Source organism: Hypanus sabinus, chromosome 4 (assembly GCF_030144855.1).
Source record: "Hypanus sabinus isolate sHypSab1 chromosome 4, sHypSab1.hap1, whole genome shotgun sequence".
Classification (NCBI taxonomy): Eukaryota; Metazoa; Chordata; class Chondrichthyes; order Myliobatiformes; family Dasyatidae; genus Hypanus; species Hypanus sabinus.
The window spans coordinates 148,458,046-148,602,224 of NC_082709.1; the positions used below are offsets into that span (position 1 = coordinate 148,458,046).

Below are 144,179 nucleotides of genomic sequence, written 5' to 3' on the forward strand. Positions count from 1 at the left end.
CTCGGGTGCTCTCCATGTGGAGTCTGCCTGCACATCTGACACGGGTGTTCAAGTCAAGTCAAGTCACTTTTTATTGTCATTGTACAATACTGGTACAGTACATGGTAAAAATGAGACAACGTTTTTACAGGACTGTGGTGTTACAAGACACAGTACAAAAACTAGACTGAACTATGTAAAAACAACACAGAAAAAAACTACACTAGACTAATGACCTACCCAGGACTGCATAAAGTGCACAAAACAGTGCAGGCATTACAATAAATAATAAAACAAGACAATAGGGCAGTAAGGTGTCAGTCCAGGCTCTGGGTATTGAGGAGTCTGATAGCTTGGGGGAAGAAACTGTTACATAGTCTGGTCGTGAGAGCCCGAATGCTTCGGTGCCTTTTCCCAGACAGCAGGAGAGATAAGAGTTTGTATGAGGAGTACGTGGGGTCCTTCATAATGCTGTTTCCTTTGTGGATGCAGCATGTAGCGTAAATGTCTGTAATAGCGGGAAGAAAGACCCTGATGATCTTCTCAGCTGACCTCACTATCTGCTGCAGGGTTTTGCGATCCAAGGTGGTGCAATTTCGGAACCAGGCAGTGATGCAGCTGCTCAGGATGCTCTCAATACAACCCCTGTAAGAATGTGGAGAGGATAGGGGGTGGGAGATGGACTTTCCTCAGCCTTCGCAGAAAGTAGAGACGCTGCTGGGCTTTCTTTGCTATGGAGCTGGTGTTGAGGGACCAGGTGAAATTCTCCGCCAGGTGAACACCAAGAAATCTGGTGCTCTTTACGATCCCTACCGAGGAGCCGTTTATGTTCGGCCAGGAGTGGTCGCTCCGTGCCCTCCTGAAGTCAACAACCATCTCTTTTGTTCTGTTCACATTAAGAGACAGGTTGTTGGCTCTGCACCAGTCCGTTAGCCGCTGCGCCTCCCCTCTGTAAGCTGACTTGTCGTTCTTGCTGATGAGATCCACCACGGTCATGTCATCGGCGAACTTGATGACGGTGTTTTGGTTTCCTCCCACATCAGAGACTTACTGCTGGGTAGGTTCAGTGTAAATAGTGCTCATGTACAATGGGCAGTGGGGGAGTTGGGTGTGGCTGGGATGTTAACTGATGCATGAGGGAGTGAGTTACAATCAGGTATGTGAGGGAATGGGACTGCTCTGAGTGTCAGCAAGCACTCAACAAGTCGAATTGCCTTGTAAAACACACAGAAATACGGAATGATCAGAGTTAAGTGTCTCAGGCTGAAATGAAAATCCTTTGTCCGAACTGCAAAAGAAATGAAAATTAGTCTTACTTTGGAGAGAGGGTAGGTTGGGTGAAATAAACTGAAGTCAGTACTTGTGTTTGGATAAGCTGTTGAAGATGTAATCTGTTGGATGGTTTAAGTTTCAAAATACTGAAGTCATTAGTTTCAGCCTCTCCCACAACCCATGCAAGTTTGTATCTGTCCCTGATAATTGTGTGAATGTAAAATAGATAAAGATTGAGTAATATTTTAGAGCTAATTGTTGCCTCCATTTCCATTTCACATTTAAGAAATTTGATTCACCACCCCCTGTAACTTCAGTGCATCTCTGGAAATCTCCCATTCCAATACTGAGACCTGCATACATGAACACCGCATTATTCCAGGCATCCAGAGTTCTCTCTGGCTCATCATTCTCTTGTTCCTTGACTTTCATTTCCACCTACATCGCCTATTCAGTCCTCTACTGTGTCCTTCAGTTCAACAAACCCCTCCTGAGTTTTGTATTCCTTCGTAGCTTTTTACACATTTTTCATTCCCAAATACATTCTTCCTTCCTGTCGGGTAAGGGCTCCAATCCACAAGTTCAGCTTTTCCCTTCCCAAACCACCCTCTTAAGACCCTTCCAAAATCTCGCTTTTAGTTTTGGGATTTTTGCTTTACCTGATCATGTCCCTGTCAAGGACTGTGACCTTTTTCCATGTTCAAAAATTATTTATTGCTTTTCTGCTTTAGGATCATTAATACAGGTACTTTCCAATTGAACATTATTTTTGACAGTACTGTGAGAAAGACTTAGGCACATATAGCTAGGGTGCCGAAGATCTTTGTACAGTGCTGTAGTAATTTTACATATTGCACTGTACTGCTACTGCAAAAAAAATCATGACATGATGGTGATGATAAAACTGATTCTGAGCTGGGTCTCTATTGTAGACTGGGGAAGGGAGAGGGGAATCCTGTTTGGGAAAAGGGAAAGAGGTAGAGGGGGGAGGAGGAGGAGCACCAGAGAGACATTCTGTCATTCAATAAGCACTCGTTGCCATTGCCTGCACTCGCACTATCTTCCACCCCCGGCATGTCTTCTCTGCTACCTGTCCACACCCTCCCCACGGCACTCCACCCCGCCATTCCCAACATCCTTTGCTCCCGCCAGGTTTGCAAACTTGCTCACCGTTCCATGTGACAAATGGACTACCCTGCAAAAATCTGATGCCTCCCAGGCTATATGTGCCCAAGACTTTTGCACAGCCCTGCCCATGGGCGGCGGGGGGATGTCTGTATTTATGCTTCCATCACCTCAAAAGGCTGTTCATCAATGCCATAGCCTGTTCCCTCCCAGACACAAACGGAATGTTCACTCCGCCCCTCCGATTCACAGACACCTCTACACACTGTTCACTTCCTCTTCTCCAGCAAACTCTACACTCCCTCCATCTCACGTACACCGATTGTGCACTCTCCGCCTCTTACACACACATTCACATAATCATTACCCTCCCACCCACACGTTACTCAATCTCTCCCCGCGGGTGATTTACACTCCCTGACGTAAAGCTATCAAACCAGACAGTCAACCCCCTTCTTTTGACATCTGCCCATTTGAACCACAGCCGCCGTGATAGTGACACCCCCCCCACCCCCCCGCCCTTCGGAAGTGCTTAAGTTTTAATGAGAGCAAATGTGACCGCACAATTCATTCCCCAAGGCGGCTCCCCTTATTTATTTAGTACCTGATTTCTCGGATACAACATATTTGGAGGAACTAATGAATTTAGTTCCTCGGTGAACTTCTACAGATGTTAGTACTGCTGGTCCTCGGTGGTTTTAGAAGGTTTACATGGAACTACCGCTCATACTCGTGGTTAACAGAGTCTGCCAGTTGCTTCTGAAACTTCCTTTTCAGCTGAGTGCAGGTCAGACAGCCGCCTGAGTTCCGAGTGCGATGGAGCAGCCGCGACTGACATTTGTGAAGATTGAAGCTTTCCTTCTGTTTTATTTGATTCTCCGATTTGGTGAGTAGTGAGTTCTGCAATTGTAACTTATTTGCCGTGTAGATTGGGCGCTCCTGTTTTCCATATGACCAAATGTCACACCAACATTCAGCTCTGCCTGAAAATGACGACGCTGAAAGCCGCACCTTTTTGGAACCGATCAATTAACGATCCTAAATCAGAGAGCGGCTGCAAAAAAAACAGTAAAATCTTTTATTATGGTAATTATTAACATTTCAGAGAAAGACGGGCTTGGATTTGCATAATGTCTTTCATGTTTCGGTACTTACACTGCATGAACTACTTCAAGGCACCATTGTACTTTATACAATGTTTTCAGCAAAAATAGTTGAGTTATAAATATAGGCCTGGTCACATTTGGAGGTGTTTGGCAATGCAGTACCTTGTGTTCCTTCACACGCTTCTGAGAAAGTAGAATTGCATTTAACACTGCAGTGCCAGTCTTTAATGATGTGCTGCATTGGCACTCTTCCCTTCGGGGTTAAACTGGCAGCAGCGTTTGAATTATCCCACATCATTCAAACGAGCTTCCCAGAACAAAGTATGTAATAGGTGACCGTCACCGTGCATCCCAAGCGCTGCGTTATTAAACATTTGCAATTGCAAATAAAACTTGAAAATTGTGGAAACAATTTAGCAAGTGTGACGCAACCACCGACAGGGAAACGTGGTAAAAGAGCCAGCGGTTATTCAGAATGTCTTTAGAAATACAATTGTAAACCTTGTTCTGAAATTCACACTGGTGCCCTTAGAAATTAGTGTGGCTCTCTCTGGCTTGCCAATCTATTCCAAAATTCACAATGTTACTGTTGTTGTGTACACTTGGATAAATTTTTAGTCTTCCTTTAATCTGGCAAAAAAAAGGAAATTCTCCCTACAGTGCTCAGTAGGTCAATTAATAACAGCTACTCTAATCACCGCAATAGAACATTTTGAATGAAGTGCTTTAGAAAATGTTTGTTGTTTACATCCATGACATAAAGGTATGCTGTTAAAGATTTATCAGTAATTATTTATGGATTAGATCTCATGAATTTAAATCATTAATAAGAACATTAGAAATAGTTATTTGGCTCCTCATCCCCGCTCCTCTATTCAATAAGATTATGGCTAACCTCTTACTTCAGTGCCTCCTCTCTGCACTAATCCATTGATTCTTAGTGTCCAAAAATCTATTGACCTTTGGTCCTGACTAGATTTGTGACTGAGTCTCCACAAGTTCCGAGGATTGAAATCATTCACTACCCTGGTGAAGAGTTTTTTTTTCATCTCAATCCTGAATGGCGGAGCCTGTCTTTTGTGACAGTGGCTCCTGGTTGTAGACAACATACCCAAGGAAAACATTATCCCTGTATGTCATCTGACAACCCCTGAATATGGTTTTTGATAAGATTGTCTCCATTATTTTAAACTCAAGAGCATATAGGTCCAGTCTGCCAAATTGCATCTCACAGAACATCCCTCCTGATCTGATTGAAATCAGCAGATCAGGCAGCAACTGGAGGGGCTGGGGGATGGTCAACATTTTTGGGTGACGACCCACCAGCAGGTCTCTGCTCCAGATTCTAACATTTGTAGTCTCTTGTGCTTTGTCCCTTTCTGGTGAAACATTGTTGTACTTGCTATATCGTTAGTGTATTTTTCTTGGGTAGTACAGCTTATTTCATAATACTCAGCGACTTTATATTGCAGTATGATGTCTTCATCTTTGTGTTCTTATGATAAAGACTGCTTCCTAGTGGAATTTCCTTCTCCAGTTGAACATTTACACCTATTTACCTCCATGTCGCATCTGCTTCTTGATGGCACTTCAAACTGTGAATTTAAGCAGTGCATTATAGCAGATGTAATCTTAGTGCAGATTCCTGTTCAGCAAGTTCTGTCATTGGCCCAGTGTTTCAGAGTTGTTCTCATGGTATTGCTGTTGAACCTAGCCTCCAGCTAGCTTCCCAATGGAGTGGAGTAAATCCATGGAATAAAAAGACATTGTTCCTTGATTGCCAGTGCTCCAACTCTGAGTCACCGTGTGCACTCTCTGCTTAGATATACAAGTCTTGTTTACTAAGCTAGAGAAACCTCTTTAATATTTGAAAAATCTCGATGCCATACTGGACAGCTCTGTCCTTCAACAATAAAGATTTGCAACAAATCCTGGAAAGTGTGCAAAATGCATACTCTGTCTTGAGAGACAGCTCTCAACAAAAGCACGCATTAATGAAATTTGCTGATAATGATGCATTGCTTCCGGTGTGCCAACACAGCGTCTGGCTATCTGAGGAAGACAATGTTTGAAGATCAGGACCTTTAACCCCAAACAAGGTTCATGGTTTATCAGGCAGTAGTGACTGTTGCCCTCCTCAATCCTTCTCTGACGTGGACCACATAGAGCGGGTACATTAAAACACTGGGGGGAGGAGCACGGGGATATTAGTAATGGTGCCTGTGTAAAATCCTCTAGTGGTAGGGTAAGCAAACAAATATCGACATCCTTATAACTGTGATTAAAGTACCTCAATTAGTTCTGATGACTACGCAATAGCATTTGTAGACTCAGTTTGTGAAAGAGGTGTTCCACTCTGAGCTCTATCAGCAGAACGCTAGGTGATCAGAGGAAGAGATACAAGGTAGTTCTAGGGATTTATCACAATCAGAATCAGGTTTAATATCATTCCCATAAGTCGTGAAGTTTGTTGTTTTGCAGCAGCAGTACTTTACAATACATAATAATGAAAGCTATAAATTACAATAAGTATATATATAATTAAATTAAATAAGTAGTGCCGAAAAAGAGGAAAAATACTGAGGTAGTATTCATAGGTTCATTGTCCATTCAGAAGTCTAATGGTGGAGGGGAAGGAGCTGTTCCTGAAATGTTGAGTATGCATCTTCAGGCTCTTGTACCTTCTCTTTCATGGTAGCAATGACAAGAGGTTATATGTCCAGGGTGATGGGGGTCCTTAAAGATGGATGCCACTTTTTTGAGTCATCGCCTTTTGAAGGTGTCCTTCAAAATGTTTTCAAGGTTATCCATCTTTAAGTCTACAAAGGCATTAAGAACATCTTGTCTATCTATGGAGATCTGCACTATGTTCTCACCTATCCCTTCACTGAATTCTCCAACTATTTCCTTTGTGAATACAGTTAAAAAAAATATTCATTCAGGATCTCACCTATATCTTCTGTCCTCATGTGCAGATTGCCCCTGTTTTCTCTAATGGCCCCTATGACTTCGCTGGTCATTCTTTTTCCAATAATATTAATGTTTTTTCCTTCCAGTGCATCTGGCAATTCAACTAAAACATAGTGGTAACAATATTTGTTTAGCAAATGGCATCTACAGTTACTTCTGTCAATCTTATTGCATAAAAATATACAGTATATTGTCTCTGACAAAGGTTTTCATTAAGGAACCAAACCATACTACGGTTATCCTTTCAGCAATGAAATATATTTGTACTTCTTTAACTAAATGTGTTATAGTGAAATCCTACTAAATAGAAAAGATCCTACCCTGTCAAGACCCTGTGGTGTCTCATAAATTATGGCTACGCCATATTAAATTTTGGTACTGATAACTTTTATTTCTCATAAACACAGTGAAATGAAATAATAATCAAACCTGAGGGCTGTCTAAATTGATTTTAAAAGTACTAATTTCCTTCATTTGTTTTACCAAAGCAAATGCCTTCACTTTTTCCTGCACTGTATTCCATCTACAAGGCACTCACATCTACAGCAATGACTAGAATGAACTCCTGCCTCAGTAAGGACCTGGACCCACTGCAATTTGCCTATCGCCACAATAGATCAATGGTAGGCATAATCTCAATGGCTCTTCACGTGGCCTTAGACATGCTGGACAATACAAACACCTCTGTCAGGATGCTCTGTCGACTATAGCTCAGCATTTAACACCATTATTCCCACAATCCTGATTGATAAGTTACAGGACCTGGGCCTCTGTACCTCACTCTGCAACTGGATCCTCAACTTCCTAACCGGAAGACCACAATCTGTGCGGATTGGCAATAGCATCTTCTCCTCACTGACAATCAACATTGGTGCACCTCAGGGGTCTGTGCTTGGCCTACTGCTCTACTCTCTCTATACCCATGACTGTGTGGCTAGGCATAGCTGAAATACCACCTATAAACTTGCTGACAATGCAACCATTGTTGGTAGAATCTCAGCTGGAGACAAGAGGGCGTACAGGAATGAGAAATACCAACTATTGGGGTACTGTTGCTGCAACGACCTTGCACTTCATGTCAGTAAGACGAAAGAGCTGATTGTGGACTTCAGGAAGGGTAAGACGAAGGAAAACATACCAATCCTCATAGAGGGATCAGAAGTGGAGAGAGAGAGCAGCTTCAAGTTCCTGGGTGTCAAGATCTCTGAGGACCTAACCTCAACCCAAAATATTGATGCAGTGATAAAGAAGCCAAGACAGTGACTGTACTTCATTAGGAGTTTGAAGAGATTTGCTATGTCAACAAAAACACCCAAAAACCTCTATAGATGTACCATGGAGAGCACTCTGACAGGCTGCATCACTGTCTGCTATGGGGGGGGAGGGGGCGCTACTGCAAAGAACTAACAGAAGCTGCAGAGAGTCATAAATTTAGTCGGCTACAAATTTAGTACGAGCTTACAAAGTACCTGGGACATCTTCAAGGAGCAGTGTTTCAGAAAGGCAGGTCCATTATTAAGGACCCCCACCACCCACGGCATGCCCTTTTCTCACTGTTACCATCAGATTAGGAAAAAACAGAAGCCTGAAGGCACAAACTCTGCAATTCAGGAACAGCTTCTTCCTCTCTACCATCCAATTCCTAAATGGACATTGAACTCGTGAACACTCCCTCACTCTTTTAATATACTATTTTGGTTTTTGCACGATTTTTAATCTATTCAATATACATATACTTTTATTTATTTTTCTTCTATATTATTTATTGTATTGAACTGCTGCTGCTAAGTTAACAAATTTCACAACACACGTTGGTGATAATAAACCTGATTCTAATTCTGTTTTCTAGTCACCCATTCACATAGCCTGTCAAGATCCTCTTGATCCACATTGGATTTTGTCAGTAAATCTGCATGCATTACACTAAAAAGTCTCGCTGAAGTCAAATATAGATTTTGAACAACTGGGACTTCAGTTATACCGTCCAATCTTCAGACTGTGCTAGTTCATTAATATTAATCCAATGTGCTTTAATTTTGTTAAATAATCTCTTGAGTGATATCCTTTGGAAGGCTTTCTGAAAGTCCAAGCTATTTCATCAAATGCAACCTCAGATTATTTCTTAACTGATTTATCAAAAATTATTTACCTTTTCATTATTTACATTAACTCTGCCTAATCGTACTTTTACCTTCAAAGAGTTGTTACAAGAATCACCTCTTGTAATTATAAGTGAGGCACAGACCAAGTAATTTTTATTGTCACAAATAAAATGCACCTGGTTTCACATACTAACTACACGTGTGCACCCCACTGGAATCCCTGACCCTCCAATAACAGTCAATGGAGAGAAAAGGTATTACCCAGGAAAGGAGTCTATGTTGGCCAGGCATTCCTCATGGTCCTGATCTTCACATGTCCATGCGGTCCTCCTTATCTGGAATGGCTGGTCTTTGGTTTCTGGAGAGTTATTGGCCCTTCGCATTCAGAGCTCCTGACACTTAGAGTGTTCCTCGTCAGCTGAACTGGTGGATCTCCTACCCATTGGCTCAAGGTCACCTCACCTACCTGGATCACCTTCATACTGCTTCTAGTCCAGGGCTACAACCAACATTGTTTCATGATTCTGCCCATGCCCTACCCCCCCCCCCACCCCCCAGCCTTGTGTGTTTCAACTCTGACTGGTCTAAACAAGTTAAACAAGGCAACCCAGACAGAGTCTAACAAGATTACAGATGGCTTCTTTGGTAGGTCTGACATTTTACATAATATATAGCTACTCGTCTGAGAATGGTCTCTGGTTTACCCGATTCTCCTTGTGTCCACATTCAGTTGCTCTGTTTGGGTTATCCCAGAGCAAGGATAATTCAGAATCCACAAAATGGAGGGAAACAGAGACAATTACTTTGTTTGCTTCCCTTGTCCATGGTTCATCAAATCCACCAATTTGTAGACTGCAGTTCCTTCTGGCCAACATCTCCTCCTCTTGATCCAAAGATCATTAGGATCTTAGGATCATTATCCTCCTCTCATTCAGTTGACTGCCTGTAGTACTGCCACTTAACCCCTACATTCTATAAATAAAACTAACATTTACTAACCGAATTCATGTACTTTATACTGACAATCATCTCTGCTGTTCCATAAAAACATTATCCTCTATTTTTTCATTGTTTCAGGTTTCCACCTTTTCAGTTGATGTACATTAAACATTACAATTATCAGGGTATATAAAATTATTATTACAGCAGCATGTGATACTACTCTCGCCCACGGATGTACTTAAACATTTGTTCCCTTACTCCACTAGCCTGGGTTACTCAATATTTTACTTGCCTTGCCAGCTGGTGTTTTAATTTCTTTAGTGTGGTTAGTCCATTGATGGATTATCTCCCTTGCCTCCTCCACAACACGTGTCCAGTCTGCGGTTAAGTGAAGAATTGGTGGCAACTCTGTGACAATATTGTCTCACAGATATTCATCTGTATCAGTGTGTTGGATCTTGAAATTCTCTGTCATTACTGTGACTCCTGCTGGCTGAGGCAAAGTTGGTCCCCCAAAGGCCAGATCTAATGTCACATTTCCTATGGCGACATTGTGACTTTCCAAAGGGTATGATTCCACCCCTTGGTATAACTTGCGGCTGCTGTTACTATATGCCTGTCCCAATAATACATATTGTAAGATAGACTGATTATTCACAAACAAAATAGACAATGAACAATTTTCATTAAGTACTGAAACCACAATTTGTAAGCTTCTGCTTTGTCATTTCTTCCGGACAAGACCAATGGTCTCCCCTTAATGGCATCTTAATAAATCTATCCTTTTCCCATTACCATTCATAACAATAGCATGTGTTGGTGGGTTACTTAAGGATATCCATGTATTCTCGTTATATTTACCAATGCTGTTGGTACCCTTTCAAAGGGTAGGTTAAATTATTTTCACGTCAGGGAATGTGGAATACTGCTCCGACATAAAACCTTCCTTTACCTTCATCATAGGTACCCAGTACTCTGTTGGTTATTGTAAGGCTTCTAATATGACTCAATAGTACCCATTCACCAACCCGTTCTTTTAACTGCTCATCTGATACCAAATTTGGTACTTGATTTGTATCGAGTTGTAATAAATCACTGCCAATCATTGTAAGCAACCAACTAGCATATGTACCACAGATCTCAGTTTTATGCCTTTCATTAGACATGAAGTCAATAATCAGATTTGTTGTATCTTGAAGGGGCTTCAGAAATTTAACTGTGTCCAGAGTTACTAAGGATGCATCTCTACCAATCTGATCAGTTTGTACCTGATCTTGATAATGTTTTCCAGTAATATCCAGTGTTTTCTGCTGGAGAGGCTGTATCTGTTTTTTTAAAATTCTGCTATATCTAGGGTGTTGACTGTTGCTACCCCTGAGGCATAACCTGCTCCCACTTATTCCAATATTCCTCTTTACCTTCTATTTTGACTGGCTTAAGCTCAATCCCTGCTTAGTTGTCTCCCAAGAAGGTGAGTAAATAATCGTTTCGTCATAGGTGAGCACCATTCAGGCACCATTTCAGTTAGATAAAACAATTACCTGCATGTGCTGGTACCCCTGTACAGTGTGGTGTCTGTTATATTCGATTTTGATCTCCTCGCCTGACTCCCCCGCCCCCTCTCTGATAGTAACTAGGGGCGCAATCATGCACCGGCTCCTGTTGGAAGTGTGTTGGTGGGGGTTTCTTGGGAAATGGAGTTCCTCGTAACCATGTCTAGTAGCTTCATCTGAATTATCATGGCAATCAATACCTTCCTCTCCTCCTTCAGATCAAAAGCACGCACTATTCCTCGCTGTGCAGCAAATTGGTCCTGCAGCTTTTGCATCTGCTTTTAAACAGGGCATGATCACCAGTGTTACTCTTCCTTTCCTGTGCTGATTTCCGAATCACATTCATAGCCGTCTTTAAAGCACCACACTGTTTCCTTAATCCCTCTACTTCATCCTTCAGCTGCTTCCCCTTGCTTAACATTTTCTTTAAGTAATTTCTCACACTTCAACTGAAATTGGTTTATATGAATCAAGTCCATATCTCTCTGACCCTGTAAGTCAGTAACCATTTCTCTAAACGTTTCTACCTCTTTCTGGAGCCTTTTGTGTTCTCTTTCTAACCTCTCTCCCTTGGCTTCTGCTTTTTGCCGAAATTCTACAAATTCCTGTTGTAACCTATCTCGCTTAGTCCTGGCTTCTGCTTTATGCGGAAATTCGTTTTCCGTTTCTAATCTGTGCCATTTTGCCTTACCATTCTGTCCTAATCCTATCAAATCTTCAATTAGACAGCCAACTGCTACAATCAAACAAGAGGGAGTCTACAGATGCTGGAAATCCAAGCAATTCACAAAATATGTTGGTGGAACTCAGCAGGCCAGGCGGCATCTTTGGGAAAGAGTACAGTTGACATTCAGAGCTGAGACTTTTCATCAAGACTAGAGGAAAAAAGATGAGGAGTCAGAGTTAGAAGGTGGGGGAGGGGAGGAAGAAACATAAGGTGATGGTGAAAGTGGGAAGGGGAGGGAGGGGTGAAATGAACAGATAGGACATTGACTGGTGAAAGAGATAAAGTGCTGGACTAGGGGGAATCTGATAGGAGAGGACAGAAGGCCATGGAAGCGAGAAAAGGGGGAGGAGCACCAGAGGGAGGAGATGAACAGATAAGGTGAGAGAGGGAGACAGGAACGGGCAACAGTGGAAGAGGGGCTGGGGCAACACCAGAAGTTTGAGAAATCGATGTTCATGCCATAAGGTTGGAGAAGATGTATTCCTTCTTCAAAGAAAAGGGATTCCCTTCCTCCACCATCAACACTGCCATCAACTGCATCGCTTTCATTTCGTGCATGTCTGCCCTTGCCCCATCCTCTCACCACCTCACCAGGGATAGGGTTCCTCTTGTCCTCACCTACCACAACAGTAGCCTCTGCATCCAGCACATAATTCTCCAGAACTTATCACCAAAGGAATCCCACCACCAAGCACATCCTTTCCTCCCTTCCCCCCTCCCCATTTTTTGCTTTCTGCAGGGATCGCTTCCTACACGGCTCCTTTGTCCATTCATCCCTCCTGGCACTTATCTTTGCAAGTGGAATAAGTGCCTCACCTGCCCCTACACCTCTTCGCTCACTACAATCAGGGCCCCAAATAGTCTTTCCAGTTGAGGCGACGCTTCACCTATGAGTTTATTAGGGTCATCTACTGTATCTGGTGCTCATAGTGTGGCCTCCTGTATATCAGTAAGACCCGATGTAGATTGAGAGACCGCATCTGCCAGAAAAAGCAGGCTATCCTAGTGTCGGCCCATTTTAATTCCACTTCCCATTCCCATTCCAACATGTCAATCCGTGGCCACTTCTACTGCCACAATGAGGCCACACTTGGGTTGGAGGAACAACACCTTATATTCCATCTGGCTAGCCTCCAACCTGATGGCATGAACATAGTTTTCTCAAACTTCCAGTAATGCACCCTCTTCACCATTTCTCAGTCCCTCTCTCACCTTTTCTCCTCCCTCTGGTGCTCCTCCACCTTCCCTTTCTTCTATGGCCTTCCATCCTCTCTTATCAGGTTCCCCCTTCTCCAGCCCTGTAACTCTTTCACCAATCAATTTCCCAGCTCTTTACTTCACCTCTCCCCCCACCTTCTTACACAGGCTCCTCGTCTTTTTTCTCCAGCCCTGATGAAGGGTCTTTGCCCAGAATGTTGACTCTTTGGTCTGCTGAGTTCCTCCAGCATTTTGTATGTATTGCAGCAAACTGCCACTGGTGTTTGTAATTGTTTAAACTTACTACCTGACTGCTTCCCTTGGACAATTTGACAAGGGGGATCTCCAGCAGTTTTCTATTCACAGCCAGGGTGACCAACAAACTCCTCATATTGCGGCCAGTTCCCCAGCACGTATTTCTGGAGTTATCTCTTCCAATCAAAACATTCCAAATCCTTTGGATTTGCAGAATTTCCTGAATTCCTCATCCTGGGTTAGTACCTGCTAACTACCCAGTTCCAGATCTCTCTGTACCTCACCATGTGGACCAACTCAAGTTCAGTCTCCCACTGAACAAAGAGATTTATCCTTGAGTTCCCAACAGGGACGCCAATATTCTGTTCCACAAATCACTCCTTGTAATAATAATGAGTGAGGCACAGGAAATCTGGATTTACCAACAAGTAACTTTTATTGTCACAACTAAAAAGCACACGGGTTCACAAACTAACCACTTGTGTGCACGACCACTAGAATCCCTGACTCTCCAATAACAGTCAATGAAGACAGAAGATATTACCCAGGAAATGAGTCTACAGTGGCCAGGTGTTCCTCATAGTCCCGATCTCCATGTGTCCATATGGTGCTACTTATCCACAGTGGTTGGTCTCTGGTTGCTGGAGAGTTAAAGCTGCTATGTATTTGGAGCTCCTGACTCCTAGGGTGTTTCTCATCTGTTGAACTGCTGGATCTTCATCCCACGGGCTTAAGGTCACCTCACCTACCTGGGTCGCCTTCTCAGTGGTTCTAGTCCAGGGCTACAGCCAACATTGTTTCATGGTTCTGCCCCACCCCCAGTTTGATGCATGATGACTGATCCAAACCAGCGAAACTAGGTGACCCAGATAGATTATAATGAGATTACAGATTGCCTCTTTAGTAGGTCTGGCATTTTACATAATGAATAGCTGCTTGTCTGAGAATGGTCTCCGGTTTAGCAGGTCGTTACCTGAAGCTCCTTGTGTCCACATTCAGTTGCTCTGATTGGGTTATCCCAGAGCAAGAATCAATTGAGAATCCACAAAATGGGGGGGGGGGGGGGGGAAACAGAGACAATTGGTTTGTCTGCTTTCCCAGTCCTTGATTAATTGGAACCGCTAATTTGTAGACTGTAGTTCCTTCTGGCTGACAGAGCCCTGCCATAATAACAGGCTGTTGTATTTACTATAGACTTCTGACTTACTCATCTATAGTTCTGGTTCCTCTCTCTGACCAGTCCTAAATATCTAGGTTACATTTCTTTCCTTTAAGTCTGTAGGAATCATTTCCGAATCAATCACATTTTGGAAGATAACAACCAGTTTAACTTTAGAAGTGCCACTCCAATTCTGTAGGATAGCAGATCATCTGTTGTTGCTGATGAACTAGACACTGACAACTTGCACAGGTTCCTCAATCACACTGTATTTACTTGTGCACAGGGAGAACAGTACTTCCCCTGTAACCACACTGCTCTGAAGTTTGAACAAAAGAATGCAATTTTTAAACAGAAAGTTACTAGTTATATACAAATATTTATCCAATAGAAATTTTGTGCAGTTCTTAAGTACCAATCATAATACATATTTTAGGTGTTAGTAACTAATTAAATCTGCATATTAGAGGCCAATAATACTGGAATTAATAATATAACTGTGCTAGAATCCTTTGTTTGCGGCTTTATTTTGTCTGGGATTGCTTAGTGATCTGGGTTCCCAGTATTGGGAAATCGCGTACTAGGCAAGTTACAGCAATGGTTTGCCATTGCCTTCTGCCAGGTGAGTTTTTTTTAAAGAGCTCACCAGCTCTTAACAGGAGCCAGCGGGATTCGAACTCTGGATCTCTCGCCCCAAAGTCCAGCGCTGATGTCACTATGCCACCAGCTGGCCCCAATAGCCATTGTTATTTAAGTTTTCCGCTTCAGGACAGCTAAGTTAATATCATGACATTAGTAAAATTATGATTGGTTGGTGTTACCAAAGCAATGGTTGAAAGTCATTTCAATGATGTTATCTATGGATTTGTTGAATATATTGGACAAACAGTAAGCTGGTGTGTTTGTATCTGTGGTATAGTTCCTTGTGGTAAATGTCAAGCTAAAAACAAGTCCATGGCAGCATACCACAAGAAAATGGTTCAGAAGTACAGTGGGTTCCCATGACCATTTCCTTCACTTTTTTTAGTGTTGAAGGCAGATCTACATCACTACACTTTCTTGACAACTTGGCATTACAAGGATTCATAGTATGCAACCAAGAATGGATGTTATTAAAACTTGCAATAGGGTAGAGGAGGGCATGCAGTCATAAAATAAGTCCTCAGCAAGTTTCAGGATCCTGACCATTCTACTGTGGAGCCAGATCAAAGGTTGGGGTTTCTCTACAGAATAAGTAAGGATCACTTCCATTGTTCACATTGATTCAAGGTCAGGGGCCTTGGGGTAGATTGGAGGCTTGTCAGGTGTCTGAGTCATCATCTGTCAGAAACATCATTGTGGTTGAAAAGAGGTAGGCAGTATTAATTGTGCATCTTTCCTGCAACTGTTTTAAACCACAAACTACTTTGTTACTGCTGATAAAGATGTTCCATTAATCTAACTATATTTAATTATTATAAGGTGATGCAGTTGCGTGCATGATAAGGTAGAAACTTTTACAGCCGTTCTTTTCCTTTAAGGTTCAAAGTACATTTATTATCAAATTTTTTTACTATGTACAACCTTGAGATTCATCTCCTTACAAGCAGTCACAAAACAAAGAAACCCATTGATCTCCAACATGCAGAGAAAAGAAATCTTACGAACAATGAAGTAAGAAAATAACATACAGAACTGAAATTCATGGAAGTGAATCCACAGCTGTGAAGACAGTCGTCACTGCAGCCAGTCCAGGAGCCTCTTAGTTGCAGGCCACAGCCGAAGTTCAGCGCAGGGACGAGTAAACCTTACAGAGCATTGAGCTGAATGACAGCCCATACCTCTCCTCTGGCCAGATATCCTGACCTATTCAATCTGACCTGGTGCTTAAATTGGCCAAATCTCATCTCATTCCTCGCTCTTGGACACGGGCCCTGCTGCTTCAATATGCTGTCGGGCCTGGTCCCCACTGCCTCAATTCGACCCATACCCCTCCTTTCCAATCTGGCCGATGCTTAAATTGTCTAAACAACAGATCTTTCCTTGCTCTCAGGCCCAGGCCTGGGCTCCACCACCTCAACTCTGCTTCATAAGGGCAACAATCATGCCAGTGTCCAGTAGGAGTAGACCTTAACAGCTGTAGTACTTACAATACATCCATGCTGATGAAGAGCTTTGAGAGTTTGGTCATGGCTAGAATCAGTTCCTTCCTAAGCAGGGACCTGGGCTCTCTGCAATGTGCCTATCGCCACCGCGGATGCAATCTCATTGGCTCTTCACATGGCCTTGGATCATGTGGACGATATTAATACTTGCATCAAGCTGCTGTTTATTGACTTCATCTCAGCATTTAACCAAACGTTCCTACAAAGCTCCAAAACCTGCAGCTCTCCACTTCGCTCTGCAAATGGATCCTCAGTTTCCTCACCGGAAGACCACGGTCTGAGCAGATCAGAAATAACAAATTTACCTTGCTAATAATCACACTGGTGCACCTCAAGGATGTGTGCTTGGCCCACTGCTCTACTCTCTCTACACCCATGGCTGTGCGGCTAGCCACAGTTCAAATGCCATTTCTAAATTTGTTAATGACACAACTATTTTTGGCAGACTTTAAGATGGTGAAGAGAAGGCGTACAGGAGCTGGTTGAGTGGTTTTGCAGAACAACCCTGCGCTCAATGTCATTGAGACCAAAGAATTGATTGTGGACTTTAGAAAGGGTAAGAAGAGGGAACACACACCAATCCTCATTGACAGATCAGAAGCGGAAAGGGTGAGCGTTCCTGTGTGTCAGCATCTCTGAAGATCTCTCCTAGGCCCAACATATCGATGCAGTTACAAAGAAGGCACAGCAGTGGCTATATTTCTATAGTTTTTGATGTATCACTTAATGACACCTGCAAATTTCTACAGTTGTACTGCGGAGAGCATTCTAACTGGCTGTATCACCATCTGTATACGGGGGTTGGAAGGCACTACTCAGGATCACAATGAACTGCGGAAAGCTGTGAACTTTTATCAGCTCATCACAGCCACTAGCCTCCCAGCATCCAGGACATCTTCAAGGAGGAATGCCTCAAAAAGGCGGCATCTATTATTAAGGACCCCCATCACCTAGGACATGCCCTCTTCTCACTGCTACAATCAGGGAGGAGATACAGGAGCCTGAAGGCACACATTCAATGTTTCAGGAATACCTTCTTCCACTCTGCCATCAGATTTCTGAATTGAACCCATGAACACTACACCACTACTTTTTTTCTCTAATTAATTTAATTTTTAAATATATTCATACTTACTGTAATTTTCAGTGTCTATTATTATGCATTGTAATGTACTATTGCCATATCACAACAAATTTCACGACACACGTCGGTGATATTAAACCTGGTTCTGATTCTCTGCCTCACCTTGGTTCTGTCACATCGAATCACCTCCAAGTCTGCTCCAACAATGGCTGATCATTAGTTCGTTCTCTGCTCTCAGGCCTGGGTGCTACTGCCTCCCTTCAGCATGTGCTTGCCACCCCACAACTGTCCTGCACCCTCAAGACTTCAGTTCACACCACGAGAAGGCCAAGTTATGTAGGTGGTTGAAAGGCTCAACTCTGAAATGAAAATTACAGCCTGCATTGATTGTATCTCAGAAAAAGTGTCACAACGTTGTACTCATCCTGAGGACCACCTTCACATGAGGCTGTATTAGGCAACATGTGGACCAAGGTCACTGTGTGTAAAGGTCCTACCTGTCCTTTGTCCTGCAGGAAGGTAGGTGTGGTCCTGTTACCACACAATGTCCCACTCTGCAGGACATTGCTGCAATATCTGTCCTTTTGAAGAGTACTTCCAAATAAAACACCTTTGACCACCAGTCCAACATGCACTGGTCGGCATGGAATGCCCGGTAGACATTATGGGACAGGAACACTATGGATATGGTAGAGCAATGCAGAACCAAGTGATTAACACAAAACATCATCAAAACTATCTAATGGAAGACCAACAAATTTATGAAAATGCCTAGAGAAACCCGAAACAATCCAACACATTACAGGATCCTGTAGCAGTTTAACTCAATCTGATGACTTACACAGGCACAATCAAGTGGCAAGCATCATTCACTAAAATGTTGCTTTAAAGCACAAATTCATAAAAGACTCCATACCATATGAGCCTGATCCAGATTTAGAGTCAGGGTCCAAAAATTGTATTACAACTGGTCCATTATTACAGATAGGACAATCCATAATAACCACCCAGATATAGTATTACAGGATAAACAAGCAACAACAACAAAATAGATAGAACCATTCCAAACAGACATAACATTCAGAAATCAATGTGAAAAACACCAGAAATATGCTGAATTAAAAGAGGAAATTGAAAGACTATGGAACATGAACGGGATATACAGTAGATTGTTGCAATAGTGCTATCATTAACAAGGTATACATTGTTGCAATAGTAATAGCATTAAACAATTAGGCCTAATTGGCAATATTTATGTAAATAACCATTGCTATGTAGTTATTGTGGCTTTCTGGAGATAGATGTAAATCTCCAGAAAGCCACAATACTAAACACCACTAAAACAGTCCGACACTTCCTGGCAATTGAGAAGTGAGTGTGCTTGGCTATGCCAGTAGCTCAGATTTTTCCAGCTTGGGCCAAGAAAAAAATAAAGGCAATAATAATAAATAAATATGGAGAACATGAGATGAAGTGTCCTTGAACTGAGTCCATAGATTGTGGGAATAGTTCAGTGATGGGGCGAGTGACGTTATCCCCTCTGGTTTAACAGCTTGATAGTTGAGGGGTAATAACTCTTTTTGAACCTCTACCTTTTGGCTGGCAGCAGTGAGAAGAGAGCATGACCTGAATGGCGGGGGTCCTTGATGATGGATGTTGCTTTCCTGCAATAGCACTCAGTGAAGATGTGCTCAGGAGGGGTTTACCCAGGATGAACTGGCTTGTGTCCATTACTTTTAGCAGGATTTTCTGTTCAAGGGCATTGACGTTTCCATACCAGGCCATGATGCAACCAGTAAATATACTCTCCATCACATATCTGTAGAGTTTGTCAAAGGTTTAGATGTCATGCTGAGTTTTTGCAAACTCCATCGCTGCTGTACTGGACCCAGGACAGACCCTCAAGCAGCATAACGAAGAATTTAAGGTTGTTGATTCCTTCCACCTCTGATCTCTCAATGAGGACTCACTCTTGGGCCTCCAGTTTCCTGTTACTGAAGCCAATAGTCATCTCATTGCTCTTGATGACATTGAATGAGAGATTGTTACTGTGGCACCTCTCAGCCAGATTTTCAATCTGCCTCCTATATGCTGGTTCGTCACCACCTTTGACAGCGCTGTCGTCAACAATATGGCATTGGAGCTGTGCTTAGCTTCACAGTCATAACTATAATGTGTGAAGAGCAAAGGGGTTAACACACAGCCCTGGGTCTGCAAGTGAGTGTTCTGGGGATCCAGTTATACAAGCAAGTATTGAGGTCTTGGAGCTTATTGATTGGTTTTGAGGGGACAATGGTACTGAATGCTGAGCTGTAGTCGATGAAGAGCATCCTGATGCATGCATCTTTGCTGTCCAGATGTTCCAGGGTCCAGTGAAGAGCCAATGACATAGTATGCGCTCTTGATCTGTTGCAAATTAGAGGAGGCTCAAGTCACTTCTCCGGTGACAGTTGATATGTTTCATCGTCAATCTCTCAAAGCACTTCATCACAGTGGATGTGAGTGCTACTGGATGATAGTTACTGAGGCAGATTATCACATTCTTCTTAGGCACTGGTATAATCGAGTCCTGTTTTAAACAGCTACATACCTCAGACTGCCAAAATGAGCAGTTAAAGATCTCAGAGAACACTTCAGCCAGTTGATCAATACAGGCCTTGGTACTTGGCCAGGTACCCCGTCTGGGCTGGATGCTTTCCGTAGGTTCACCCTCCTGAAGGATGCTGTCAGGTCAGCTTCAGAGACTGAAATCACAAGGTCATCGGGGGCTGTGGGAGCTTGCAAAAGTGACTCCGTGTTTTGACAGTCAAAGTGAGCGTAGAAGGCATTGAGCTCATCTGGGAGCAAAGCCCTGTTGTCACCCATGTCACTTGTTTTCACTTTGTAGAAGGTGATAGCATTCATGTCGTACCACAAATGTCGAGCATTCTTCAATGATTCAGGTTTGGTCAGGAATTGCCACTTTGCATGTGACATGGCTTTCCAATAATTTACCTGGTCCTCTTGTATTTTGGTTGATCACCAGGGCTGAGTGCCACTGATGCATTTTTGGGGTGGGACTGGAGTCTCACTGGGGCAGGACATTTGCAGCATGTCTGGGCTGGAGTTGTTGGAGTGAACTTGGAGGCAATTTGATGCAGTGGTACCAAGGCATAGGAAGATCTGAGGTTTGATCGATTTAAGAGCCAAGCTGAATTGGAAAGATCGAGTACTGGCCACAGAGCTCAAGCCCAAGGACACAAAATGTAATGTGGAGACTTTATAAAGCACCGTCGAGGCCTCACCTGGGGTACTGTGAGCAGTTTTGTGCCCCTCATCCCTTAGAAAGGATGTGCTGAAATTGGAGAGGGTTTAAAGGAGGTTCACAAAAATGATTTCATTGATTAAACGTCTTGTCATTTGAAGAGCATTTGGTGTCTCTGGGCCTGATATTCACTGGAATTTAGAAGAATGAGGGGTGACCTAATTGAAAGCTATCGAATGGCGAAAGGGTGGATATGGAGAGAATGTTTCATGTGATGGGAGTGTCACCAGAGGCCTAATTCTGCTCCTGTATCTTATGGTCTTAGTGACCCAAGATTTGGATGATTTAAGCGGCAGGTCAGATTGAAATGATCAGGGTGTCGGGGTCGGAGGCAAGGGATGGACAGGTTTCTCTTGGTGCTCTATGGGGTTTGCTGGACTCTGTGCTGGACTGAGTCCTTCTGAACCAGCTGCAGTGATGCCTGGCATTGTGAACCTCAGCTCTGAGTGAGGTTTGCTTACTTCATTGTTTGCACAATTTGTTTTTTCCTCTCTCTCTGCACAACAGGTGTTCGATGGTCTGCTTTTGTTAATGGGGGTTCTTTATTTCCTGGCTGCTAGTAAGGAGACAAATCTCAGGGTAATATGAAGTATGCATACTTCGATAGTCAATGCACTTTGAACTTTGATCAGGCCCTCAGCAGACTGGATTTTTTGATTTATCCAGGGCTTCTGTTTGGGAAAGATGGTGAATGATCTTATGGTAACACACTTGTCCACTACTATTTCAATAAGGCATAGAAAATGATGCTTTCTCATTGGCCCTGTCTCACTTTACACTCCAGAAATAAGAGTTTAAGTGCCCCACACAGAGGTGGATATCGAGCAACATTTTGAATGCGAGTTCCACATGCTGCATATTACTGAGTAAGCAATAGTCCAACCTGCATTACTAAAGGCTCCTGTATTTGCATTTCAAATCCAAGCATGAAATTTACATTCGACAAATGCAAACAGGGATGTCAGTGCTCATTACAAAATTCTTTGGAGCCTGACAGCAGACTGCTGCCAATTTTCTCAGGGCTTAATAGCTAAATCAATGCCATTTAAAGAGAACGCAGGAAACCAGCTCACTATGATTTTTATTAAAAGCGCTTTATTGAAGAACTGGGATGAGCAGGCTTTAAAATAAATTGGTGAGCCATTGGCAACCAACAATGCTGCCCTAGGCTCAGCTAGACAATCTTCCCCCCACCCTCCCAAGGACTAGGAAGGTGCCTCTGGGACCTGACAGACAGTGACACCTACAGTTTACAGTGGTGAGCAGAGGTGTAAGATGCACCAGCTTCACTTGGCACAGGGAGAGTGCAATCGAAGCACTTACTCCCATCCCCACAACCCTCCATGTATCTCTATCATCTCCTTCACATATTTTCCCAAAGTTCCATAGCACATTCCACTGACGGTCACTTGTATTCAGTGCAAACATCAATTCACCAGCCATCCTCAATGGTCATTGACAATTTGAAATTGAAGATTCTTTGCTGTTCTTCCCAAACAAGAGAAAATATTTAATCCTTATTCACACCATCAGGATTCCTCATGTTTTTTTTTGTTATTCTCATCTTTCTACCACGTTTCATATAAAATTCAACTTGTGGCAGAATTTTCACGCATGCTTTCTCTTGGGGACTTTGGGGACAACAGCATTTGAAAGACCCCAAATAGAGAAAAAAACAACTTTAATACTGTATTAAAATTTAAATAGAGCAGTTCCATAAAACCTTTTTTATGCCAAAGATCAAAGGCCAGGAAGGAATAAGTCACATCGAAAAGTTAAAAATTACAGGCACAATTTATAAATATTTGCATCTCAGCAGGAAGTGCTGAATGTCATATGCAATATTTCTACTAACTGTGGGAGCTGTGAACTGTGAGTTGAGAGTTAAGGGGCAAAAGTTTAGGGGTAACACAAGGTGGAACTTCTTTACTCAGAGAGTGGTAGCTGTCTGGAACAAGCTTCCTATAGAAGTGGTAGAAGCACATTCGATTTTGTCATTTTAAAAAAATTGGATAGGTGTATGGACAGGAAAGGAATGGAGGGTTATGGGCTGAGTGCAGTTTGGTGGGACTAGGTGAGAGTAAGTGTTCGGCACAGACTAGAAGGGCCGAGATGGCCTATTTCCATGCTGTAATTATTGGATGGTTGTTGTATTCAATGTAACAGAAAGTTGCACTTACTGTATATATGTTTAATACCTAAAATACTCCATGGTACTTTAAGAAGAAATGAAACGATAAAAATTGAAACAAATTCAAATAATAATAATCCCTGTGACAACTCTGTTTTACATTAAGAATTTTTTTTGGATGCACAAGGCTAATTTTAAAAATATTTGAAGGGATATTGCTAAAGCTCCCATTGAATGATCACTTTCTACAAAACTCAGAATTAGAACAGCTCCATAGTTCCACACCATAGTTACTTTAACGTCAATACTCTCCATGAAAGCTGCTTTCAAACTGTTGTAAGCTTTTCTCAACATGAAAGAGTTTGATTTATGAATTTTTGCTCAAATGCCATTGATTCTTTGAGAAGTGAGCCTTTGATTTACAAATCTATTTTTCACTATAGCAAATACTGCGCCATTCTCTGCCCAAGGCAATGCTCTATACCAAAATATCCCTGATGTGTTCTGTTCAGCCTTATTGATTTACAGAATTCCACTTAGGGGAACGTTTTCCAGGAATGCACCATTTAACTTGAGAAATGGCGGTACACCATGCTATTGTGCCAGTGCTTCTAGTTTGATAGTTAAACCATCCTGCCTTCTGGTGTTCTGTTACCGCAGTTGAAAGCAAAGTTTGTGCTAAGAATTATGAGTGCTTATTGAGCATATAATGATAATGTATGGATACTGACCCATCAGCCTGTCAGGTTGTACTAACTCTGTTGAACATTCTCAGTTAAGCTACATTTTTAAAGTATGTTTTAACAGTTTCTGGTTTCCAGAATTACATCCATACCCTTTGGTTATGAACACTCTGCCACTGGGAGCAATTAAAGCCTATGAAAGCTTTGAACATCAAAATTAAATGTTCCTATAACTGTCTCTCGTCTGTTACAAATGCCGAAACTGCTGTAAGCATTTTCCAAGACTTGCCAGCCATCCTGCATTAGATATTCAAAGTCTTAGTGGGGGACCAGCCAAATATTTTTATAAATGCTTAACATAACTTCCTTGATGGCTGGGTGGAGATACATCTTTACCAAAGGAGGTGTAAGGTGCTCCTTCCCTTCACCAGCCTGCAGTTTACCTTTGGACAAGGTGTAGCACCTGCTTAGCCCCTCGCTCAGGATGAAGGGAAGCTATGGAAGCAGGACAGGATGTTTGCATGAGCAGCTGGTCATATCATATAGTGGTTATGTGACCACTGATGCCAGGCACACTGTTGCTAAAGAGTATTGATAATGGTCGACATTGCCCATCTTGTAAAGATACTGCCCAGAAGAAGGAAATGGCAAGCCAGTTCTGTAGAAAAATTTGCCAAGAACAATCATGGTCAAGATAGCATATAGAAAACAAATATTTAAAGAACAAATGATTTTTATGTCTTTCCATTTACCTCCTCCTTTTGTCCTACCATCTTCACAGTTTTGTGTAACATTCCAGAAGTCTCTGTTCCTGTGCCCCATTTGAAATTGTACAGTTTGATCTACACACAGTGGCCACTTTATCTTGTGCCTCCTGTAGCTAATAAAGTGGCCATTGAGTGTGTGTTTATGGTCTTCTGCTGCACCTGGAGGTTCAATGTGTTGTCAATTCAGAGATGGTCTTCTGCACACCACTGTGGGAGTTATCAGAATTACTGCCAACTTCCTGTCAGTTTCTACCAGTCTGGCCATTCTCCTCTGGCCTCTTTCATTAACAGGTCATTTTCACCCACAGAACTGCTGCTGTTTTTAGAATTTCCACACCATTGTCTGAAAACTCTAGAGAATGTTATGTGTGAAAATCTCAGGAGATCAGCGTTTTCTGAGATACTCCAAACCTCCCTGTCTGGTGCGAACATTCATCTTACAGTAAAAGTCTCCAGATCACATTTCATCCCCATTCTGATGTTTGGTTTGAGCAACAACTGAATCTCTTGACCATGTCTGAATGCTTTTGCATTGAGTTGTTGCCACATGATTGGCTAATTAGATATTTGCATTAATGAGCAGGTGTACATGTGTACCTAATAAAGTGACACAGTGTATATTGCTTCTCCTTATTCTTCCTATCAAAATTGATCATGCCACCTACTGTACTTCTGTGTTGAAATTAATCTATAATTTCTCCTATGTTTCCATGAAATATTTTGATGTCCAACTCACTGTTGAGGAGATCTGCAGACGTTGAAATTATGCTCAAGACTATGCCATTAGGTTATCAAAAGGATGTTTTAGATGGTCAATCAATCAGCCTGAATATTTAGAATAGGAGATTATTCTAATTGGGAAGGAGCTGCACAAATGTCAGTGAAGACAATTTGATCCTTCAAAGATCGATGGGGAAAATATAACATACCAGCGTGGATAAAATCCCTCTACTTGTTGAACTAGTACCTGAGAAGGATTCGGTCATTTGGGTGGTAGAGTCCTTCAGGTTCCACGTGGTGCTTGGTGTTATTGTTTATTCAGAAAGAATTGCGTTAACCAGGAAGGCAGCAAGTGGAACATTGGGGTGAAAGGTCACGGATGAGGAGCAGACTATGGTGAGTGAGATTGGCGAACAAGTGTATCAGGTACATACACTTTGGTATGGAGTCATAGTTTGTTGTCATTAAAATTTAAAATTCTCCCTCCCTCCTGCCTCCTGTGTCATCTTAGTATACAACTCTTTGAAATCAAGGTGGGAAAGAAGTTGTGAGGAGAGCACAGAAGGGTACACAAGGGGATATAGGCAGGTTAAGTGGGAGGGACAAATTTAGTAAATGAGGTATAATAGTGGTGAATTTGAAGGTTATCCGTGTTGGTAGAAAGTATTGAGGAGCACTGTTCACTGCAGCTGCACATTGGGTTTAGCTGACCTTGCACAGAAAGTTAGCAGGTTACCACAATTAGGACGGATAGGGTCACATTGGCTTTTGTTACAAGCGGAATGGAGTATAAACCTAGGGAAATCCTACTGCCACTGAACAGCAGATTGACAAGACCACATCTGACCTTTTGTTCTGGTCTCTCTGGTTAAACAGAATTTAAAGGCTGTACGGAGAAAGAGTTGTCACGCACAGAAAGGTTGAGCAGCATGGATGTGTACTCATCAGTTTAGAAGAATGAGAGCTAATAATGAGAAGTACAAGATTCTGAAAGGTGCTGATGTGACAGATACTGATTGGATGCTCCTATCATTGGTGTATTGGGAGCTCCATTTCAGAATGAAGAGTCACCACTTAAGACAGATAAGGAAGATTTTATTTTTCTCCAAGGCTTGTAAGTCTTTGGAAACCCTTCCTTGAGAGCTGAGGTAGCAGAGTTGCTGAAATATATTTCAAGACTGAGACTGGCAGATCTTTCAACACGGGGGAGCCAAGGATTATTAGGAACTGGCAGGAAGGTATTGCTGAAATCAAGATCGTAACAGCTATGGTAATATTAATTGGCAAAGCAGGCTAAAGGAACATATGGTCGACACATGTTCCCGTTTCTTATAAGGGTATTATTTAAGATCGCTAATCCACAATGTATAAAGTAAATTTACCAGAGAGCAGAAGAGGGAGCTCAGAGGAATGAACATCCCCCTGTAGCAAATGAACCTTATCAATCAAACATCCCAGAAGTGAACTCAGAAAAAGGTGAGCAACCGGCTCAATGAGCTCATAATGATGAGGCTCATAATAACTTAGAGTACCAGTGGGATGCTAGCGCCAATCTAATTGACTGGGTTTCTAACGCTGTTCATTTATTAAATATCAAAGGAGTTTATATAAATTATTCTCCTCAGTCTTCATCAAATGCATTTGACACGCAGCAATTCAGTTAAAATTGATAGCCTAACACTCCTGAAAAATTTCTGTGTTATTCACATTGCCAGATTGGTTTTGAAAATCTTGGGATTGGCTTGGGTTCTTTCTTTTAAGCATGGAGTTGTATTACTGGGTGCTTTTAGTTGTACCATTCTCCCTTTGTACAAAAGGACCAAAGATATTTAGCTTTTATTGACAGTTCGGAGGAGAAGGGGTGGTGAGGTCCTCTTTGAGAATCAGTGCTTGAGAGTAAACCTGTGCAATTGCAGGGCATCAACCAGAATGTGCCCAAGGTTAGATGGTGGCACATCTGACCTTCCTCTGCCACGGGCCGTGGTACTGAGGCCAGCGGTGGAGCTCTCAATCTAGCTGAGGCAGGGGTCTGTATCTTCATGTTAGACTTGGCTGGTATGTTAACTCTGACACCATTTATGTGCTTGATAAAATGTATGTAGATGTTTTTTCATTCTTTATTTAATTAATTTTGTTGATTTTATGTCAGCTATATTTGTTTTAATATACACATTTTAGTTTCAAAACTTTATATGCTTGTTAAATTACTTAATTCTATATAATTATCTCTTGATGAACAGCAATTGAATGTCAGCAATGATCGACAGAATTTAGCCTCCCAATGTGGCCTCCTCTATATCAGACATAACATAAATTGGGGGACAACTTTGTTGAGCACCTTTGCTCCATCCACAACAAGGAGGATTTCCCAGTGGCCAAACATTTTAATTCCAATCCCCTTTTCCATTGCAACATGCCAGCCCATGGCATCCAGTACTACCACAACGAGGCCAATCTCAAGATGGAAGAGCAACACCTTATATTCTATCTGGATAGCCTCCAATCTGATGGCATGAACATTGCTTTTGCTAACTTCTGGCAACACACACAAAATGCTGGTGGAACGCAGCAGGCCAGGTAGCATCCACAGGGAGAAGCATAGTCAACATTTCGGGCCGAGACCCAAAACGTCGACAGTGCTTCTCCCTATAGATGCTGTCTGGCCTGCTGTGTTCCACCAGCATTTTGTGTGTGTGTTGCTTGAATCTCTAGCATCTGCAGATTTCCTTGTTTTTGCTAACTTCTAGTAGTTTTCCCCCAACCCCTCCCATTCCCCACTCTGGCTTCCCCCTTACCTCTTTTCTAATTCTCATCTGCCTATCACCTCCTGCTGGTGCCTCTTCTCTGTCCCTTTCTCCCACTCTCGTCTCCTATTAGATTTCTTCTTCAGCCCTTTACCCTTTCCACCTATCACCTCCTAGCTTCTCATTTCATTCCACTCCCCCATCCACCTGACCATCCATCACCACTTAGCTGGTATTCCTCCCCACTCCCTCTAACCTTTTTATTTTGGCTTTCACCCCTCACTTTCCAGTCCTGACGAAAGGGTCTCAGCCAAAAACGTCAACTGTTTATTCCTTTCCATTGATGATACCTGACCTACTGAGTTCTTCCAACATTTTGCATCTGTTGTTCTGGATTTCCAGCATCTGCAGAATCTCTTGCGTTAATGACAGACAGAACTTTGCTTCAATTTCTGTAAGATGTAGTTAGTGCAGTTATTCATTAAGCTGACAGTTGCTGGAATGGGAAGTGGTTTCTAAGTGTACCACTCAAAAGGCAGATCAGATGCTAAACCTCAGCTGCAAGATTTCAGCAACCTCGCCTCCGCCTGAGATCAGTAGACCATTGAGTAAAGTACAATGCTTAACCTCAGACCCATCAATGTCAATTAATTCTAAATAATTCAACTTTAATTTCACTTAGTAAATGCTATCATTTACCTATACATGATGCTTCTGTGTGCATGATGTTTATCCAGAAAATCTGTTTCAAGGAAGGAAACATCAGGGCTATATATGAATAAAAGTACATTTGACGTTTTGCTACCGTACTTTAAATGATACTGATTATTGCCAAGTTTTAATTACAGTCTATCCCTGAATGTTGTGATATAACTTTCCATTATTTTCTTCTCTTTGTAAATTTTTGACCTCAGCAATATAAGCATTTAAGATTTGTCTGTCACTTCAGTCAATGTGTGTTAGCTTCTTGACGGCTACTTCCTCTCCTAAGCTTAATTAATGTGTCAGTCAGCCTGCTCTTGTGACAGGAAATTCCAGTTTCAGCACATCTTACACACAATAGGCCAATGAGTTGTCTCACCCTGATCTACTCAGTAAGAGTCCTTAGTAAGCCCTGAATCAGCCAGCTGGCCTGTTTAGTCACAAACCACAAGATATGCTCAGTGTCATGTCTGCAGTTTTCAACAACTGGTTGACAAAATTCCCTTCTGTGATTTTTTTTGCACATCAGTTAAAACACTTCACAAGATGCTGGAGGAACTCAGCAGGCCAGTGGCATCTAAAGAAAAGAGTAAATAGCTGATGTTTCAGGCTGAGGCCAATTTTTAACAGCCATTGGTCAATTTTCCAATACACAAATTGAAAGATTGTTATTACAGCGTATGATGAAATCGTACAAGTGCATTAAGTGCAGCACAAAAGAGGTCTGTTCACTTCATCAATCTGAGCAGGACTTTTGAAGAGAATCCCAAATACTTTTTTTCCCCCTTATCATTCTTATATCACCATAATTCTTAATCTATAATGTACTTATCGAATTCCCTTTCAACAAGTACTGTTGAATCATTATTCACTACCTTGTGCAGTTGGTTGTAAAACCTGATCACTTGTAACGCAAGATATTTTTCTTCGTGTAGTCAGTGGTTCTTTTACCTGTATCCTTGTTTACCACCCCTTCAATTTCTCTGTATTTTCATCATGTAAGACTTCTCCCATATTTCTCCAAAGTCTTGAACAAACTCAATTTCTCAAGTCCACTCAAATAGTAAAATTATTTGTCACCATATACTAATGCTTAAAAATAGCTGTTATAAAATAAGAACTTTTCACTCCAGTTTAAGTTAATCTTTGTTGGATGCTCAACAATACCACTGCACAGGTGCATATTTAGTGTTCAGCTATAAAATCAATTGTGCACATTCAAGAGTCTACAGATGCTAGAAATCTGGATCAAAACAGGGAAGGTGGAGAAAATCCAAACAACACACACACAAAGTGCTGAGGAACTCAACAGGCCAAGCAGCATCCATGGGCCGAGACGTCGACTGTGCTTTTTTCCATGGATGCTGCCTGGCCTGCTGAGTTCCTCCAGCATTTTGTGTGTGTTGTTTGGATTTCCAGTATCTGCAGATTCTCTCCTGCAGGTGAAAGAGCTTGGTGTATCAGGCAACACCTGTGGGGGGAAATGGGCTGTTGACATTTTGGGTTGAGACCCTTCATCAGGACTGGAAGTAGAAAGCCGGTATAAAAAAGAAGCAGGAAGGGCTGGAGCAAGAGCTGGTTGGTCGGGGGGTGAGGGGGGGAGATAATACTCATGTGAGGGGCTGGGGTCAGAGAGGTTATTCCTGATTGTTTGAACCTGAGTTCATTTAATTGTTTCAGAATTTATTCAAAGGAATAATTATATCAAACTGTATTGGGTAATTCATTCTCTGGCTTATTAGAATAAAATTCTACTTGTTTTTGAAAGATTTTGTCAAAACTTTGAGAAGAAATTAGCTGCGTTACCTCTCATTTATTTCTTGGTACAGATCTGGGCACTGCTCAAAGGCTGGTGAAATTACAGGAAGGACCCCTAATTCGAGCTGAAGGACATCACATAACGATTCAGTGCAATGTGAGCGGAATGCAGCGGTCTCAAGAGCAGAACTTCGAGTGGTCTATCACCCTTCCAAATAGACCTAAATTTCAAATCCAGATTATCAGCACTCAGGATCCCGACTTCCCTTATGCCATGTATAAAGACAGAGTGGTGGCTAAGGAGATCTACGTAGAGAAAATTGGAATTGACTCTGCGCAGTTACACATAACAAATCTGCAGAAAACTGATGAAGGAGAGTACATGTGTTACACTCCCAACACCGACAGTATTTACTGGGGAACCTATAGTGCATTAATGAATTTGACAGGTGAGTTCTACTTTTTCTCCAGCTGTACTATAAATAACCATCCCATTCAGCAAGACAGTTGCATCCAATTAAAGATGCATCAACGTACAACTGAAATAAAAGAAATCCAAATTTTAGCACATCATAACAAATCCTATTTTAATGCAAATAATACGGGGTTATAACCATCGTTTTAAGCACTAATTGCAATTCACTCCATGAAGTGTTTTCATGTACAGAATTAAAAAAGCATAAAATCCAATATTTCATAATGAAATTAAATGGAAAAGGCTGAAGAACATTCAGCAGGCCAGGCAGCATCTGCGAATGTGCTTATAATCTGTAAATCAGAACTTTTAAATCAGAGCTTCATAACGAGGCACAATTTATTATTACAAAAACTGTCAGCATGTTAAAGTGCAACGCTGGGTAATTCTATTAAATGTTTTAAATCCCATTAAGCAAGAAGCAATACATCATGTAAAATGCAGGTCAGTTGCTAATAAGGAAGTATGATTTATTGATGAGTTCTGAGGAAATGTAGAAAAAACAAGCACATTCACTGATCACTAAATCAAATAAGTAGACATCTCAAGCAAAATAAGAATGGGATTATCCTTTGTTGTTGAATGCAGCTCTCCTTGTCCCAGGGAGTGATGGTAAAGGCCACAGTAGGATTAAGCCCCAGGGATAGTAGACTAGAAAGACCATTGCGTGAGGCAACATCTACCTGCACCTCACCATCAAGCCTGCAGATAAGGGGGGTGCTGTTGTGGTCCGGCAGACTGACTGACCCCTATTCTGTTGAGGCCAGGTGACAACTGTCAGACACCTAGTCTTATTACCCCTTGAACAGGACCCCACTAAGGAGCACCAGGCCACTGTGCTCCACACCATCACTGACCTCACTACTCTGGTGATCTCCCATCCACTGCCAGAGACCTCACCCTGCATCTCCTGTTTCAACCTCCTACTCAAGATCCACAAACCTGCCTGCTTGTTCCTGCCCACCAAACTTAGATCTGCAGACCTTGACTCTGTTTTATCCCCCCTGGTTCTGTCCTTTCCTACCTACAACCATGACATTTCACATGCTCTTGATCTTTGTAATGATTTCAAGTTCTTTGGCCCCGATCATCTTATTTTCACTATGAATGCCCAGTCCCTATACACCTCCATTCCCTCTTCAGGAAGGCCTCAAAGATTTCTGTTTCTTTCTGGACACCAGGCCCAAAGAGTTGCCCTTGACCACCACTCTCTTCTGTCTGGTAGAACTCCCAATAATTTCTCCTTCGGCTCCTCCCGCCTCCTTCAAACGAAAAGTGTAGCCGTGGGTACCTGCAGGGGTCGCAGCCATACCTGCCTTTTTGGCAGCTTCATGGAGCAGTCTATGTTCCAAGCCTACACTGGTATCGCTCTGCACCTTTTCCTGTGCTACATCAATGACTGCATTGGTGCTGCTTCCTGCACCCATGCAGAGCTCATTGACTTCAACAATTTGGCCTCCAACTTCCACCTTGCCCTCAAATTTACCTGCTCCATTTCTGACATCTCTCCCCTTTCTCAATTTCCCTCTGTTTGTCTCTGGAGATAGCTTATCTACTGATATCTTTTATAATCCCACTGACTGTCACAGCTACCTTGACGATACCTCTTCCCACCCTGGTTCTTGTAAAAATGCCACCCGTTCTTTCAATTCCTCCATCTCTGCCGCATCTGCTCTCAGGATGAGGCTTTCCATTCCGGAATGAAGGAGATGGCCTCCTTCTTCAAAGAAAGGGGCTTCCCTTCTTCCAGCATCAACACTGCCCCCAACTGCATCTCTTCCACTTCACGCACATCTACCCTCACCCCATCGTCCCACCACCCCACCAGGGATTGGGTTCCTCTTGTCCTCACCTACCACCCCACCCCCTTGGCATCCAGCACATAATTCTCCATAACATCCGCCATCTCTAATGAGATCCCACTATAATGGCATCTTTCCTTCACCATTCCCCTCCCTTCTGCTTTCCACTGTGATCACTCCCTACGTGACTCCCTCATCCACTCATCCCTCCCCACTGATCTCCCTCCTGGCACTTATCCTTGCAAGTGGAACAAGAGCTACACCTGTCCATACATGACCTCGCTTGCTACCATTCAGCGTCCCGGGTGAGGCAACACTTCACCTGTGAGTCTGTTGGGGTCATCCACTGTATCCAGTTCTCCCAGTGTGGCCTCCTGTATATCAGTGATCCCTGACGTAGACTGGGAGACCGCTTCACCAAGCAGTACACTGTGTCCACCAGAAAAAGCAAGATTTCCCAGTGGCCGCCCATTTTAATTCCATTTCTTATTCCCATTCTGAAATGTCAGTCCATGGCCTCCTCTACTGCCATGATCAGGCCACACTCAGGTTTGAGGAGCAACATGTTATAATCCGTCTGTACAGCCTCCAACCTGATGGCGTGAACATTGATTTCTGGAACTTCCAGTAATGCCCCCCCCCCTTTATCATTCCCTAGTCTCCATTCCTATTCCTATCTCCTTACCATCACCTCCCTCTGGTGCTCCTCCCCTTCCCTTTCTTCCGTGGCCTTCAGTCCTCTTTTATCAGATTCCCTTTTCTCCAGCCCTTTAGCTCTTTCACCATTTGACTTCCCAGCTCTTTACTTCAGCCATCCCCTCTCCCAGTTTCACCTATCGCCTACTACCTTGTATTTCTTCCTCTCCTCCCCCCCCCCCCCACCTTCTAACTCTGTCTCTTCATCTTTTTTTCTCCAGTCCTGATGAAGGGTCTCGGCCTGAAGCGTTGACTGTTTACTCTTTTCCATAGATGCTGCCTGGCCTGCTGAGTTCCTCCAGCATTCTGTGTGTGTTGCTTGGATTTCCAGCATCTGCAGATTTTCTCTTGCTTGTGATCTACAAGCACCATCCCATTTTATTTTGTAAGTCTGAAAAATGATCAGTGTTAGGGTTGGGCATGCTCTACATTTTGAAATACTGACTGTGGTCCTCCATGTACTGACTAAATGTTTCATGCTGACTTGGGGCCACATCAATAATGTCAGTCATCGATGACACTTCTGTAATGTTTCCCCACCAATATGCACTTCATGAAGAGGCAGTTCATCATTTTTATTTTCTTTTTTCTGGATTCTGGGTGTTGTCCCTGCCTATTTCACCAGTTTGTCCCTATCCTCATCCTTGATCAAATGTTTTGTGTTATTGATATGGAGTATAACTGCAAAATTCTAGTTTTTATTTATATTAGTTAAACCCAAGGCCAGGTGATTATACATACCAATGAAACAATGGTTCCAACTATGAATGCTGGGAGAGCAAAGACCTATGACCCTCCATTCTGAAAAGCAGCATTTGACTTCTACTTTCTGTTTTTTTTTACAGCTTACTCAATTTTATATCCATGTAACTGCTTCCCTTTAAATCTTATTTGTGAGACTTTAATAAATGCTTTTAGAAACTCCATTTACACAAGGTCAGCCACACTATCCGTACCACACTTTTGTCCAAAGATTTGAAGTCAAGTGCAATCTTCTGTTAAGAATCCATTCTGGATTTTATTTTTAACCCAATTGCTTCCAACATCTTGAAGTTTATCCACCACTAACATTAGGCTGGTCAGCTTCTAATGCATTGATTCTTTTTGTTTAGGAACAGAGTAATAGTGCTTGCAATTCACCAGTTCTTTGGCATCAGTCCCTATTTTAGAACTGCTATATTTTCTGTATCGGGGTTTCCAGCCTGGGGTCCATGAACCCCCTCGGTTAATACTAGGGGTCTATGGAATTTAAAAAAGGTTGGGAAATCTTGATCTATAAAATTGTTGGTAGATATTCTGCAATCTTCATCCTTCACTTCTATTTTCTAACTGGTTAGGAGACTTACTGACCGCTGCTTGCCCACCGCCCTAACCCTCATGCATATTCTGTCTGGTAGTCTATATCCAAATGGCATGAACGTTGAAGTTGCCAAATTCTGGTAAACATTCCTCCCCCACCGCCACATTCATTATCTCTCTTCTCTGGATCTATCCAGTTCTTTTTACACCCAGTCTCCAAATCACCCTGTTACTTTCCTTTCTATCACCAACTCTATCTACCTGTCACTCACACACTCCTCCCACAGGGTCCCCTTCCCCTCACTATTCCTATATGAACACCACACCTACCTAGTTTGACTCCCTGCTGCACCTTCCTTTCTCACTAGATTCCGTCATCTGAAGCCCTTTCCTGCCTCTGGTTAACTCTTTCCCAGCCTCAGGCATTATTTCCACTCTTTCCTTCTCCATCTACCTATCATCCTTCCTTATCTGATACCACCTATCACTTGCCAGCTCTTGCTCCACCTCTTCATACTGACTATCTCCCCTCTTTCAGTCCAGATGCAGAGCCTTGACTTACAATATCAGCTGTCTATTCTCCCTCCCCACCCACAGGCACCCAGAAGCCGCTTGACTTGCTTAGTTCCTCCAGCGATTTCTTTGTTGCTGAGGTCTTTTGGTTTCCTTGTTCCCAGGTTGGAGTGGAAGTTGTCTGAAATGGCCACACCAAATGCTGTGTGCCTGAATTTAATGGGAATTGTAAGAAATTGTTTGCAGTTAAAAGCATTATCAGAATCCTGAGTACGTTGCCATAGGTTTCCTGAAACATTTATTAGTAGTTCAGTGGATCTGCTTCAGGTCAAGAAAATTGGTGTGAGCTGGTTTTTCTTCCTGAATGGCATTAGTGGAAAAGTTAGCTCAACAGCATTGGTATAATATTCAACCATAGTTGAACTTTTGCCACACACACTTTCCCATCATCTCCCCACTCGCACACATTCTGAATCCTCAGAATTCCAAGGGTAGGATTCATGTCTCAATTTAGGATGTTACAAAATGGAAAAACTGGCTGGTTTATCAATGCCTCTAAGTGAGAGAGAGAAGATTGTGGAACTGTTGAATTATTGTATGTGAACTTTGTCTTCTCTGTGTGGAGTCTGCAAACAATGCTAAAATGTGAATTTTTATAGTTATCCCAGACACGCTCAGTGCAACATTGGTACCTGAAGTTATAAATAAAGTAGAAGGTGATCCTCTGGAACTGGTCTGTGAAGTATCTAAAGAAACAACGGTCCACACACATGTGTCTGTCACATGGTACCTACAAAAAGATGGTCAGAATATCAGAGTTATCTCTCTGACAAGAGATTTAATTCTAAGTGCTGGAGAACTATATAAGCAAAGATGGGCACTGGGAGATGTACAACTGGACAAGGTCGGGGCCACTTCGTACAGGCTCACTATCCACAAGCTACAGAAGTCTGAGCAGGGGCAGTTTTACTGCCACACTACAGAGTGGATCCAAGACCCAGACAAGTCCTGGCAGGAACTGACTGAAGTACAAACCAAAAGTACCACAGTGAATGTTAAAAGCATGGGTAAGGATAATTTCCTTTTACAACAACAGTTTTGTGAAGTGATAGATGTGTGGTTAAGCTCTTTGCGGTACATGATGATGTTCCAATATGATCTCAGCATGGTAAAATCATACTGTGAAAGACTTTATGACTACCAGGTCTCAGTTCATTTTCAGTTATTAACTTCAAAATTCATCACTGGAAGAAAATTTTGACACCAGGATGAAAATCTGTGAGCAGTTCAAGCTCAGGCCATATAAGGAAAGCAATTATGTTTCTTATAAATCTAGCAATAGGGTTATTAGTAGATTCTGGTGAGATACCAGCACCGCTGATCCCTCTAATGGGGACCGCACTCACTACAGGGCAAGAGGTCAGGTTTGGCTGCAGGATTTAAGGTCCAGATTTAAGCTACACCAGCTTAAATTGCATCTGGAGGTTGGTACAACATTTATAAACCCTGTTTGAGCTTCCTAACCTTCCTGCACCAAGAATTGGATCTCCCCCCTGCACTACCACCCCTGAACCCGCCTCCCCCCAACTACTATCTCCTAATTTCTCTCATTCCTTCTTATTTGTTCTATTTCTTCCAAGACCCTCCACTTGATGTTTCTCCCTTTTATGTTTTTTTTTGGAGAGGATGTTCATCTCAAAAGCGATTCCTATTGAATTTGTAGCTACCCAAGAGGAAACTGGTCTTACTTTATTGTTTCCTACCTACCCACAAAGCTGGATTCTGGAAATAAAAGGAAACCCTCTGGCTGTTCGACTATAATATTTGAACAGAGCTAAAGGCATCAGGGATCAATTATGTACAGCCTTGCATACTGATTCATAATGGTAGTCCATTATGAAGTGGTTAGCAACTCAAGAAACGCACTCATAGAGTGTTTTTCAGATCAGACCCTTGGATTATATATGATATGATGCTTCACCAATCCTTGGATATCTTTGAGGATTTACAGAAGAGAGTCTTGGTGCATAGTTTTACTAACCTCATTAGTACCTGATTATTTATACTGAACCTGTCCTGCAGTTCTTACACCAAATCTCCATCAGCTTTTTCCAACAAATGTTCTTTTTTCAAATAACATGAATCAGAAATTTGTTATTTGAAAATATGAATTGGTCACCTGGACAGGCAGCCACACTTATCAGTTCAATCAAAGCTTTCCCCTTTGATCTTTTGCTAAATTACAACAAAGCAGGTCATAAATAAGAATGTAGATATGTTATTTCTATTGGATGTCATTCTGGAGACCAGCAAAAGCAGCCATGAGCAGTTACGTTGAAGACTGTGTTGACATCATTAACTATATTTTTATATTTATTTATTTAACTACATTCTAAACGTTTCCTATTGTTCCCTGCTTGTGGCTGAATTGCTCCTTTGGATAGCAACCAGCGACCAGCTTGCAGTGACTCTGACTAATAATGGGAGTGGCTGAAGATCATAAGGAGCAACAATACATCAGACAGGTTAATTATAGAGGAAGTGGTCTTGGATGTAGATTTTCTGTTGAAGTTAGAAACAATGACCTTTGATGAAACACAAGTATTATATTAATGGAGTGTGATTCACTGCTATTAAACCTCAGCAGACTTCAGCTGCTGCTGTGATCAGTTTCATCTTCAATGGTACTTTCTAGTTTAACCAGAAGGAGTATGCTGAATTTTTAAAGTACTATAACGTTTAAGCTCCAGGCTATGCCTTTCAAAAGTAAGCTTTATATACGCACTTGTTAACTCAGATTGGATAGCTGCCAATATTGAGCTGCTGATGGTCTTTAAATTTTGATGGGAGAGATGACAGAAAATTGTAATGTTTAAAATTTGCACCCATTCCTTCCTTGCCTTTTTGATCCCTAAATCTGTCTCCAAGTTCTGTTCTCCCCCTCTATGATTAAAATATGCTGCTTATATTACCTCACTATTTCTAGTCAAACAATGATGAGTAATGGATTAATTTGAATTTATCTGTGGACTTCAAGTGACTGAAATGCAACAGAACTTATTTATAAAGAGGCATCTGTATGAGCTAAGAAGGGTCCCTGTGGACCCAGTAAAGTTTTATATACCTCAATAGTCTCCATTATTCCTTCTACTAAAACCAAACCAGAATGCTTCAAGGAGTGCAGGTAAATGGGATTATTATTGTCAGTGCTTGATAGCTGGCATGGAGATGATGCGCCAAAAGGGCCTGTATCTGACCCTTTTGCACATCGTGGGCTACAAATAGTCCTGTTCTTTCTGGTCCATGGAACACCATAAGCCATGACTCTGAATATTTGCGTTGGTTACATTTGGACCCATTTTCACCATACTCAGATTTGGCAGTGAAATGTTAGTCTTCCATTAAACTAAAGTTATGGCAAATTTACTCAGTTTACTTTTGGCCACATTCAATATACTAACCCGCATTCGTTTAATTTCCTTGCAGGTAAAGAGTTTATTGCTCAGATTAAGGCTGCCAATGCCAATATTAATGTAGGAGGCTCACTGGAGATAGCCTGTACAGTTGAAGCTCAGAATATTGCACAGCGTTTCTTCTCAGTGACCTGGTTCTTCAACAATAATGAGATAGTTCGTATTGGACCAAATGCAGTTCTGACTTTTCATGGAGAATATGGAACGAGAGAAAATTCTGGAACGGTAGCTGTCAGAAAGAAAACTGAAGGGGAATACATTCTGAAACTTTATCAGGTTCAAGTGGATGACGGTGGGAAATATCACTGCCTGGTGGAGGAGAGCGAGGCAGCTGCAACAGGAGCATTCTCTTCCAACAAGACGGAAGAGATTGAAATCACTGTTCAACGGCCAGGTACGAAGCATGAAAATTAACATCTCTTTTTTTTATTTTTGTAGTAATTAGGATACAGTATAGGAAAAAACACATTTTGATCCTAATAAGATCTCCAGTCAATGACCATATACAAGCAATGGGTTATGCATCTATCTTGCCCAATGAGGCAAAATGAAAAATTGCTCAATGTCCTTGGGTTATCACAGCTGATGATTTGACAAGGTTAGAGATAAGGGTCTACTGAAAAAAGCCTTAAAATTAGACTTAATTCACTCAAAGCTCATTTGGGAGTGTTTGATAGCATTTGAAGTTTTCTTAATGTATTTACCATGACACAAATGTAAAGGAGAATGAAATGACTGGATTTGATGCAGCACAAAAAACACAATAAGAGAAAGAAAACAGTAACAAAAACATAATTAATAGAAATTAATAGCTTATATATAGATTAATTGTATGTCCATAAAGAGACACGGGTACAGCAGTGTCTGCACATGAGGGGACTCTGACAGGAAATGATGAAATAGTGGTGGTGGGAGTGCGGTGGGCTGGGTTAGTGGGTGGAGGTGCTGATCAGCCTTACTGCATGGGAAAGTAATTGTTTTTCTGTCTGCTGTTCTTAGCGTGGATGCTACATTGCCTTCTCCCTGATGGGAGTGGATAAATAGTCCTTAAGCAGGGTGCATGGAATCCTTCATGACATTACTGGCCCTTTTCTGGCACCCTTCTGCATATATGTCCTTTGGTGGGTAGGCTGGTGACGGTTTTGATTACTCGACTAGAGCCTTCCTGTCCACTGCAGTACGGTTTCCATGCCATACTGTGATGCAGCATGCTAGGATGCTCTCTACTGTACACCTGTAGAAGGTCATGATTATTGATGTGCACAGTCCAGCTCTCTTCAGCCTCCTCAGAAAACAGAGGCAGTTGATGGGCTTTCTTGATTGCATTCTGGGACCATGAGAGATTGGTGGACATGTATAAAATAATTTTTACTTTCTCTCACTTTGAGAAGTACAAACTACTAAAGATAAATTGCTGCTGCTCTCCTTTAATAAACCAGCGGCTTGTCGCGACAGGGGTTGTGACAACTATTATGCAAATGTAAAGGGGTCCAACAGGGAGAGACCAACATCTACTCAGTGCTACCAGGCTTTAATGCAGACTGTGGAAATAAAGTTACACTTTTGGTAATCTTTAGAACTTCAAAGTTGTAATGTACAGTATAACAACATCTTGCGTTCTCTGGTAGACAGTGAAATGCTCATAATTCAACAATGGGAGAGATACCTGATGTCTTCTTTACTGTTGTTCTTATTCCTCTTTCACCTATTTATTGAACTGTTATTCAATATCTGAGTAACAGTAAGAGAGACAGAAATGTATATGTTTTATTATAAGTAGGATGTTGGAAGATGTATCAGTGGTAAAGTAAGTAATATTTTGATCTTTATGTTATAATTTTCAATAAAATCTTGGAATTTGTTTTACTCTATCATTGTCTGAAGTACTGCAAACATTAACAGCGTCTTCTGTTACTTCACAGAAGCCAATCTTAATGTGATGATCACCAGTAATGCCATTGATATTTTGGAAGGTGGCTTTCTTCAGTTTACCTGCAATATTCATTCAGAAGCAGCTGGCCATGGCCAGCTCTCTATTGTTTGGCAGTTCAAAAACAAACAGAACGTAAAGAATGACATAATCGAAATGAACAGGAATGGTGTTCAAGTTGCAGCTGAGCCCTATCGTGAGCGCCTCATTCATGGTGATATCAGGATGGCAAGAGTGAAATCGGATGTTTTCACTTTGGGAATTTATAATGCACGCACTTCGGATGAAGGACTGTATTCTTGCAAAGTTACGGAGTGGGAAATAAAGTCTGACCAAAACTGGCGTTTAATTGGAGAGTACGAAAGCAGTGATAAGGCAGTGACTATTAAATCTCTGAGTAAGCAATTCCATATCACATATCTATGATAGTTGATTATAACAAAATGAATTGCTGGGCTTTCAGCTGGGCCTAGAATGTTTTTTTTTAATTGGGTAAGTCTTGTAGGTGACTGAGGCAGACCATGGTACATTGAAAAATAAGAATTTCTCTAGCTTTGGGGAATCAGATTAAATAATTGATTATTGGTAGAAAATGAACGATTCCCTTTTTAACACGGAAAAAAATCCTTATTAGGCTTTATGTGTATTTTATCAGGTAATTTCTCAGTTAAGGAAGTGAAAGTTTGTTGGGGTGAAATCGCAGAATTCATTGGATTAAACAATTGGTTCCCTGCAAGCTCCCTCCCCCCACTGGGGCACAACCCACTGAATACGCTAGGCAGATTGTTGCCACAGTCAAAATCTCTTCAGTGTTTTTTTTTGGAAGGGTTGTTCTCAAAGCTTCAGTCATGGCATTTGTTGAGTTCCCAGCATTAGCTGAGCACCAGGGGCATTGTCATGTTTTCCTGGCAGAGGTAGTGGGACCTCTCCTCACTGGCCAGGTACAATGGCTTGCTGCTTCAGCAAGTTCTGAACCAAGGAAACCAATGTCATGGTATCTTAAACAGTTATTGTCCACTTTGGAAACACCTGCTTTATTTTGGACCAATTCAGTTCAGGATTCACTACGTGTTTTCACTAATGCTGGCTTTTATAACAAGAGGAATTGAATATAGGGGTAAAGAGGTCCTTCTGCAGCTGTACAGGGCCCTGGTGAGACCCCACCTGGAGTATTGTGTGCAGTTTTGGTCTCTAAATTTGAGGAAGGACATTCTTGCTATTGAGGGAGTGCAGCGTAGGTTCACAAGGTTAATTCCCAGAATGGCAGGACTGTCATATGTTGAAAGATTGGAGCGACTGGGCTTGTATACACTGGAATTTAGAAGGATGAGAGGGGATCTGATTGAAACATATAAGATTATTAAGGGATTGGACACAATGGAGGGAGGAAGTATGTTCCCGCTGATGGGTGAGTCCAGAACTAGAGGCCACAGTTTAAGAATAAGGGGTAGGCCATTTAGAACAGAGATGCGGAAAAACTTTTTCACCCAGAGAGTGGTGGATATGTGGAATGCTCTGCACCAGAAGGCAGTGGAGGCCAAATCTCTGGATGCATTCAAGAGAGAGTTAGATAGAGCTCTTATAGATAGCGGGGTCAGTGGATATGGGGAGAGGGCAGGAACGGGGTACTGATTGTGTATGATCAGCCATGATCACAGTGAATGGCGGTGCTGGCTAGAAGGGCTGAATGGCCTATATTGTCTGTCATTTTCAACATCTCCATTGATTTATCTTTTTTAATGTTTACAGGTAGCAACTTTAAAGTTACTGCCGTGACCCGCACACCAACTGCAGTATATAACGGTACATTTGAACTTCAGTGTATAATTCGGCCTTTAGATCTCAGTCACCTGCCAACCACCATATCCTGGAAATTCCAACCTACTCATTCGAATGACAGCTACCACCTTGTTACTTTCAACCGTGACACTGCGATTATGTGGGGAGAGGAGGGAGTGAATTTCAAAGGGAAAATGATAGTAACGAAAACAGAATCCAATTCTGTCCGGTTGCGTGTCTCCAGAGCCAGCAAGCTGGAAGCTGGGAAGTTTTTATGTACTGCAGAATTATGGCAAAGGACCCATGCAGATCAATGGGTCATGAAAGCTAGTGCAACGTCAAACATCCTGCAAGTGAAGGTTAAACCCCCAGGTAAGATAATGGTTGTTTTCAGTCTTTACATGTTCATAGTCTAGCTTACTATTTATTGCAAGTAACAGAAATAGAATTTGAAGATTATACTGTATAATGATACTGCACAGTGTGAGCCCCCGTCACCCCTACTGGCGCACAGGTTGCGGACAACTGCTCAGCAGAGTGCTCTGTTCTGGGCCAGTCTTTCAAGTGATGCCTAGTGGTAGCCCATCTTCAACGATCCTTCCTTTTCCAGGGAGGATGTCGCTAGAGCTTCTGTAGATGTTTATGTAGCTCTGGGTTTTTATGGGGTGGGATTGTTCCTCCCATGGCCAACCCTCCTCCTTTGGCAGTCGGGCTTGGGACCATCTGTGGCAGAGTTGCATGGTGTGAACAGGATTGATAATTCCAGATCAGTGCAATAGATGACAAAACTCTCTGTGATCTGCATTAAGGTCCAGTTTGCCAGGTTTTTTCATATTTGGTTCTTTCTTTATAATCTAATGATTTCAACTGCAATGATTAGAATGGTCCCTATCATTGAATCATCAGCAAAGCAGAATAACTAGCTTCCCGTCTCCTCTGTTATTGCCAATCGTGATTAGTCTTTGCCCTAGGTTTATACCCTGATAAGTTGAAAACTTATTGTTGCTCTTCTCTGCTATGCAACTAGAACAATATGAATTTATTTTATTGTGATTTGCCATGAGCTAAAATGGTGCAAAGAAATATAAAGAAATTTATATTGATACAGTATTTTCTATTTTTGTAGTAAGCCTCTTGCAACTTGAGAAGGAAGTTGCAACCATACAAAAGAGGATTAGTGACATCACTGAACTCGATTGTAGAATTTTTGCTCGAACGCAGAATGATTCTGAGTTCTCCGTTACCTGGTTCTTCAGTAAGTCACGGGGAGAAAAAGAGGAAGCTCTTCTGAACATTAATCGCAATAATATCATTCAGTACTATGGCGAGTTGCATACCAATGATGAAAAGAGGATGAAATTCCGGATTGAGAAGCCTTCAAATGATCTTTACCAACTAATTATAGAGAAAACTGATGTAACCGATCAAGGGAATTACTATTGCAATGTTACAGAATGGCTTTTGGATCCCAACTATATTTGGTATCAAGTGGGGGAGGCTGCATCCGCATTAATGTATGTTCAAATACATACACCAGGTAAGCAAGTTTTTATAAAATTTCTCTTGGCTTGAACTAATGCCCCTGATTTTAAGACTACGCATGGTTTCTGTCCCTCTAACTAGGAGAAAATTGTACTCCTGACCTCAGAGGAGAAAAATATAACACAAGTTCAAGAGGAATGATCCTTTATCTTTAGTGATTCTCATGGTTAATGCTGGACTGGTCGGGAAAGTACTAGGTTTCTGACTTAAAGCCCGGGAAATCATAGCAGTGTTCTTTTCAACTGGCTTTCTAAGATAAACCCAAGTGATCAGAAATTTCCTTTTTATGTAGAAGTTAATAATTTTCCTAATTGGATGAGTTGCCAATTGAAGTGTTGTCAGTAGATGCCATGGCAGTGTTTTAGAGGCATATGAATGTGCAGGGAATGGAATGGTATGAACTATGTGTAGGCAGATGGGGTTAGTTTAATTTGGCATCATATTTGGCACAGACATCATGGGCTGAATGGTCTGTTCCTGTGCTGTACTATTCTATTTTCTATGTAAGTATTTTCGAAGCTGTTCTTGTAGTTGAACCCTGAAGATAATTGTGTTTTAACTTAGTCTGTTTATATTCTCCTTAAATTTAACCCCAACATGCAGTGTAGTTTCTATTACTGCAAGTCAAGCTTCACTGCTTTTTTTGTCTTTTGTTGGTTTTGCAGATGCAAATCTACAGGTTTTTGATGAAAACAAAACTGTGTCGATCACTGAGGGTGTTGTTTTTGAACTGGGATGCTATATTGTCAATCAGACACAGGCACATTCACAGTTTTCAGTTACGTGGTATTTCCAAAATGAGAATGATTTAAAGCCCTCACTGAAGATGCTCCTGCAAGCTGATCGCAATAACATCCTTCAGTACCACGACAGCTTGCAGACAGACTTTCAGAGGTTAAAATTCCAAAGTGCAAAGGTTTCCAACAAAAACTACAAGCTGATCATATGGAATACAGCAGCCAGTGACAGTGGTGTTTACTTTTGCGAAGTGGAAGAATGGATCCTAAGTCCCCAGAATCAATGGGTTTCTCAAGGAAGTGATCAGTCTGGAAAAACAACCCTTCACATCCTAACATCAGGTAACAAGTGCAACTATTTTAACAGATCCAATAGTTTTTCCTTCTTCATTATTCTCCCCCTTTTTTTGGTTCTGCTTGTGGAGATATCTCACCACATCTAAAAGAGTTCCATCTGAATTGTTTTCACACTTTCCCAGTTATAGTGAAGGATCTTTGACTTGGGAAAAATAACTTTCTCTTTCCACAGATGATGTCTGACTACCTAATGTTTCCAACATTTTGTATTTCAGTTTGGATTTCCAGCGATTGCAAATGTTTGCTTTGGATCTATCTTCATCTACATTTGACATCCGAGTTAAAAGAACTTTAGTTCTTTCTGTAAATACAATTAAGTTCTATTGAAGTATTTAATTGTCCATGAAGTACTTTGGCAAATTGTAAAGCCGCTGAGAGCTTTGCAGATGCATTTCTTCCTTTCTTTTCATTGTCCTTGCCATTGCAACAGGATCATCAAACACCATAGTTTTTCCTCTCCAACTCTCTTATTTAATCTCATCTTTCAAAAGCTTTTGAATTTTAGCTGAACATGGAATAAATTAAGGTATGCTTTGGATGAGCAAAAGTTTTCTTAGAATAATTTTAGTTTCTTAGATTCAAAATCCTTATATATATTTGAAAAACAGATGTTTCCTTTAGCATTCAAAAGCACAGAAGTGGGCCATTTGACACAGCTAGTCAATGTTGGGGATTTACCAGTTGGACTTACATATAGAGCGCAAAATGTAATCTAAGTTTCAATATGTGTTTAGCATAACTTCTCTATTTATGTCTCCGTAGAAGTAAATAAATACATAAGCTTAGTTCACTTTTTGACAAGATTATGACTTGAGCATTTGTATTGCAAAATCTCCTAGTCCTTCCACAAATAATCAGTCATCTCCCTTCAGGAGGAAATGAAAATGAATCATATATGGGTGGCAGAGCAATGGAGGGCTATGGTCTAGGTACAGGTCGATGCGACTAGGCAGATTAAATGGGTCAGCATGGACTAGATGGGCCAAAAGGACTGTTTTTGCTCTGTACTTTTCTATGACTATGTGTAGAAATTCACTTGTGCCAATTATATGCCTACTTTACAAGATGGTTTATATCCTGCTGCATTCCCCTCACTTGAGACCTAGCTCAATAGCATTGTGTCATCACTGAACTTAACAATTATATTGATAACTCCAAAGTCAAAACACTCACTGTCTTGTCTTTCTCTACCCTTTACTGTTTATCTATTTGCTTCACATCCCCCTAATTCCACATGCACTACTCTTTTAGTTTCAATGTTGGAACCATTTCAGAAGCTATTGAAGATCTAGATAACATACAACGATGGTGTTAGCCTTCTCTTCTACATTTTCAGTGAATCCATTGAGGTAGAATCTAATTCTGTGCTGTGACATTAGCACTGACAGGTGAGTCCTGGGCTGGAAGTCCTGCTCCTGCTCACTTAAGGAAGGTGAAGCATCTTCCATAGCCTCTGCTTTCCAGGTGTAGTCATTGCGACAGGACCACTGTTTAGCTTGACATGCAGGAGGTTACTCGTGTATAGCCCCTCCTACACTACTGTGCTCATAGCAACGCCTTCACATGGTGTCCCTGTTCTTACCTATGTCATGGCATGACAGAGTGTCCAGCAGTATAACTGGCTGGGCTCCTGAGCCTCGGTTGGCAGCCAGCCTAAGAGAAGGACAGCTATTGATTCCAAACCCGGGTAGGTTGGACTGGTTTCCCTTGCCAGGCAGTCTGTCTAGGAGAAGGAAAACTCCGATACTCGACCTACAGCCTTGTGGTCGTCGCAGTCACCGCAGCTCGCTGTGCCATTGTGGAATGTGCCCCAGCCTAAGAAGCAGAATTGGTCCACGCACACCGATCCTCACTATAAACCCGCGCGATGCATGCAGGAAGAAAAGTCCTACAGCGACGGAGTTTTCCCTCCTGATCCTGCTTGCAAAGAATCAGCCATCATCGTTCTTTCACCTCAATGTTCTTCCAAAGAGATTCCATGACTTTGCCTATCACTGAAATTAAACTAATAGGACTATTGTTGCCGGGACATTCTCTACTTCCCTTTTCAAATATCACATTAGTCGAGCTAGCACTTAGGTCCTCTTTTTTAAACTAATGGTTATATTTGCATAATCATGTCTCTGGTTGACGTTTCGGGCCGAGACCCAGGACTTGGCCTGAAACGTCGACAGTGCTTCTCCTTATAGATGCTGCCTGGCCTGCTGTGTTCCACCAGCATTTTGTGTTTGTTGAAGAAAAGGTCTTATTGGTATTGCAACTTTATTTATTGATGTTGGAGAACCTTCCATTGTTAGAATTTTTATCTGTTGACAATTTAATCCCTGCTGTTGTTTTGTCATCCTAATTGATTTTTTAAAAATTCTCTCCTGATGTTTTGTCATGCCCTCCCCTGCTGCTCATGTATATAATTTGACTCTTTCCATCTGCTAATTTATTTCCTCTTGCATCTTTGTTCATCAGTGGTGCTTCATTAAAATGTAGTTTCTTCTTGTTTTTTTCCAAGCAGTGTATATTTTCCTGGACTAATTTAAATACTCCCCATTGTTGTGCTATCTTGTTCTTTGCTAATAATATTTTACATGTTTACGACTTGGTTCTATTCTTATCCCCTCGGCATTGTGTATTCTCCAGTCTTTATCTTGCCTATGTCCTCCATAATTATCTTAAAGAGCTTATAATGTCACTATTGCTTAAATCACAAACAAGAGAAAATCTGCAAATGCTGGAAATTCAAGTTAAGGTTTTAAAAAATGGGGGTAGGGGAGAGAGAAACACAGCATGATAGGGTGAAACCTGACGGGGGAGAGATTACCTGCTGTTTCTCTTTTTCCCCCACACCCCCCACCTTTTTTAATCTACTCCTCCGCTTTTCCTCTCCAGTCCTGCCGAAGGGCTTTTTGCCCGAAACGTCGACTGTACTTTTTTCTGTAGATGCTGCCATTTTGTGTGTGTTGCTATTGCTGAAATGTTTACTTACTTTTACTTCTGTTTTCTCCTCATTCTGTATGGCGTGATCCAAGAGTGAATCATTCAGAATTCTTACATTAAAAATTTTTTTTAAATACTGATAATATTCATCAAGACAAGGGACATCTGTGTAGAAATGAAAATAGAATCAATATTCCAGTCAAGACCTTTCATCACATCAGGAGAGGGTTAGAAAACAAGGCTTTAGGATGAAGACAGAGGAAAGCATATAAAGGAAGGTCTGTGATAGCAAAGATATAAAGTTACTAGTGGGGTGATTGCACGAGTTGGAAGAGTGTTGGTCTTCTGGTGAAAAGGAGCCCTATAACTATTGTAGGAACTTGATTTCCCCTGCCGAGCTCTTTGGCCAGTGCTTCTAACAATTAATTTCAGGTAGCTGAAATCTCTTGCAATTATTCTAGTTTTCTTTTTAATCATCTTTTCTAATTTATTTACAGACTGAAAATACATCAAATACTAGATTAACTTTTATTAGTGAGGTAGCTATGTTCAAGATCCAAGATTGGTTAATGTAATTTCCTGTACATGTGTTAAAGGAGAATGAAATAATTGTTACTCTGGACCCTGTGTGGCACAAAAAAAACACACACACAAAAGATGAGGAACACAATAATAATTAAAAATACAATAAATAGGACTTCCGGTGAGGCATGAGGCAAGATGGCAGCACAGCGCTGAGTGTGGACATATTACCCTCCTTTTCACGTTCTTTAGGGCTCATAGACGATCTTATTCCAAGTTTGAGTTGTAGAAAGATCTAAGTAAAGACATGACCTCAATAAAAGATCCAAATTCATCCAAGAAACAAGATACCAGCAGACGACACCAAGCTAGCAATTCATCCGAGGAAATAGCTATGCTAATTTTGCAAACAATGACAACGGAGATGGAATCGCTGCAAGAAACGGGAGCCCACGTGCTAAAGGAGTCGCTGGAAAAGGCTCTCGACCCCATACAGAAGCATATGACAGAGAATGGCAACATTCTCCGGTCGTTAAAGGAGGACATTCGTGCTAAAAAATTTAGCCAACATTCAGGTTAGCTTACACAAGAATGAGAAAGGTATTAGCTCCTGTCTCGCAGAGGTGACTAAGATACAGAAGAAGTTAAACAACTTGGAGGATAGATCCAGGAGAAACAATGTGCGGCTGGTCAACCTACCGACAGGCGCTGAGGACAACGATCCGAGAGGCTACCTCCAGGAGATGCTCCCTAATTGGATTCCAGCACTCAAGAACTCCCACAGCACTCCATTGGAGATCCATAGAGCACATAGGATCTTTTCCAACAACACCTCAAGACCATGGTTTTTATGCTTCTACGGTACACTGACCGGCAGGCTATCCTGGAGGGCACGAGGAAAGCCAAACCTACTCTCCCTGATGGCACCCAGCTGCAGTTCTTCGCCAACTACAGCCCCGGAATGATGCAGGAACGGCAGGGATACGAGGAGTTTGCGATAAGCTTCGGCAGAAGGGGATCGACTTGTTCCTCTTATATCCAGCGATTTTGAGAGTGAATATCAAGGGAATGAAGATGTCGTTTAACTCGGCAGAGGAAGCAAAAGAAGCCCTGAAATCATCGGTGCTAGGCGATAAGGAAGAAGACCCTGGGCAAAGTCCACAGTCCCCTCAGGAGGAGACGGAACTGCATTAAGAGCTTGGACCAGCCTGTATGCGCAATCTAACAGGCACGGGCAAGTTAGCACCCTAGGTGTAGAGTTTTCTGGTTATTCTTTTATTGGAAAGTCATTCAATGCTCTTTTGTATTCAGATAATTATAGGGTCAGTTTGTTTCTGAGTATTGCAGGTCAGAGTTTTAAAGCAATGGCTCAGTTAACTTGTTAGTACAAGGATAACATAGTAATGTGATATAAGTCCATCTAGAATATATTTTTTATCTTTTACTTTCTAAGGTGATATTCAACACACCCAAATGTCATACTTCATCAAGAAGGAAGCTGAAAAACAGCAGTTTGTTCTGAATAACTTTAGTTGTACTTGTTCATTTTGGGTTATGTCTCCAGGAGACTTGTTTACACTCTTAGATGCCAGATAAGACGTCCCTAGCGTCATCACTAAGCGATGGTCTATTAAAGCAGCAGTCTCCTGCAGAGAGCTGTTGGGGTCCTGATTATGTGTTATGCTGTAGCGGTGTGCTACACGCAGCGCTAAAATTACGACACGGAGTCGGTAACTGCAGTCGAAGGAAAAACTTTATTCGAAATCCTCAGCCTCACTTTTAAGCCTCTCTCGACCTGTCCCCCGTGGCACAGAGGCTCCAAAGCTCTGTGCTCGCAAACCCCCGTAGGCTATCTAATTGTGAGCCGGTTCGGATGTGCCAGGAAATGGGTCGCCACAATGCTATATTTGAGGCAGGAATGGTTTTAATTATATGGGTTAATGGGTTTTTTTTCTTGTCTCTTTGATATGATTGTCTATGAGAACCGATTTATTTTTCTGATGTGTTGGTGCTTGAGGGGGGCGGTTAATATTCAGTGTCTGACATTGCTAAGTGACACTCACAGATGTTACAAAGTAAAGGGTTGAATGGGAGGGGTGATGGAAAGGGGGGTGGGAAGGGGGTAACTCAAGGGCTCCACCACCAACTTACAATAACAGATCCAGGGGAAGGTGAACAACACAGATAAATGAGAAAATCCTACTATTGGTTCATTTAATGTTAGAGGACTAAGCTCTCCCTACAAGTGTTCAAAGGTTCTAGATTTCTTACGCAGTAAGAAAATAGATATCGCGCTGTTACAGGAAGCACATCTTAAACCTAATGACATTCCCAGGGTTCAAAACCACTTTTATAAACCTGTTGTGGCATCAGCTGATGGTACTTATACGAAAGGAGTTATGATATTAATAAAACGTAGTGTTAATGTATCAATTGAAAGGACTGGCTCCGACAATGAAGGACGTCTAGCTTTTTGCTCTACATCCACTCAGGGTAAAAAAGTTGCATTTATTAGCCTATATGCCCCAACTATATTCAAGGCTGAATTTTTTCCCTCAATTTCCTCACAATTACTGAAGTTAAGTGACTACCAACTATATGTTGGTTCGGACATGAATGCTTTGGTAAACAATAACCTTGATAAATCTTCCTCAACTATAACAAGCTTTCAAGAATCTGCTTCCAAAGCACTTAACCTCTTTCTAATGGAGTTACAGTAAATTTAACTGATGTGTGGAGGGTGCATAATCCATCTGCTAAAGACTATAACTTCTTCTCCACAAGACATAAAACTTTCCCTCGGATAGATTACATTCTCATAACCTCTCGTTTGCTGCCTTAGGTACACTCAATAGAATCTATCTGATCACAACCCAGTCATATCTACATTTAATTATGGCAAAATCAAAAATAAGGCTACTAGGTGGAGGTTTAACTCCACCCTTCTAAAAAAACGACGAATTTCTAACACAACTGAGAACAAAACTGATGGAATTTATAAATTTAAATAAAATAGTGTCTCGGATGTGACAGTGGTTTGGGCCTCTATCAAGGGTTTCTTACAAAATAATGCAATATGGTTCAGTGCCCATCTACATAAAAGCCGGCTTCAAAAGATTTCCACCCTAGAAGAACAATGTAAGGTTTTGGAGAATGATCTCAAAAGGAGATACACCATAACAAAAGAAAACGAGCTCAGAACAAAACAAGCAGAATTAGATGACTTACTAAGAAGCAGGGCAGAATATATGATCCATATAAGCAAACATAAGTATTATGCAGAAGGCAGCAGACCGTGCCATTTTTTGGCACTAACGCTCAAACAACAGGAAGCTGAAAGGTCTATACCAGCGATTAGATGTGCTAAACATGGAGTGGTATCTTCAACAGAGGAAATAAATGAGACATTCAAGAATTACTTTAAGGAACTGTGTACAAGTGACTCAGTTCTTTCTGAGAATGACTTCTCTGGTTTTTTTTAGTGGTTTAGAACTCCCTACATTGTCATTAGAGGACACAAAATCTCTAGACTCTCCTATTACACTGGATGAGCTACTCAAAGCAGTCAAAGCAACAAATAAGGGCCGTACACCAGGTATAGATGGCATACCTGTGGAACTTTACCTAGCACTTTGGGATATTCTTGGACCAGTATGGATAGAAGCGTTAAATTATGCTATTGGAAATGGCGCTTTAAACACAGCCCTGCTCACAGTTATACCTAAGCCCAGTAAGGACCCGTTGGAGTGTGCCAGTCACGGTCCAATCTCCTTGATAAATGCTGACCTCAAGATATTTTCCAAAGTCTTAGCCAGAAGACTCGAGACAATAGCTGGGAAAATAATTAACCAGATCAAACGGGTTTTATCAGGGGACATCTCGCATCTGATAATATTCACCGGCTCTTACACATACTGAGTGCAACACATAAAATCCCACCCTCCTGTGGCCTGCTATTTCTAGATACTGAAAAAGCGTTTGATTGCCTTGAATGGCCATATCTTTGGAGAGTTCAAAAAGAATTTAAGTTTGGCAATAGAATTATGAATATGATTCAAAACTGTATGCTAATCCCTAAGCCCAGGTATGCATGAGAGGAGGTTTCTCAGAGTTATTTGACATAGGATGAGGCACGTGACAAGGGGACCCTCTGTCTCCTTTAATTTTTACTATATCCATTGAACTGCTTGCACATTTAATTAGAAACTCTCCTCAGATCTCCCCTATTACAATAGGTACAACATCACACTCAATATCACTTTATGTGAACGACGCACTAGTTAATATGGCAAATGTTCAACAAACTCTCCCCTATGTTTTAAAAACACTGGAGGAATTTGGATTTCTTTCAGGATACAAAGTTAATTTGTCAGAATCAGCACTGATGTTGATTTATACAGATAAAAGTCAGGTGTCTCTCCCTTCCCAGATTAATGTTACAAATGAGGTCCTCTACTTGGGTATTAAAGTTAATACTTCCATATCATCTGCGGCTAAAACAAATTACTCTTTAATTTTGAAAAAAATAGAAGAAGATATTAATAGATGGAGACACCTGCCAGCATCAGTCCCAGCCCGTATATCGGTCATTAAAATGAACATCTTACCCCGCATTAATTTTATCAGCTCAATGATCCCACTTGCGCCTCCAGCAGGACATTGGCAAAAACTGGACTCCTCACTACGATGCTGTGTTTGGAACGGTAAACTGTAAAGTGGTAAAATATAGTGGTCAGCTCTACAATTCAAAAAGTTGGATGGAGGATTGGCCTGTCCAAATTTTAAATTGTATCACTGGGCATTCATATTTAAAAATCTTAGCTAACGGATGGAGGAAGATAAAGTTTCATCATGGAAAAATATAGAACAAGAGTGAATAGCACCAATAAGGCTGAAGGACTTTCTCCTTATAGGTACGTCTACTAAAAATTGTGATTTGTATTACGGTCCAATTTTAACCCATATGCTACAAGTCTTTAGAGCAGCAGAAACATTCCTAAAATTTAAAAGCATACGATGCAAATCATCTCCATTATGGAATAATAATTATTTTCTATCTGGGGGAAACCATTCACTAACAGAACTTGGTAGGATAAAGGTATTACTACTCTTCAAGATATTAATGGGGCAAGTACTATCCTTAGCTTTCAAGAACTGGTATCTCGATATAATATTGATAAACACTCTCTTCTCTTCTACTTTAGAGTAAGATCAGCTTGTAAAGCCTACGGGGTTCCCTGGGGGGCAGATTTAAAGGACCATCCCATTTTAAGTTGGATACAGAGTGTTCCATGACAGATAGTGTAATATATCTATGATAAATTAAACTCCCAGAAATATATGTCCACATCAGAAATGAAAGCCTGGGATAGGGACATATCTGAATTGGGACAAGACTTAGACTGGGATGCGATTTGGGATAACGCTGCCAGTGCTTCGAAAAACCCAAATCATTGGTATATACACTTGAAATTTTGTCATAGGGCATATCTTACACCGAGAATTAGACATCAAATGGGACTGGTTCCTGACCCATATTGCTCATTTTGCCCCCCACGGAACCATTGGCTCTTTTATACATGTTATTTGGGAATGTCCAGGGGTTTTTTGGTTTGTGGGGATACAATTACCAATGGACCCTGCTGTACATCTTCTAAGTGATGACTCACACCTTTCCCTTATGGAAAAAACACGCAAAGTCTGGCTGGCAGGCCTGACTGCAGTTAAGAAGATTGTCGTCCAGCGTTGGAAACTGCCTCATGATATTTCAAGTACTCACTGGCTTCAGAGATTTTTGGACATTTCTTACCTGAAACTATCATCAGCAAGAGTAAATGATGCAGTTGGTGGAGGGGAGAGGGATGGGGGAGGAAGAGAGAAGAGGGGTGGAGAGGGGGTTGGGGATGAGGATTAGGGGTGGAGGGGGATGGCGATGAGGGGGTGGCTGGGTTAAGCAGTCAAAATGTAATCAGCAACTGGTTGTATTTTGCTGGTGTAATTTGTTGGTGTTGCAATAGAAATTAGTGATAAAAATACAATAAATATAGATACAAAAGATAGCTTATACACATAGACTGTACGTATGCCTGTAAAGTGACGCTAGACTGTATGAAAAGTGACTGACAGGAAATAGGAATGTGATGGTGGAGTTAGTGGGTGCAAGTGTTGATCAGTCTTGCTGCTTTAGGAAAGTAACTTTTTGAGCCTGTTGGTCCTGGTGTGGATGTTACTTAGACTCCTCTCTGATGGGAGTTGGACAAAGAGTCCACGAGCAGGGTGAGTGGGATCCTTCCTGATGTTACTGGCCCTCTTCTGGCACCTTTCTGTATACCTGTCCTTGATTGTGAGTATGCTGGTGGCTGTCGTGGAGCCTTCCTGTCTGCTGCAGTACCGAGTAGTGAGGCAGCTTGTCAGCATGCTCTTACTGTCGCATGGCGTGAGTAAAGACGTGCACAGTCCAGCTCCCTTCGGCCTCTTGAGAAAGTAGAGTTTTCCGGTGAGTTTTCATGCTCTGGGACAATGAGAGGTTGTGTGAGATGTACACTCTCAGGAGTTGGAAACTGCTTGCAGTTTCTGGCGCTGTGTCACCGATGTAAAGGGGTGCGAGAGCTCTCCTGAAACTGATAACCAACTCCTTAGTCTTGTTGACATTAAGGAAGAGGCTATTTGACTAGCACTGGGCCCTGAGCTCTTCAGCCTCTGCTCTGGGCTGTCTTGTTGTTGGTGATGAGCCTCTGCACTGGCGTGTCAGCAGTGAACTTGGTGATGTGATTGCTCAGGCATTGGGCTGTGCAGTGATATGGAAGCAGAATGTACAGCAATGCCCCTGGGGGGCATCTGTATTGTGGATGATGGGAAGGAAGGAGTGGTTGTGCATCCTGACCACGTGAGCTCTGTTCATTAGGCAGTCCAAAACTCAGTTGCACAGTGGTGTATTTAGACCAAGAAGTAGGAGTTTGTTCTCCAAGGTCGGTGGGACAATAGTGTTGAATGCTGCAGGAAAGCTTGTTTACTAGCTGTGTCAGGGCCAGTTGTATGACAGATGCTGGTGCCAATATCAGTTACCATGTACCAATATTGAAGTACTGTCAACATTGATAAAGCCTTGGGGCTCCAGACACATGAAACAAGACCTGGTGTTCTCACAGGCTTTTGACATGTAATGTAATTGCTTCTTACATAATTCCCTTTGAAATGCACATAATCATTCAGAGAGCTCTTTATTCCATCTAATGCTTCATTATTCAGTAGTTTCCTTTTGCTTTAAACATCTCACTGAGCCTGCTCTATTTAGTACGATAGAATGGGATCATTAGCATTACAAATGTGGTCATTTGTTGGGATAGCAGTATATGAAGAGTATTTCTATTGTACACTACAGCTGAGTGGAAAGGTGTGAAGCTTTCTGTTAGCCTTTAGATGATCTCTGAGTAATGCAGCTTGGTTTTGCAATATGGTTAGTTAGATGAAGTGGAAACTTGCCTGCTGATGAGTCAGTGATCTTGTGGTGTTCTACCACTTTGAGTCTTCTGAAGAACTGTACCCAACTGACCTTGTAGTTTTACGCTTCGGGAAGGAGCAGGCTTACCTGTGAGTGGGGCAAGATCCACATTAAAGGAATTTGCAAGGGGTTTGTAAAACAAATATAAACTGCTTCTCTGGTAGCTGCCTAGGGAAATCTGGCTTACCTGTCATATTGAGTCCTTGAAGTAAAACAGCTGAGTTCACCTGACTTGTTATTCTGAGAGACATTCTTTGAATCTGATCCCACCATAGCTTTATAGAACATAGAAAAGTACAGCACATTACAGACCCTTCGGCCCACAATGTTGTGCCGACCCTCAAACCCTGCCTCCCATATAACCCCCCACCTTAAATTCCTCCATATACCTTGTCTAGTAGTCTCTTAAATTTCACTAGTGTATCTGCCTCCACCACTGACTCAGGCAGTGCATTCCATGCACCAACCACTCTCTGAGTGAAAAACCTTCCTCTAATATCCCCCTTGAACTTCCCTCCCCTTACCTTAAAGCCATATCATCTTGTACTCAGCAGTGGTGCCCTGGGGAAGAGGCGCTGGCTGTCCACTCTGTCTATTCCTCTTAATATCTTGTACACCTCTATCATGTCTCCTCTCATCCTCCTTCTCTCCAAAGAGTAAAGCCCTATCTCCCTTAATCTCTGATCATAATCCATACTCTCTAAACCAGGCAGCATCCTGGTAAATCTCCTCTATACCCTTTCCAATGCTTCCACATCCTTCCTATAGTGAGGCGACCAGAACTGGACACAGTACTCCATGTGGCCTAACTAGAGTTTTATAGAGCTGCATCATTACATCACGTCTCTTAAACTCTATCCCTCGACTTATGAAAGTTAACACCCCATAAGCTTTCTTAACTACCCTATCTACCAGTGAGGCAGCTTTCAGGGATCTGTGGACATGTACCCCCAGATCTCTGTGCTCCTCCACACTACCAAGTATCCTGCTATTTACTTTGTACTCTGCCTTGGAGTTTGTCCTTCCAAAGTGTACCACCTCACACTTCTCTGGGTTGAACTCCGTCTGCCACTTCTCAGCCCACTTCTGCATCCTATCAATGTCTCTCTGCAATCTTCGACAATCCTCTACACTATCTACACCACCACCAACCCTTGCTGCTGGGAAACACATTGGGTCACTTACTCTTGAGAATAGTATTTGGCTGTCTGGACATTATGGCACCAGTGATTCACCAATGTTGCTTAGGTGACTTTTTTTTGTTCAGGATGTTACCGGCTAGGTCAATATTTATTGTCCTGTCCGAACCTCCCTTGAGAAGTTGGTGCAGCCCTTCTGGTGAAGGTACTCCCATGTGTTGTGTAAGCCAAAGTTATCAGAGCTATTGAATCCACCTTGCAGTTGGAAATGTCTTTTCTTTACCCTCTATCTCCGTGCAAAACAATTCCAGAAGGCCCAGGATGGGACTAGTGGGTTTGTGGACACAAAGACCAGATGTGAAGGCACAGTTCGGCATTAGAATGAAGGTGGGGGTGGGTAATAGGTCATCTCCTGGCATTGGGCACAGTTGAGGCCTGTGAAGGCTCGGCATTTGATTGCATTGACTATCAGAGTCAGACGGTCAGTGAGTGGGGATTGGAATTTCCAGTTATTGAATTGGGGGAAATTAGTTCAAGTGATTGATGGATGAGCAGATGGGTGATGAAAGGAATGCGGGGGTGAGCTGGCAGAACAGAAATCCCAAAAGAGGTTAGATAACTTCAACTCCTGAAAACATTCTGATCATTTTGTACTGCTCGCCTCAAGTTCAGGGGGAAGCTTCTATTACGTGATCAGTGTCTGTCAAAGTTTAAGGCTGTTGAGGGTCTAAGTGGAATTGTGGATAAAATTTTCAGGGGCACGTGTGCACACTTTTGACAAGGACACAGAGGGCCAGTTCTCTTGGCCAACCGTTGCTTTCTAATCCTCTTTCTTCCTCTGCCTCCATCTGATGGGATGCCTTACACACACAGTCAGTCTCTCCCTCTCCCTCTCCCCCTCCCCCTCTCCCTCTCTCCCCCAATCCCCCTCCCCTCTCTCCCCCATCTCTCCCCTTCTCTCTCCCTCATACAGTCAGCTTCTCTGAACCACTGCTGTGCTTGTGTGACTTTCCTCTCTTCAATCCGTCAATTCAAAGATTATATTGACTGTCTGCATTTACCCACAGTTTGATATACCTTTTTCTTTTATATATTCTGCTCCAATTATATTTCAATGGCATATTAACTTATTAATTGCTGCTCTCAATTCTTTGTCTATTTATTTATTGCTGAAACAATTGTCAAATACCACTTGGCACTTTTTGCATATTTAGAATTTACTACACAGTAATGAGCGTGTCTGCAAATGGCCTAGACAATTTGTACTGAGCCAGGATTTCACTGGAAGTGGCAGTGGAAGTCTGCTCTATCTCTTAATCCTCAAGCCACTTTCGACCCTGACATCTCTGCCCCAAAATTAGCAAGCTGTAAGAAAGGGACTAGTGGAGAGGTTCTTGGGTGCATAAACTCATGTGAAGTCTTTTCTATTATCCGCAATGCCTTCAGAAAGGTGCACAATTCAAAACTGGTGTGGGGCTATACTGTTAAAACCACAGTCAGTCCGTGCTGGCAGGAACATCTCTGACTCCATCACACTGAGCACAGGATCCCCTCAAGGCCATTGCTGTTTACACTGCTAACACATGACTGTGCAGCCAGATTCAAGGGGAACCTGATCATTAAATCTGCAGATGATACCACAGTGGTGGGGCTCATCAGCAAAAATGATGAAACAATGTATAGGGAGGAGATCAAACACCTAGAGAGCTGGTGCAGTGACAACAACTTGATGCTTAATGTCACCAAAACCAAGGAGATGATCATCGATTTCAGACGATCTCAGCCTGAGCACACACCCCTCAGCATCAGCGACTCCACAGTGGAGAGAGTGGAAAACATCAAGTTCCTTCGGGTGCAGATCTCGGAGAATCTCACCTCGTCCAGGAACACCACTGGGATTGTGAAACGAGGATTCCGAGGAAACTTAAACAAGCATCACTCCCCACTAACATCTTGACTACATTCTACAGAGGCGTGGTTGAGAGTGTGCTGACCTTTTGCATCACAACCTGGTACTCCAGCTGCAGTGCTGCCGAGAAAAAAGCCTTGCAGAGGGTGGATAGGGGAGCAGAGGATTATTGGGGTCTCCCTACCTTCTGTCCAAGACCTCTTTCAGAGTCGATGCCTCCAGAAGACACGGTACATCATTAAAGACCCCTCACACCCTCTCCATAATTGTTTGTTCTTCTGCCATCAGGCAAACGTTACAGGAGCATCAAAACTAAAACCACAAGGCTACTAAACAGCTTCCTCCCACAGGCAGTCAGAATGCTAAATAACTGCTCTACCTGACTCTGCTTTGGACACTTTTAACTTGCACTGGACACTTATAACTTGATTTTAACCGACATGTGGCTGTTGTGTTTTACTATTTATTGTTACGGTTTTTACTTAATGCTGCGTTTGTTATGTTATGATTGCACTGCCCCTGGGAAACGTTGTCTCATTCTGCCCTGCAGAGCTGATGTACGGTTAGAATGACAATAAAGTTTTTGAATCTTTGAAAGTGGTACAATATCCAAATACTGGATGACTAATTTTGATCCTAAGTAGAAAATGTGTCTTATAAAAATATACAGGAACTACAAACGTAAAAGGGAAGTATTTTAAGTTATATGGTTTATTGTTTTAAAGAATGTAATTTCTAATTTTGTGTTCTTTTATTTCTAGCTCCTACTCTCCACTCAAAGGCCTGTGCGTCACCGTCATTCTTCTACTTCCTATTTGTTTACCCATTTATAATCTTCGTGGCTCTTATGATTCTTGCTGCATATTTTTACTGGAATCCAAGGAAGCCGCAGAAAACTCCTCAGCAAAATAGTCTATGGACACCAATTGAAACAATCATTAGAGATCCCAAAAATGAAGCAGATGCAAGTGTAATATGATGTATAGAATTATTTTAATAACATGCCATTTTTGCTGGAGAAATCATGTCACAAATAGCAGCAAAATAATGTGTGCTAGTGAAAAGTTCACACAAGTGCCAAACCTAAAGGAACATTAAAACAAACAAGAAATCTGAAACTATCCAGTTTTCTTATTATGTTTATTTTTAAATTGGCATTAGCACCTCTTACCATATGCGAGGTGTATAAACACAACTTTACAGATTGTCAGAATAGACTTGAAAGTTCAGCTTCACTCTTGATTCTTGGACTTCTGTCGTTTAATTGAGTTTATTTTATTATTGCCAGTATTAAGTGTTCTTCTTCTTGCATGTTTCCCTTCCTAGAATTGAAGTGTATGCCACGTTTTTGCAAATATTTTTTTCAGTCCTTCTCATGTTTTGAAATTCTTGTCCCTGTTGCCCTAAATCTAGAGTGTCGGGCAATAAAATATCTTTAGATAATTGGAGTACTAGGTTGGGTGAGCAATTGAAAAACAATATGTCATAACTGGACTTGTTCAGCTTATTCAGATTCAGATTCAACTTATTGTCATTTATAAACCACAAATACAATGCAGTTAAAAAATGAGGCAACGTTCTCCGGAATGATAACACAAAAAAAAACACAAAACAGACCACTCAAGAAAAACCACATAACGTTTGGTAATCCCCAATCCAGAGTCCGGAGAGGCTGCTGCGTATCAATATCGCGCTACCATCTTAGCACGTTCCCCGGAAAGGAACTACAAACTCAACAGACAAAACTAAAGCTACAAGACCTACAGAAAACCACATAGATTACATATAATTACAGTTAACTCATGAATTATATCTCTAAATATAGAGAATTACTTGGTGGATGATATTCCAGATAATGTTATTTTTGATGTATAAAACACAGGAAGAAATATAGAAAAGAGACCTATAGAATATGGTAAATCCAATCCAGGCAAAAGCCCAGCAGGAATAGCCCATGTGGTCCCTGGAACCTACTCACACCATTCCATAAGATCCTAGCTAATCCTGTAGCTTGAACATCCTAACCTCTCAGTTTTCCAATCCCTTTATTCCCTTCATGTTCAAGGGAAGCAGAAGAAAGAAATTCCAATTGATAAATGACAAATTCAGATTCAGTGCACAGAGTCCCGGAGGCACTGTGTCAGTATTCAAAATGAACCCTTGTGTAATTCGACACAAGTTAAAACTTGAAGGGAGGATCTAGATGGGAAAATATCATTTGTATTTAGATGATGACTTTGTGATGACAGGCTGAGAGATACTTTAAGTGGAGTGGATGAAGAACTTAATGGGTCAAACAAAAACCTTGGATTGCATTAAACGTTTTTTTAGTTACATAGGTTTATTACTTTTAAGTATTTTTGTATTTTTATAGAGAAATGTCACTTTTACTTTTAAGATATCTGTGGCTTTTTTTTAGCCCATTGCTTTAAACATGAAAGAGTGATAAATATGGAAAAGGGTAATATAGCAGACTTTACCAAGTACAAATGGTATCTTGGGCAATTCCCATTGGAGAACAATGTTCTGTCTGCCCGTTAGTTGAGCCCAAAGGAAAAGTGTTAAGTGCAAAGAAACCCTGAAAGGGATTTGAAAAAGATAACATTTCCCGCTCTTATTATGGGGACGTTCTTAGTGTTTTGCCAGTCTTCTTGGCACTAGAAGATATCAGGGTTGTTGGTGCAGGTATGCAACCTGTCAAATATTATGTGTAGAGAAAAAACAAGCATTTTGTTATAGTTTATCTCAGGAGCAACAAAACTATAGAATTCTCCAGAGATACAAATAAAAATATGAAAACATTCAACAGGTCAGGCAGCATCCACGGGAAGAGGAACAGTCACAACATTTTGTGTTGAGATCTTCATCAGAACTGGAAATGTGGAAAAAGTGAGCATGTTATAAGTTGTAGAGATGGGGTGGGGTGCAAAGCAAACACAGAAAATGTCTATGAGCAAACTCATCCAAGTAATAATTAATTTTTAAGAAAGATTGTCAAATTTGCCTGGGTCCTGTGATTATGCATCATGTAGTTTCAGTGTTCTTGGTCCTCCACATCTCTATAAGCTGCATTGTCACAGAAGCTGCCAGCAACCTAAAAGATATTTCTTTCACTTCCAACAGTCAGGAAGACTGTAGGCCAATTTTGTCCACACTTTTGAACTCTACCAATGTACATATTGAATATCCAATTGTGGACTTGACTGTGCTATTAAATAGAAATTTATGCTAGATGTCCTTGTACTAACCCTGGTGTGTTCCCACCTCACACCACCATCCTTGGAGGTGCTGCTTTAATGCACCTCTTTTTGACCAGAATGTGCAGGTCTATAATTTTAGAATGTACAAGAAGAAAGATAAATTGCTTTTACAGGAGAATATTAAATGAACTCCAGCCATTGTGACTAGCATCTGATTTTATATGTCTGCAATACTTGATATATATGGGCTTCTTCTGTGACTTTCAAAGTAAAACAATTTATTTTATGTTCCTTTTAATTTAAAATTTATAATTCTTTCTTATGTTTTCAAGGATATACTGCTGTAAAATTTAATCTTACAAAAATAAAGGAAATAAAATAAATTTGATTCTGTCACTTATTTTAAAGAGGATGGCATTATTTTCACTGATGGAAGGCAAGTGAATGATGAAATGTGGGAATGAACATAAAACATAGGCACTTATGATATAATGCATTGGACAAAGGAAATAACTGTGAACTCAAAATGAACATCCAAACTCAAGCAGGCTCTGCATCGAATCTGCATTGCTGTAACACAAAGACCTTTTTAACGTAACAGAGTGAGGCAATGGAATGCAATAGCAAATAACCCTTCATGATGGTCCTTTTGTAATATCAACCCCCTCAGACATAGGAGCAGAATTAAGCCATTTGGCCCACCATGGCTGATTTTTTTAAATCCCCCTATTTACAATGCAGATAGGTGGAAGCCAGGGTAGGTCTCCTATCACATACCGGAAAAGCAGGGAATCTGCAATGAGCTTTAAATCCGAAAAGGCCAGTTCTTCATTCTGGCTCATTATTGTGGTGCTTCATTCGATATATCTATTTTTTAAATCGAGAGGCGGAAATCACCAAGAAAGGAAGAAAGAATGCTTCACATCAGTGCTGACCTCTTTCCACCCACTGAGAGGCCATTATCGCTATTGGAGATTATTAATGCAACATAATTTAGGCGCCTTGTATTCAGTTCAGGCTAAAACTGTCCTTTTGCGGAGAAGCTGGCAAATACAATCTACGTCTGCTTTTCTAACTTCCCATTTACCGAGAGAAGATCACACATTTTCTGCACAAGGCAGTCGTCACAAGACAATGCTGTAAAACAGGTTGTGAAATTGTGCAGATGCATTTGTGGTTCTCTGCCTTCAGTGTGGTGAAGAACCTCCAGCAGTAAGCAGCAATCTACAGTATTTTTTGTCTGTGATGACATAAAACAGGATGGGAAAACACATCTTAAAATTGAGATGGCAGGCCATACACAGATTAACTTCAAAAACAGATGAGCAAGTCAAGTGGTCCACTGCCCCAGATCTCCAGCAAGTGTGCCTTTTTTTAAAAGCATTTACTTGCAGCTTTTTTTTGGCCTGTTCTGAGTCAAGGAAATTGATAACTGAGGTAATTTAATTGCCTGTGATCTGGTTTGGCTGCACCAGCATGTGGATGCCCTGGGGACAGAGGAAATGAAGGAGTTTCACCAGTCGGAACCTTCCTGACCAGCACTGTCTGAGGCGCCTGGCTTTCATAAGTGAGAATGTTTATTGAGCTTTGCCTGTAGCTATCTTGTTCACCATGGTGCATATCGTTTTTGCTGTAGGCACTTTGGAGGCTGGAACAGTATCAGTAAGGTATCCAGTGCAATGGGATAATCAGAGAAGCCAACTGGGATGTCACTGCGAGTAAAGACACCTCCATCTCCTTTCCGATGGGTAAAGTGAGCCCGGCAGCCAAGCACCAGGTTTTGCCCGAGGTTATAGTGACAGCATCCATTTGGATTGGATTGGCCGAATTTTCAATCAATACCAATGCCCTCTCAGTTTCTTGCTTCTAGCCTGTAGCATTGGGCAGTACATCAAATACAATTCTGTTAATTAAACATGATTATTACAAACACAAGAAATTCTGCAGACACTAGAAATCCAAAGCAACCCACACAACGTGCTGGAGGAACTCAGCAGGATGGGCAGCATCTATGGAAACGAACAGACAGTCAAAGACCCGTCTTCAGGACTGGAAAGGAAGGGGGAAGATGCCAGAATAAAAAAGGGGGGAGGAGGGTAGCTAGAAGGAGCAGGGGAAGCCAGGTGGCTGGAGAAGGTAAAGGATTGGAGGGAAAGGAATCTGATAAGAAAAGAGAGTGGACTATAGGAGAAAGTAAAGGAGGAGGGGCACCAAGGGAGGTGATAAACAGGTGAGAAGGGGTAAGAGGCCAGAATAGGGAATAGAAGAGGAGGGGAAAGGGCTGCAAAATGTGATTATTTAAAAATGACTCTTATATCCTGCATTCTTTATTGTGCTTCCTTTGTTTCAATCAGAATACTAAGCTCATGAGTTCCAAGTTCAAAGTAAATTTATTATCAAAGTGCACATGTCACCATTTACAATCCTGATATTATTTTTCTGGGCGTTCACAGTAAATACAAAGAAACACAATGGAATCAATGAAAAGCTGCACACAATAAAGACTGACAAGCAGCTAATGTGCAAAAGACAGCAAATAGTGCAAATTCAATAAATAAAGAAATAAAGCTGAGAACATGAGTTTCAGAGTAATTAAAAGTGAGTCCATAGGCTGTGGAATCAGTTGAGTGTTGGCATGAGTGAAGTTACCCACCCTGGTCAAGAGCCTGATGATTGAGGGGTAATAACTGTTCCTGAACCTGGCGGTATGGGACCTATGGCTCCTGTACCTCCTTGGTGGCAGCAGTGAGAAGAGAGCATGGCTTGGGTGATGGGGATCCTTGATGATGGATGCTGCCTGCATCGGCATTCCTTGTGGATGTGCTCAATGGTGGGAAGGGCTTTACCTATGGTGTCAGGTTAACCTCTGGGTATCAGTGTAGATAATCAGCCTTGATAGGAACTTGAGCACAGCTGCCATGTTGTTTTTTGGCAGAGCGAACTACCATCAGGAACATCAGTTAATGAACAAAAGATGTGCTCAAGTGGCTCTCTCATTACCTGAAACATTGCTGGGGATTTTTGCAGGAATCCAGGTTAGAAGTTGTCTGTTACATGTACCCAAACTTTGGAATAATGAGGGGCTAATCCCCATTGCCAACAAGGCACCAGGAAATGAAGCAGAAGAATTTCTGTATCGCTGGTTGGCAGTGCTTTCAGAGAACAGCTCAAAGCATCCTACCAGCAACGCTCCATAAGCACTCCCACGACCTCTTCAACATCCTTACCTCCACCAGACAACTGCTTTCTGTCACCAGAAATGTAAGCAGCAATAATATAATCAGCTCAAAATTTAATGCATCAGACAACTGAATTAAATCTGCTAGCTTTTATTTATCCCTTCACAGAATGTGGATGTTGTTAGTAAAACATCCGTCTGTTATGGCTGCTTGGACTGAATGAATTTATTTGGCCATTTTCAAAGACAGCTATGTGACAAGAACTGACAGAGGCAAACCAAGTAACTGTCAGCCTGGATGACAGTTCAAAATGGGAACCTATTCCCAGGCAGGTTCAGTTGGAAATGTCTCTTTAGAACCAGAGATGAAGGTAAGCTACTATGGGCTAACTGGAAGTGCCCATAAGAAAATGGCTGATGCTATATTTACAGTACTGCCAACACAGTTAAGAAATTTTAGGTCACTTTCGGCCCTGTTCGGGGCCAGTAATGTTGTTAGAGGGTGGGGGCAAGGAAAAAGGCCATACACAAGGGATGATCCTATTAGTAGAAATCGAGCCAGGTATTGACTGACATAATTATGTCCCATAGGATGATCAAAATCTCATTTAATGAAGTCATAAAAATGCTGCAACTCAATGTCATTGGAGTTTGTGAAAGGTTATATGTTTGAAACTATAGTCATTCTAAAACTCTGGTTGTGGAAATCATGCTCTAATGAAAGATAAATAATAATAATTTTTAAAAAATAAAGAAGTGTGGTTTACATAGGTGAGCTGGCTGAGAAATGCAAAGAGTTTACTTTAATTAGCACAAAAGCAGTAGAGATTGAATAAAAGAAGTCCAAGTTAAAGTCATTTACTTACTGCCCGTTATGCCACTGATATTTAGGGCAACAATGAAGGTCCCCATTTCTGTCTGTCAACCTCTCAGACTTAAAGGGATTCTTCATTGCTTTTTCCATAACAATTTTGTTTGACCAGTCAGCGTTGTTAGTCCTGAGCTGAACCCTGAACCTGGAGGACTGGTGGACCAATCTTAGTCTGATCTCTACCCTTTGACCAGTTTTGTGGGTGATTCGACCAAGAGCTAAAGCATAAAGCCCTGACTCCAGATGAAATAGTTCTCTAGATCATTGAGACACACTAGCCTCCAAACCATGAAAAAGCTGTGGTCCTCTTGGAGGTCCAAAGTTAAAGACAAGACATTAATATGAAAATTAACCTAGGCGTTCTGAAAAAGGATACATGTGACAAAAAGTAGAATGCCATTAACAAGAAACTCCTGAAATGTGAGTCTCTAAGAACACAGGGACAAATAGGATGTGGGGTCCTCCATAAGGGAGTTAGGTGTGAAGCTGAAGAGCAGGATCTCCAGTGTAACAATCTCAGGATTGCTACCTGTGCCACGTGCGAGTAAGGCAAGGAACAGAAGGATTATAAAGATTAATACGTGGCTGAGAGGATGGTGCAGGAGGGAGGGCTTCAGGTTTGTAGATAATTGGGCTTTGTTCCAGGGAAGGTGGGATCTGTTCCCAAGGGACGGTTTACACCTGAACTGGAGTGGTACTAACATTCTTGAAGTTTGCTGATGCTTCTTGGGGGATGGGGTTTAAACTAAATGTGCGGGGGCGGGGATCCAGAATGTGAGAGAGGATAGCGAGAGGAAGAATAAAGGACAGGTGGGGACTACACGGTTCCTGAATATTAAGTGTGTAGTAGAGAAAGGTGAGGCGGAACAAGTGATAAGGAGGACACATGTACAGAGGGATGGTCTGACGGAACATGGAGTTAAATGTGTTGAAAGAATAAGTAAATTTAGGAAGGATAACAAAATACTAGGGGCGTATAGCCCGATGGGAGTTCGGGGAGCTGGGTTAAACACAATAGGCAGCGATTCAAACAGAGAGAGGAGAAATGGGCTAAAAATTCTATATCTGAATGCACGAAGTGTCAGAAATAAGACGGATGAGCTTGAAGCCCAGGTGCGAATGGGTAACTATGATGTTGTTGGGATAACGGAGACATGGCTGCAGGGAGATCAGACCTGGGAAATGAATGTACAAGGGTATACTTGCTATCGTAGGGACAGAAAAGTGGCCATGTTGGTGAGGAATGAGATTCAGTCCTTTGCAAGTGGGGACATAGGGTCAGGAGAAGTAGAGTCTGTGTGGATAGAACTGAGGAACATTAAGGGCAAAAGGACCCAAATGGGTGTTCTCTACAGGCCACCAAACAGTGGCATGGATATTGGGTGCAAGTGAAGAATGAATTGGGTGAAATTGTTATGGGAAACAGAGAAATGGCAGAAGAATTTAATGAGTACTTTAGATCTGTTTTCACTAAGGAAGACACAAGCAATCTCCCAGATGTATGGATGAGCCAAGGACATAGGGTAACAGAGGAAATGAAACAGATTGACATTTGGAAGGAAACGGTGATGAGAAGACTGATGGAACTGAAGGCTGACAAATCCCCAGGTCCAGAAGGTCTGCACCCTGGGGTACTAAAGGAGGCGGCCCTGGAAATTGCAGATCCATTGGTAATCATTTTCCAATGTTCCTTAGATTCAGGATCAGTTTCTGAGGATTGGAGAATGGCTAATGTTATCCCACTTTTTAAGAAAGGAGGGAGGGAGAAAACAGAGAACTATCGACCTGTCAGCCTGACATCGGTGGTGGGGAAGATGCTAGAGTCCATTATTAAGGATGAAATAGTGGCATATCTAGATAGCAGTGTTAGGATTGGGCCGACCCAGCATGGATTTACCAAGGGTAAATCATGCTTGACTAATCTGTTGGAGTTTTTCGAGGATGTAACCAGGAAGTTAGATGGGGGAGATCCAGTGGATGTAGTGTACCTCGATTTTCAGAAGGCATTTGATAAGGTCCCACATAGGAGGTTGGTGGGTAAAATCAAAGCTCAGGGCATTGGGGGGAAGGCATTGACATGGGTAGAAAACTGGTTGGCAGATAGAAAGCAAAGGGTAGCGGTGAATGGGTGTTTCTTGGAATGGCAGGTGGTGACTAGTGGGGTGCCACAGGGCTCGGTATTGGGACCACAGCTGTTTACAATTAACGTCAACGATTTGGATGAAGGCATTGAAAATAACATCAGCAAATTTGCTGATGATACTAAGCTGGGTGGCAGTGTGACACGTGATGAGGATGTTAGGAGAATTCAGGTTGACTTGGATAGGCTGGGTGAGTGGGCAGATACTTGGCAGATGACGTTTAATGTGAATAAGTGTGAGGTTATCCACTTTGGGAGTAAGAACAGGAAGACAGATTATTATCTGAACAGTGTAGAGTTAGGTAAGGGAGAAATACAAAGAGATCTAAGAGTCCTTGTTCATCAGTCACTGAAGGTGAATGAGCAAGCGCAGCAGGCAGTGAAGAAGGCTAATGGAATGTTGACCTTTATTACAAAGAGAATTGAGTACAAGAGCAAGGAAATCCTCTTGCATTTGTACAGAGCCCTGGTGAGACCACACCAGGTGTACACCATTGTACACACCATTGTGTACAGTTTTGGTCTCCAGGGTTAAGGAAGGACATCCTGGCTGTAGAGGAAGTGCAGCGTAGATTCACGAGGTTAATTCCTGGGATGTCTGGACTGTCTTACGCAGAGAGGTTAGAGAGACTGGGTTTGTATACGCTGGAATTAAGGAAATTGAGAGGGGATCTGATTGAAACATATAAGATTATTAAGGGATTGGACAAGATATGTTCCAGATCTGGAAATATGTTCCAGATGCTGGGACAGTCCAGTAGCAGAGGGCATGGTTTGAGAATAAGGGGTAGGTCATTTTGGACAGAGTTAAGGAAGAACTTCTTCTCCCAGAGAGTTGTGGGGGTCTGGAATGCACTGCCTCGGAAGGTAGTGGAGGCCAATTCTCTGGATGCTTTCAAGAAGGAGCTACATAGGTATCTTATGGATAGGGGAATCAAGGGATATGGGGACAAGGCAGGAACTGGGTATTGATAGTAGTTGATCAGCCATGATCTCAAAATGGCGGTGCAGGCTTGAAGGGCCGAATGGTCTACTTCTGCACCTATTGTCTATTGTCTATAATGAATAAAAATCAAGATTAAAGTGAGTGATTGTATGATTAAACCCAACTCAAAGGACACCAAGAGGTTACAAAACAGCATCAGAGTACAACTGAAGACTTCATCTAAATCGACGCAGCATAAGGCATTTGAACTTCAGAGTAAATATGATTTGGTAACCATGATCGAGATATGGCTGCAAAATAAGTTCAGATTGAGATCAGAATATTGAAGAGTAGGAAGATCTTGATGCTAGTAAAAGATGGAGGGGGGTGGCTCTACCGATCCAAATTTGCTTAGGTGATAGGAAACAGAACAGTACTAGATAGATTATTTTCTGACTGGAAATCTGTAATAAACAGTGTACTACAGATTTTGCTACTGGGACATTTGTTATATGTAATAGATACAAATGAAATTGAGAATGTAGCATATATAAGTGACACAGAAATTGGTGGGGTCATAGACAGTGAACTGAAAAGTTGGGCAGAGCAGTGGAGATGGAATTTAATCCAGGCAAGAGTGTGGTAATGGGAGATCCTTAATGAATACTTCAGTGTTCAGTGAGAAGGACCTTGACAAATGTGCGGCCAGCATAGAACAGGCTAATGCGCTGGAATATGCTGAGGTTAAGAAAAAGGCAGTGTTGGAACCTTTGAAAAATCATTAGAATTGATTATTCCCAGGGGGCAGATGGGATACACCCAGATTACCATGAGAAGTGAAGAAAGAGATTGCTACACTGTTGGTGACAATCTTTGTGTCCTCACTGGCCACCGGAGAAGTACCACAGATTGAAGGATAGCAGATGTTATTCCTTTGTTCAAGAAAGGTGTTAGGGAGAAAGCTGAGAATTATAGACCAGTGAGTCTTCTATCAGTGGAGGGTAAACTATTGAAGAGGATTCTTAGAGAAAGGATTAGTCTGACTAGGGATGGTCAGTATGGCTTTGTGAGGGGCAGGTCTTGCTTTATGAGCCTGATTGACTTTGAGGAAGTGACAAAGCACATTTATGAAGATAATGCAGTGTATATGATTTATATGGATTTTAGCAAAGCATCTGACAAGGTTCTCCATAGTTCTCATTCAGAAAGCCAGGGAATATGACAGCATAGATTTGGAAATGGATTGCTTACAGAAGGCAAAGGGTGGTAGAAGATAAAGTGCATTCTACCTGGAAGTCGGTGACTAGTGGTAATTTGAAGTGTGTTGGCCTTTGTTAGTCAGGGGAACGAGTTAAAGAGCCACTAGTTAATGTTACAGCTCTATAAAATTCTGCTTGGACCACACCTGGAGTATAGCATTCAGTTCTGGTCACCTCATTTTGAAAGCTTGAGAGAGTGCAGAGGACATTTACCAGGATGTTGTCTAAATTGGAGAATATATCTTGGCTGAGCGAGCTTTGAGTTTTTCCTCTTTGAAATGTAGGATGAAAGTCAACCCGATGGAGGTATATATGAAGATAAGAGGCTTTTTCACAGGATGGTAATCACAAGTGACAGGACATACTTTTAAGGTGATTGGAAGGAATTACAGGGGTATGGTAGAGATTGTTTTTTCAGAAAGACAGTAGTAACTACATGGAATGTATTGTCGGGAGTAGCAGTAGAAACAAATACATTCGTGACATTTAAGCAGCTCTTGGGTAGGCATATGGATGAAAGAAAGAAAGAAAAAAAATTGAGGGCTATGTAAGAGGGAAGGAATGTTAGGTTGATCTTGGAATAGGTTAAAAGGTTGGCACAACAGCATCAGCTGAGGGACCAGTACTGTTCAATGTTCTCATTCACTTCAGGGAGTCAAATTTGGTGGAACAAATGGAGTAAATGGCAAAGGCCATGGAAATCTTTCATACAGTGGGATTTGAATGTAAGTCTACAGCTTCCTGAAAGTGGCAACGTAAGAGAACCGGGTAAAGAAATTGGCATTTGGTACGTTTACCTTAACAGCCCCAGGCATTGAGTAGAAGATTTGGGAAATAGTGTTGCAGTTGTAGAAGCATTGTTGAGACTGCACATAAAGTATGATGTACAGTTCTACTCGCCATAATGTAGACGGGACATGCCTGTAATGGCATTAGAAAGAGTGCAGAGGAGGTTCACCAGGATGTTTCCTGGAATGGAATGCTGTACTTAAAAAGACAGATGGATTGGCTGAATTTAATTCCACTAGAATGTAGAAAACTGAAGTTTGCAGAGGATTACAAATTATGATAGGCATGATAGATGGCTAGGATAGGATAGATAGTTAAAATCTTTTACACAGAGGAGCTGATGTTCAGAGTTAAAGAGCACAGGTTTAGATGAAAAGGGAAAAAAGTTAAAGGCCATCTGAAGGGCAAGGTTTTTACAAAGAAAGGGGTGAATATCTGGAATGGGCTGCCAGAGGTGACAGTGGAGGCATTCCCTATTACATTACTAAAAGGCACTGGATGGGTACTTGATAAGAGAGGAGCAGGTTGGTGTGGGTCTGATGTTGTAAAATGAGATTAGCAGAGGTAGGCATGGATAAGATGGGTTGAAGAAGCTTGTTTTGTGTTATACCATTCTGTGCTTCTATGCTTCTATCAATTAACATAGAAATCTACCGCACAACCCACAATGTTGTGCCGACCGTGTAACCTACGCTAGAAATGGCCTAGAATTTCCCTACTGCATAGCCCTCAATTTTTCTAAGCTCCATGTACCTATCCAAGAGACTCTTAAAGACCATATTGTACCTGACTCCATCACCATTGCTGGCAGTGCATTCCATGCACCCACTGCTCTGTGTGAAAAAGTTACCTCTGACATCTCCCCTGTAACTACATCTAAGCACCTGAAAAAACTATGCTTCCTTCTGTTAGCCATTTCAGCCTTGGGTAAAAGCCTCTGGCTATCCATATAATGAATGCCCCTCATCAACTATACACCTCCATCAGGTCACCTCTCATCCTCCATGGCTCCAAGGAAAAAAGCCAAGTTCACTCAACCTGTTCTCATAAGGCACACTCTCCAATCCAGGCAACATCCTTGTAAATCTCCCCTGAATTCTCTCTATAGTATCCACATCCTTCCTGTAGTGATGTTCCAGAACTGAACACAGTACTCCAAATGGGGTCTGACTAAGGTCTTATATATAGATGTAACATTACCTCACAGTCTTGAATGCAATCCCACAGCTGATGAAGGCCAACCTGTGCAGCAGCTTGGAGTGTCCTATAGACACCAACCCTAAGATCTCTCTGATCCTCCACACTGCCTAAAGAGTCTTAACATTAATATTATATTCTGTCTTCAAATTTGACCTACCAAAATGAACCACTTCACACTTATCGGGGTTGAACTTCAATTGCCACTTCTCAGCCCAGTTCTGCATCCTTTCGATATCCTGCTGTAAACTCTGACAACCCTCGACTATCCACAACACTCTCTACTTTTGAGATATCAGCAAATTTACTAACCCACCATTCTACTTCCTCATCCAGGTCATTTATAAAAATCACAAAGAGGACGGGTTCCAGAAAAGGTCCCTGTGGAACACCACTGGTAACTGACCTCCATGCAGAATACAAACCATCTTCAACCACCCTTTGCCTTCCGTGGGCAAGTCAATTCTGGATCCACAAAGCAAGTTCTCGTTGAATCCCATGCCTCCTTATTTTCTGAAGGAGCCTTGCATGGAGAACTTTATCAAATGCCTTACTGAAATCCATATACACTACATCCACTGTTCTACCTTCATCAATGTGTTTTATTATATCAAAGAATTCAATTAGGCTTGTAAGGTAGGACCTCCACCTGACAAAGCGATGTTGATTATCCCTAATCAGATTATATCCCTTCAAATGCTCATAAATCCTGCCTCTCAGGATCTTCAACAACTTGCCCACTACTGAAGTAAGACTCATTACTCTATAATTTCCTGGGTTGTCTCTACTCCCTTCCTTCAACAAGGGAACAACATTTGCAACCCTCCAATCCTCTGGTATTTCTCCTGTCCCTACTAATGATGCAAAGATCATCATCAGAGGCTCAGTAATCTCCTCCCCTGCTTCCTACCGTAGCCTAAGGTATATCTAGTCCGGACCTGGTGACTTACCTAACTTAATGCTTTTCAAAAGCTCCAGCACAATGTCTATATGCTCAAGCATTTCAGTCTGTTGTAAGTCATCCCCACAATTGCCAAGGTCCTTTTCCCGGTGAGTATTGAAGCAAAGTATTTGTAACCCCCTGGGTCGCCTCAGGCTCGCTCAGCTCATTCTCGTCTAGGGGGAGCAGCCTTCGGCCCCGCCAAACTGGGTAATCAGCTGGTGTGGATGCTGTGTGAGGTCCCCGCCTCACCCAAAAACAGACAGTACACCATATGCGATTAAATGAGTACAATTTATAAAGGTTACTATAACTAAGTGATTAATAATGATACAGTATATATGAAGAGAAAATTAAAGAAAAGGCGCCAAACTTATCAAAGTCCAAACCACTTTGTGCACAGCCGTTGGAGCTCAATTACTGAAGTCTTCTGGCCACCATTCGATCCCCTCTGAACTCCTCGACTCGCAGCTCAGGACCCTCCGAACTCCTCGGACTCTCCAAACAGCTCAGGACCCTCCGAGTGGTCAACCAAGCACATCTAGCTTCATCCCCCCCCCCCCCGGAGAATCTCCCGGCCTCGGACCCCCCTTTGGGGTCCGATCCTTGCCCAGCTTAGAGCATTGCGTCCTCTCTCTCGACCCCCTCGCGCCGATCTGCCCAAAAGCCCGTCAACAAAAGCTTACAGACTCAGAAGAAAGAACATTAATCCCCATTTGGTTTACAAAGGAATACCATTCTCGTTATCAGTAAATTAGCATTCCTGCTAGTTAACAAAAGGAAACCCTTTCCCAACGGTAACAAAGAAAAAAAATCCTCCACCAAATAAAAGTCATGTCCTCATGACTACTAAATAACTCGCCACCTTTCCTGCCAACACACCGTAACCCAAGCACAAACAGTGACATCTCCTCCCCACACAGTAACCCTCATGCCCTGTTCCTCAGGCGCTACTTAGGCCAACTATCTGGGAGTTCCCTAACCCTTCTGAGGCCTCCGTACCCCCTCACCTAAACCCTTCAGGCTCGGACACAACTGGGGATACCTTGGGCCCACTACCAACTCCTCTCTCAACCTCTCACTCATGCCCCACACTGCACACAGCTAACCCTCCCCGCTACACCTGACTCAATGGGAGAAGGGCCAAAGGTCTCTTCCTCAATCGAGGGAAAGTCAGCAAAAGGCAGCATGTACCACACATCCAGCACATCATCCATCGAATCTGTATTCTTCCTCTTTCCTGTGATCGGTAGCTGCTGTTTGATCTTCTCCAAACGGAAACACGTGGCCTGCACTGCTCCCGCAGTCTCTTCAGCCTCCTGTTCAGTATTCACTGCACTTCTCTCCAGCTTTTTCTTCCTCATGACTTCTTCCAGATCAACTTTCAGGTTTTGCACTTCATTTGAACTGTCGATGGTCATCTTCAGGTTCCCTTCAAGCTTCCGCTTCTCTCTTCTGAGATTCTTCTGTAATTTCTTCACCTCCGCAAACTCCCCTCTCCGGGTTCTCAGTTTGCTATTACCCTCAGTCAGACAACTTTCTTCATTCTCTCCAACTTGTAAGTCTTCCGAATGGTTCCAGATCACTTTCTCCGGTCTCTCCATCTTCATTTCAAACTTGATTCCGTAGAGACAGTCACTCACGAGCTGCGACCTTCGCCAGCCCTGGCACGTGTCCCGAAAACACTTTAACTTGGTAGTTCTCAGCTGCTCCTGCAACGACCTCACTTCATATTCTCCTGAGGCAAATCCAAACACCAAGAGATCATCCACATACACCAGAACTCCAAACACCTCCACATCCCCTATGGTCTTCCACCTGCCCCGCAGGAAGGTTGCAAGGGCTCCAGATATGCCCTGTGCCATCTTTTCGGACCCGAAGACTCCTAGGGAATTTATAACGGCCGTCTTCTCCTTGTCGGCCCCACTCATCGGGATCTGGCAACATCCACTCCTCCGATCCAGCACCTTAAACCACTTTGCAACACTTAGATAGGCCATCGCCTCTTCGGCCCTCAGGGCCATATTCTGGTCACTGACAGTGCGCCTCTTCGACGCAATATAATCCACACACACGCTGCCTACGTCTTCCACGGCTTCAGGGGCCAGTCGCCGCAACCTCTCTCTCTCCGAGGTGTCTTCAGCAGTCAACTCCGCTCCCTCGTGGTATTTCGCAGCGTCCACTAAGAGGGTCTCACCCTCAGATACTTCCCCCAGGCCGTACCACCACTGGCTCTTGTTTGAATTCGGTATCGGCCCAATGCTGCTACACACGTCCACACAAGCAGCTCGAAACTCTGGGTGCATCGACAATGCCTCCAAACAGCGCTCACCCACCTCCTCCGGGCAGGCCCCCAAGCGCACCAGCAGGATATTGGTTCTCTCTAGAACAGAAACGCTGCCCGTCTCAACAGGGTCCGGACACATCAGCATTAACGATTCATGAACCTCAGTCTCCTCCACATTTGCCTCTAAGAACTCCATTTTCACTGACCAACAACCGTCGTCTGGATAATCACCGGCACTGGTACCCCGAATCTCCAGTGTCCTCAATGTCGCCAAGGGTAAATGCTTCCAATAACGGTTATGAAACAAACTCTACAGCAACTTCACCGGCGCCCCGGTGCCGAGGATGGCTTTAACTTGACTTCCATCCATCCGTAACAACACCTGTGCGCATGACCCCTCTAAGCCTTCAGGAATAGGGTCTGTTCCTTTCGGGAGTTCCTTGGTACATTGCTGGGAACGTACTCCCCCAGAGACCCCAAGCCGTTCCCCCACTGGGCCTCCTCTAAGTTTCCCGACACCTCTCGAATCAACGGAACAACTGATCCCCTTGACAGATCCCCTTGGCACCACAAGCAATTTATCTGCCCCCCTAGGCAAAAAGGGATACCCTAAAAACTTCCCACCAATCTCCTGCCATGGATATGATAAGCCCCCCAGCTGCGGCATTTGACTTCCAGTCAAACCACACGCATTTTCCCACACTTTCCCAGAACTGGCAGCAGTCACTTCAAGGTAATTGCGCCCGACAGTTCTAACAAAGTCACCAGCCCGCCTACTCAAACTTTCAACCCGTCCTTGTCACTTTCCCTCAGCCAAGCACTGCCACTCACCCAACAACTGAGAGGTCCGCTCCGCCCACGCCTCCGCCCCTTTAGGGCTGGACATTATTTCAATAACTGGGCGGAGCTCACCGCTGCTGAAACATCCCAACCTGTCACTCCTCAATCTCCAAACAGTACGGACAACCCATGGTCCCACCACCATTTCGTCAGCACTAGTTGGAACTCGAACAACGACCTCGAGGCTAACAACAGCAGCCACCCCACCCAACACACACGCAGCGATAACCAGCAATCACACACCCACAAAGGCACACCAGCTCTTCGCCGCAGACACAATTTAAAGAGGGTGATCACACAGCTTCCACAGAAATCAATCCCGGACGAGCACCCCACAATGTAACCCCCTGGGTCGCCTCAGGCTCGCTCAGCTCGTTCTCGTCTAGGGGGAGCAGCCTTTGGCCCCGCCAAACTGGGTAATCAGCTGGTGTGGATGCTGTGTGATGTCCCCGCCTTGTCCAAAAACAGACAGTTCACCATATGCGATTAAATGAGTACAATTTATAAAGGTTACTATAACTAAGTGATTAATAACGATACAGTATATATGAAGAGAAAATTAAAGAAAAGGAGCCAAACTTATCAAAGTCCAAACCACTTTGTGCACAGCCGTTGGAGCTCAATTACTGAAGTCTTCTGGCCACCATTCGATCCCCTCCGAACTCCTCGACTCGCAGCTCAGGACCCTCCGAACTCCTCGGACTCTCCAAACAGCTCAGGACCCTCCGAGTGGTCAACCAAGCACATCTAGCTTCATCCCCCCCCCCCGGAGAATCTCCCGGCCTCGGACCCCCCTTTGGGGTCCGATCCTCGGCCAGCTTAGAGCATTGCGTCCTCTCTCTCGACCCCCTCGCGCCGATCTGCCCAAAAGCCCGTCAACAAAAGCTTACAGACAGAAGAAAGAACATTAATCCCCATTTGGTTTACAAAGGAATACCATTCTCGTTATCAGTAAATTAGCATTCCTGCTAGTTAACAAAAAAGAAGAAACCCTCTTTACATATTTATTAAGTACCTCCACTACCTCCTCAGCCTCCACGCACACATTTCCACTGTTGCACTTGATTGGTCCTATTCTCACATGGCTCATCCTCTTGCTTGTGGAATGCCTTGGGATTTTCCTTAACTCTGCTCACCAAAGCTATCTCATGGCCCCTTCTACCTCTCTTATTTTCATTCTTAAGCTCCTTCCTGGCAACCTGGTAATTTTCTGGAGCTCTAACAGTACTTAGTTTCTTGAAGCTTTCATAAGTTTTTCTTCTTAACTAGATTTTCTCCATCCTTTGTACAGCATGGTTCTTTTACCCTACCACCTTTTTCCTGCCTTAATAGAACATATCTATGCAGAACGCCATGCAAATATTCCCTGAATTAGTCTCCTGAGATACCAAGGTCAGTTTGCAGGAGGGGAGGGAGGGTGGGTCTTATAGTGTACAGGTTAGATACACAAGGACTCACATGGCTAACTAAAAAAATTCAAGATGTCAAACTAAATGAAAAAGCACATACAATAATTCAAGTGTCTGGTCCAGTGATCGAGAAGAGAATCAAAGGCAATCAAACTGGATCAAATGTTAACTAACTGAGCACTGGCCCCCTAGAAACTTGAGTCCTGGAAATTAAGAATGGGAAATAACGATTTGACAGTTAAATCAAATACTTATTTATCTTTATTTGTCTGGAATGACTAACACCCCAGAAATGGATGTGCCAGGAAGCAGAAGGGAGGGAGGAACTCGGGAAGGTTACAGTTGCCACAGAAGATGTTGGACATGAGAGTTATGGGGCTCTCTGGAATGCAATGGACTTCATCCTCTGATCTTTCAGAAAATGGTTTGTGAGATAAATGATGTTTTTACTTTAATTTTTCAGAATCTCCTGATTTGGGGAACTTTTTGGTTAATAAAATCTAACTTCTTCATTCAAAACGGAAGACTGAAAGCAGGAAGCTGCAGGTCAGTTTGCTTAACATCTATTAAAGGGAAATAAAGAAGTTATTATTAAATAGGTTAGAACGAGCATGCAGGAACACTCAGGTAATTGTCCAAATGGGTTTTATGAAAAGGAAATCATGCTTAACCACTCATTTGGAGTTCTGTAAATATGGAACATGTCTGGTAGATAAATGTGAACCTTTGGATGTGCTGTAGTTACCATTCCAGAAAGCATATGACAAGGCACCATATCGGGGAATAGAAGTTCATGATATAGGAAGTAACATACTAGTGCGGTGAGAAGATTGACAATCTAACAGAAAATAAAGTAGGCATAAATGTGTCTTTTTTCTGATGTAACACTGATCTATGGGGATCAGTGGCAGAGCCTCTGGGATCTAGAACTAGGTGCCTTGATTATGACCCATTGAAGTACTTTTTTCCCCTCTCTCAGAAGTCAAAAGTTTTTGTACTTTCGTCCTTGATGGATGGTGGAAGCAGAATTTTTGAATATTTTTAAAACAGAGATTGGTAGGTTCTTGATTTTAAAAAAAGGATGATGCATTACTTAGGTCACAACCTGATTGAATGGTGGATTGTGCTGAAGGGACCATGTGCTGTATACTTTCTCCCAATTCATATTTTTGTACAGATGTAAGACCTGAGGATAGATTGTAAAAATGTAGTTTACCTTGAATACGGCATAATCATATTTAAAGAAGATTCTGTAACACTATGAAGAGGTATTTTTAAGGATTCACATGCAGGCCATAACAGGGATTAAGCTAATCCATGTATTCAACAAAATGCCAATCTACACACACAGAATGCTGGTGGAACACAGCAGGCCAGGCAGCATCTATAAGGAGAAGCACTAACAAAATGTTAGTCCTGACGAAAGGTCTCAGCCCGAAACGTCAACAATGCTTCTCCTTATAGATTCTGCCTGGCCTGCTGTGTTCCACCAGCATTTTGTGTGTGTTGTTTGAATTTCCAGCATCTGCAGATTCCCTCGAAAATGCCAATCTAGTCTACTTTAAACCCAGAATGGTTTTGTAATCACTGAAAATAAAAGAAATACTGCACTGCACAAATTGGAGTGAGAAGTTAATGGTGTACGCTTAACAAAGCAAGATGGTGCTCTCTAAGGCAGTAAAGACCAATGGTTTTGCAGAGGTTTTATGTTGATCCTTAATAGAGTGGCTAAACAGTGTTCTCCACCTGCTTCTCAGTACTAATATGGTGAAATGGCCACCAAGTTAGATTTATCTCACCCCTATGGCCAGTTTTATGCCATGGAACAATACCATTAAACAAGGGTTCAGAAGACTGTATCAGCATAATATTAAATTTAAAAAATAAGCAAATGCACTTTTGAGAAGAAAGGATTAGCTTGCTTAGCTCTTCAAATAGGTGAATGTGGGCAATTAAGGAAGCTGTGTGGCTGCATCAAACTGTGTGTGGAAGCCAAGTACGTGAAGCCTAGGTGCTGAGGTTCTATCTGTTCCCAGTGTTGTGAGGAATAGGTCTGGCCCCATTGCTGCACAACTGGACATTGCCACACTACCTGTCCTTCATTGAAAAGTTCTTCCCGACCAACACCTTTGACCCACAATTCCATCAGGCAGTCGTCACTATGGAAAAGCCTGCAGACCTTGCAGGAGAAGAACTTGATGAGCACAGTGGGGTGGCTCATTGTGCAGACTGTCCAGACCATCTTGCAGAACGTTAGTGAGCTGTGCCGCATTGACAGAACTCACAAATAGGCAACAAGACCTTGCTTGGCTGGCGGTGAGAGGGGCACTACCAATCAGATCCTTCCTGCATGCTATCATTGCCAAAGCACGCTGCCCACAGGCTGACTATAATGGGGACAAAACAGCTGCTTGCCCCTTTTCAGACTGGGCTTGTGAAGAGGGTGTGGAGAGGACCTGTGTCACATTCATCCCCAGCAGCTACCTGACTAAGGTCCTGGCGATCTATGGGCCGCTCCCAGGGACACACCCAGACATGGACATCAGGTGCTACCTGCAGTGAAAGATACCCTTTGGTCTGACCTAGACCCACTGGTCTGCCCGCACATTGAGAGATCTGTGGACAAACATTGCAAACTGGAACGTTCCAGGCTGAAGGAGCATGCGCTGAGCGAAGCACTGCTTGGTGCAGCCACCACAAGAGCTCAGTGAGGAAGGACCACAGTGTAGGGTTCTTCTACTACCGGTGAGCGAGGGGCCGGGTTGCATAAGGAAGCCCCTAAATTTATTGTAGTCTATCCATCCCATAGAATGATGATGGTTCCTTTCAGTCAGTTACTGGGGTTTGATATGTGCGTCCTGGAGTGGCTGTACAGGCCGATCCTTGACAGGCACTGCTTGCCACATACTTGGCAGGTGAGGCCTGGAGGGGCAGCAGGGGCAGAAGCTCTTTTGTGGCACTTACTGTGTCTTTCCTCTGTTGCCCCAATGAGCTTGTTCTCAGCAGCGTCCACACCTTTTCTGATGGTGTCCCTCCACTGTGAGCAATCTTGAGCCAGATCCTCCCACGTTGATGGGGCAGTGTCAGCTTTCTTGAGGCTCCTGTGCAGAGCATCCTTGTACCGCAGTCGCTGGCCTCCTCGTTTTTGGGTACCAGTGGACAGCTGTCCGTACAAGATGTCCTTGGTGATGCACCATCAATAACTCTCGGAGACTGGAAGTGAACGATAGGTTTTTATTAACAGCAAAAGGGGAGCACGACATCTCGGAGACTGAGGGGGGAGCAGTGCCTCCAATCGCCTTTACACAGGGGTCTGTGGGAGGAGCCACAGGAGCAGTCAGCAGAGGGGCGTGTCCAGACAGGTATACATACTTTACTACATTCACCCCTCCTTTGTTTTAAAAGAGAGTCCCCACGGGGTGAAGTTTCGTACAAGTATATTTACAGGTCAAGTCTATCAGGTGGTCGAGTCTGTCGCTGCGATCTTTGTAGCATCGGTGGAGATTGCACCAGTGACGGTGGTTGTGCTGGCTCTGGCCTGATTTGAGGTGCCAGCCCATTAGGCGTCAGTAATCCCTCATGCGAGTGTGTGGCACCCGGTATGGGAGTGTCGTGAGGAGTCTGTGTAGGGCTTGGAGTGCCCAGTGTCTTGTGGGTATATACATCGGTGGGTATGGGGTTCACAGTCACCATGGAGTGTTCGGGGTAGGGGTCTGGTGCTCCTGCAGGCGCCAGGTTGCGGATGGAGACCGTGTCCTCCCGCCCATCACGTAAGACCACATAGACATACTGGGGGTTCCCATGAAGTAGGTGAACCCTCTCGACCAGCGGGGAGTATTTATTGCTCTCACATGTTTCCGGAGCAGCACTGGCTAAGACGGTAGGGTGGTCCCAGTGGCAGACTTCCCGGGAAAAGAGTCGCTCATGGGGGGGTGGCATTGGTGGACATGCATAACAGGGAGCGGATGGAGTGGAGCGCCTCGAGGAGGACCTCCTGCCAGCGAGAGACTGGCAGTCCCTTTGACCTCAGGGCTAAGAGTGTGGCCTTCCACACAATGGCATCTCCGGGGATTATAGCTCGTGGTCCGACTAGTAGCAATACCCCTAGCTAGCAGGTACCGGCGCAGCTCATCACTCATAAAGGAGGACCCTCTATCACTGTGGATATAGCAGGGATATCCAAACAGAGTGAAGAGCTGGCGCAGGGCTTTTATGATGGACGTGGCAGTGGTATCGGGGCAGGGGATGGCAAAGGGGAACCGCGAGTAATTGTCGATTATGTTGAGAAAGTAGACATTGCAGTCAATGGAGGGAAGGGGGCCCTTAAAGTCGATACTCAGTTGCTCAAAGGGGCGGGTGGCCTTGATAAGTTGCGCCTTTTCAGGACGGTTGAAGTGCGGTTTGCACTCAGCGCAGACTTGGCAGTCCCTGGTCATCGTCCTGATTTCCTCAAGGGAGTAAGACAGGTTCCGGGCTTTCACGAAATGGTAAACTCGGGTGACCCCTGGGTGGCAAAGATCTGCATGGAGGGCGTATAGCTGGTCGAGCTGCACGCTGGCACACATTCCACGGATAGGGCATCAGGGGGCTCATAGTTGTAAGTGGAGAGTTCTATTCTCCACTGCAAAATTTTATCATTTTTGATTTTGCCCCACTGTTGGTTGCTGAACATGAACACGACTGAGCGCTGGTCGGTCAGCAAGGTGAACCTTTTGCCGGCAAGATAGTGCCTCCAGTGCCTAATAGCTTCCACTATGGCCTGGGCTTCTTTCTCCACTGCGGAGTGCCGAATTTCAGGGCCTTGAAGGGTACGAGAGAAGAATGCTACCGGCCTTCCTGCCTGATTGAGGGTAGCAGCCAGCACGAAGACAGAGGCGTCACTCTCTACTTGGAAGGGAATGGTCTCGTCCACTGCATGCATTGTTGCTTTGGCAATGTCCCCTTTAATGCAGCTGAAGGCCGCGCGGGCCTTGGCTGAGAGGGGAAATGTGGTGGACTTGACCGGGGGGCGGGCCGTCTGCGTAGTGAGGGACCCATTGGGCGTAATAGGAAAAGAAGCCCAGGCGCCATTTGAGGGCTCTGAGGGTGGTGGGAAGAGGGAGTTCTAACAGGGAGCGCATACGGTCGGGGTCAGGGCCAATGACTCCATACTCCACGACATACCCAAGTTGAGTGGTTCTGAACACACACTTGTCCCTGTTATAGGTAAGGTTAAGAGCTTTGGCCGCTTGGCAAAATCGTTGGAGGTTGGTGTGATCCGGCCAGTTGTGACCGCAGATGGTAATGTTATCCAGATATGGGAACGTAGCCTTCAGTTGGCACTGGTCCACCATCCGGTCCATTTCCCTCTGGAAGACAGAGACACCATTTGTGACACCGAAGGGGACGCGCAGGAAGTGATAGAGCCTGCTGCCCACCTCAAAGGCGGTGTAGGGGCGGTCCTCCGGGCGGAAGGGGAGCTGATGGTAAGCGGATTTCAGGTCTATGGTTGAGTACACCTTGTACTGAGCTATCTGATTGACCATATCCACGATGTGGGGTAGGGGGTACGCGTCAAGCTGCATGAACCTATTGATGGTCTGGCTATAGTCCACCACCATCCTATTTTTCTGCCCGGTCTGAACAACGACCACCTGGGCCCTCCAAGGACTTGTGCTTGGCTCAATGATCCCCTCCTTGAGCAGCCGCTGCACCTCCGACTTACTGAAGGCCCTGTCACCCAAGCTGTACCTCCTGCTTTTAGTTGCCACAGGTTTACAGTCGGGGGTCAGGTTGGCGAACAGTGGTGGGGGAGGGATCTTGAGGGTGGAGAGGCTGCAAGTGGTGTCTATAGCACGGCTGTAGGCATGGTGTTGGGTGGGATGTGCGGGTCGGTGTGTGTGTGTGGTCAGTAGCGGGGTATGTGACGAAGTCCCACAGAACTGAGGATTTCTGACAGTGATTGGTGGGAGGGGCCCGTCATATTCTATTGTCACACTTTTCAGGTGGCTCTGGAAGCCGAGCCCCAATAGCACAGGGGCACACAGTTGAGGCATGACCAGTAACGCAAAGTCCCGATATTCTGTGCCCGCAACCACCAGTGTCGCTACACAACCCCCCTGGATGTCTGTGGAATGCGACCCAGAAGCCATGGTGACCCTCTGGCTTACCGGCCGTGTCACAAGTCCGCAGCGTTGCACCGTGTTCGGGTGAATAAAACTGTCAGTGCTGCCCGTGTCAAACAGGCAGCTAGTCCTGTGCCCCTCCACCAGGATGTCCATCATTGACCTTGCGAGCTGGTGTGGGGCGCTTTGGTCGAGGGTCACCCGTGGGTCGGGGCGGGGCGAGGTGGCGCTAACAAAGATGGCCACCTCCATGCCTCGCACGAGGCGGGCAGGCAAGATGGCGGCGACCAAGATGGCGACCTCCATGCCTCGCACACGGCGCTGCTCAACCCCGCTTGTGGTTTGGACTTACAGGCCTTGGCGAAGTGGCCCTTCTTTCCACAGCTGGAGCAGGAAGCTTCTTGGGCCGGGCAGCGTTTTTGGGGGTGCTTTTCAAGTCCGCAGAAGTAACACTGCGCAGACTTGCGACTGGCAGGAGCCATGATTGACTCGCCAGTGGGTTGCGGGGACTTCACGGACTCGTGACTGGTAGCAGCCGAGGTCGATTTGCCGACGGGTTGCGGGGTCTGCAGCATCCATGAGGCCAGTGGGAGATCGCACCTGGACAGCGTCAGCCAGAGTGTCGGCCAGCTCGATCGCCAACTGTAAGGTAAGATCAGCGCGTTCCATCAGCTGCTGGTGCACGTACACTGACCTGATCCCCGTAACGAAAGCATCTCTTACCAGCAGCTCCACATGCTGTTCTGCCGTCAGTCCCCTGCAGTTGCAGGCCCGCACGAGTGTCTGTGAGGCCCAAACAAACTCAGCGCTTGACTCTGTGGCCCACTGCCATCGTGTTGCTAAGCAATGTCTTGCGTAGACAGTGTTCACCGGCTGCCGGTATTGCCTTTTGAGGGCATCCATCGCACATCAGTAGTCCGTTTGGTCCCTGATCATGGAGTAGACCCTTGCACTGACTCTGGAGAGGAGAAACCTGTGCATTGTGGCAGGATCGCTCACATGAATCTCCGCCAGGTACGATTCGAAGCACGCTAGCCAGAGTTCGAAAGTGTCGCCGGCTTCCTGGGATTGAGGGTCGAGATCCAATCTGTCTGGTTGTAAAATGCTCTCCATGTTTTAAAATTGCTGCTAATAAAATTGATGCACCATCAATAACTCTCGGAGACTGGAAGTGAACGATAGGTTTTTATTAACAGCAAAAGGGGAGCACGACATCTCGGAGACTGAGGGGGGAGCAGTGCCTCCAATCGCCTTTATACAGGGATCTGTGGGAGGAGCCACAGGAGCAGTCAGCAGAGGGGCATGTCCAGACAGGCATACATAGTTTACCACACTTGGGCAGTCTTCCATCAGGCATTCTGAAAACATGTCCTGTCCAGTGCAGTTGGGCTGGCATCACCAAGGTTGGAACTGCTGGCATTCCGGCTTGAGAGAGGACCTCAGTATTGGAGACCTTGTCTCGCCAGGTGATCTTCACCAGACAATGTAGGTGACGCTGCTGCAGTTGGTCAAGCTGGCGTGAGTGACTCTGATATAGGCATCACGTCTCACATCCGTATAACAAGGCTGATATGACAACGGCCCTGTATACCTTGCACTTGGTGGCCAACCTGATGTTCTGTCACCAAACTCGATCTTTCAGTTGACCAAAGGCAAAACAGGCTATACTGGTTCTTGACTCAATCTCTCCATCCAGAGAAGCTGAGGATGTTGTTATGCTGCCCAGGTAGCAAAACTTGTTGACAGCATTGAGACGGGTGTCATCAATGAGGATAGTTGGTTCTTTGTAGCTTGAGCCAGGTGCCAGTTGGTACAAAACTAATGTCTTTTTCAGGCTGATTGTCAGTCCAAAGCTTTTGGCTGCACTGGCAAAGCGACTGGTGATCTCCTGTAAGTCTTCGAGAGAGTGGGCAACCAGTGCACAGTCATCAGCAAACTGTAGCTCATGGGCCACAATATCCCTGACTTTTGCTTTTGCTCTCATTCTTGTGAGGTTGAGGAGCCCACCATCAGCCCTCATTTGTAGGAAGACTCCTGACTTCAGGTCTGATGTGGCATCCTGAAGAACAGCAGCAAAGAATAGTCCAGAGTAGGAGCCAAAACACAGCCCTGTTTTACACGGTTGCTGATGGGAAATGGTTCTGACAACTCACCACACATGTTGATGCAGCCTTCCATGCCTTCGTGGAACTGACAGATAATGTTGGTTAGCCATGGGGGGCAACTGAACTTTGCTAGGAGCTTCCATAGGCCATCTCTACCAACAGTGTCAAAGCTTTGGTTAGATCAACAAATGTGATATAGAGACTTCTCTGCTGCTCAACATATTTCTCTTGGGGCTGCCTCAGTGAGGAGATCATGTCCACTGTACTACGGCCTGTTCGAAAACCACACTGGCTTTCTGGAAGGATGTTGTCACTGATGTTGGACACCAAGCATCTAAGGATGATATTCGCGAGGCATTTTCCGGCAACTGAAAGAAGAGAGATGCCACGGTGATTATTGCAGCCTCTCGTCTCCCTTGTTCTTGTAAATGGTCACAATTGATGCATCTTTGAAGTCTTGTGGTAGTTCTGCAGCTCCCCGCGACTTTGTGAACAGCCGGTGCAGGCATGATGTCAAATTGTTACCACCATACAGGTAGATCTCAGCCGTGATACCGTCAGGCCCTGGTGCTTTGTTGGGTTTTAGCTGTTTGATGCCTGTGATGACCTGGTGAAGAGTAGGGGGAGCATCTAGCTCGAGTAGTATGGTAGTGTACTGCCAGAGGGGACCAATGAGTGGTAACACTCCCTTTGGTTTTAAGGTGTGTAATAGAAGAGTACTAAATGCATTGACTGTGAATGTAACATTGCACAGTTTACTCTTGCAAATAATTCTCATTATGAAGGAAGTTTATTTTGATTTTTAAGACAAGCAGAAGTGCAAGCATGTCCGTGTGCAATGTCAGAACTGTCCAGCAGAGGGCTTTGTGGAAATCTGGAGTCATCTCTTCAAGCATGCGAGTGCTGGGCCACTAACCACATGAGCATCCTGGTAGATCCAGACTGATAACTGATGTACCTGTTTCCATTGCCATTCATGCAGTCACCACAGAGGCTGGAGTGGAAGCTCAGAGTGCAGTCTACATTACAGACATAGGGGTGTTGGCATGATCCCCAGATTACAAGAACTCCTGTGCCATCAACTGCGCGAGTGTTGCTGAGGAGCACAAATTTTCCATCGGGAAGAGCAGATTAAAGATCTTCTGTGCTGCAAGTTTCCATTGTTCCATGAATCTCCTGTCTTTTCTCACGGTGATAACTTTCTTGATCCAGCTACTGTAAGTCCACCTACCTGCACAACTCTGAGCTTAACTGAGCCATGGAGTGCCAGAGACCTCTCTTTTCACTACCAAGGACCCATCTTCCATTGTGCCTTTCTAGTTATTGCACTAAATTCCTGTCTTTCCATACCTTTTTTCGCTGCACAATATAATTTACGTACCTATGAGCCAAAGATACTACTGTAAACAAGGTTTTTCATTGTATCCATACCTCGCGCTACCTGTGCAAATACCAATAAGCACAATGTGACTTGATCATTGACTTTAATGTTAGCTGTCAGTCAGCCAGTCCAAAGTGCTGCCGTTCACACCGAGTGGTGAGGTCTGAAACAGGGCCTTCTTGAAGCAGAACAGTTTGAGGTCATCTGCAGTGTCCACCACCGTAACGTGGCGGCACTTCACCAGGCATTCTGCAGCAGCAAGTTAAACGATGAAACTTATTGAATATTAAATTGGTGTGTGGAGGATGTTTCCAAAAGTGAGAGAGTTGAGGACCAAAGAGCACAGCCTCAGATAGAGGGACATCCATTTAAGATTCAAAAGGTCCAAAGGTTCACTTATTATCAAAGTACAGTATACAACTCTGAAATTCTTCTTCTCCAGGTAGCCAGGAAATTAAGAAAAGAGTGGCAGCATGATCATCAACCCCCAGATCCCTTCTCCCTACACAAAAAAAAACTGAACAGAAATGGAACAGGCACATCAACCACCAAATCCCCCTCATCCACACACAAAAATTGAGAAAGATCGGATTAAAAACACACAATATAAAAAGTTATTAGGCTGAAAAATAGTCTATAGTTAAGTCCATATCCAAAACACAGAAAACCTGGGTAAATTTCAGAACATCTGGGGCGTTCTTTTAGACAATATGGAACACCGTTAGGGCCTGGCGCTGATGCCAACTTTGCCTTCTTCACTGCCTCTTTCACCTCAGTCAGCTTGGGAGGGTCGATGTTAAATTGATGTTGTGAGGGTGAGGTTGGTGGAATGTCAGCTGGGACAAATATCAGTTCATCTTTAGCTCATCAGTGTGGATGGTTCTGAGATGCCTTTCTACCTCTTCTTTTGATACTCTCAAGGATCCGCTTTTCTCTTTTGTGAAAATGCCTTTCCCATATTTAAAGGGGTCTTTGTAGAAGTCTGTTCTTGCTTTTTCCTTCTCTTTGCATCATTTCCTTAAATTGTCTGCTCAGTGCAGCTTCGAGAGCCTCTATTTTAGGTCCTTTGAAGGAGGTTGATGCCCTCCCTTTCTTCTGCTGTTGCTTTTTTCCACGACTTCCTCAGGCCTCTTCTTTCTTTAACAAGTTGTTGGATTTCCTGGAGACGATGGGATTTGGGGGGAGTAGGCATATCTTTCCTGCTGACTTGTTCCTTCACTACAAATTTTTCCTTTCTGTAGCTGTAAATCAGTTCGCCCATCTTCTTCAATTTCATTTCTGCTGATCCCTTGATGCCACAAGATCAGGTTCACGTCTGCATTGATGGTTTCCCACACCCTGCTGTTAGACTTTGGCCATTTCACCAACGGCTTACGTCCTTGCACGTTCTCCACTTTACAATGTGCCTGGCTGTGACTTGGACTGCTGCTTGTGCCTGAAACTTCTTCAACATCCCGTAGGGTGCTGATACTCCGTGAACTGGGGGTTTCTTCCTGCCGCTGAGTTTCATCCCACTGATTTGACCTTCATCTCAACAGAATCTGGTCAACGTGGGGCCCTGGGTTGGAGATTTTCAGGCATTTCTTCCATCCTTGATGAATTTTAAGACCACAAGTTGATGTTACTTTAGTCCAGCCACAACTACAGGTCTGAAGAACATGTCCAGCTGCTGGTTTCTCAAGAGTATTGCCACCTTCTTGATTCGTTGTCGTGTCCATGCCAAGGTTCGTTAGCGGGAGGTCAGTCAGAGAGTCTTCATGTGCCCCTGCTCTCGCAGACTCTGGGGGTATACTTCTCTTTAAACTTTCTGTAGCCAAGTGAAGGTGGCTCTTGTGCCCTGATAAGGTGATGGAGCCTGCTGTTATGGGTAGCTAGCCCATAACAGCCCCGTTGGGGTCTATTTCCTCCTGTCAGCTGTCGTTCCAGTTGAAACACGGTCTTTCCCTTGTCATCAGCTGCACTTTCATAGCAGTCACTGGTTTTCTCTCAGAAGATCAGTAGAGCTAATAGGACTTGATGTTTCAATCCCTATAAGTCGGCACTCTCGATGTTGGCAGTGGGCTCTGAATGGTGACAAGGAGGGTAGGTACCTCATCGGGGTCATCAGGTGGGCACCCTCCTTCTTTGATGTTTCGTTGATAAGCCCACGACGTCTCCAGAGGGTTCAACGGTGCTACCTGGCATCCCAGATACACCCTCCTCAGTTCCATACCCTCCTGTCTTCATCTTGCAGCCCAGTTGTTGTCTTCCATTTTAATCCAAATCCAGTTACTGCTTTCTTCTGCTGCATTTGACAAGGACTTGATTGCTTGTTGGAATGAATAACCCCTCACCCCCACCTTCTTCAATAGACTGGTCGTAGAGCCACGAATCCCCTGCATCCCACTTCTACAGGGAAAATCTTGGTCTTCCAGCTGTTCTGGGCAGCTTCAGTTGCCAGTTCAGAGTACTTGATCTTCTTCCTTTCATAAGCTTCTTCAACACCATCTTCCCATGGTACTGTCAATTCCACAACATATGCCAGCTTGGCTGTTGTGGACCACAGGACCAAGTCTGACCAGAGTGTTGTAGCCGCAACGTCTGGGGGAAACACAAGGTTTTTTCCCTAAGTCCACGTCCATTTTCCAATCCCGAGCAACCTGCAGAACGCTTACCTCTCTTGATGTTTTATCGTGCTCTGGAGGTTGGCCTGCTGGTACAAATCGTGTGATGTGAACATCTCTTGCCAATGTTTGTGAGAGAACATTTGTGGTGATTCGCCTGTGTTCCTAGGTTGATGCCAGCTGTCTGAGAATTTGGTTATGCCGCCAAGTATACCACTCCTGGCTGAGGCTCATGGTGCATCCTGTTAAAATGTGCCTTAGTGACCCAGGTGCTTGACAAAGAGAGCAAGCAGGGTCTTGTCCCCACCACTGGTTCAGGTTCTGGGGTGTGGGTAGGAGGTCATAAGTGGCTCTGATGACAAAACTTAGCCGAGATCCCTCCATCTCCCAGAAGTCATGCCAACTGAGCTTCCTCTTTTCCAGGCTCTCCCAATTAGTCCATTGGCCCTGCTTGGCCATTGAAACGGCTCTGGCGTGTTGCTCTGCCTCCTCCTGTCTCCTCACCTCCTCCACCACGAACCGTCACATCTGCACTGATGTTGCCTTGTGCCATTGAGGAGCCTTTGGGACAAGCCCGAGCCCAGCTCTCCCAAGTTGGACTTGGCCAACCACGTCCCTGAAGCGAAGAGCAGACCTAGCACTCTGAACGTCTTCAGATGGGGTCCACTTCCTCCCCGTTGCCACACTGGTGGGGGGGGGGCACTGTTTGAATAACAGTATCTTCAGATTCAGTGAGGATCATGACCAACCTTGCTTTGGTGCATTTGTATTCTTCCACAAGACTTGCAATTGACAATTCCAATTTGCTGTTCCCGTACAGTCCAACAGGAGTTAAGCATCGTAGAAGTCCAAGCCACTGTTTCACATGTGCGTGCTGATCATTCTTTTAAGCTTTTCCACCTTGTTGATGGGGATTTCATACGCTGTTAAAGGCCACATGAGTCTTGGGAGTATGCCGAACTGGAAGCACCACAGCTTGAGTTTTCCTGGCAGCCAGGTCTTGTTGATGTGAGCTATGTACGTGATGGTATCTTTTGTCAATTGTTTAAACTGCTCAGTGTCCTCGAGCTTAGCATCATACCATCGGCCCAAACTCTTCACTGGCAAAATGGAGTTGAACATTGGTTTGTACCCCAACGATACCGGCCACAAGACTGACGCACTGCCACCTGGCTGGTCGGAGGACACACCACATGCCAATCAACATTTGGTCCCTCCCAACAAATCAATGCACACCTAAATTATTGGTCACCTTAATTGGATTATCGCGCCCAGCCCCATGCTTTAAAAGGTGAGACATGTGCCTGGCTCGCCCTCTCTTACAGACCACCTCATTGAAGGTAAGTGCATTGATTTATGTTTGGGAAGGTCTATCGTTTGTCCTGGTAAGGGAGCTGCAGCTATCCAAGGTCAAGGGGGATTCCTGTTGTAGTGCTTTTCCCTTGTTCTTTGTTTGTGTAACTGTACCCTGTCCCCAAACCGCTTCCTGTGTATTGTAGTTGCTTGTGTTGACCCGACTTCCCCTTGTAAATAAATTCCTTATTATTAAAACGGTGTGTGTCCAGGCCTCTACTGCTGAGACTCAAAGAACCAGTTATTTTCCATCACAACAGACATCAGAGCACTGAAACACCCAAATGATTATTTTGGACAGTGATGAGAAAGAATTTCTCAAGCTAGAGGGTGGTGAATATATGGAATTCATTGCCACAGGCAGCTGTGGAGGCCAAATCTTTGGGTATATTTAAAGTGGAGATTGATAGGTTCTTGATTAGTAATGATGTCAAAGGTTATGGGCATAAGTTCAGGAGAATGGTATTGAGAGGGATAATAAATCAGCCATGATGGAATAACAGAGCAGACTTGGTGGGCTGAATGGCTCCTATGTCTTGTGGCCTTATGGTAACACTGAGCTAAATTCTTACACAGGAAAAGGCACGCAGACAACAGTATAGGCTCCTTCTGCTACTGTTAATGGAGTAAATCCCTCAAACAATGAATGGGGTACCATCTCAGGAGGCCACATCATAGAAAAGGTGTTATATTTGACAAGTTCTTTGCCTCTTTTCAAAGTTTTCAGTACGTACTGTACTGACCTAGAACGTAAAGGATTTTGCACTCTTTCTTCATTTTGAATATATTTTTAAAGTCACGATTAAAGTCTATTTTTGAAATTAAAGAAAAACAGACACAAAGAGATGCTTTAATGTACAGGGTTATTTTGGGCTTTAATTTAAATTTTTATTCTGTGGTGGTTTTTGTGGCCAAATCGATCTGACTGTCACAACAGAGTGAGGGAAGAGGAATATGAGAGCTGTTAATGGCTGGGGATTTCCTGGTTAGTTGGATTAGTTGATCATGAGTGGCCTGTCTAAAAGACATCCATTTATTTTATCTCTATCTGTGATAAGGGTAGAGCCTTCATGACAGTGAATCGACAGACCAAGACCCAGTCCAGTATATTTGTTTAAGCCCAAAGGCTTACACAGTAACATTGCCAGGCCTTTGAAGGAGGCACGCTGCCTATGTGTACATGGGGTGCAGGGAGTTTCCATGGCGTCTCCAGGCTGCTGCTAGGATTGCTAGAGATTATCAAATATCACTGCTACAGAGGATCATCACAAAATGAAACATCATGAATGCAGTTTACATAGCAAGTCCTGAGCAGTGTCATGTACAGCCACACCAGATGGACACTAGGCAGAGTAATCCCTGCTGCTTGTGGCACATTCTGAATTTATGTTCTGGGTTCTGTGTGATAAGACCGCAGTCAGAGCCAAGCTACATCCATGAGAAGCTCGGAATCCTTGTAAGGCCATAAGACACAAGATATCGGAGCAGAATTCGGCCAGGCCATTTGGCCCATTGAGTCTGTTCCGCCACTTCATCGTGGCTGATCCATTTTTCCTCTCAGTCTTCTCCCCATATCCCTTCATGTCCTGACCAATCAAGAATCTGTTAACCACTGCCTTAAATATACATAAAGACGGCCTCCACAGCTGCCTGTGGCAAAGAATTCCACAGATTTACCACCTTCTGGCTGAAGAAATTCCTCATCTTTGAAAAGGATGTCCCTCTAATCTGAGATTGTGTCCTCTGGTCTTAGACTCCCACCATAGGAGACATCCTCACCACATCCACTCTATCAAGGCCTTTCACAATTCAATAGGTTTCAATTAGTCACCCCTCATTCTTCAGAATTCTAGTGAATACAGGCCCAAAGCCATCAAACACTCTTCATATGACAAGCCATTCAAATCTGAATCATTTTTGTGAGTCTCCTTTGAACCTCTCCAGTTTCAGCATTTCCTTTCAAAGATAGGGGGCACAAACTTGCTCACAATACTCCAAGTGAGGCCTCACCAGTGCTTCATAAAGTCTCAACATTACATCCATGCTTTTATATTCTAGTCATGATGAAATGAATGCTAACAATACATTTGCCTTCCTCAACATAGACTCAACCTGCAAATTAACCTTTAGGGAATCCTGCACAAGCACTCCCAAATCCCTTTGTTCCTCACTTCTTTGCATTTTCTCTCCATCTAGAAAATAGTCAACCCTTTCATTTCTTCTACTAAAGTGCATGGCTGTACCTTTCCCAGCATTGTATTCCATCTGCCACTTCTTTTCCCTGAACTTGGAACCTAAAACTGGAAAGTTACTTGTTTAGAACCCACAATCATTCTGTTCATTATGTGCTGTGTCATCTGACATACCCAATCATGGCCTTTCCATGACTATTCTTGGCAATTTCTCTACAGAAATGGTTTAGTGTTGCCTTCTTCTGGGCAGTGTTTTTACAGGACACCTGACACCAGCCACTATCAATTCTCTTCAGAGTATGTCTGCCTGGTGTCAGTGCTTGTGTAACCAGGATTTGTGATATACACCAGCTACTCATACGACCATCCACCACCTTCTCCCATTGCCTCACATGACCCTGACTGGAGGGGACGGGGGAGCTAAGCAGGTGCTACATTGAAAGCAATATAGATATTTGGATGTTTAATGGAGTGACATGAAAGACTCAACAGAATAATAAAGGCTTGCAAAGTTAAAGGGAATGCAGGGATGATTAATAGAGAGAAAACAGTTGCTAAAGGAAAGAGTTTTTTGAAATTTCCATTCAGGACTCCAAACAGTGATGCAGCACTTCACCCATGAATCTGCTGGGGTTATCTGTTTTATCCAGTGCTCCCAATGCGGCCTCATCTACACTGGTGAGACCATTCATAAGTTGGGGGACCACTGTGTTGCTCACCTCTAGTCCATCTGCCAAATGTGGAACTTCCCTCCCTCCCTCCCCTCTTCTTCAATTCCCCACTCTGCCCTTTTACCTCTTCTTACCTTCCTAGCACCTCCCCCAGTGCCCCTCCTCCTTCCCTTTCTCCTATGGTCCACTCTCCTATCCTATCAGATTCCTTTTCTCCAGACCTTTCCCTTTTCCACCCAACTGGCTTCACCTATCACCTTCTAGCTATCCTCTTTCCCTTTCCCTCACCCCTTTATTCTGGTGCCTTTCCCCTTCCTTTCCAGGTGCTCTGAGCTGCAGCTCCTCCGGGAACGTATTTGGGAACTGGAGCTGCAGCTCGATGACCTTCAGCTCATACGGGGGAATGAGGAGGTGATAGATAGTCTAGTCACTTTTTATTGTCATTTCGTCCATAACTGCTGGTACAGTACACAGTAAAAACGAGACAACGTTTTTCAGGACATGTTACATGACACAGTACAAAATCTAGACGGAACTACGTAAAAAAACAACACAGAGAAAGCTACACTAGACTATAGACCTACCCAGGACTGCATAAAGTACACAAAACAGTGCAGGCACTACAATAAATAATAAACAAGACTATAGGCACAGTAGAGGGCAGTAAGTTGGTGTCAATTTAGGCTCTGGGTATTGAGGACTGTGATGACTTGGGGGAAGAAACTGTTACATAGTCTGATCGTGAGAGCTTGAATGCTTCGGTGCCTTTTCCCAGACAGCAGGAGGGAGAAGAGTTTGTATGAGGGGTGCGTGGGGTCCTTCATAATGCTGTTTGCTTTGCAGATGCAGTGTGTAGTGTAAATGTCCATGATGGCGGGAAGAGAGACCCTGATGATCTCAGCTGACCTTACCATCCTCTGCAGGGTCTTGAAATCCGAGATGGTGCAATTTCTGAACCAGGCAGTGATGCAGCTGCTCAGGATGCTCTCAGTACAACCCCTGTAGAATGTGATGAGGATGAAGAGGGGTGGGAGATGGACTTTCCTCAGCCTTCGCAGAAAGTAGAGATGCTGCTGGGCGTTCTTTGCTACGGAGCTGGTGTTGAGGGACCAGGTGAGATTCTCTGCTAAGTGAACATCAAGAAATGCTACAGGGAGGTAGACATGCCAAGGTTGGGGGAGGCAGTTAACAGGGTGACTGTCAGCAGAAGGAAGGGAAATGGGCAGGCAGTGTGAGTATACCTGTAACCACTCCCCTCAATGATAATTATACAACTTTAGATATGATTGAGAGAGGCGACCTATTAGGGGAGAGCAACAGTAACCGGGTCTCTGGCACCGAGTCTGGTGCTGTGGCCCAGAACAGCAGAGAGATGAAGAGGACTGTAGTTTTCCCAGTCAGAGGAACAGAGAAGAGGCTCTGTGGGTGTAATACAGACACCTGGATGGTAGGTTGCTTCCTTGATGCCAGGATCAGGGATTTCTTGGATCAGGTAGGTCCATGGCATTCTCGAAGGTGAGGATGAGCAGCCAGAAGTCTTGGTAAAAAGCTGAGGTGGTACTGAAGAGAGATTTTTAGGGAGCTAGATAAAAAGCTGAGAAAGGATTGCTATCTGTGCAATGTGCCAATGAGGGTAGGAATGGGATGATATGGCAGGTGAATGCATGGCTGAGGAAATGGTGCAGGGGCAGGGGTTGAGAAAGGATTGCTATCTGTGCAATGTGCCAATGAGGGTAGGAATGGGATGATATGGCAGGTGAATGCATGGCTGAGGAAATGGTGCAGGGGCAGGGGTTGAGATTTATGGATCATTGGGATCTCTTCTGGGGAAGGTACAACCTGTACAAAAGGGACGAATTACACCTGAACCACAGGGGGTCCAATAACCTTGCAGGCAGGTTGGTTAGAGTTGTTTGGGAGGGTTTAAGCTAATTTGGCCGGGGGGATGAGAACTGGAGAGATAGTGCTGAAGATGAGGTAGCTGATTTACAACCAGAGGCAATGTGCAGTGAGGAGAGATTGATGACAGGGCAAAATTACAGTCAATGGGATGAGTTGCAATGTAAAGGCAGGTAAAATTGAAAAGGGTGAATACAGGACTGAAGGTGTTATATTTGAATGCACGCAGATTATGTAATGCAGATGAACTTGTCACACAGTTACAGTTTGGCAGGTATGATGTTGTAGGTGTCACTGAATCATGACTGAAAGAAGTTTATAGCTGCGAGCTTAATGTCCAAGGATACACATTGTATCAAAAGGACAGGCAGGAAGACAGAGGGGGTGATGTGGCTCTGTTAGTAAAAAAAAATAAAATCAAATCATTAGAAAGAAGTGACATCAGAAGGTGTTGAATCATTGTGGGTAGAGCTGAGGAACTGCAGGGGAAAAAGTCCATGCTGGGAGTTGCATGCAGACCCCAAAGTGTAGTAAAGATGTGGTCTACAAATTACAATGGAAGATAGAAAATGCATGCCAAAAGGACAATGCTATAATAGTTAATGACAACTTCAATATGCAAGTCGATTGAGAAAATCAGATTGGTGCAAGACAGGAAATTTCTAGGATGGCTTTTTTGAGCAGCTCACAGTTGAGCTCTCTAGAGTATCAGCTTTTCTGGAATGAGCAGGAATTGATTAGAGAGCTTAAGATAAAAGAACCCTTGGGGGCAAGTGATCATAATATGATTGAATTCACCCTGAAATTTGAGAAGCTAAAGTCAGATGTGTCAGTATTACAGTGCAGTAAAGGGAATTACAGAGGCATGAGAGAGATGGTCAGAATTGATTGGAAAAGAACACTGGCAGGGATGATGGCAGAGCAACAATGGCTGGAATATCTGGAAGCAATCCAAAGACACAAGATGTATACATCCTGAAGAGGAAGACGTATTCTAAAGGTAAGATGACACAATCATGGCTAACAAGAAAAGTCAAAGCCAACATAAAAGCCAGAGAAAGCATATAATGGAACAAAAAAATGATAAATTAGAGGTTTGGCAAGCTATTAAAAAACTAACGGAAGGCAACTAAAGAAGTCATGAAGAAGGTAAAGATGGAATATGAAAGTAAGCTAGCCAATAATATTAAAGAGGATACCAAAAGTTCCTTCATAAAGTGTAAATGAGACATGAGATTGGATATCAGACCACTGGAAAATGATGCTGGAGAGGTGGTAATGGACAAGGAAACGGTGGACAAACTGATCAAGTATTTTGCATCAGTATTCACTGTGGAAGACACTAGCAGTTTGGAGGAAGTTCCAGTGTTAGGGGTCATGAGGTGCATGAAGTTATCATTACTTCCCACATCCCACACAGAGTAGAAAACACTGCCCCAGAGCCATTCTCACTAAACTATTGTGATCTAGCAGATGAGGAATGAACAAAGAAGAATAGAAAGAGAAACTTAAATACTTTACCTCACCCAAGCCTGATGAGCCAAAGCCACTCTAAACCCTAGCACACTGACAAGAATGGCCACTCCACTTGCACCTGTACTATTTTTATTGGCCCTTTTTAAAAAAGCCTTCTTGCTGATTGGTCATTCCTCAACTCAGAAAAACTGCCTTGAAGCTCAGTCTTTAATATTTCTATCACCTTCCTGATAGAAAGGTAACTCCTTCCACACGCTCCCTGACATTGATGTCCAACTTAGAGAAACCTGCCACAAAGCTCTGCTTATTAAATCTTGAATGCGGGCCCAACTGAAAGGTAGCACTTGTTACACCCTGCCTCCTGCTGATTGGTCACTCCTCAACTCAGGAACTGCCATGAAGCTCTGCCTTTAAAATCTCGATCACCATCCTGATTGAATGCTAGCTCTTTTTATGCACTCCCTGACGTCAAGTGTCCAACTCTTCCTTTCATGAAGTGACTCCGTATGCTGCTTTTACAAGGGAGAATATGTGAGCAGCTCTGCCAGAATAAGAACATTCTTGAACTTTATCATGTAAGAGTGCACGGTAAACCAGGACCAGTCACATGTACAGTGGCATGCAAAATTTTGGGCACCCCTGGTCAAAATTTCTGTTACTGTGAATAGTTAAGTGAGTAAACGATGAACTGATCTCCAAAAGTCATAAAGTTAAAGATAAAACATTCTTTCAACATTTTAAGCAAGATTAGTGTATTATTTTTGTTTTGTACTATTTTAGAGTGAAAAAAGGAAAGGAGCAACATGCAAAAGTTTGGGCACCCCAAGAAATTTGAGCTCTCGGATAACTTTGACCAAGGTCTCAGACCTTAATTAGCTTGTTAGGGCTATGGCTTGTTCACAGTCATCGTTGGGAAAGGCCAGGTGATGCAAATTTCAAAACTTTATAAATACCCTGACTCCTCAAACCTTGTCCCAACAATTAGCAGCTTTCTAGCACTCTGAAAATTAAAATAAATGATGCCCACAAAGCAGGAGAAGGCTATAAGAAGATAACAAAGTGTTTTCAGGTAGCCATTTCCTCAGTTCATAATGTAATTAAGAAATGGCAGTTAACAGGAACAGTGGATGTCAAGTTGAGAAAACTTTCCAAGAGAACTGCTCGTAGACTTGCTAGAAAGGCAAATCAAAACCCCCATTTGACTCCAAAAGACCTTCAGAAAGATTTAGCAGACTCTGGAGTGGTGGTGCACTGTTCTACTGAACTAGGCAGAAGGCTGAAGAACAGGACCTCAAGGGTGGCTTTCTCAGGATTGCTGCCAGTGTTACGTGATAGGGATGGTAGGAATTGGAGGAGGTGGCAGTTGAATGCGTGGCGGAGGAGTTGATGCAGGAGGCAGGGTTTTAGATTTTAGGACCATTGGGATCTCTTCTGGGGAAGGTGGGACCCGTACAGATTGGATGGGTTGCACCTGAACTCAAGGGGGAGCAATATCCTTGCTGGTAGGTTTGCTAGCATGGTTCAGGAGGGTTTAAACTAATTTGCAAGGGGGATGGGACCCTGAGCGATAGAGCAGTGAAAGAAGTGAATGGAGTAAAGCCAGATCTAACATATAGAGAGGCTTTGAGGAAAGAGAAGCAGAATAAAGGGTGTAAAGGTAGTAAGGTAGAAGGGCTAAAGTGTGTGTACTTCAATGCAAGAAACATCAGGAACAAAGGTGATGAACTGAGAGCTTGGATACATACATGGAATTATGATGCAGTGGCCATTACAGAGACTTGGCTGGCACCAGGGCAGGAATGGATTCTCAATATTCCTGGATTTCAGTGCTTTAAAAGGGATAGAGAGGGGGGGAAAGGAGAAGGGTGGTGGCATTACTAGTCAGAGACACTATTACAGCTGCAGAAAGGGTGGATAATGTAGCAGGATCCTCTTTTTGAGTCAGTATGTGTGGAAGTCAGGAACAGGAAGGGAGCAGTTACACTATTGGGGGTATTCTATAGGCCCCCTGGTAGCAGCAGAGATACCGAGGAGCAGATTGGGAGGCAGTTTTGTTTTTTTTTTGAAAGGTGCAAAAATAACAGGGTTGTTATCATGGGTGACTTTAACTTCCCTAATATTGATTGGTACTTGATTAGTTCCAAGGATTTAGATGGGGCAGAGTTTAAGTGTGTCCAGGACAGATTCCTGTCACAGTATGTTGACAGGCCGACTAGGGGGAATGCCATACTAGATCTAGTATTAGGTAACAAACCGGGTCAGGTCGCAGATCTGTCAGTGGGTGAGCATCTAGAGGACAGTGATCACTGCTCCCTGACCTTTATCATTATCATGGAAAAGGACAGAATCAGAGGACAGGCAAATTTTTAATTGGGAAGGGCAAATTATGAGGCTATAAGGCTGGAACTCGCGGGTGTGAATTGGGATGATGTTTTTGCAGGGAAATGTACTATGGACATGTGGTCGATGTTTAGGGATCTTTTGCAGGATGTTAGGGATAAATTTGTCCTGGTGAGGAAGATAAAGAATGGTAGGGTGAAGGAACCATGGGTGACAAGTGAGGTGGAAAATCTAGTCAGGTGGAAGAAGGCAGCATACACGAGGTTTAGGAAGCGAGGATCAGATGGGTCTATTGAGGAATATAGGGTAGCAAAAAAGGAGCTTAAGAAGGGGCTGAGAAGAGCAAGTAGGGGGCATGAGAAGGCCTTGGCGAGTAGGGTAAAGGAAAACCCCAAGGCATTCTTCAGCTATGTGAAGAACAAAAGGATGACAGGAGTAAAGGTAGGACCGGTTAGTGATAAAGGTGGGAAGATGTGCCTGGAGGCCGTGGAAGTGAGCGAGGTCCTTAATGAATACTTCTCTTCGGTATTCACCAATGAGAGGGAACTTGATGATGGTGAGGACAATATGAGTGAGGTTGATGTTCTGGAGCATGTTGATATTACGGGAGGAGAGGTGTTGGAGTAGTTAAAATACATTAGGATGGAATATTCCCCAGGCTGCTCCACGAGGCAAGGGAAGAGATTGCTGAGCCTCTGGCTCGGATCTCGTTGTCCACGGGAATGGTACCAGAGGATTGGAGGGAGGCGAATGTTGTCCCCTTGTTCAAAAAAGGTAGTAGGGATAGTCCAGGTAATTATAGACCAGTGAGCCTTGCGTCTGTGGTGGGAAAGCTGTTGGAAAAGATTCTTAGAGATAGGATCTATTGGCATTTAGAGAATCATGGTCTGATCAGGGACAGTCAGCATGGCTTTGTGAAGGACAGATCATTCCTAACAAGCCTAAGAGTTCTTTGAGGAGGTGACCAGGCATATAGATGAGGGTAGTGCAGTAGATGTGATCTACATGGATTTTAGTAAGGCATTTGGTAGGCTTATTCAGAAAGTCAGAAGGCATGGGATCCAGGGAAGTTTGGCCAGGTGAATTCAGAATTGGCTTGCCTGCAGAAGGCAGAGGGTCGTGGTGGAGGGAGTACATTCAGATTGGAGGGTTGTGACTAATGGTGTCCCACAAGGATCTGTTCTGGGACCTCTACTTTTTGTGATTTTTATTAACGACCTGGATGTGGGGGTAGAAGGGTGGGTTGGCAAGTTTGCAGACGACAAAGGTTGTTGGTGTTGTAAATAGTGTAGAGGATTGTCGAAGATTGCAGAGAGACATTGATAGGATGCAGAAGTGGGCTGAGAAGTGGCAGATGGAATTCAACCCAGAGAAGTGTGAGGTGGTACACTTTGGAAGGACAAACTCCAAGGAAGAGTACTTAGTAAATAGCAGGATACTTGGTAGTGTGGAGGAGCAGAGGGATCTGGGGGTACATGTCCACAGATCTCTGAAAGTTGCCTCACTGGTAGATAGGGTAGTTAAGAAGGTTTATGGGGTGTTAGCTTTCATAAGTCGAGGGATAGAGTTTAAGAGTTGCGATGTAATGATGCAGCTCTATAAAACTCTGGTTAGGCCACACTTGGAGTATTGTATTCAGTTCTGGTCACCTCACTATAGGAAGGATGTGGAAGCATTGGAAAAGGTACAGAGGAGATTCACCAGGATGCTGCCTGGTTTAGAGAGTATGGATTATGATCAGAGATTAAGGGAGCTAGGGCTTTACTCTTTGGAGAAAAGGAGGATGAGAGGAGACATGATAGAGGTGTACAAGATATTAAGAGGAATAGACAGTGGACAACCAGTGCCTCTTCCCCAGGGCACCAATGCTCAGTACAAGAGGACATGGCTTTAAGGTAAGGGGAGGGAAGTTCGAGGGGGATATTAGAGGAAGGTTTTTCATTCAGAGAGTGGTTGGTGCATGGAATGCACTGCCTGAGTCAGTGGTGGAGGTAAACACCAGTGAAGTTTAAGAGACTAATAGACAGGTATATGGAGGAATTTAAGGTGGGGGGGGGTGGTCATATGAGAGGCAGGGTTTGAGGGTCAGCACAACATTGTGGGCCAAAGGGCCTGTAATGTGCTGTACTATTCTATGTTCTATGTACTGTGCAGCGATACCTGCACAAATATGACCTTCATGGAAGAGTCATCAGAAGAAAACCTTTCCTGCATTCTCACCACAAAATTCAGCGTTAGAAGTTTGCAAAGGAATGTCTAAACAAGCCTGATGCATTTCAGAAACAAGTCCTGTGGACTGATGAAGTCAAAATAGAACTACTTGATCGCAATGAGCAAAGGTATGTTTGGAGAAAAAAGGGTGAAGAATTTCATGAGAAGAGCACATCTCCAACTGTTAAGTACAGAGGGGATCAGTCATGCTTTGGGCTTGTGTTGCAGCCAGTGGCACGGGGAACATTTCACTGGTAGAGGGAAGAATGAATTCAATTAAATACCAGCAAATTCTGAAACCAAACATCACACCATCTAGTTTAAAAAAAACTGAAGATGAAAAGAGGATGGCTTCTACAACAGGATAATGATGCTACACACACCTCAAAATCCACAATGGACTACCTCAAGAGGCACAAGCTGAAGGTTTTGCCATGGCCCTCACAGTCCCCTGACCTCGAAAATCTGTGGATAGACCTGAACAGAGCAGTTCATGCAAGATGGCCCAAGAATCTCAGAACTAGAAGCCTTTTGCAAGGAAGAATGGGTGAAAATCCCCCAAACAAGAATTAAAAGACTCTTAGCTGGCTACAGAAAGTGTTTACACGCTGTGGTACTTGCCAAAGAGGGTGTTACTAAGTATTGACCATGCAGGGTGCCCAAACTTTTGCTTTGGGCCCTTTTCATTTTTTGTTATTTTGAAACTGTAAAAGGTGGAAATAGTTATTTTTTTGCTTAAAATATTAAAGAAATGTGTCATCTTTAACTTTATGCCTTTTGGAAATCAGGTCACCTTATACTCACTTAGCTATTCGCAGTAATAGGGTGCCCAAACTTTTGCATGCCACTGTAACTCCTGTTCCAGAGAGGACAGTGGCCAACAAGTAACAGTCCATGCCTACTCTGACTTCAATCATTGCTGGCAAACACTTCCTCCCTTGACTCTGCAGCATGAGACTTAAAGTGAGCACATTCACACCAGAACATAGACTGGTCTGTTGCTTATAGAGATGAACCCAGATGAATAGTCAGTGGAAGACCTATAATAGATGGGGACTACTGCTTGCAGCCTTCTCTCCTCCTCTGTCTCACTTGTTCTGCTCTTATGTCCTCTCCTCATTCACCATATTATCTCCATGAGGAGAGGAATGCCTATTAAAGCACTAATGTCTGGGAAGAGCTGCAAAAATTACACATGGTTTCCATCTGCACCTGCATACCCTACAAACTGAAAAGAAATTGTACAGAGTATGGATATATTCTCATATATTATCAAAATATGTATATGTTGCCATATACTACCTTGAAACATAGAAAACCTACAGCACAGTACAGGCCCTTCGGCCCATGAAGCTGTGGCGAACATGTCCCTACCTTAGAAATTACTAGGCTTACCTTTAGCTCTCTCTTTTTCTAAGCTCCATGCACCTATCTAAAAGTCTCTTAAAAGACCCTATCGTATCTGTCTCCACCACTGCCACTGGCAGCGCATTCCATGTACTCACCACTCTGTGTTTTTTATTTAAAAAAAAACAACAACTTATCCCTGACATCTCCTCTGTACCTACTCCCCTGCACCTTAAACCTGTGTCCTCTTGTGACATTCATTTTAGCCTGGGAAAAAGCCTCTGACTATCCACACGATCAATGCTTCTCATCATTTTATACACCTCTATCAGGTCACCTCCCATCCTCCGTTGCTCCAAAGAGAAAAGGCTGAGTTCACTCAACCTATTCTTATAAGGCATGCTCCCCAATCCAGGCAACATCCTTGTAAATCTCCTCTGCACACTTTCTATGGTTTCCACATCCTTCCTGTAGTGAGGCGACCAGAACTGAGCACAGTACTCCAAGTGGGGTCTGACCAGGGTGCCACGTGCGAGTGAGGCAAGGAACAGAAGGATTATACAGATTAATACGTGGCTGAGAGGATGGTACAGGAGGGAGGGCTTCAGGTTTTTAGATAATTGGGCTTTGTTCCAGGGAAGGTGAGATCTGTTCCGACGGGACGGTTTACACCTGAATTGGAGCGGTACTAACATTCTTGCAGGAAAGTTTGCTAGTGCTGCTTGGGGGTGGGGGGGGGTTTAAACTAAATTTGCAGGGGGCAGGGATCCAGTATGTGAGAGAGGATAGCAAGATGAAGAATAAAGGACAGGTGGGGACTACACTGTTCCAGAATTTTAAGTGTGTAGTAGAGAAAGGTGAGGCGGAACAAGTGATAAGGAGGACACACGTACAGAGGGATGGTCTGATGGAACATGGAGTTAAATGTGCAGAAAGAATAAGTAAATTTAGAAAGGACAACAAAATTCAAGGGGCGTATAGCCTGATGGGAGTTCAGGGAGCTGGGTTAAACACTATAGGCAGCGATTTAAACAGAGAGGAGAAATGGGCTAAAAATTCTATATCTGAATGCATGAAGTGTCAGAAATAAGGCGGATGAGCTTGAAGCTCAGGTGCGAATGGGTAACTATGATGTTGTTGGGATAAGGGAGACATAGCTGCAGGGAGATCAGACCTGGGAAATGAATGTACAAAGGTATACATGCTATCGTAGGGACAGAAATGTGGGCAGAGGGGGTGGGGTGGCCCTGTTGGTGAGGAATGAGATTCAGTCCTTTGCAAGGGGGGGACATAGGATCAGGAGAAGTAGAGTCTGTGTGGATAGAACTGAGGAACAGTAAGGGCAAAAAGACGCCAATGGGTGTTGTCTACAGGCCCCCAAACAGTAGCATGGATATTGGGTGCAAGTTGAATAGGGAGTTAACATTGGCATGTGGCAAAGGTAATGTCACAGTAGTTATGGGGGATTTCAACATGCAGGTGAACTGGGAGAATCAGGTTGGTGCTGGACCCCAGGATAGGGAGTTTGCAGAGTGCCTTAGGGACGCATTCTTGGAACAGCTTGTACGAGAGCCAACCAGGGACAAGACTATTCTGGATTTAGTGTTATGTAATGAACAGGATTTGATAAGCGATCTTGAAGTAAAGGAGCCATTAGGAGGTAGTGACCATAATATGATAAGTTTTTATCTGCAATTTGAGAAGGATAAGGGCAGATTGGAGGTGTCAGTGTTGCAGTTGAACAAAGGAGACTATGGAGCCATAAGGGAGGAGCTGGCCAAAGTTAAACGGATGGATATCCTAGCAGAAAAGACAGTGGAACAGCAATGGCAGGTATTCTTGGGAATAATGCACAAGGTGCAAAATCAGTTCATCCCCCGGAGAAGGAAGGATTCAAAGGAGGGAAAGGGACCACAGTGGTTGACAAAGGAAGTCAGAGATCGCATAGCATTAAAAAAAAGTATGACAGATCTAAGGTGAGTGGGAAGACAGATGATTGAGAAATTTTTAAGGAACAACAGAACTTAACTAAAAAGGCAATATAGGGAGAAAAACTGAGGTACGAACGCAAGCTAGCCAGGAATATAAAGGATAGCAAAAGGTTTTTTAGGTATGTGAAGAGAAAGAAGATAGTTAAGAATAATGTTGGGCCCTTGAAGAAAGAATTGGATGAAATTGTTATGGGAAACAGAGAAATAACAGAAGAATTTAATAAGTACTTTAGATCTGTCTTCACTAGGGAAGACACAAGCAATCTCCCAGATGTATGGATGGGCCAAGGACATAGGGTAACAGAGGAAATGAAACAGATTGACATTAGGAAGGAAACTGTGATGAGTAGACTGATGGGACTGAAGGCTAACAAATCCCCAGGTCCAGATAGTCTGCATCCTAGGGTACTAAAGGAGGTGGCTCTGGAAATTGCGGATGCATTAGTAATCATTTTCCAATGTACCTTAGATTCAGGATCAGTTCCTGAGGATTGGAGAATGGCTAATGTTATCCCACTTTTTACGAAAGGAGGGAGGGAGAAAACAGAACTATCGTCCTGTCAGCCTAACATCAGTAGTGGGGAAGATGCTAGAGTCCATTATTAAAGATGAAATAGTGGCATATCTAGATAGCAGTGATAGGATTGGGCTGAGCCAACATGGAATTACCAAGGGCAAATCATGCTTGGCTAATCTATTGGAGTTTTTCGAGGATGTAACCAGGAAGTTAGACAAGGGAGATCCAGTGGATGTATTGTACCTCAATTTTCAGAAGGCATTTGATAAGGTCCCACATAGGAGATTGGTGGGTAAAATCAGAGCTCATGGCATTGGGGAGAAGATATTGACATGTATAGAAAACCGGTTGGCAGATAGAAAGCAAAGGGTAGCAGTGAATAGGTGTTTCTCGGAATGGCAGGTGGTGACTAGTGGGGTGCCACAGGGCTCGGTATTGGGACCACAGCTGTTTACGATTTACATCAACGATTTAGATGAAGGCATTGAGAATAACATCAGCAAATTTGCTGATGATACTAAGCTGGGTGGCAGTGTGACATGTGATGAGGATATTAGGAGAATTCAGGGTGACTTGGATAGGCTGGGTGAGTGGGCAGATACTTGGCAGATGACGTTTAATGTGAATAAGTGTGAGGTTATCCACTTTTGGAGTAAGAACAGGAAGGCATTTTATTATCTGAATGGTGTAGAGTTGGGTAAGGGAGAAATACAGAGAGATCTAGGAGTCCTTGTTCATCAGTCACTGAAGGTGAATGAGCAAGCGCAGCAGGCAGTGAAGAAGGCTAATGGAATGTTGGCCTTTATTACAAAGAGAATTGAGTACAAGAGCAAGGAAATCCTCTTGCATTTGTACAGGGCCCTGGTGAGACCACACCTGGAGTATTGTGTACAGTTTTGGTCTCCAGGGTTAAGGAAGGATATCCTGGCTGTAGAGGAAGTGCAGCATAGATTCGCAAGGTTAATTCCTGGGATGTCCGGACTGTCTTACGCAGAGAGGTTAGAGAGACTGGGCTTGTAAATGCTGGAATTAAGGAGATTGAGAGGGGATCTGATTGCAACATATAAGATTATTAAGGGATTGGACAAGATAGAGGCAGGGAATATGTTCCAGATGCTGGGAGAGTCCAGTACCAGAGGGCATGGTATCAGAATAAGGGGTAGGACATTTAGGACAGAGTTCAGGAAAAACTTCTCCCAGAGAGTTGTGGGGGTGTGGAATGCACTGCCTCAGAAGGCAGTGGAGGCCAATTCTCTGGATGCTTTCAAGAAGGAGCTAGATAGGTATCTTATGGATAGAGGAATCAAGGGATATAGGGACAAGGCAGGAACCGGGTATTGATAGTAGATGATCAACCATGATCTCAGAATGGCGGTGCAGGCTCGATGGGCCGAATGGTCTACTTCTGCATCTATTGTCTATATAGATTTTTTTTTTTGCAGGAATTTGAATCTTGGTGTCTCAAACACTTGAAATCAATCTGAAACAAGCTAGCACATAATTGATATTCCTTTAACAATGAAGACTAGGTTATGTGGCCTCTGCTCCATTGAACATGCAGTGCTGAGTGGTAAACCATCACCGAGTGCTCAATGACATTAGAGTTTGTCTACTTCAGCCAGTGAGGATCTCAGATGCAGCAGTGTGCTTATAAAATGGCATTTACCACATTCCTATTGTAAGCATTTAAAGGCATTGATCATGTGTCTGCACAGACACAAGTTGGTCAAGTATTGTCCAAACAATGAACTTACTGCTGCTGGATTTTGCACCATGCACCTTAGGAATTTGCAGCAGTACACAAAGAAGTGAAGAGAGATTATTTTACAGGCATATTGTAAAGCAGTGAGTTGAAAGCCAGAGAGATAAATTCAGAGAAAGATAAAACTGAACCATTATAAATTGCATGAAATTGAAGCATAAGCAAATCACAGAAACCATAACAAATACAAGATGAGGTATAGATCCCAGAAAGTGGTCTGATTGAAGGATTGAAGGCTATTGAAGGATTGGACTTACTTCAGGCAAATGGGATGCAAAGATTCAAAGTGCATTTATTAAAGAATGTATAAATTATATAACCTTGAGATTTTTTTGCTTATAGGCAGTCGCAAGGCAAGGAACCCGAAAGAACCCAATGAAACAAAATAAGACGAACCCCCAGTTCCCACAGAGAAAGAGGAAAAAACAAAACAAATCGTGCAAATGATAGAACTGAGCAACAACAGCAGCATTCTGAACCAAGTGGAGTCCTTATATCCAAAACCTTCAAGAGCGTTAAGGTAAGTAAATCACATGGGCTTAAGCATTCACTATAAGGAGAGTTTGGACAATCTTGGAATATTTTCTCTGGACCATTGGAGATTTCGGAGTGTCCTGATGGAAGAATATAAAACTATGAGAGACATAAGCAGAGCCTTTTTCTCAAAGTGGATGTGTCAAAAATACTGATGGATATGAGTTGAACATAACAGAGGGACTATTTACAGGCAAATTTATTAGATAGACAGTGATAGTTGCCTGGAACATGCTGCCAGGAGAAGTGGTGGAATTAGATACAACAGCAACCTTTAAGAGACTTTTAGGCAGATATTTCAGCAGTCAGGGAGCTAGATGATGTACCAACAACTTGGATTAGGTTGGATTTATATGGTTGTCACTTACATCATGGGCTGAAAGCCCTGCTCTGGTGCTGTGCAACATTCTGGAAAAGAGAGTTCCAAATTACAAAGAAGGCACGACAGCAGCTATTTTTCATTAGCTTGAGGAGACCTGGCGTGTCATCAAGGACTCTCGCAAATTTCTACAGATAAAGAGCATTCATGGAGAGCATTCTGACTGGTTGCATCACCACCTGGTATGGAGAGGCACTGCACGGGATCAGAAAATGCTGCAGTAAGTTGTAAACTCAGCCAGCTCCATCATGAGCACTGGTCTCCCCCAGCATTAAAACACCTTCAAAAGGAGATGCCTCAGAAAGGTGGCATCCATCGTTAATGACCCCCATCATTCAGGGTATGCCATCTCCTTAATGCTACCATCAAGGAAAGGTACAGGAGTCTGAAGAGACATACTCAACATTTTAGGAACAACTTCTTCCCCTCTGCCATCAGCCACTTTCTGAGTGAAGGATTTCTCCTCGTCTCATTCCAACACAAACTTCTCCTTTTTCTTAAACTAATGCAAGCCCAATCCTAGATCTTCAGTCTGGGACATATCCTCTCTACATCTAGCCTGTTAAGTCCTTTAAGAATTTTGGAAGCTACAATGAGATTTCTTATCCTTCTTTTAAAATCTAAAGGATACAGTTCCACTCTGCTCAGGTTCTCCATGACATTGCAAAGCTGTCATCCCTGAAATCCGTCTGGTGAATCTACCCAACACTATCCTGATGGTAATTACCCCTTCTCTGGTAAAGTAACCAAATCTGTACGTGACACTCGAGGTATAGTTTCACCATGCATCCTTAAACTTCCCTACTTCTGTAATCAAAGCCTCTCATAATAAAGACTAACAATATCTTTATTCCAAATATATATCACCATTTGCAACCCTAATTGCTTACTACACCTGCAGGCTGACCTTCGGCGATTTGTGCAGAAGTGTACCTATGTTCCTTTGAAAATTAACACAACCCAGTTTCTTAACAATTAACTAATAATCTGCTTTTCTGTTAACAGAAGTGGATAAACTCACATTTTTCCATATGGTTTTCTTGTTAAGGTTCTGTGGAAAATTTGAATGGGAGTTAACTGTAGAAGGACTTGTACACTAAACTCTGCAATCAAGGGTCTGGTCAGGCAACTCCCCACCAAAATGAGAGGACTTGCTTCTGCAAGTATAGCCTGGGAAATCCATATGTAAATGAATTTACAAGTGGTTGGATCAAAACATTAGATGAGTGTCATTTAATGCCACCGCATCCAAGTATTTTTTCAGTCCTTTCATGCAACTCATAAGAAAATAGCACTTTGGGGAAGAACTTTTAGCCCCTGGAGCTCAGTTAGTCAAGTAATGCAAACCCACTATTTACCCCTGAGAGAAAACTAACATGGTTCCAAGCAGGTAGTAAAACATTCCATCCATTATTTTTATTCTGGCCATTGCTTGTTCTTATTACAGGGTTTCCATTAAATCCTTTACATGGTACTCATCCATTCCACAATGGAGTTTCCAAGATTGCATTCAATTTTTCATTTGTAATCAGAACCATTGTCTTATACAAATTCAATATAATTTATTTGTTCCAAAATAAAATAACGGATTTATAATATACAGGACCTAGTCAACTTCTCAAGTGCACAATTGAACATCTGCTCTAAGTATTATGTTTTTCTATTACTTACATTATATTTCCTTCCATTGTTGCATTTTATCTCCAAATACATTAATATTGATTCATTGAATTCATTGCATATGTCCCGTCCCATTGTTCTAACCTGCCTATGCCTTTTCCGTCCTTTCAACATTCTTCCTCCAATTCCCTTACTCTTTTATTTAGTGCCACCAGGAAGGTAGAAGATTCCCTAAAGCCAACTCATTGATGTAAATGATAAATAAAAGATTCCCCTAAAGTCTGTCTTCCTGGGCACAATACAAACTACGTCCTGTTTACACAAATTGCTGGAGGAACTCAGCAGGTCAGGCATCATCCATGGAAATGAATGAACAGTCATTGTCTAGGGCCAAGACCCTTCTTTAGGATTGGAAAGGAAAGGGAGAGACACCAGAATAAAAAGGTGGAGGAAAACGAAGGAGCTTAGCTAGAAGGTGATAGGTCTAGAGAAGAAGGAATCTAATAGGATAGGAGAGTAGACCATAGGAGAAAGGGAAGAAGAAAGGGCATTGGGGGAGGTGGTAGGCAGGTGAGAAGAGGTAAAAGGGCAGAGTGGGGAATAGAAGAAGAGGGGAGGGAGGGAAAGGAATTTTTTTATATTAGAAGGAGAAATTGATATTCATCCAACCGGTTGGAGGCTAACCAGGCTGAATGTAAGGTGTTGCTCCTCTGCTCTGAGGGTGGTCTCATCGTGGCACAAGAGCAGGCCATAGACTGATGTGTTGGAATGGGAAGCAGAATCAGAATTAAAATGTTGGGCCACCGGAAAGCTCTGCATTTGGCAGATGGGCAAGTTCAAGGCAATACCAATCTGAAAGCCAGGATGTTGCTGTGAATTATTTCTTCATGACTAGCATTGCAAAACTAAGCACAGCATGTGAATTGATTTCAAATCTGTACAGCCAGTGCCTGAAGCTTCCCGCAAGGATCACGAGGTCTCAAAATCATCCCTTTGAAGTTTGGTCAAACCTGAGGTGGGAGTTTTCTTGATCAACCTTTTCTCTCCTTTTCCAATGCATTTTATCTTCAGTTCCTTCAATATTCACCAACCTTTGAAGCAGACTGGTGTCAGAATTCCCTCACTCACTTCGGAGCTTGATACAGGCTTTTAATCATGTAATCTAATGTAAAATAGGTGAAGTCTGTTCTTATCTAGGTGATTGGTTCAGATGGTGATGAGGAAATGTAGAGGAGTGAGATTGATTGGCTAGTTGCGTAAGAGCAAGGAACTGATTGTGGACTTCAAGAAGTGGAAGTCCGGGGAGAATACACCAGTCCTCATGAAGGGATCAGAACTGAAAGGGTGAGCAGTTTCAAGTTCTTGGGTGTCAACATCTCTGAAGATCTATCGCAATATATCAATGCAATTATGAAGAAGGCATGACAGCAGCTATACTTCATCAGGAGTTTGAGCAGATTTGGTATGTCACCGAAAACTGGTGAGTATTCTAACTGGAGGCATCACCATCTGGCACAGGTTCAGAAAAAGCTGAAGATGGGTGCAAGCTCAGCCTGCTCCATCATGGGCAGCAGCCGCTGTAGCATCAGAATCGGGTCTAATCCCACTGGCATACATTGTGAAATTTATTGTTTTGCATCAGCAGTACAGTGCAATGTAATTTTAAAAATCTGTAAATTACAATAAGAAACATTATTAAATTAAATACATAGTGCAAAAAAGAGCAGAAAAGAAAAAAAAGTGAGGAAGTTTATGTGGATTCATTGTCCATTCAGAAATCTGATTGTGGAGGGGAAGAAAGTGTTCATAAAGCATTGAGAACATCTTCAAAAGGTGATTCCTCAAAAGAAGCATCCATCATTAAGGATCCCATCACCAGTACATGCCTTGATCTTATTACTACCATCAGAGAGGAGGTATAGGAGCCCAAAGACACACTCTCAACATTTTAAGAACAGCTTCTTTCCTCTGCCATCAGATTTCTGAACAGACAGCAAACCAGCCCATGAATACTAGCTCACTAAATTTGTTCTCATTTTGCACTAATTTAATTTATTTAATATATATTTAATTGTAATTTATAGATTTTTTTATGTATTGTACTGCAAAGCTGTTACAAGACAACAAATCTTGTGACATATTTCAGTGATATTAAACCTAATTCTGATTCCCCTTTCACATTAAAAAAAACGGGAAATAACTTTTAGCAGGCTGAACGTTTTTATTGTTTTGGGGGCTAATTTTAATTCTATACTTCTGACAAAAAGGATGATTATTTGCACTATAAACCTGCCCTTCTGTGACAAGCATCAAAGGCACTGAAACCTAATGAAATCATAATTACTATTAGACATTCTTCTTTTATCCGATTTTGCCAGCTACGGATACAATTAGCAGATCGTGTGCAATGCTTACTGATAAAATTCAGTTCTGTTTGTATCATGCAGTCCTTTTCCTGTTTCTTACTCAGACAATTCACCTGATGCAGCTTAAACCACATTCACAGTTCATGCCATTTTGTGGCTGTCACAATAACAGTCTGGTCAAAACAGGGGAAGAGCATGTGTGGTTATTCTTATACATATTTTCGTGAGGCTCACTTTGAAAATAGCTCCTTTACCAAACATTTTGTTAATTTTTCTTTATTGCCCTCATGGGCCAAGAGCTCCATTTTGATAATGCTTTTGTTAGATGTCCTGCAACATTTCCCTGCTTACCAGGTGCTGTAAGAACACAAGCTGAAGTCCACAAAGGGTGTGAAATGAAATCAGTTATAACACAGAGAACGTCAGCAGCCAGATCAGAAGCACCAAGATCTGACAGTCAGGAACTATAAATATAAAATAACTATGTAAGATGCCAATGAAATATGGAGTGAACACTGAAATCTAAGTTAAATATGCCAGACACACTGATCAGCCAAAATTTATTGTTGAGTTCAGAATGCTGTAATCTGCCATGTCAGGTGGTGCGGTTATGGAGAGTATTGGGCTATTTGTCCAAACATTGGAGAAATCAGATTGGGAAGGGAAGGTTAAATTAAGAGTCGGGCAACTGGGAGCTAGGCATTAGGCATTTCATTTTCTTCTCCTTTATCCACTTTTACTGCATTTTATATCTTGTTTCAGCTTTGATTTTTCTCAATTCTGATGAAAGCTCCTCTTTGGATACCATCAACATTCAGTGGCCACTTTATTAGGTACATCTGTACACCTGTTCGTTAATGCAAATATCTAATCAGCTAATGATGTGGCAGCAACCCAGTGCATAATAGCAGGCAGACATGGTCAGGAGGTTCAGTTATTGTTCAAGCCAAGCATCAGAATGGAGAAGAAATGCGATATATGTGACTTTGATCGTGGAATCATTGTTGGTCCCAAACAGGGTAGTTTGAGTATCTCAGAAACTACTGATAAAGTCAGAGTCATAGAAAAGTACAGCACTGAAATAGGCCCTTCGGCCCATCCAGTCCATGCCAAAATCATTTAAACTGCTTACTCTCTTCGACTTGCATGAGGACCTTAGCCCTCCATATCCCTACTATCCATGTACCTATCCAAACTTCACTTAAATGTTGAAATTGAGCTTGCATGCACTAGTTGTGCTGGCAGCTGGTTCCATACTCTCACAACCCCCTGAATGAAGAGGTCTCCCATTATGTTTCCCTGATACATTTCACCTTTCACCCTTAACCCATGACCTCTGGTTGTAGTCCCAACCAACCTCAGTGGAAAAAGCCTGCTTCCATTTACTCTTCTATACATCTCATAATTTTGTATACCTTTATCATGTCTCCTCTCAATCTTCAAGGTTCTAGGGAATAAAGTCCTAACGTATTCATTTTTTCCTTATAACTCAGGTCCTCCAGACCTGGCAACATTCTTGTAAATTTTCTCTGTATTCTTTCAACCTTGCATCTTTCCAGTAGTTATGTGACCAAAACAGCACACAGTACTCCAAATTAGGCCTCACAAACATCTTATACTACTCCTGGGATTTTCACACAGTACAATCTCTAAAGTTTACGGAGAATGGTGCGAAAAACAAAAAAGTAACAGCCAGTGAGTGGCAGTTCTGTTGACAAAAATCTCCTGATTATGAGAGAGGTCAGAGGAGAATGGCCAGACAGGTTCAAGCTGATAGAAAGTTAACTCAATTAATCATACAATACAACAGTGATGTGCAGATGAGCATCTCTGAATGCACATTTTGAACTGAAATGAATGGGCTATAGCAGCAGAAGACCATGAACATACATTCAGTGATAAAAAGAAGTGCCTAATAAAGTGGGCACTGAGTGTAAACTCCGAGTTCTTTCACCATTTCTCAGTTGTATTTCAGATTTCCAAAATTTGTTCTTTTTTTGCTCATGGGCATCTTACTTACAGGTCTTCCCTTGGGACTTGGACAAATGGCCATAATCATAAAATACAATTTTTCTCATCTTCTCTTCCTGCTTCAACATCTGCGAGATCTGCCTTTCTAACTTGTCTTTCAAAGTACGCATTCTCTAATATCACCATCTGTGACCTTACAAGAATGGACTAATCACTGTTTTCTGTCCATTCACACCAATTTCTCCCACCCTCCTTCTCAACCTTTACACTGCATAATTCCAAATTGTTTTCTGATTTCCTTCCCCATACTTCTGCTTTCCCTGCTACTCCTTCTACATGCTACCAACCTTTACATACATGACATCCAACTTGTTATCTGACTTGGTTGTCTGTGTTGACTTCCCCTGCAGATCATGAAAAGGGCCTCAAAGGAAACAAGAGTGACACACACAAAATGCTGGGCAAACTCAGCAGGTCAGGCAGCATCGCTGAAAATAAATAAACAGTCAATGTTTTAGGTTGAGGCCCTTCTTCAGGACTGGAAAGGAAGGGGGAAGACACCAGAATAAAAAGGAGAGGAGAGAAGGAGGAGGACCAGCTTCTGAAGAAAGATGATAGGTGAAATCAGATGGGTGGGAAAGGTTGAGGGGCTGGAGAAGAAGGAATTTGATAGGAGAGGAGAGGAGACCATGGGAGAAACAGAAGGAGGGGCACAAGAGGGAGGTGATAGGCGGGTGAGAAGAAGTTAGAGGCCAGAGTTGGGAATAGAAGAAGAGGGGAATTTTTGCTAGAAGGAGAAATCACTGTTCACCCTTTCAGGTTGGAGGATACACAAATAGAATTTGTTCTGGTGTTGCTCCTCCACCCTGAGAGTGGCCTCATCATGGCAAAAGAGGCCATGGACTGAGATGTTGGAATGAGAATGGAGATGGGAATTAAAATAGTCGGCCATCGGAAATTCCGCTCTTGACTAATGGATCAGAGGCGCTCGACAAATTGGCCCCCAAACTTACATCAGGTTTCACCAATACAGAGGAGAACACCACATACACATCGGGAACACCACATACAGTAGATGACCCCAACAGGTTTGTGGGTGAAGTGTTGCCTCAGCTGGAAGGACTGTCTGGGGACAGAATGGAGGTAAGGGAGAAAGTAAATGGGCAGGAGTAGCATTTTGGTTGTTTGCAGTGGATGTGCCAGGAGGATGATTAGAGGGGAGGGACAAATGGACAAGGAAATCAGAGGAAGCAGTCCCTGCAGGAAGTGGAAACAATGTAAGTTGATTCAGTCTTGTTCAGCTCCTTTTATCTGTAGTGCTTTCCAAGACAAAGAAAACCCAACCAACTAGTTCACAAATATAAACCACATTAAACTAGAACTAGGCTGGGTTCTTAGTAACTGTGACCTCCCAAGAATGGACTGGTCACTGTTTTCCCTCCATTCACACCACATCTCCCCTACCCAGACTCCCCATCCTACATCCTGTATGACCAGGGATAGTTTCTTCTGTTTGAAAAGTTTTGAAACGTAACTTCCCAGGACCCAATCCAGCTTTTCTCTGAAGTTTAAATTATCCCAGTAAGAATGTCACTAGTTCATCTTTCACAGAGTCCCTAGGCCCAGACAAAACATCATCTTTCACTGTATTTATTAACAACATAAATCTTGAAGCAGCTAATAAAAAATATATTAGTTTCAATATCCAGAGGTGCTTTATATCCCCTGGTAGATAGATTTGAAATACAACTCTATTAAACCAGCACTGAAGCAAATGGAAGAACATTCAAACAACTACACCTGAATGTAGCTCAATAGTTCTCAGCTTAAAAATTGTCGAGGCTTATCATACAAATTCAATACATCTGAATGACATTACTTTGGTATCTTCATATGAAGAATTTCTGTGTAATGTGGAATAAGCTAAAACTACTCAAGATAACAAGTGATTTTGACATAAGTATAGGACATTGTAATTAGTAATGACAGTGTAATTAATTGTTTCAACATTTAAGGTATTTCGCATTTGACCAGAAGGAATATCAGTAGGCATTTACTTTTCCTTCTGTTTTGTTTGACTTCCTATTGCTTATCATCTTCCTCCTCATATTATCAAATGTTGCCTTCTTGCACAAGGGAATAAATGCCATGGTTGTAATAGTCAATTGGCTGAGCAGAGCAATAAAAAAAACCAGAAACAGGCTTTAAAATGCAGATGATAATCAATCAGTTTTATAGAATCTTAAGGTTAAATAAGAACTCTGGAGAAAGCAAAGCCAATTTGAATGTAAAATCTCAAAATGAATAAAATAAGCTGTATGTTGTTGGTCTAATTCTGGTTCCTAGAACTACTGCATACGGTCTGTTCTTGTGCATGTCATTTGCAATGGGTTACATTCAAGAACTTATAAAGATTATTAATATTGAAGTAAATAATTAAAAATTAAAATTAAATATTAAAATGTTAGACAAACATACATAAAGCAACACAGTGTTGAAGGGTTGCCTTTGTTGTGTAGTGCTGGAGAATTCCAGCAAGAAAGGGCATTATGAAGAATCTAATGGTGAAATGAGCTAAAAGATCGCACCTCAAGATCTGCTAGTGAGCACTAGACCTTTGTGGTTCACAGCTTGTGTATTCGACAGCCAAAGTCAGCTGAATGTGCTCCAAATAATGAACTAAATAAGTCCCCTTGTGCAAGTGAGTGTCTCTGACATATCAAACTAGTGTTTCAAATTCCTTTACGTAACATGCAAGATTAGTCAGCTCCATCCTGGGTACTGGTCTCCTTAGTATCCAAGATATTTTCAGGGAGTGATGCCTTGGGAGGACAGTGTCCATCGTTAAGGATCCCCACCACTAAGGATAGGTCCTCTTCTCACTGCAGAAACCTGAAGGTACACACCCTGCGATTCAGGAACAGCTCCTTCCCCTCTGCCACACAATTTCGAAATGGACTTTGAACCCATGAACACTAGCTCTCTACTTTTTTGTTTCTTTTTTTTGCACTACTTATTTTAACAAAACTAGTTAATAGACATATATATATATACGTAATGTAACTCAGATTTTTCTCTATTTATTTATCATGTATTTCATTGTACTGCTGCCATAAAGTTAACAAATTTCATGATGCTATCAACCCTTAACTTACTCCTCTAACACAGTCTCTAACAAAATGGAGAGATTGCTGCATATTTCCTATTTCATTGAATTCTGAAAGAAAAACAGAGGACAGGAGTGGTTCTGAATTGAGCTGGGCTTGAAAGCTCAAAAAGATTGCTGACTTGGTGCTGATTGCTCACCTCAGCATCCCAGATTTCAGACTAACCGTGCTGGGTATATCATCAAAGTGATATCATCAAATAGAGGTAGCTTGCGCTGCATGAACATCTGTGGCTTAAGGAGAAGATTCAAAGTGGCTGTCACAAGCGCAGGCCTGGGAAATACTGAAGAGAGGTGTTGGTTGACTGACACTACGCTGGAGATCTTCATGGAGAAGTGGTAAAGCAGGAGAGCTGTTCTACATCCACAGGAATCAGGAACCCCTCCTAATACAGAGTAGGAGAGCAATGGGTACGAGACAAATATTGAGGTCAATGGCAGTAGCCAAGCCTCAAAAACAAGCCAATGGTACCCTGTACTACAGGGATACATGCATTCTGGTTAAGTCAAGAAAGTCCTTATTGCCCTCAATTTGGTCTTCATTTTGTCACTATCTCCCAACCCTACCAAATCAAAAGGTAATCTCCAAGCCCAGTAGCAACATAGGCAAAATGACAAAAGCAATTAATAACACCGTTTTATCCTTCCCAATGTTCATGTTCAGAGAAGGTAATATCTATAGCTTCAGCAGCCAGGAGCAACACTGGAGTCAGCTCTCCAATACACTTTGATGGAGCAGCTGCAGTTTACACATCTGATGGGCTGTCATTGTGCATGCAGTGATGTAAGTGGTGCAAGGTGACCCAGAATTTTCCCCACTTGGTACCTTCATGAGTTTTAAGGTCAGCCGTATAATCAAATTTCTTAGCAAGTTCAAACAGAAGTTTGGAGGGATACAAGACTAATCCAAGATGACTGGCTGGAAATTCATCAACAGCTCTGTGTTAATCAGTCAGTCATTCCCTAATTAAAGGCAACATCTCATATTTGTAGATAAAGGTTATCTCCTCAGTCAGAAATCATATGCATAAAATTTGAAGATAAGATCGGCAGAATCTCTTGTAGATTTTGTGTCTGTCCCTGCTAGAGAACCATGTTGAATTCACACAAATTATAGTTATCTTATTGATTTAATGCCCTGAGGGGAAGTGAGCAATTTCTTAAAATGCAAAGAAAATACAAATAGCTTTTCCTTTTTCAATTAAGGATACTTAACTTTGCATGCTACATTATTTTCCATATTCTGTCATTATTGTTAACATCTCCAGCCATTTTCTTAAACAAATATTGAAACAGTTTGTCTTCAAAGTTGTTAATGAACATAGAAATGTTTTTTTTTGTTTGAAGCTTGTTTCTCATACCAACTGCTCCTTGGGAAAACAACTCCAGCAAAGTCTGGCCTCATTATATGCTTGCTAATGTTCCATCTGTGCTTTGGTTCAGTGACTGTAACAATATATTAACTTTATTGATACAAGAATCACCCCTTGTAATAATGACCAGTGAGGCACAGAGAATCTGAATTTACCAACAAATAACTTTTATTGTCTCGACTGAAAAGCACATGGGTGCACAAACCCTGACCCTCCATGAACAGTCAATGAAGAGGAAAGGTAAAGGAATCTATGTTGGCCAGGCATTCCTTGTGATCCCAGTCTCCACGTGTCCATGGGGTCCTCCTTGTCCGTGACGCTTGGTCACTGGTTGCTGAAGAGCTATCACCCCTGAGTATTTGGAGCTCCTGACTCTTATACTGTTCCTCTTCAATTGAACTGTTGGATCTCCATCCCATTGGCTCAAGGTCACCTGACCTACCTGGGCCACCTTCTTACTGGTCATTGTACAAGGCTACAACCAACATTGCTTCATGAGTCTGCCCACCCCAGCCTTGTGTATTTGAGTCTTTCAACTCTAACAGGTTCAAACCAGTTAAATGTGGCAAACCAGACAGAGTCTAACAAGATTACAGATTGCTTCTTTGGTAGCTCTGGCATTTTACATAATAAGTAGCTGCTTGTCTGAGAATGGTCTCCGGTTTAGCAGATCATTACCTGAAGTTCCTTGTGTCCACATTCAGTTACTCTTTTTAGATTGTCCCAGAGTCAAGAATCGGTTCGGAGTCCACGCCCTTTTCACAACAAATAGCTACCTGTTTGAGAATGGTCTCGGGCACAGTGATCGTTACCTGAGGCTTCCTGTATCCACAGTCAGTTGTTTTGATTAGATTATCTAAAAGCAAGAATCAGTTCAGAGTCCACAAGATGGGGGGAATCAAAGAGAACTGGCTTGTCTACTTCTCCTGTCCTTGATCAGACTGTAGTTCCTTCTGGCCAACATCTCCCTCCTCTTGATCCAAAGATACTTACCTTAGGATTATTATTCAAGATTCAAGAACTTTATTGTCATTCTAACCGTACATCGGCTCTGCAGGGCAGAATGAGACAACGTTTCCCAGGAGCAGCGCAATCATAACATAACGAATGCAACACTAAATAATAAACATAACAATAAATAGTAAAACATAACTGCCACATGTCAGTTAAAATCAAGTCATAAGTGTCCAGTGCAAGTTAAAAGTGTCCAAAGCAGAGTCAGGTAGAGCAACTACTTAGCATTCTGACTGCCTGTGGGAGGAAGCTGTTTAGTAGCCTTGTGGTTTTAGTTTTGATGCTCCTGTAACATTTGCCTGATGGCAGAAGAACAAACAGTTCATGGAGAGGGTGTGAGGGGTCTTTAATGATGTACCGCGTCTTCTGGAGGCATCGACTCTGAAAGAGGTCTTGGACAGAAGGTAGGGAGACCCCAATAACCTTCTCTGCTCCCCTAACCACCCTCTGCAAGGCTTTTTTGTCGGCAGCACTGCAGCTGGAGTACCAGGTTGTGATGCAAAAGGTCAGCACACTCTCAACCACACCTCTGTAGAATGTAGTTAAGATGTTAGTGGGGAGTGATGCTTGTTTAAGTTTCCTCAGAAAGTGCAGTCTCTGCTGGACCCGTTTCACAATCCCAGTGGTGTTCCTGGGTCAGGTGAGATTGTCCGAGATCTGCACCCGAAGGAACTTGATGTTTTCCACTCTCTCCACTGTGGAGCCGCTGATGCTGAGGGGTGTGTGCTCAGGCTGAGATCGTCTGAAATCGATGATCATCTCCTTGGTTTTGGTGACATCCTCCTCTCATTCAGTTGACTGCCCATAAGACTGCCATGGAACCCCAGTAAGTGTGCAACATTTACATTCTATAAATAATATTAACATTTACTAACTAAATTCACCCACTTTATGCTGACAATCATCTCTGTTGTTTCATGAAAGCACTGTCCTTCATTTTTTCCATTATTTCAGCCTTCCATCTTCTCAGTTGATATGCATTGATATACCAATGATCAGGGTATACAAAATCAGTATTACTGCAGCATGTGATACTACTCTTACCCATGGCTGTATCTGAACATTCATCTCCCAAAACTTATTCCAAAAGACTGGGTTACTCAGTATTTCATTTGCCTTACTAGCTGGTGTTTTAATTACTATAGTGTGTTTAGCCCAGTGATGGATTATCTCCCTTGCCTCCTCCACAACACGTGTCCAGTCTGCGGTCAAGTGAGGAATTGGTGGCAACTCAGTAACAACATAATCCCGCTGATATTCATCTGTATCAGTGTGTTGTGTCTTGGAGCTCTCCTTCATTACTGCGTCTCCTGCTGGCTGAGGCAAAGTTCATCCCCCCAAAAGGCCAGATCTAATGTCACATTCCCTATGGGAACATTGTGACTTTCCAAAGAACATTGTTTCCATCCCTTGGTAGAACTTGCGGCCGCTATTTCTATACAATTTGTCCTGTTAATGCATATTGTAAGATAGACTGATTATTCACAAGCCAACACACTTTTTGTCCCTCTTCCCTCTGGGAGAAGGTTCAGGAGCTTGAAGATTTGTACGGCCAGATTTGGGAACAGCTTCTTTCCAACTGTGATAAGACTGCTGAACCGATCCTGACCCGGATCTGGGCCGTACCTTCCAAATATCCGGACCTGACTTGCACTACCTTACTTTCCCTTTTCTATTTTCTAATTATGGTTTATAATTTAATTTTTTATTATATTTACTTTGATTTGTACTCCAGGGAGCAGGAAGTGCAGAATCAAATATCGCAGTGATGATTGTACGCTCTAGTATCAATTGTTTGGTGACAACAAACTAAAGTAAATAGACAATGAACAATTTTCATAAGTACTGAAACCACAATTTCTGCTTTCTCATTTCTTCTGGACAAGAACAGTGGTCTCTCCCTGGATGGCATCTTGATAAATCTATGCCTTTCCCAGTACCATTCATAACAATAGCATGTGTTGGTGAGTTTTATACTTTAATTTTAGAACACAGTGAATGTATATCACCTGAGTTTTTATTGTTTGATTTAACATGTTCATACACCATTTGCATTTATAAGTCAGGAATTTGGTACAGCCATGCAGAAATAGAGAAACACTTGCAGGCCAAAACAGCCATTCTCTATCTGCCCTCCCGCACCCATCTGGCTTCATGTCTCACCTTCTAGCTTGTCCTCCTTCCCCTCCCCCACCTTCTTATTCTGGCATCACCCCCTTCCCTTCCAGTCCTGATGAAGGGTCTCAGCCTGAAACATTGACTGTTTATTTATTTTCATAGATGCAGCCTGATCTGCTAAGGTCCACTAACATTTTGTGTGTGGTGTTCTGTTTTTCCAGTCTCTCCCGTCAAAGGTGAAGATTCAGATACTTCCACCTTCAGAGCACATTCTCCCCTTACAAACCTCCTAGATGATTTAATTACATGAAAAAGTATTCAGTGACGTAAGCCTTTTGTTTGTTTACATTTCTAGCTCTCCGATCATTCTACTTGCTCGCTTTGGAATTTTTCCATTATTTCAGATGGGTTGGGATCAAGTGAGAAGGAAAATATTTAAAGTCTAGGATTAAAACTCAAAATGCCTTCATCCATGTTATGTTTTGTAACTCCAAAGGATTACACTAGTTAAAAGAAATGCATGGGACCAAGAATGCAAATCTAACTGTTTTTACTTTAAGCGAGGCACATACGTACAATGTGAGGGTGTAATCATGTATGACATTTATGACCTTCTACAGATAACCCGTAATGCATTATCTAAACCACAAGAATGCTTAATCCGACAACATATCCACAATATGACTCAAATATTACTGAAACATTCAAATTACAACACCCCTCCCTACTTAGCTGTAAACTCCAACTCAATATAGAATACATCTCAATTCTAAAATGCAACATATTGCTCTCAACACATACAGAAAACTATATAATACACGTATTATAGACATCCACAACATGATAAATTGTAAATTGTCCAATTCAGGCCAAAGGATTTGATCACTGTGGATGCTTTTTTTACCCTTGTGGGATAACACCTTTCATGATCAGGGGCATCGTGACTGTGAAACAATCTCAGGTTCTGGGGCCTCCTCTGTGCTGCTTGTAGGAATTGAATCTGAGACTGCAGGAAGTGGTTCCGACAGCTCTGGACATCTTTCTTCTCCTTCCTTTTTCTTCTTCTAGTTTGTGAATTTTGATCTTGGGAAGGTGCATTTAGTTCACTGGAGATTCTGTCATTAATCTTTCTATTGCCCTCTTTATGACCTGATCTCTCGTCTTGGTTTCCTCATCCACATTATCATCTGATAAAATCTCTGTTTTCCTGTCTCCATTGATTCTTTTCATTTTGGCCTTCTACTCACCCAGCTGGGCTTTGATATTTTCATCTACTTTTACAAGCAGCTTTTAGTCTCTCACTTGAAGTTCCTGCAATAACCTTAGTTTATGCAGGGTAGGTTTTGGTTCTATATACTCACCGAAACCGAATGCTTACAACTTTCCTGAAGATGCTTGAACTCTCTTCTAGCTTAAGATTAAGCTACATTTTCCAAGTAACTGCCTGATCAACATATCAGAAGTTTTCTAAGATAGGTTGCCTACATAAACTGTGGTAGTCGGACCACTGCTTTTGTCACTTTCATTATCCCTCTGAGCAGTATGGTCCTTCCTTAGCCCAATATGCCTTCCAACCAGAGGCACTGAGGTTGGCACCAGCACTTGTTTGTCCTCAGTTGGGCAATGGTTCATGATGTACAGCAAGGAGACAGTTGTGGCATCATCCAGCACCTTTCTTAATTCACTTCAGGTGACTCTTCTGCAGTGGATGCGACATGCATCTGGTGGATGGATCTCCAATCAAGTTGTAGTTGTCTCAGACACTCATGTTCCCACAATATTGGTCCTCTTGTTTTTACCACATACAAATTCAATGTGGCTTATTGGTCATTGTGTTTCACTGTTACAAATGTTGTTCCCACTAGGTTCTCAGGTGAATATCTACAAGCTTCAGTTTCATTTTATTCAAATGCATTTCTGTTTGTATTCATCCTGCTTTGTTGTATTTTCTGCAAGTTTCACTTTTAAATCTGCATTGGTCTGGTGAGTCCCTGCCACTATGGTAACACAATTTGTTTAGCCAGGCTGGTTTCTGTTTATATGTTGCAATTTTCTTCAGGTGCACTTTTATTCCTGACTGCAACTCAATTGCATCTCTGTCTGCTGTTTCCATTGACACAGATATTACAACTGCTCTCTTAAATGTGAGATGTGCTTCAGTTATGAGCCATTTTTGAATGCTTTCTTGTATGATTTCACAAGCTATATGATCTCTCAGTACATCTATAAGCCCATAATTGAACTGACAATGCTCAGATATTCTCTTCAGTTCTTTCCTGTTAGCTGAAATGGACACCCCTTCCTTTTGTTTCTGCTTATGAAACTGAAAGTGTGCTGCAATCAACAATAGCTTTGGTTTCAAATATCCTTGCCTTACCTCTCTCTCCGGCAGTGTGTGGTACCCACCTGCTTTGAGCCGGCTTCAATCACAACAGAGCTCAAGAAGAGCATGGTAACCTGTCGAAGTGATGATTGCCCAGTGGTGCTTGCATTCACAATGATGAAGTGTTCTGAGGGGCTGATGTTGAGGCATACCAGCTCCTGTCTGAGTGGCGACTTGGATCCACTCCAATTCGCCTAGCGAAGCAACAGGTCTACAGCAGTTGTCATTTCATTGGCTCTTCACACAACGCTAGAACATCTGGACAGCAAAGGTGCATACATCAGGACGCTCTTTATTGACTACAGCTCAGCATTTAACACCATTATCCCCTAAAAACTAACCTGTAAACTGCAAGATCTGAGCCTCAATGCCCCCTTGTGCAATTTGATCTTGGATTTCCTCACTTGTAGACCCCCAGTCAGTTCAGATTGGTAAAAATATTTCCATCACAATCTCCATCAGCGCAGGAGCGCAGCAGGGGTGTGTACCTAGCCCCTTGCTCTGGATGCTTTACACCTGTGTCTGTGTGGCTAAGTACTGCTCCAACACCATATACAAGCTTGCTGATAACACCACTGTTGTGGAGTGGCTGCATCAAAGGTGGTGATGAATCAGCATACAGGAGGGAGCCTGAAAGTTTAGCTGAGTTGTGCCATGACAACAACCTCTCCCTCAATGTGGATAAGACCAAGGAACCAATTGTAGACTTCAGGAGAGGGAAACCAGAGGTCCAGGAGCCAGCAGCCTTCGGACCATCAGAGGTAGAGAGGGTCAGTAACTTTAAATTCCTCAGTGCCTATCTCCGAGGACCTGTCCTAGACTCATTGTATAAATATAGTTACAAAGAAAGCACAACAGCACCTCTATTTCATCAGGAGTCTGTGGAGATTTGGCATGTCATTAAAAATCTTGACAAACTTCAAGAGATGTGTAGTGGAAAGTGTGCTGACTGGCTACATTATGGCCTGGTATGGAAACAGCAGTGCTTTTGAGCAGAAATCCTACAAAAGGTAGTGGATTTGGCCCAGTACATCACAGGTAAAACCACACTCATTTAAGGACTCTTTAATCTTGTTATTTCATGCTTGTTACTTATTGTTATTTACTTATTTCTGATTTGCACGATTTGTTGTCCATTGATCCTGTTTACAAATTACTGTTCAATAGATCTGCCAAGTATGCCCCCAAAAAGTATCCTGTGGAGTCCTGATGAAGGGTCTCAGCCCGAAACGTCGATTGTTTACTCTTTCTGGTATTGCTCAGGGTTGTACGTGGTGACATGTATGTACTCTGACAATAAACTTTATTTCGTGTTTTGAATTTTGAACTTTCACAATATCAACAAAGCTTGTTTTGGCTGATTTGGTTGGAGCAATCAAACTTCTAAACAGACTGTATGCCTTTAAACCCAATGACCTCAGCAAAACTGGCACTCGCATGACATTGGCTATTTCATTTGCTTTAAAATACTGCTCAATTCGCTCAGTATATATGGGACAGTTATCTGCTGTGCAATGGAACGTGTCAATCTTCCTGATGTATCCAACCATTTTATTATTATCATCACCCAGTAGGCACTTTTAATGAACCCGTGAATTCTTCTGTTTTCTGCCTTTATTTTAATCTTGAACGTTTCTTCCCTTCTGAAGAACACATGCTGTAATTTTATTTGAGCTCAAACCTCTCGCTAGGTTTCAACAGGCAGGTAGTCATCTTGGGTTCGTTTAGTCACCACTGCTATGATTTGCAATTACAAAACATTAAACTAGTTAAAAGACAGACACAGGACAGCAACGCGAGTCTAACTTTGTTTAGTGTACATTAAGTGAGGCGTACACATATGACGGGGCAGCGTAATGACGTGCCGTTTACACACATTTACAGATATTCCACAATGCATTTATGTAAACACCAAGGAATGCTTAATCAAACAATATATTCATAATATTAGCAAAATATTACTGAAGCATTAAATACATAACAACTCACTTTAGAACTTAACTGTGACATTTACTTTAAACTGTCTTTAATAAGCAAATTCAGCTTCTGTTCTTACTTTGCAACATTTCTTAAGTACCTGCTGAAATATTGTAAACATGCATTACCATTTTGTGCTATTTTGGTCTGAAGTCCTAGTATTATTATACACAATTTTAATTAAAGTGGAATGTGCAGATCAATGTTCTTAAAATTTGATAAAAACGGAGGTTTTGTTTGGTAATTTTCTCCTTTCAGACCTTCTCAGCCTTTTCAGTGCAGAGAATAAACCAGTACTGTTACCACATTAAGCTCATGTTATTTTATAGAAAAATTGACTTTGAAATATTAGCACACCATAATGGCAAAATGAGGTTTAAGAAAACTCACAAAATGTACCTTGTGGTCAGGGCAGACTTCTGCTGGCTGGCTGTGACAATGCATGTCTGTCTACGTCATCAGATATTTCCTGCCCAAGAGAGTGATAAAGAGTATTGTTTGGAGATAAATACACTTCCATCCAGAGTTCATAAGAGTCTATGCTTGCTCTAACTCTATTATTGAAGGATATTCTAAGAATCATCTAAGAAATGTCAGGAAGAAACATTTCTCAGACGAAAAATTCTTAGTATGTTCTGCTGTATACAACGGAAAAGCAACTTGTCACAGGCATATGACATTTCTACCAGATCAAGTAATGCTACAAATTACTTGACACTGCAGGCAAGCAATTTCCTTTTACTTGCTAGTGAGTGAACAAGTGAATTAGCTTTATCTTCAGTGGACTTAACGAAAAGGTCCACAATTATATACTGGATTACTGCAGTTTTCAAAACTAAAGGATGTAGAACATAGAAAGTACAGGCCCTTCTACCCACAGTGCTGTGCCAAGCTTTTAACATACTCCAAGGGTCACCTTAACCCTCCCTTCCCACATATAGAAGCCCCCCCATTCTTCTTTCATCCATGTGCTACCTATTAAATCTACCCCTCAGCAGTGCACTTATCACTCATAAAAAAAAATCCACTCCCCCCCCCCCCCCATACAGTCCTGTCATATAAGCCAGTGCAGCCTGGGGAAAAGGCACTGGCTGTCCACTCTGTATATGCCTCTTATCAACTTATACACTTCTATCAATTTCAAAGTTTAAAGTAAATTAATTTGCAGAGTATGTATAAGTTACTATATACTACCCAGAGATTTCTTTCCTACCAGGCATTTACAGGGAAAAAAGAAATGCAATAGAACTTACAAAAAAAAATACATGAACAGAACTATTCTTACAAACAACCAAGGTGCAAGAAAGGGTAATCTAGTTAAATAAAAAAAACAACACTGAGAATATGAGTTGTTAAGAGTCTTTGAAAGTAAGGCTATAGATCATGAAATCATTTTGGAGTAGTAGTGATTGAGGTTATACACACTGGTTCAGGAGCCTGATGGTTGTAGGCAAAAACTGTTCCTGAACCAAGTGCTCTGAGGCCTAAGGCTTTTGCACCTCCTGCCACATGGTAGTACAGTAGTGAGAAGAGAGCATGACCAAGATGGCGGGGGTATTTGATGATTGATGATGTTTTTCTTGAAGCAGCACTGCATGTAAATTTATTCAACGGTGGGGAGGACATTGCCTGTGATGGACTTGACTATATCCACCACTTTCTCTTGCCTTTTCCATTTCTGGACATTGGTACTTCCATCCCAGCTCATGACACAACTAGTAAGGATACTCTGTACTGTGTGTCTATAGAGGTTTATCAAAGTTTTTGGAGACACTAACTTCTAGGAAAGTAAAGGCACTGTCTTGCCTCCTTTGTGATGGCACTTACGTGCCGGTCGCAGACATAACTCTAAGCAATTTAAAGCTACTCACTTTCTCCACCTTTATTCCGCTAATGAGGACTGGCGCATGAAACTTTGGCTTCTTCCTTCTGTAGTCAATAATAACTTCATTGGTAATTCTGATGTTGAAGGAGAGGTTGGTTGAGAAGTCTCCTCTCATCGTTCAAAAAGAAAATCCCCAGATCACGTAACCTTTTCTTATAACCATATAACAATTACAGCACTGAAACAGGCCATCTCAGCGTTTCTAGTCCGTGCCGAATGCTTACTCTCACCTAGTCCCACCAACCTGCACTCAGCCCATAACCCTCCATTCCTTTCCTGTCCATATACCTATCCAATTTTACCTTAAATGACAATATCGAACCTGCCTCTACCACTTCTACTGGAAGCTCATTCCACACAGCTACCACTTTCTGAGTAAAGAAATTCCCCCTCGTGTTACCCCAAAACTTTTGCCCCCTAACTCTCAACTCATGTTCTCTTGGTTGAATCTCCCCTACTCTGAATGGAAAAAGCCTATCCACGTCAACTCTATCTATCCCCCTCATAATTTTAAATACCTCTATCAAGTCCCCCCTGAACCTTCTGCACTCCAAAGAATAAAGACCTAACTTGTTCAACATTTCTCTGTAACTGAGGTGCTGAAAGCCAGGTAACATTCTAGTAAATCTTCTCTGTACTCTCTCTATTTTGTTGACATCTTTCCTATAATTCAGTGACCAGAACTGTACACAATACTCCAAATTCGGCCTTACCAATGCCTTGTACAATTTTAACATTATATCCCAACTCCTATACTCAATGCTCTGATTTATAAAGGCCAACATACCAAAAGCTTTCTTCACCACCCTATCCACATGAGATTCCACCTTCAGGGAACTATGCACCATTATTCCTAGATCACATAAGACATGCCTCCAACCCTGGTAACTCTGTTCTGCATTCTCTTTAAAGCTTCCACCTTCTTTCTATAATGAGGCAACCAGAAATGAATACAGCACTTAGAAAATGGTCGAGCCAGAATTTTATTGAACTGCAACATTACCTCACGGCACTCGAATTCAATCCATCAACTAACAAAGGCCAATATACTATACACCTTCTTAAACAACCTATACATTTGTGTGGCAATTTTGAGGGATCAATGGATGTGGGCCCCAAAATACCTCAGTTCCTCCACACTGCTAAGTATCCTTGCACTAGCTTTGTACTCTGCCATCGTTCAACCTTCCAATGTGTATCACTTCACACTTTCCCAGAGTGAAATCTATCTGCCACTTCTCAGGCCAGCTCTGCATCATATCAATGTCCTGTCATAACCTATGATAACTTTCTTCACCACCTACAACACCACCAACCTTCGTATCATCTACAAAAATGGATTAACTCCCTTCCACTTCCTCATCAAAGTCATATAAAGTCACAAATTTCATGGGTCCTGGAACAAATCCTTATCGAACACCAATAGTCATGGACCTTCATGCCAAATATGCTTCATCTACAACCATTCTCTATCTTCTTTAGGTAAGCCTAAACCTTCCATCCCGCATAGCCCTCCATTTTTCTTTCATTCATGTGCCTATCTAAGACCCTCTTAAATGCCGCTAACAATATCCCTGGCAATCTGTTCCATGCATCTATGCATCTGTGTAAAGCCCTTACCCCAAGATCCCTTCTATATCTTTCTTGCAATCACCTTAAAATTATGTTCCCACGTATTAGCCAATTCTGCCATGGGAAAAATGTCTTAGGCTCTTCACTCAAACAATAAAAATACAACTGCAGATGCTGTGGATCAAAGAATACGTACACAACGCTGGAAGAACTCAGCAGGTAAGGCAGCATCCGTGAGAAAAGAGTAGCCAACGTTTCGGGCCAAGACCCTTCATTAGGAATGGGGGGGAAGAGAGGACTGAAGCCCAGTGATAGAGATAGGGGAGGGGGTAGGGCCTAGAGGCGCCAGGTGGAAAACCAATCGGAGGAAAGATAAAGGGTGTAGGGGGAGGGGATAAGCATGAAAGAACTGTAGATATAGAGAAGCAGGAAGTTGAAAGGGGAGAGAGGCAGAGAGGGACCTGGGATAGGGGAAGAGGAAGGGGGAGGGAATTACCGGAAATTGGAGAATTCAATGTTCATACCACCAGGCTGGAGGCTACCCAGACGGTAGATGAGGTGTTGCTCCTCCAACCTGAGTTTGGCCTCATCTTGGCAGTAGAGGAGGCCATGCATGGACATATCTAGATGGGAATGAGAGGCAGAGTTGAAGTGGGTGGCAACCGGGAGGTCCTGTCTATTGTGACGGACGGAGCGGAGGCGCTCAATGAAGCGGTCCCCCAATCTGCGTCGGGTCTTGCCGATGTAGAGGAGGCCGCACCGGGAGCACCAGATGAAATAGATGACTCCAGCAGACTCACAGGTGAAGTGTTGCCTCACCTGGAAGGACTGTCTGGGGCCCGGAATGGTGGTAAGGGGGGAGGTGTGGGGACAGGTGTAGCACTTACGCTTGCAGGGATAAGTGCCAGGTGGGAGTTCTGTGGGGAGGGATGTGTGGACCAGGTAGTCGCGGAGAGAACGATCCCTGCGAAAAGCTGAGAGGGGTAGGGAGGGAAAGATGTGCTTGGTGGTGGGGTCCTGTTGAAGGTGGCGGAAGTTGCAGAGGATAATGTGTTGGATCTGGAGGCTGGTGGGGTGGTAGGTGAGGACAAGGGGAACCCTGTCCCTGTTGTGGTGACGAGAGGATGGGTTAAGGGCTGAAGTGCGGGAAGTGGAGGAGATGCCGGTGAGGGCATCTTTGATTAAGGCTGAAGGAAACCACGATCCTGAAAGAAAGAGGACTTTTGAGAAGTCCTGGAATGGAAAGCCTCATTCTGGGAGCAGATGCGGCAGAGACGGAGGAACTGGGAATAGGGAATGACATTTTTGCATTGGGCAGGGTGGGAAGAGGTATAATCAAGATAGTTATGGGAGTCAGTGGGTTTGTAGAAGATATCAGTGGATAGTCTGTCTCCAGAGACGGAGACTGAGAGACTAAGAAAGAGGAGAGAAGTGTCCGAGATGGACCAAGTGAATTTGAGGGCTGGGTGAAAGTTCGAGGCAAAGTCGATGAAATTGATGAGCTCAGCATGGGTGCAGGAAGCAGCACCAAACTATGCCTCTTATCATCTTGTACGCCTCTAGCAAGTCACATCTCATCTGCCTTTGCTCCAAAGAGCTATTTCCTGGCTACCTTGTAACTCTAGAACAGGGGTTCAAAACCTGGGGTCCACAGATCCCTCGGTTCATGGTAGGTGACCAGGGCATAAAAAAAGGTTGGGAACGTCTCCTCTATAGCCCTGTTCGATCTTTACTTCCTAAGCCTCAAGTATGCTTCTCTCTTCCTCTAGATTAGATGTTCCACATCTTTAGTCAACCACAGTTCCTTCACCCTTGCAGTCTTTCCCTGCCTCAGTGGGACAACCTATCCAGAACCCCATGCAAGCTTCATGGAGAATTGGAGTCAGAGAATACTACAGCACAAAAACAGGCCTTTTGGCCCATCTAATCCATTAATTTGCCTATCCACATCGATCTGCACCAGACCATAGCCCACCAAACCTCTCCCATTCATGTACTGTAACTTATCCAAGTTTGCCTAAACGTTGACCTCGAACCCACATCTACTATTTGCTCTGGCAGCTCATTCCACACACTCACCACACTCTGAGTAAAGAAGTTCCCCACATGTTTCCCTTAAACATTTCACCTTCCACCCTTAACCCTGTAGGCTCACCCCAACCACAGTGGAAAACGCCTGCTTGCCCTATCTATACCCCTCATAATTTTGTATCCATCTATCAAATCTCCCCTAAATTTTACATTCTTCTACAAACAAGGGAATAAAGTTGTAACCTATTCAACCTTTCCTTATAACTCACGTCATCGATTCTTGGCAGCACCCTTGTAAATTTTCTCTGCGTTCTTTCAATCTTATTTACATCTTTTCTGTAGGTAGGTGAACAAAACTGCACACAGTACTCCAAATTAGGCCTCACCAACATCTTATGCAATTTCAACATAACATCCTAACTCCTGTATTCAGTACATTGATTTATGAAGGCTAATGTGCCAAAAGCTTTCTTTATGATTCTATCTACCTGTGATATCACTTTCAAGGATTATGGATTTGCATTCCCAGATCACTCTGTTCTACCACACTCCCCAGTGCTCTACTGCTCACCGTGTACCATGGCTGGTCCTCCCAGTGTGCAACACCTCATAATTGTCTGCATTAAATTCCATCTGCCATTTCTCGGCCCATTTTCCCAACCGGTCCAAAACCCACTGCAAGCTCTGATAGTCTTCCTCACTGTCCACTACATCCCAAGTCTTGGTGTCACCTACAAACTTGCTGATCTTGTTAACCACAATTTCATCCAGATCAGACCCAGCACTGATCCCTGTGGAACAACTAGTCAGGCCTCCCGTCAGAGAGGCAACCATCTACTACCACTCTCTGTCTTCTTTTGTAAGGCCAGTTTGTAATCCAGTTTGCTACCTTAACTTGAATGCCAAGCAACTAACCTTCTTAACCAACATCCCGTGTGGAACCTTATCAAATGCGTTGCTGAAGTCCATGTAATCAACATCCACTGCCTTGCCTTCGTCCACTTTTCTGGTAACTCCCTTGAAAAACTCTATAAGCTTGGTTAGATACGACCTACTACACACAAAATTGAGTTGACTATCCCTAATGTGTCCCCATTGGTCCAAATACTTATATATCCAGTCCCTTAGGATATCTTCCAATAACCTTCCCACTAATGACATCAGGTTCATCAGCCTATAATTTTCAGTCTTATTCTAAGAGCCTTTCTTAAATAATGGAACAACATCAGCTCTCCTTCAATCCTCCGGCACCTCAACAGTGGCAAAGGATGTTTTAAGTATTTTTGCTAGAGCCACTCCAATTTCTGCACCAGCCTCCCATAGGGTCCGAGGGAACAACTTGTCAGAGACTGGGGATTTATCTACCCTAATTTGCCTCAAGGCAGCAAACACCTCCTCATCTGTAATCTGTATAGGGCCCATGATCTCACTGCTGCATTGTCTCACGTCTATATCTCAGGGTCCATCTCCTGAATGAATACAGATGCAAAAAAATCTGTTTAAGATCTACCCAATCTCCTTCAGCTTCACTCTTGTTTGCATTTAATTCCATCTGCCATTTTTCAGCACATTTTTCCAACTGGTCCAGAACCCACTGCAAGCCTTGATGGCCTTCCTTACTGTCCACTACATCCCCCAATTTGGTGTTATCACTCTGATCTTCCAGAGGACCAATTTTGTCCCCTGTTATCCTTTTACTCTCATATATCTGTAGAAGTCCTTAGTATTCTCCTTCACCTGGTCTACTAGAGGAAACTCATGCTTTCTTTTAACCCAACTGATTTCCTCCTTCAGTGGTTCCCTGCATTTCTTATACTTCTTTAGTGCCTAATTTATTCCTGTCTTCCTATACCTTCTATGCATTTCCTACATAAGCCTCAATATCCCTTGAAAACAAAGCTTTCCGAAACTTGTTATCCTTCCTTTTTATTCTAACAAAATGTACCCACTCTGTACTCCCAAAATTTTGCTTTTGAAGGCTTCCAATTTAGCAAGTACACCTTTGCCAGAAAACAACCGAACCTAATCCAGGCTTTCCCAGTCTTTTCTTCAAAATCAGCCTTCCTCCAATTTAGAATCTCGTTCCACGGATCAGACCTGTCCTTCTCCATAATCACCTTGAAACTAATAGCATTATAATCTCCATATGCAGTGTTCGCCTGCACAAACTTCTGTCACCTGCACTGCCTCATTCACTAATAGGAGATCTGGTATCACACTCCCTCTAGCTGTGAATTCTATGTATTGATTAAAGAAACTTTCCTCCCTAAACAACCTCTCCACTTCTGTTGTGCTTTCGCCTGGGAATATCTTTTCCCAACTGACACTCCAAAATTCCTGCCTATTAGCACCATAATTCATCTTGTCCCAATTAAATACTTTCACATGTGATCTGCTCCTATTCCAGTCTAAGGCTATGCTGGAGGTTAGGGAGTTGTCACTACCTCTGAAATGTTTACTCATGTCTTCAAATGTTCATGAATCCTGTTGGTAAAAATAGTTTGCCCACCACTGATGTAAGGCTCACTGACAATTCCAAGGATTATTACTACTACCTTTCTTAACATTTGGCATCCACCAGTCATCTGGCATTACAGTGGCCAATGAGGATGCAAAGGTTATCACTAAAGTTGCAGCCATCTCTTCCCTTCCTTTGTGTATTAACCTGGAGTATATCCCATCCAGCCTTATCTATTCTAATGTGTTTCAAAAGTTCTAACACTGCCTCTTTACTAGCCCTGACATATTCCAGCACATTAACCTATTCTACGCTGACTTCACATTTGTCAAAGTCCTTCTCAAGCAAAATATTCACTAAGTACCTCCTTTGATTCGAGGCACATTTTGTCTTTCAACTCTGATTGGTCTAACTGTCATTCTAGTCATTCTCCTGTTCTCCGTGGATGTGAAGAATACCTTGAGTTTTCCCTAATCTTGCTTACCAAGGCCTTCTCATGTCCCCTTATAGTTCTTCTAAGTCCCTTCTTAAGTCCTTGCTGGTTACCTTAAAATTCTCAAGAGCCCTGGCTAATTTTTGCTGCTTAAGGCTTGACTATGCTTCCTTCTTCCGCATGACGAAACTTTTCATTTCTCTTGTCAGTCATTCTTCCTTCACCCTGCTATCCCTTCCCTGTCTCAATGGTATAAACCTATCCATGACCCCATGCAAAGGCTCCCTAAACAACTTCCACATTTCCCTGAGAACATCTGTTCCCAATCAGTACTCCTAAGCTCATGCCTAATAACATCAAATTAGCCTTCCACTATTTAATACTTTCCTATGGCATCTACTCCTATCAGTGTACAAGGCTATGCCAGAGATCAGGGAGTTGTGGCCACTGTCTCTGAAATGCTTGCCCACTGAGAGATCAGTCAGCTGATCAGCTTCATTACCTGGTATTATACCTGTCTGCTAACAAGTTTGTCCATATATTGCGTCAGGAATCCTTTCTGGACACAACTAAAAAATTCTACCCCATCAGAACCTCCTGCATTAAGAGGTGCCAATCAGAGTTAAAATTAACTGATAAACCCATTGATGTGAGTTGCTGATTTTTTTTTTACAAAGCAGATATTTCTCACCTTTGGTAAATTAAATAATTATCCTGTCATATAATATTATTATATTTTCACAAATGGTTGGAATAAAAATTGTAGGTAATATATTTTTGCATACGTATGCCATTAAGTGTTGACGTTCAAGCAATGTTCAAACTTCGGCAATAGAAATTGAGAACATAAAATAAAGAGTCCTTGAAAGTGAGTCCATATGTTGTGGGAACAGTTCAGTGATGGGGTGAGTGAAGTTTAGTGAAGATATCCTCACTGGTTCAAGAGCATGATGGTTGAGGGGTAATAACAGTTCCTGAACTCGTGGTGTGGATACTCTGCCCCTCCTTCCTAATGGCAGCAGTAAGAGAGTATGCCTGGGTGGTAGGGTCCCTGATGATGGGTGCTGCTTTCCTGTGACAGTGCTCTGTGTAGCTGTGCTCAATGATGGGGAGGGCTTTACCCATGATGGACGGGGTCGTATCCATTACCTTTTATAGTATTTTCCATTCAAGGGCATTGGTGTTTCCATGGCAGGCTGTGATGCAACTGGTCAATATACTGTTCACAACACAGTCTGTTGTAGTTTTACATGTTGTGCTGAATCTACACAAACCTCTAAGGAAATAGAGATGCTGTCGTGGTTTCTTGATAATTGCACTTACATTCTGGACCCAGGACAAATCCTCTGGAATGATAATACTGAGGAATTTATAGTTGCTGACCCACTCCATGTGTTCTCCAAGCAAGTGTTTCGCTGCGAATGTGCATCTATAGTATGTACTTCTGTGTGTGACAATAAACTCGACTTTGACTTTGATTTTCACTTTGAAAATCACATGCAGCATCCCCTTAAGCAACATCTGGACTCATTGCCTTTGAGAAGGTGAGCAGGGTGTGCCTCAGTTAGCTCCAGGTGATCAGTCCTGTTTCATTATTACTGCGTTCTGTTATGGCAATTTGAAACATCTTGGTAGATCTTGCTGGATTATTTCAAAGAACCATTAAAATATATTTTTGATGGTGATTATAACACATTCAGTTCCATTCCCAGCCGCATCAAAGGAATAATTGCAACACAATGATATAATTAATTAAACTATGATCACTTTGCACCAAAATTGACCTTGTTTTTTGTGTTCTAATTATATGTCTTCTTGTAAAAACTGTATAATATATGTTTAGTTTATGTTTTTCTTCTGAACATTGCTTGTTCGATGCTTATATACCTGTAATGCCGCTGTAACTGGAGTTCGAAGTAAATTTATAATCGAAGTACATATATGTCACCATACACAACCCTGAGATTCAATTAATTGCAGACATTCTCAGTAACTCTGAGAAAAACAATAGAATCAGTGAAAGACTACATCAACAGGACAGATAAGCAACCAATATGCAAAAGACAACAAACTATGCAAATAGAAAATAACCACTAAACAAACAAACCGATAAATAAACATCGAGAACTTGAAATGAAGAATCCTTAAAAAAAAGCCCATAGGTTGTGAGAACAGTTCACTGATGGGGCGAGTGAGGTTGAGTGAAGTTATCCCCTCTGGTTCCAGAGCCTGATGGTTAAGGGATAATAACTGTTTCTGCATCTGGAGGCATAGGTTCTGAGGCCCCTGTACCTTCTCCCCTATGGCAGCAGCGAATAGAGAGCATGGCCTGGAGCGTGGGAGTCCTTGAAAATGTGTGTTACTTTTCTGCAAAAGTGCTCCGTGTAGATATGCTCAATGGTTGGGAGGGCTTTACCTATAAAGGACTGGGTCATATCCACTACTTTTTGGAGGCTTTTCCGTTCGAGGGCATTCATGTTTTCATACCAGGCCATGATGCAACCAGTCAATATATTCTCCACCACACACCTATAGAAGTTTGTGAATATTTTGAACTTGGTCATGCAGAAGGGTGGTTGGTAGGTATTCAGATGAATTAAATAGAGTGTCCAATCCTGAATGTTATGTAGTCACATTACATTAGTATGGACACATGGTGAGGGCAGCAGTTGACTCTGCTTTGATAACCCCTCCACAGTTGAAAGGACTTCTGACAGCTGGGAATGAGATTCATCATGAAAAATAGCCTTTAGGCTGAATGAGCCAAAGGTTGCTGTCATGTAACAAGTACTTTGAGGAAAGAAAAAAATCATAAGGAAACAAAGTAGAATTTTATACCACACATTCTGAAAGTAATTAATAAAATATAGGATTTCTAACTCCTCTCACTTTGAAACTTTCTGATTTATAAAGCTAAGCAATTAAGCACCACCTGGACTCCTCTCCAACTGAAGAAGATGGAGCAGAGTGAAGATGGCGCTAAACAATGACTCCTTTGCTTGCATCTTTGGAAACAGCTCTATTTCCATCTTTACTATCTTTATTTTTCCCTTTCAGGACCCTGACCTGGAGTTACACGCTGACTATGGTTCCCTGTGGGTTTCATAACCGGCCGTTGGTGTTCAGCACACCAAGGGCCCGGCCTAAGAGTCCGGCTCCGCTTTGGAGGCCTGGGATCTCGGGGCTCTAGAGACGGGTGGATCAAGGGTCAGTGTCATGACAGGAGACCCGTGTGTCATTGGGAGAGTTCATGATCTTTGGGCACAGAGCTCAAAAGAAAGCGACATGGCAGACCAGCAAACATTGCAAACCAGCGAGTTGTTTGTTATGTCTCCCTGCTTGCTGTGAAATCAGAGACACTTCTTTCTCCCTTATTAAGGAGAGAGAGAGCCTGTGGTATGTCGAATATGGGGTGAAGTGCAAAGTCTTTGGGGTAACTGCAAGTCTGTGTCTTTGCTGTTGCTTTGCTCACGTTTGAGTGCTCGGTGGCGGGTGCTGATGCTTTTTATTGCCGGCGGGGAGAGGAGGAATTGTTGCTTGCTGCTGGCGGGGGGGGGTTTACTTCGGAGTTCTAACATTTGACTGTCTGTTTTCGTGAATGGTTGCGAAGAAAAAACATTTCCGGGTGTATATTGCATACATTTCTCTGACATTAAATGAACCTTTGAAACCCACTATTGGTCTGTCAACAACAGGTGTTGTCAGGCCTGCATAGGTAGGCACCTCCCAGTTTCCAGCCAGCCAGCAGGAATAATCTGCTACTCGTTTCCAGCACAGTACTTGCAGCCTGTTTAAACCCAGCTCTCATCCACAGCCCTTGTTCACCCATCGAATGACCCAGCCTCAACCACTTGCACCTAGTCTTCAGTTACCTTGTTGCCTGTGATGCTTAGTATCTGTTCTTTCTTGTTTTGTGGCTCCTCATGACTTGTTGTTTTATAAACTTTTTAAATTTATCCTTCATGACTGAATTGCCTCTGCTGCTCTACAGTGGGTCAAACATCTATAAATATTGTGAGGCAGCAGCGTAACCACCCTGATGTTACTTTTCAGTACAGTCACTGCGTCACCCTGAAAGTGAATAAAACCACGAAGGACACCACAGTGACCAAATCGCCCAGTAATGTCACAGAAACAATTCACAATGAATTAGCAGTCAAATAGCTTAGCTCCTTGCTTAAGGTTTCTGTAAGCGAGCTGAGTGTTTTAACAAATAAAACCAGCGAAGCTAACTGCCTTCTTTCAGACTTGAACATGGTTTCAGTTCAGTTATCATTACTCATGTATAGATATTCACATCAACCGAAAGCATAGACTTCAGAGATTGTTTCACCTAAAATTATTTCTTCCAGGTATGAACAAATGTAGGAATGACCTAGAAAATTCTGTCTATATGTTAGTTTATAAACACGGCATCTGAAATTGCCGGGATGAAAGCATGTTTATGACTAGGTCATCTGCTGGAAGGGGGATTCAGTCTGAATGAAACCTCTTGTTGGTGAGGGCAGCCATTCTCATAGTTGGGAGGTCACCATTTTAAACACATCTCTGGAAGTGCAGTTACATAATTTTTAACATTAGCACTTGCTGTTATGTTCAAAAGAACAAGTCATTCCTGAGGCTATGCTGAGAAGATATAAGAGAGGTTTGACCCTTTTGAGTCTAATTATTTTCAGTATGGCTGAATAATGATTTGCGGCAAATTTCCTCCCCTGTACTCCTAAATGGTGCTTGAACATGATGCAATGCGGAGGAAAAGTGGATATTAATATCTTCATTCCATTCTGCTCTTGAATATCATTGAAGGTAAACCTTCCATTAAGTCTTCTGCTTCCTGCACTCCATGTTCATGAAAAGCTTGAGAGTATTTATTTCATGCCATTGATTATATAAAAGAAAAGGAAGTCTCTCAGTTCGACATAGGCAGGCACCTCCCAGTCTCTACCCAGCTACAGGAGTCACCTGCCACTCATTTCCAATTCATCGACTGCAAACTATTTAAATGCAGCTCTCACCCACAGTCCTTGTCCACATGTCCAACCAGTCAGCCTCAACCAGTTGCTCCTAGCCTTCAGTTGCCTTGTTGCTCGTGCTGTTTAGTGTCTGTTCTCTCTTGTTTTGTGGTCCCTTGTGGCTCGCTATTTTGTAGTCAATTGTTAAAGTTACCATTCATCGCTGAATCGTCTCTGCTGCTCTACCTTTGGATCAGACCTCCTCTGCATTTCCTGATGGGATTGACCCAGCAGAGAGGGCTCACCTGAAGGAAGTCGTCTGTCGGCAGGAGCACACAATCCTGATCAACAGGAAGCCATTGACCATCTACTGTCATGGTCCTGCCTGAACAGCTGCAGGCATCCAAGTTTTGGTGCTCCAATTCCCCGGGGTATAATTAGCTCCCCCTGTCCCCTTAAGACTCAGACTGCCAATTATTGCCTGGCATATTCCTTCATAGCAAGATCTGTACTTAAAGGCTTCGTAGGAGCTCCATGTCAAATATGACTGCTTGTGGTTTTGCCTTTGGATTTCATTTGTCTTGTCCTATTTATTTTGAGTCCGAGTCTGAGTTGATTCTTGACCTTCTCTGCCCTTAAGTTCACCACCATCCACAGCTCTCTCATTACAGCATAACTGAACCATCATGAATCCAGTAGAGTTCAAATGCCTGCGAACCATGTTAGCCTACCAACTATAGACAGACATGACAACGTGCTTCAGGAGATCCTCACCACTTTCCAGAAACTCTACGACTCTGGTAGGCAGATCCAAGTTTGGCCAGAGTGGCTGTACACTTCAGAGTATGTTCGAACTGGAGACTCCATTGATACTCATTGCTGCACCTACCAGCTCCTGAGCAATATGATGGTGGCCCCAAAGTATGCACAGGGTTCCTGGTACAGTGCTCCGTGGTCTTAGGGTTACAGCTATTTAAGTTCCCGTCGGAACACAGTAAGGTAACCTATATCATCTCGGACCTTATTGGAAGAGCCCTTGTCTAGGTCACTGTACTCTTGGAAGAAGGATTCACCCATCCAAACCAGTGTAGGCCATTTTTCAGAGACCTTGAAGAGGGTGTTCTATCACCCTGCGAGAGGACATGTGTCCGTGATAAAACTCCTCAACTTGTGTCATGGGAATCAGTCTGTGGCTAATTATTCCATAGAATTTCGTACCTTGGCCACAGAGAGCATTTGGAATATGGAAACACTAGCCACTCCATTCCATAAGGAACTGAGTGATGAGCTAAAGGATGCCTTTATGGCCTGAGACCCAGTGGAGGATTGAGAGAGTGTCTTATGGACCTGGCAATTCAAGTTGATAACCGATTAATGGAAAGGAGAAGGGCTAGATGAAGGGGATTATTCTGAAGGAACTCTTTCCCCCGGACTATCCTCCATCCTCTCCTATTCCCCAAGCTAGGACTCCTCCTCAACTGCTGCCAATTCCAACCTCCAAGGAGCCTATGCAAAGAGGCTGGACCAGGTTCTCTTCAGCTGAAAGGGAGAGAAGGAGGGAAAAGTGCTGTCTTTACAGTAGAGAGGCTGGACATTATCAGATCTCTTGTCCCAAGCTGCTGGGAAATTCCCTGAAACATCCAGTGTAAAGAGGCCAGTGCTGGTTGCTAGTGTCACTCCCGGTTCATCTCCCTCCAGACTGGTGCCCCCCATGTTGCTTTCATGGGAAGACCAAAAGCATTCCCTAGACATTTTTATTGACTCCAGTGCAACAGGGAATTTTTTGGACCTCAGACTGCCCAGAAGATTGTAAATCCACTTTTGCATCTCAGCCAGTGGCTTGTTGCCATGGTATTGAATTTGGTACCTTATTGGACCTCCATAGCGCCTACAACTTAATCCACATTCTTGAGGGAGACAAATGGAAAATAACATTCCATACAGCTACATGCCACTATGAATACCGAGTCATGCCTTTCTGGTTGGCAAACACTCCAGCAGCATTCTAAGTCTTCAGCAATGATGTGCTCTGGGAGATGCTACACCACTTTGTCTTTGCCTGGATGACATGCTCATTTTCTCCAGGTCCAATTAAGAACACGTCCAGCACATCCGGCAGGTTCTACAATGGCTTCTTGGGAATCAATTATTAATCATTCTCAAGAATTCCATATATCCTCAGTCTCCTTCGTTGGGTTTGTTATGCCCAATGGCAACCTACAAATGGACACTGATGAGACCCAGGTCATGCAGAATTGGCTGTAACCCATCTCTGTGAAACAACTCCAGCGGCTTCTAAGTTTTGCCAACTTTTACGGGAGTTTCATCTGCAAATTCAATTCAGTGGTGGCACCACTCACCAACCTCACCAGGGATCTACTGGGTCCTTCCGATAGACCCCAGAGGCCGGGGCACTTTTGCCGAGTTACATAAAACAAAGGTTCACATCCACAACTATCCTAGGCTCACCTTAGTTCCGGAGTTGCTCTTCATGGTGGAGGTCGATGCATCAGACAGGGGTTCAGGAGCCATCTTGTCCCAACAACATGCCTCAGACCACATACTGCATCCCTGTACCTACTAATCGTGTCTTTTTCTTGTGGAAGTGAAGTATTACATCGGGAACGGGGAATTGTGGGCTGTTAAGCTGGCACTGGAGGAGTTCGAACATCCATTTGTGGGGCGGATCGACCACAGAAACCTAACCTACGTCCTGGATCCGGAGAGACTGAATTCCAAATAGGTACATTGGTCCCTATTCTTTAATTCATTCAACTTCCTTATTAGTTACCACCCAGGATAAAAAAAAACAATCAAAAACCAGTGCCCTCTCTTGACATTTCGAAGCATCTAACAGGGAAGAGAACTATAATTACCAGCTCTAGAATGGAAATGTCCATCCATTGGAACATAGACTTGACAGTGTGCTGAGCTCGAGCAACCTGGGGCAGACCCAGGTAATGGTCCTCTGGGATGCATCTTTGCTCCTGAACCTGTTCGTTTGGAGGTGCTCCACTGGAGACTCACACTGAACCTGGCTGGGCATCCTGGGGTAGATCGTACCCTAGAGTTCATCAGGAGACAATACTGTTGGCCAGCCTTGACTGCAGATGTCCTGGAATATGTGTTAGTGTGTGTTAGGGTTACTAAACACTCCTTTCATCTTGGGTAACCCATGGCTCTCCACTCACTCATCTTGCCTCAGTGCTGAGTTGGGGACCCACCTGCCTGAACCTAAGGTGGTCCGGTGTACATGGTTCATCGATTCATAGGTTCACGTCATCATGGATGGGGTGGGCAGTACCTGGCCAACTGGGAAGGCTATGTCCTGGAGGAGAGGTCTTTGATACCATCCTATTTCATCTTGAATCCATCATTTGTCGAGGAGTTCCACTGGACCCACCTGGATCACCATGGGCTGTCAAACCGGCCAGGCTCAGCCAGTTGCTTCCAGCCTTCGGTAATTTTGGTGCCTGTGGTGTTTAGTACCCGTTCTCGCTTGTTTTATGGCCCTTCATGGATTGTTATTTTGCAGTTGATTATTAAAACTACTGTTGATTGCTGAATTGTCTCACCTGCTCTGCTTTTGGTTCAAGTCTCCTCTTCGGTTCCTGTTAGCTGTGGGGAGTTCTGCCCTTTGAACTTTTCTTCCAATATTTGGGAAATTGTTTCTTTTCAGAACCTGTGTCCTGTGACTAATTTCAGAGTTAAACTCTCTGGGGTTTACAGGGCAGAAAGCTATGCTTTTCATGCCACTCACATTAAATCCATTTATGAAGTATTCTGGTGTACTGCTTTTATCCTGGAGTATACTGTACACTAACAACTATACAATATGGAGTTAAATATTGAGGCTAAATGCCTATTTTTGGAAATGAAATGTCCCAATATCTTTGAACAGTCCATTATTTTACAAGTTCACATTGTCCAG

General features: G+C 43.0%; 1 protein-coding gene across 1 annotated transcript; it reads left to right on the forward strand.

Annotated features, from left to right (window-relative positions):
* The first annotated feature begins 2,987 nt into the window (after positions 1-2,987).
* LOC132393305 (immunoglobulin superfamily member 3-like) lies at positions 2,988-60,760 on the forward strand. Its single transcript, XM_059968355.1, has 9 exons — positions 2,988-3,262; positions 30,496-30,873; positions 35,869-36,276; positions 38,696-39,076; positions 40,605-41,009; positions 42,362-42,763; positions 43,518-43,928; positions 44,599-45,012; positions 59,791-60,760. Exons 1-9 carry the CDS (start codon positions 3,193-3,195, stop codon positions 60,006-60,008), a joined length of 3,087 nt encoding a protein of 1,028 aa, XP_059824338.1. The 5' UTR covers positions 2,988-3,192; the 3' UTR covers positions 60,009-60,760.
* Positions 60,761-144,179: the final 83,419 nt, after the last annotated feature.

Coding starts and splice junctions, on each gene's coding strand:
- LOC132393305 (XM_059968355.1), top strand. CDS start 3,193: ATGGAGCAGCCGCGACTGACATTTGTGAAGATTGAAGCTTTCCTTCTG. Junction 30,874..35,868: donor TGCATTAATGAATTTGACAG/GTGAGTTCTACT, acceptor GAATTTTTATAG/TTATCCCAGACACGCTCAGT. Junction 43,929..44,598: donor TGTTCAAATACATACACCAG/GTAAGCAAGTTT, acceptor TTGGTTTTGCAG/ATGCAAATCTACAGGTTTTT.